Consider the following 131,459-nt stretch of genomic DNA (forward strand, 5'->3'; position numbering starts at 1 on the left):
AAAGTGATATGTTGAGAATTATCCTTGATTACATTCAAACAATTCAATACGTGGAATTTTGTGTCAACATAAAATATGCACGAATGTCTAACCGACTATGTTCACTAAATAATAATACGTCGTGAATGAGGTTGTTAAAATACAGTAAGTAATATAGTTGCCATACACACTTAATGTCACTGTTTAAGTCGCACGACTATTGATGACATTATATTAACAAGAAAACGCTTTTAATTCACATGCATTTCATAATTAAAAGTTTTTTTTTAAGTTTCTGTTGATAAAATATATGTCATATTAAGCCTGCTCGTTTCAAAACCTTGTAAAGCGTGTTTACCAAAGAACACAAATGTTAAGTTTGTACACAGTTATCCGATACAACAATGCTTTTCAACCAAACATATCAATATATAATCATTTAAATCAGTAAAATAATTACTAATGGCTAACTCAGCTAATTAATAAATACTATCACATATATCATCAAAGAAATGTGTTCCTATTACAGTTCCAAGACTAGGCGTATTCGCCGTTTCGTTCAGTAATAAAAGGCTGGTGAACCCCGTAATTTAAATCGCGTTCGACTGTCAGATATTTTGCCAAGCATACGTACATTTATTTGTGATGTGAAACCTCGGAATTTGTGTTCGCAAAACTCATAATTTGAAAGTCAACGGTAACAAATATAAATATACAATGTATGCATGATAATTATTTGGTAACAAATTATATTTATAATGTAAGGCTCCTGAAGCTAAATGGCATTTTGGGAAGCAATGTATTTCACGAATACATCACAAAATGATAATTAACATGAATATACATCTGTATGATTGCACATTGAGTGTATATAAGGTAACCGCTTTGACTGTAGCTACGCCGGCCGCGTTATATAAATGTTCGCACGTTTTTATGCAGTTGTCAATTACTCTGCGAAGTTTATTGCTCTCAAATTCATATTATAAGTCTTCTAATTGAAACGTGATATAGCTACATTTGCATTTTTGATTCCCAACAGTTGATATGCTTATTAACTAAATTGCAATATTCGATTGCAATTGCTTTGATATAATTAAAAAAAACTAGTGTGTGCATAACTTGTGTATTTAAGAAGAACGTCATCTTTATTGATACTGTCTTAGAAATTGTGATTCCGTTTACAGAAAGCGAAGAATTCAGTAATGTTTGCAATATTAACAGTTATTCGCAACTATTGCTCAAAAAATGAAGTCATCAGCAATATAAAGTGCCTTCTACACGTATTAATTCTAAAACAGTTGACACGCACAGCAAGTCGTTCCAAAACCTGATCTCCCGAAATATCGTCATCTTTTTCGCAACGTTTAAATTAAACATAATGTTTTCTTATTCATGTTTAAATAAAGTAAACAGCCTCGCTTAAACGAGACAGACTATATCAAGACATGTGTCAGGTTTGAGCCAGTGTTTTCTATCCGTAACATAATCCAAAGTCAATAGTTTTCTTTTAAGTATGCATGGCGTAATGATTCATGCCCACGCGATCAAACTTTCATATTAATCCTTCATGTTTCAAAACCTTGTCGGCAGTGTGTTCTTAAGAACAAAACTGTTATGTTTGTACAGAGTGGTCGGATAAATAAGAAAAATTAATTCTCCAGATTAAATTTTTAACAAAACGGGATATGATAAAACTACGCAAAATGGGATCATGAAAATCGGTCAAATAATAACGAATCGCTTGTTCAGCTAATCAAGACATTATAACAAATTTATCAGCAAATAAAAAATTTCGTCTTCTATAACTGCTCAAGGACTTGGCATACCGCCGTTTTGTGGAGTTTTTGTATGTTGAAATATAAGCAACTATTCGCTTTAATTTTTTCGGCATTCGAATATTTCAATTTTGTCCCAAACATACGGTTATTTATTTGTAGAATATGATTTTAAACCACTGGACTAGTGCGCTTGATATAACTCGGAATCAGAAAGAAAACAGTGAGATTACAGCAATATTGTCGGAAATTGTGGGTATATAGGGTAGCAGCTAATGTATCTCTTTATACAGACATAAGGAACTACCAAACAGAGGCCGAGTGAAAAATAAGGGCATGTCGGTTGACGTTTTAAGATGCATCTCAATACATCTTCTGCACACAAAACTCTCTTTGCCCCCACTGAATAAGAGCATAATATATTAAGATTCAAAATGTTTTCAAAATATCGATTTTGATTAGTCCGCATTGGCGGAAGGAGTTAGAACAGTAAAGCATTAGGTCGCTCGAACGCATACCAATTACTTGGCAACATTCAATGATGCATTAGTTCACAGTCATATATGTTGAAAACTTTAATCTGCAAAAGACAATTATTTTGTATTACGTATTGAATACAGTCGTTTTAAGAATTAACAGGTAATAGCGTCCGCGTATGTTAAATGTGTAGTTAATAATGTATTTAGTATTGTTTTCGCTGTATTAAATACTTGTGTTTTTTTTTTATATTTTTCCCCCACAAAACCTGGCAATGTTGGCAACTGTCTTGTGAGTCTTGTGATGCGAAGCTCTGAATTTAAAAATTTAAATTAAAAAAATATGTTTTTTAGACTAAAATAAAAGTATATAAGCTGTGAAATCAATCATGCTACTAGTAAGGTTTATTACGCGAGTCTGATTGTCAAATAAATTTATCTCTGGAGACTTCTGACAGAGGTATTGTGTAATTCCACTTTAACACTAATGACAGGGGAAATGTTTTATTTAACCTTAAGACCGTAAACCCAGTCATTAAACAGAGTATGCCGTTATATAACTTTGAAAACCTGCCGAATCCTTGTATCTGACAGAAGATTTGCAAGGCGGTTGAAATCTGCGACATAAACGTCTGCAATAGTAGGAAAAAAACATCAGCGAGATTTAGCAGAAAATAATGAAGAATCAGAATTCGCTCAGCTGCTTAAACAAAATATTCATGAACATGGATGCAATATATCAACAATATTTTTCATAATGAAATCCCATGTTTATTTAATTTCAAATGACAGCCAATTTGCAAAAAGGTTTTTTAATATGATAATCGACGGATAAAAATATTTTGTCGACTCAAGGCACTATTGACATAAGTTAGTTGTTCTTTCCTCTTGTTAATGATTAATAAATTTCATTCTTAACATGATAAAAGGTTATTACACTCCAATACATATTGAAAACTATTGAAAAGTATGTTTATAAATTAATTGCGACAGTCAATGTAACACGCAAAGTTTGTTCTTCAAAATTGATTGATACCTCGATGTAAGCCGTATATTGATTTCAAATTCGTTTAACCTATGCAAATGTATGCTATGAGTTCATAACAAACTTAATGAGACTGTAAATTGTTCACTTTTTTTTATATTTCAACATGAAATCATTGAATTATTGCAATTCTTATTTTACGACTTAATTAACTGGTACGCAACATTACGTTTTTAGCAAAAAAATAATTGTAATATATAGACGCCCGAAAGGTCCCCAAGAGCCACCCCAGACGATCTTAAAAAAATCGTCGAATATGCCCCTGAACCCCATAGCCCATCTACGTACTAATACTCAGGCTTAGCAAAGCGCCTGGACTCTCAGGGAATCATACATTTCGTGGAATTTAAGATAATGCGAATATTTTCCCTCCAGAAAATAAACTAGTATTGCACCAATAATATAAATAATATGTCAGGACACACAAATAGTGCTTAACAAGTATCGGAAACATGTTCTGACATAGGTACACGCTGCTAGGCGAACGTGTTTGAGCAATGTGCTTTACATTTTAACAATTGATATTTAGGTGGCAGTGAGCGTTATTCGTGTACTAGTAAATACAGTATTCTTTGAAATGATCATAAATTGAATTTTTATATGTATATAAATTGGATTTTTGCTAAGAAGAGACCTTATTTTTAAAAGAAAAATGTCATACAATCGGAAAGTGTCGTCCCTGGTTAGCCTGTGCGGACTGCACAGGCTAATCTGGGACGACACTTTCCGCACATGCATTAAGCCCAGTTTTTTCAGAACAAGAATCATGTATATAAAAGTGTTTCATACACTAGCACGATTTAATATTTAATCTCTGTTTAACTAAATAATAATTAATCGTGATGGGGTTAAATCCCATACGTACTTTGGTGTCAGTGGAGATTCAGAACAAAGCAGATTTCATTGTGTCTAAAGCGCAATTTTAACCACCACCCCACCCTTCTTCCTGCGTCGTTATGATTTTCAATGTATTTTTTACTGTGATTTTATTGTGTTGTCATTTCACTGTATAATGATTACTTGCATGCATAATATACATGCCTAGATGATATATGTCGAACTTTGTTGAGTCCAACTTAATGGACTTTGTTGTTCGTCCAACTTTATGGGACAATTTTGCCCATTTTTGATGGTTTATTTGCATTATTGCTTTTTTATTTAGCAATAAATAAATGCCGGTGTGCGCTTCTGCGGCAGCCCTTTTCAATCCACTTATTTGTTGTATGGTTTCTATGTCCCACAAATGAACAAGGAAATTCGGAGAGTGAAAAAATAAAATAGTCGGTCCTGTTTGTATCTGATGTCATGTTATCAGTGATCTACTGTTATCAATTTCATCTGCACAGACAGTAATAAAACAAGCAGATAATCTGTCTGCAATTATCATTGTAACATAATATACAACATACTGCACCAGCAGGAAAGTATTGCTAACTAGATTTGAAATAAAATGTAAAATAAATATATTTTGACATGGTATTTGTTCTTTATGACATAAATTCACCTCGCTCTTGGAGAGTTTAGAACAATATAATTTCGTCATATTTATATGAAATTACGGCTTATTGTTAAGACAACTATATACATATATATCAAATGACAGAAATGAGATAATTTTCACTTTTAAGTAAATGGCGATAACAACGAGATCAATTTAGCATAAATACCAAATTGTGTGAAGAGTCAGAATCGGGTTTCAACGAAATGTCCCTGTCCGGATATAATAGCAAAAGAAAATAATAAATAAATATTATAGACAAATCTGGATTTAATGACGCGGCATTTGAGTAAGAATCATTCATTTCAAATTAACATTATTTGTTTTGACTACGTTGTTGAAGTGTTAAATTTGAACAGTTAGTTTGGACTTGCAATCGAACATCGATCAATTTCTGGTAATAATTGTATCTGTTCATTATGTGTTATTTATAATTGTCTGATTAAATCATAATTCAATACTTTAAACAATCTAGATACGCCGCCATGTGTGTGTACTAAAAAAACCTTCGATACATATGTCGAACTTTACAATGAAAACAGCTGATATCGATTCTTTTTTAATGAAATCAAGCAAGTGGTGCTTTCATACGTAACCTTCGGTCTGAACAAAAATGTCGACTCGATCGCGAAGTGCGAAAATTCAGCATAGTTATTGGCTGCATACTCGATAAATACGATGGTTTTAATTGAATAATTGCATGGATATGCATTAAAACATTATAATCTCACATAAAATTGGTAAAGTTAATGTTTTTAAAACCGCTGCCGGTGATCTTTAAGTGTTGCAGAATCCGGGGAGTTTATTTATTTAACAGTAATTAACACTGCTTGATTAAAATTTAGCTGTAAAAACATATTTATCAATTTAAAACATAAAGAATTTCTGACCGAACAGTGTGGATCCAGATAAACCTCTCTATCCGTAAAATATGTTGACAAGAAATATTGTCCACCTATGGCACCACGAAACTTTGCGTGACTTTATAGCGGACAGGATAACTCCGAACCAGACTGCACGAATGCGCAGTGTAGACTTGAGCTACTTGGGTCGCTTAAAAGTCTTGTTCTCTAGTGTGTCGTCCTATTACATGTTTATTATTCATGCTTTCACAATCCACTTTCACAAACAAATAGGCCATATAATAAAACCGTTGGTTGTCTTCCTTTTAAAAGAACACCTGCATTGTATGTGGTCGCCAAAGAAAGACCCTTGCGCCTTTCGCATATGTTATAAATATGTTATTATTGTTTGCTGTATTTGTGAGTTATTTGATGCTCTAGACAACTTTCCCTTCTTTAATACATTTACACGTGTATAAGCAAGAATAAACAATCCGGACAAACTCTTTTAAAACTTTCACCGAGTTCAGATGTTTGTAAAATCATACAAGTGTCATTTCGGTTCCATGACACATCATGGTTATTTTTCGCAAGAATGTTTTCCTAAAATCGCAATAACTGTATCGTTGGATCGAGAATGATAATGAATTGAATGCAAAGTAATAGTTTGCAAAATTCCAGTCATTACATCCAAACAATACAATACGTGAAGCTAAGTATCATCACGAAATATGCATGACGTTTACGAGACTAATTCATTCATATAATAAAAACAATGATATGCGTGTAGTTGTTAGAATACATCACAAAAAGGCCAAGCTTGCACAAAATAATGGGTTTCGCGCTGAAATTATATTGAGTTTGCTTCTTGGTGGCTTGAAGTGAAAACATAATGTTGGATGAAATATATTGTGATTTATATCGATAAGTATAATAAAATTCATCGAATGTCTTTTACGTTTTCTAAAAGTTTATATCTTTGAGTTAAGTTCTTTGCAGACGTTGAAAAATGGCATAGCGATGTCGGAAAAACTGTGGACTAAATATTGTTTTTGTCTTTAATTGAACGAATGTTGTTGAATGAAATGTTCAATAATGTCAGAGATTAGTTACCGAATTTGTATGTTTTTGTTTAAATACAACTACAGAAGTACACGTTGGGCAAACTAAGAAGTGACAACAATTCATGTGTATTGCCTTCAAATAAAAACAGATTATTTGATAACTAGAACTGGCAATGCTACATGTATGCGTGAAATTCACCGCACATACACAGTTCAGTTTTATGTCTGGTTTTCAAACATTGCAAGCTACCCATACAGTTTAATCATGATTCCTAATATAATATTCTAGATATGCTCTTGACACAATATCAGCATGATCATTTACAAATATAATGTTGTGTATGTTTGGAGGTAGAGATAGGTAGACCTGACGTAATGGAACTAATGCAAAAAACAACACGTGATATCAGAATTCGTTAAGCTGTTTTAACTAAATATTCCGTAACATGTAATGTAAATGTACTTTTTTCAAGAGGAAAACCCAACGTTATGTCATCTCAAACAACGTCTAAATTGCAAAAAGTTGTTTCCATAAGAATATCAAAGGATAAAACAATTTTGATGAATGATGGCAAAGTGTTATTTCTATCTTAACATGAATGGTGTTATTTCTGTCTGAACATTAATGAATAGCATAAAAACATGGGATATTATCGGAAAACATGTTTACTTATTCATTCCCTCGGTTCATTTAATATGTAACAATTGTTCTACAAAAATACTTTATTTTTCACCTTGTCGTTAGCCGTACATCACTTTCAAACGTGTTGAGTGCATAAAGAACTTGATTAGGCTGTAAACTGACCTCAATTGTCTTTTATGTGTAAATAAGTAATAATTGGATAATTACTATTATTGTTTACGAGTGAATTATTTGGTATATAACCCTTTTTAAAAGACATAAACTACTAGTAATATATCAATGCTGAAAGGTTCCCAGAAGCAACCGTAGATAGTCTATAAACAAAAATCTAGTATAGCACGCCAACGGACCCCCAACCCCATCCCCTTCCTGTAATCCATATGCGTACACATCCTATTAGGCCAAGCCAAGTGCCAGGAATATAAGAGAATGATACATTTCGTGGAAAATCAGAGAATACAGCCTATTTTCCCAACAGAAAATAAACCTTTATCGCACCAATATTATGAATTACACGTAAGGGCAAAACAAATAGTGTTTAAGAATTATCGGAAAATATGTTCATACATACATTGAAACGGTGCACGCTGCCAGAGGAACATGTTTTGCGCAATGTGCTTTACTTAAATAACTGTTTATATGTTAAACGACAATTAGCGTTACTGTTGTACTATTCTTGTAATTTGAACAACTATTGATATAAAAACATTCTTAAAATCTATATTTAATACACGATCTTTATGCAAAAAACATTTAGGAATCTTAAATGAATAGTATATTGAAAAGCTTTATAATCTAAAATGATTAAATTATTGATCTTTGTTAACTGAATAATGTAAATTGGTAAGGTGTTTATTTCCAAACATAATTTAGTTTCTTAAGATGAAATTCAGGGAGTTTATTTGTTTACTTAGCTGTTAAAATCTTTCTGTGTTTGATTTTGACTGTTAAAAGTATATAGCAATTAAGAGAAAGAATTTAATATTCGACAAGAAAACCTCATATCAAAATAGCGCTTTTAAACAACTAACAGATCGACCTAATCCAGACGAGATTACAAATAAACTTTCGAAATTTAGCAACGTCCGGCAAAACGTTAACACGTTCATTTGTTGTGTTTTTTAAAACGTCAAATCTTAAGTTGAGGATATTTTCAGAGAGCTTAAAAAAATATCCCATCTTACCTAATGTAAAAAGTACCAATGTACCTTAGGCATAAAATAACAATTGAAAATATTTTGCATATAGCAATATGTGTCTTACATTTAATTCTGTAATGTTAGCGGTGAATTCAAGTGTTATATTTGTAGTTTAAAGAATGAAGATGATGTATGTTATGAAAAAACAAATATTAGATTTTATAACTTTGGTGTTTTGATCGTATATTTCCGGAACATATGCCGTTGACAAAAATATTTACCAAAGTTAAATTTAAAATTAATAGATTTCGATTGCTTTTCAAAGCAAAATAGTGTAACGTTATTCGTAACGGCGACACAATGGGTGTAACTCACAATAAAGTCTTGTATAACGTTGTTTCAAAAATATTTCTGTCTATATGGTATTGTAATAGTAAAAATACGATTTTATTGAATTGTATACCAATGTTCAATGTACACAAATGCAAAGCATATCATTTTATAAATTCGGCGGAAAATCAAAATTTCTCATAAAAGCTATATTTCAAGTCTAGTCGTATCTGTCTACTACAAAATTCGACTCTCTTTTTATACTAAATGGTTATCATTGGATCGGGCCTCCATGACAAACATGTTACTCATAGAGATGACATACAATGTCGTAACATTTTGTATTGAAATGGGTCGACTTTAGTTTGGTTTTTTACTTTATTTGATTTCCTTTATTGTACCTACATGTAGTTCTCTGATCGCTGTTGTGTATTATCTTCGAGTTTCCGACAATGGGGTTTTAATTTCATTATGCAAAACTTTCTTACATCTGAGGTCTGTTATTCAACAATATTTTAGCTTTGAACAATTGTGGTAGATCGGCCCATTTTAATCAATGTCTTACGTTACAATAGTTTCCTTTAGATAGTCATTATACGACAACATATATTGGATCATATATTTGCTGTTATAATATATTATTAATTGTTTAATTATATAGACTTAAATTTTTATATAAAAAAAATTGGCATACGGACTTATCCGACAAGTGTAGCTTCATATATACCTCTGCATCCGAATAATCTGATGAAGAGACGTTATGTCCGACTAAGACACTACGAAACAATAGCATGAAAAAAAGCATGGTAACTCCTGACAAGACTGTTTGGTCCGACGCTACGGCGACCGCATATGTTCGCACTTCATATAGGCTTTTATAGGTCTTTTTTATTCGTGTGTTCTTTGAGATTGTCTAAATGTGTATAAACAAAAATGATAGAATCTATCGCTATTAAATATGATGTTTTATTTTACTAAAAAACTTTAATAGTGCTTGCATAAAAAGTGAATATTGAGTGCTCTTGTCACATAACATGAGATTCTATTTTCATAAACGGAAATAAATCACGTTAGCAAAATTTAATAGCTTGAAAACATATTGACAAAGTCATTGCTAACTCCAGCAACTAAAGCACACAAAATGTAGTCACCATAAATATGCAGTGCCTTCAATAAATTATAAAATCAGTTCAAACGCACATCCATTTGTTCGGAAGGAAACCTGACTTCCCCGTTATATCGACATTTTTAGGGAGGATTGTTCTTGTTCACATTAAGTAAACAGCCTCTCCTCTACTTAATTAACGAGAAAATAATGCACAGTCATTTGTCAGGGGTGGACCAGTATTTGCTATCTGTAAAATTATACAAAAGCAACGTTAATTGAAGGCGAATTGCTTAAGGCGGGTATATACGATTTTATCAAATATTTATGAATTTATATAAAATGTGTAAAAAACGTATTATTAATATATTTCAATATAAATTAAAATAAAAGTTAAGAAGAACATGTGTCAAAAAATGCGAAACAAGCCAGATATTTAATTCTGAAATTGAAAACGGCTGTACAGCCGAATTCGCCAGAATGTATATCATACATGTACGATGTTAATTTGAACTTAGTTTAACGGTTTATTTGAATTCCTGCAACGATATCTATTCATACGACACACGAACACTAACTCCAATCCTAATACAAAGACGAATGCTTCGGTTATTGTAGGAAAATATGTACGTCACAATCGGCTCGGGCCGCTAATTTGTCTTTGCTGCATTTTATGAAATTCGGCTTAAATGTATAATTTTTCTTGCCTTTTTTGTGTAATTGTAACATATTCTATCAATATATTACAATTAAACACATATAAATAATCGTATATACCCGCTTTAAGCACCAAGAAAGACAGTGTTTCAACAGTACTAAAACAGTGCCTGTTTCGCTGTTACATGATGTTGCTCATGTCTAGATCATTTCTAATAATGACAAAAGGCACGTCATGGTGAATTAATACATAATGTTTTCGCCAACCTTTTTACTACGTTTGGTTAACAGTTTACAGAATGATTTGCAAGCTTAAAAAATTTCTTAAGCGTTACATTATCTTTATTATAGTCCATTGAGGCACTGCCTTTGGTACCTTTAACATAGAACAATTTTAAACTTGTTTGATTCTTCCGTTGCGACATAATTCCATGTACCGTGCCGGGACTTGAGTGTGATATTACTGTATCTAATATACTTCTTAACTGTAGATGCATTAGTATTACGCTGAACTTTAAATTTAAACGCGACAACTTTTGTCCTATCGCTTTTTATTGCTGTTTTGTGATGTTGGATTTAGTATCCGATACAACGAATAACATTTCTTGATGTTCATACTTATGTGCCGTGATATCGTGTATGTATGCATTTCATCATTTAACTAGTGTTTGTTATTTGTGCTGATGAAACGATTTTGATATTTGAATCCTTCAAGGTTCAAGTCCTTGTCCGTGTGTTCCAAAGAACAAAAATGTTGACATTGTAGACTGTGAAACGATATAACAGGTCATGTCAATTAACATACCCAAAAAGGCCATGAACAATTACGCAAAACACGACCATTTGAATCACTCGAAAAATAACGAAAAGCTTTTTTAGATAATCAAAGCCTACTTGAACACAATGCGGGGAATCACGTGGTCAGAATTGAGAAAACATGGCCGCCGATGCCTCGATAAGATGGAAAATTTTAGTGTATAAACAGGTACATCTTTCTTGAAATAGATCACAAAAGAAACATGTCCTTGTTCTATGACGATTCAGAGAAGAGGCTAAATCACTCATGCGTTGATCCGTTGAAAGTAACAATATCAGCCGGCTATACATCAATTCAAGATGCTGAGCAGTTTTGAATGGTTGCAGGAGGGAGCGGGAAAGAGAATTGTACCGCACGTTTTCGCTCTAGTTCATACCAATAATCAATAGTTTAAGGCAACTGTGTGCAACGTGGAAACCTTTCATGATAGATCGATTTTCGATGGTAAATGTTAAACCTTTAATCGGCGCAAGATTAATATCGCGTATTTATTGCTAATAACAACCGTTTAATGAATTAACAGCTTGTGACTACCTGTTATGTAAAATGAGAAATTAATAATGTGTTTACTGTTGTTTTGTTTTTTCTTGTTTGAAATACAGGTGCTGGTATTATCTTATACAAAATCTGGCAATGTTGGTAAGTGTGCGGCCGTGTGATGCGAAACTTTTCGTTGCAAAAAACGAAGAATTTGTATGTCTGACTATAATATGGGTGAAAACACTAAGCATACTAGAAAGATGTATTGTGCGAGGATGATTGTCAAAACAATGCTTATCTACAGTGAGACTTATAAAAGAGATACGTATGTTATTCTATCGTAACACTAATGACAAGAAAAATGTGTTACTAGACCTTAACTTCATTATCTTATTCATTTCACAGCGTATATCATGAATGTTCGTGAGAAAACATGCCATTGTGTCATTGTGTCTGACAGCTGCTTTGCCAGATATTAGGAATATGCGGCAGCAGGTCGAAAACAGTAGACAATACGTCCGGGATTATGCAAACAATAATGAAGAATCAAAATTTGCTAAACTGTTTTAATTAAATATTCATTAACATACATTTAATATGTTTATATTTACTCATAAGGAAAACCCATGGTCATTTATTGTAATATCAAACGAAGTTCAAACTTAAAAAGTTATTATCAAAAGGTAGCCAACGTATATAAACTGTTTCGTTGACTGAAGTCAAATTACTGTTTCCCTCTTAACAATAGCTTTGTTATTTCACACTAAATACTAATGGAACATATATTGGATTGTTAACACACATAACATGTATGAACACTCAAATACATTTTGACAACTATTGAAAAACATGTTAATTCATTCATTACAATGGTCCATGTAAAACGTTACGTTTGTTTTTTTTTCAAAGTAAACCTATACCTCGATGTTATCAGTTCTTAGATTGTAAACGCGTTATATTCTGTACAAATACATCGGTTTGTTAATTTGGGGCATTTAGTTGATCACTTGATTTTTGTCAACAGTTTATTCCAGCATTCGGGTCCTAAACGTTTGTCAAAAAGCCTATATTCTCACGGGTTTAATTAAGACAGTGCCTGTTTGTGTTTAAGTTTGATTTTTACCGCTTTCAACAATAGTCCCGTCATGTAACGGCGGTAAGTGCAAAGAGCACGTACATGTGCGTATGCCTGTAACTGTACTTTGCCTTACTTAGGTAGAAGAGTTTCCTTAGGAAGGACTTGACGACTATTTTAGGCATGTTAATGTTTGTTAACTACGTCTAAATGTTGGCATATCCTTCCCCGAAGATCTTTTATTTGCAAATCTATGCAATGATCATCTACATTCTGCGACAGGCTCTTATCGTGTTAGAACAAATTGATGTCTATGAGCTCATAAAACGACAATAGGGAAGTAGCTTGAATCCGCAAACAAAATATTCGTTTATAAATCAGAGACATATGTGACTTATAAATCAATTAATTATAGTGAAAGATGTGTTTTGAAGTATTCAGTATAGTTCTCCAAATATATCATTTTTACCACTTTTAATATGTTCCCATGCCTTTTGCTATGTATTAAAGAAACAGTATAGGTATTGATACAGTTTACGAATCGTAGAGTTTTATCTGACTGTACGAATATGACTTGAATTGTAAATGTGTACATTTACTAGTAAAACGTTTGTATAACACCTCAACCACGTGTCATCAAAAAGACATCCAAATTAGCAATATTGGTACTTTTATATACTATATAAACTGAAGTTTGACGTCAGGTAAAACAAATTATAACAAAAAAGAGTAAATTTTCGGACATTTGCATTTGTATCAGAATTCATCATAAATGCGTCAAACCTGCATGCAAATACTTCAATTCAACGGCCCTTATCAGAATACCTCAATCAATAGTGCATGCATATACATCATTCATACATGTGTTTTACTAGCGGATAATGGTTATAAAAGCTGGCAGTCGAAAACAAGAATTCAGTGAACCGTCTCAATTGTTTAATTTGGGCAAATATGCATGTGTAGTTGATATTGGTTATGATTTTACCCGATAGCTTTAAGTAGTGTCTCAGTTGAAATGACCTTCGTAAGGGAACAAATACGTTCTGATCAAATTGATTCAGAGTTTTTGTTATGTATCAAATCGAGAAAACCTATATTCTGTCATTAAGGGCCAATGGTGATATATTCAATGTTTTTAAATACAGTGTTTTGTTGAGTGAATCCTGTTTAGTAAAAAAAAAAGAAATAAAGGTATTTACGATAATATGAAATATGAAAAATATGCTCCAGCTAGTTGATTCGCACTACGTAAAACTTCTCATAAAATATTCGTTTCAAATGGATATTAAATGTTGTTAAAATCTCACTTTGATTTTTGTCTTAAATGATAGCCTCAAAATGTTAATAATCCAGATGATCAATACGCTTTCTTCGTAGAATAGTAAATATTGGATGTGTTACAAGTGTATCTTTTTTTTTATCGGAACGCCGTTGAAAATATCTCCAAGCACCGCCTACGGAAGAGTGTGTCCATTTTCAGATAGAGTAGCGGATTGATAATGCTGTGAATGAAATAGGCCCTGTAGAAAACTGAAAACGCGAAGAACTGAGTCTGGGATAGGCGCGTCTGGTCTACCCAAGAGAGCGCCAAATAGAACATGTACGTTACGATGTAGATCACCGTCACTACGAACAGGAGCTTCACGTTACTGGGAATGTTCTGATGATGAGGCTGGTGGCGGTGGATGTTGGCGGCAGGGACAAAGGCCCGATGGTAAGGCTGTTGTGCGTGGCTGTGGCGGTTGTGGTTCAGCGCGGTTAAATCCACGTCATGCGCAGCTCGGATCCGCATAGCTTTCCACACTTCTAGTCCGATACGCGCGTAGAGGACTATCATGACCGCGGATATTGTAACTTGCACAATGCCCAGCGATATTCGATAAACGTATCTCGAGATTCCATACTCGAAGTGGGGCTCAATTTCACACAAATTGACGGCAATCGTTTGTCCGTCACTAAGTCTCAATACGTCCGGCGTTATTCCACAGAGAATGGAGGACGGAAGTGACGTCAGGACGGCTAACGCCAGCATGATGAGACACAGACGCCAAGCAAGACCGTGTGAAATGCTCCGTACCTTACAGAACACCACTGGGCGACACGTGAGCATACACCGGTCTATTGCGACCAGAAAGAGACAGTAGGAAGCAGCGGCCGCTGCAAACACGTTAAAGAAGCATTTTATCTTGCACCAAATGCTCTCAGTAAAGTTGAAGTACTGTCGGTGTTTGAGCATTTCCGCCGGAATTAAAGTCATACACGTGACGAGGTCTATCAAGGCGAGATACACCACATAGTATCTGAATTTCTTATCCTTGAATTGTTTCCCGCATCCGTACACTACGAACACCAACACGTTCCCCACGATTCCTACAATCCCGAATAATCCTAGCACTATCGTTAATGGCAGTAATGTCGACGCATACTGCGCATTCAATAGGTCTAGCCTGTCGGAATTATTAGCAGACGACAATATTCTTTTGTTGGCACCACTCTCATTATACTCCATTTCTATCCTGTGGAATTGAGTGATTATTGAGTAAGTTATTATTATTTTCTTTGCTATACCAGCCAACGTCGACTTTATCTGACTCGCTTGAAGAAAAATCACAGCCTTTTATGCAGGATGCAATTTTGATTGATGTTGTACTATGAATAAATAATTTTATCTTCAATCATTCGTAAAATCTCTTTTGAATTTACCTATCAAGTTATGATTCGTCGCACACTGACATTTTATATAATATAAATGTTCCTTGTTATTATTTTGCTTCACAAAGTCAGATGCAAAAAAAGGTTTTCTATTACAACGACGAGTCACCACTCCGACGTTTGCTTTTTCATTTTCATTTCCTAGCAATATTTATGTAAGTACTGGCACCATTTTCATCTGAAAAAGCAGAAACATCATTCTTATTAAAATAACAAACGCAGAATTTTAATTTATAAGAATAGTATGACTTCATTAAAACAGCTATTGGATAAATACATAAGCATTTCTACAACAAGACACAGAGAAACACAACCTGGTAGGCAGAAAATAAACATGTAAGTACGGATACATACACTTGTAAAAATGAACCGATAATGGCAGACATACAGGGGAAAAGAATACCTAAAACACATACTGCAGAACATTTATAAATATTAATGTAATAAATGAATCAACTTTCTCGTTTTCATTATATTTATGAGTCAACAATGACTTACCGTTACAAATTGATCGTGTCCTTTATTCCTATCAGAGAAAGTAACAATCCTGTATAAAGCACCGAGCGCTATTTAAATCAATTTTGTACAGTGACATTCCGTGCATTGAGTGTGTCAATGTTAACCGCTAACGCATAATGCGCAATGCCGACAGATGAACAAACGACGAAGGTTTTATCCGCTCTGTCTAATGCTATATACACGTGCACTGGGGTAACAACAGTCTCCGATACGGAACGTTGCAGCGTATATTGTTCTGCCCAGAAATACTCCAGGCGGTTATTTTTCTACGAGAGATGTCCTCATTTACAACAGTTGCTTACGGTTATGTTTTGTTCATAATCCAAGCTTCCACACGGTGTATAGCTTTTTTCGCTGTTCGTTAACCTTGCAGATGCTAAATGATCTTTTTAGGCGTAACGGTCTAACCCAGGTTTTCACCTTAATTTACCAATATCAACATCCAATAAAACGTTGTAGAAATGTCCCGCAAATAAGCCTGTATAAGTAACTGGAATGTGTGCATGTGTAATTCGGCGTAGATTTCTTACCCAGCTTTTAATCTTAATTAACCTTAACAAAAAAGCAATAAATTGTATAGAATTTTCCGTCGTGAAAGCACACATGAATACATCAAATTTACGAATTTGTTAAAAATACCTTTACTAAGCAAAATTAAAACTTTCCGTCTTGTCTTCAAAAAGTGTAAAATCATAATTTGAAAATATGTTGATTAACTTTATTGTGCAGTATAATATAAAAACAATACGTCATTGGGAATTCCAGACGCCCCATGTGCGGGGCGGCCGCACAATAAAACAAAACACGTTAGAACCACAGGTGGTTAGCGTATGGCTACGATATTAAATAGTAAAAACATCATTTTGAATGAAAAATATTTGAATTATAACGAAAAATCAACTCTGACCACGTGTATACAAAGAGAATACTAGGTAAGCGTTGAATACAAAGAAGTTTATGTTGTGAGGCTTAGAACGCCGGGAGCGCGAGCCTTGGGTCTTAATAGTGCTTAAAATAAAACGAATGTAACCATGCGTAGTGATATAAAATGTTTTTGTTCTGGTACGCAAAATAGTCTTAAAATGTTCACACAAAAACTGTTAAACGAGAAAAAACATCACCAAATGCCTCGATTCAATTTTACGCAGCATGCAAATTATAACACATTACGACCGCGAAAGGAAGATTTTATTTATTTTGTTTTCGAAAGAAAATGATCAAAATCGAATATGGCGGCGATTGCTCCTGACAAAATGATGTCGATGTCAACATAAATGTACATGTAGATTTACACACAGAGTCGTTCTTAACATAAATTATCATAAAAAATATACTCGCCTAATGTGTTCATGGACGCTGCAGACTTTGATTGCGTCTAGATCTAGCCTTTACATCCTGTAGTTTGTGGCCCAAACACAAAATAATCCGTAATATTTCTACTAAGCTTTGATAGTCTTGTTGCAAACGGGTAATTCTTACTAATTAGACATTCTTTGATAAAATAACAAAGACAAAATTTATTCATCAAAGAAAATACCCTTACGTTTACTTACATCCATAAGCAAAACAATTCGAATAGACTACTGTACCAAAATACACATCCATCAGTATGCTTAACACACTTTTACATCCATTGATCCAAATAGGCACGCTGACAATCAATAACACGAATAAGCTGATCTACAAGCAGATCTTAATCCTTCGTCTCACCGGTTCCATTCGAGGTAAGTAGTCCATAGAATATGCACTTTTTCATAATAACATCCACGATACATTAACACGAAACAAGTGCGCGTCTTCAATGTTTTATTTCCAGTCATCGCATACTACTTGTATTACTAGTTTCGTGTACACCAAAAGATGACATCACAAAAATGACGCAATAAGTATGTCATTTTATGACGCCATCAATCAGCTGATTCATTACACAGATGGCGAAAAATTATGTCCTTAGACTAGATCTAAAGGTTGAAGGTCTTATAATTTTGAAGCTAAGTTTTCTCGACTCTAGATATTGTAGTCCGTGCACGCGACAGGTATATTCAACAAGGTGGGAGACAGGCTAGTTTACTCCATAAGGTGTTATACCGTCAATGTCGGTATAAAAATGGGATAATTGTATGCTGTTTTCATATTTATTCCAGATCGGTTTATTACGTTACATGTTTCTTGTCGAATCGCTGAACCAATTATTATTTAATGTATAGAGTGATAAATAGTGTGACACAACCTTTTAATTTCCAAGTTTGTTTTCATTAAAACTTTTCTTATTGGGCGATTACTGTATCGAAGAAGAGTTTCATATGAGAATTTTACCTATCTTAGTATTCATTCAAATGTGTGTTGATGTAGTTCGGCTAAGAATTGATCAGAAAAATGTCCGCGACATTAGTCATAACTCTTTTACATTATTGACGATCGTTTACAACAAAACAAAAACCAATTAACATTAACGCCGATTCTTCATCGTATACGAGTCTACGTAAAATTGTTAACTAGGATGTCTTTTTTGATGACAGGTGGCTTGGTTGTAAAACAAACTGTCTTCTAGTATATGTACACGTTAATGCATTTTAAGTCGTTTTTTGTACAGTCAGATAACACATACGATTTGTTTATTTACACAACACCCATGATATATGTGTGAACCATTCTTGTTTAAACGTATAATAAATGTGGTAAAAGTAATATTATTGAATATTTCTACTGAATACTTCAAGACACATATTTCGCCAATAATAATTTCTGAAACAGTAACTTTGATCTCTGATTAATCAACGAAACTTATGTCTGCTGATCCCAGCCATTTCACAACATCTCTTTTGATAGCTGATCGATAACGATACATTATAACACGAAATGTACATGTCGAAACCTGTAAAAGATCATCATTATTTTGATTTGTATCCTTCGGTGAATAAAATGTCAATTGTAGGACGCACTTGTAAAACATTTAACATATCTGACAATATTTGTTAAATCCTTTCTACGACAATTCTAATGCTACTTCTGACTCAAGTAGTGCAGTTGTCAGTTATAGACATATGTATATGTATGTAAACTAAAAACTAGTAACCAAGCTGTTCCCGAAAAAGTATGAGTTCGTAAACTCATGATGTAAATTACTTTTCAAGACGGCGAATAATCTAACTTAAAGAACAAACAATCACAGTCTGAAAATATCGGGGATATTGACTCTTTGATAAACCTGTAGGATCCGTGTGCTCGAATTTAGTCATTACGTAAATGAAAAGATAATGTAAATGCCACAATTGCACACACCGATGCAATTGCACGGATCGAAAAACGTCTGAAATTGATGTATTTTTATCTTTGCCACGTTTTTCAAAAGTTGTCAAAATGTATTTGAGTGTTATTATATTTGATTCGTGTTAAGAATGAAATATATTTATAATTAATTTTGGAGTAAAACGTAGAATCATTCATGTAAAGAATAAATAATAATTTACCGTCAGTCGACGAAAAAGTTATAATTTGTTAATTAACTTATGCAAATAATATTTGCCAATTTTGATGTCGTTTGAGAGTTCATAACAATTGGGTTTGTAATGAAAAAGGGATATTTGCATATTATATACATCCTAATGAATATTTTGTTTAAAAAGCTATGCGAATTGTGATCCTTCATTATTTTTTGCATGTACTCTCTGACGTATTGTCTATTATTGTCCACGTTTGTGTTGCAGATTCAACACAAATTACAAATAAGCTGTCAGACAATCATTTGGCAGGTTTCAACATGAAAAAGCATGATTTATTCTGTTCAATGACGGATAATACTCCCTTTAGCTTTAATGACACAGTATCACTGTCAGAAGTCTCCTAGATTTATTTGACAATCATTGGCGCGCAATAACCCGTATTAGTATGTTGATAAATTTCACAGATAATATACCCTTATTATATTCCATCATTCATCTCTTCCTTTTTGCAATTAAGAGTCTTGTATCACAATGGTGAGAAGCATTTTATCTGTACATTAACTAACATTTTCGGGTTTAATGGGAAATATGATCGAACATAATTAACACCTGATATACCCATTTTAAGTACGTTTTAGCCATAACCTTGAAATTCGTAAAACGGTTGTATTAAGAAATTAATACAAGATAATAGTAGTGTTACAGTTAAAGTTTTAACATTTATAGATATATCATTTAATGTTACCAAGGGTTACGACGGTTCCTCTGACGATTTACGATTGGTATGATCTAGAGCGAAATGGTGCTTTCAAGTTATTTTTCCCATCCCACTGCTGCCAGTCAGGGATTGCTCAACATCGATATTGTGAAATAATTGGAAATTTTAATCTGGTTTGCAACTATTCAAGTGGGAATAGTGATTAGTGTGGGCGAAATACATAAATTAGAGACCTCTTACAATGTCAACAGACAATCTTTTATTTTCACCAAGCCCCTTTTTGTTAGCATCTGTGTAAAGTGATGTGGTAGCTAGCTGCTTATCTATGTATACACACAGTCATATTGATACAAGTACATTCACGTTAATTATCATTATGTAATGTAGCCATTTGTTTGTCGTAGGCCTAACGTCATAAATTGTACCAAACGATTGTAATATTTACACAAGTGCTGTTTTCCCGTCTTATGTTTTTGGAGACGGGGAAACAGAACTTGTGGTTTTCGCTCCGAAGAAAACAAAGTCGGGAAAAAATAACTCGTGAAAACAGACTTATTTTGTGTTTCCCCGAGTTAATTTTTTTGGAGACTGGAAAACAGAACTTGTGTTTTCTCGACTTTTTAAGCGGTGCCACCTTTTGTACTGTACATCTGTCAGTGCACTCATTGACAATAAACATGCATCGTGCTAACCGTCCACTGTACAAGTCCGAGTTATATTTCTAGTGCTTTTAAATCACATAATGCAAACAAATATAATTATACTTAGACATCTTTCTAGTTCTACAACGCTATTTAAAATTATTGCGTATAGTTGGCTGATATTATAACGCACAACGGTTTAATGCAACTTCTTGAAGAATTAAAGAAAAATATTTTTTTGTTTAATATATTCGTTAGTATGCCTTGATTAGCTTAACTAGTCATTCGCAACTTGTTGACTTATTATTCAAATAATCTTATTTTGCGTAGCTTGTATAAATTGTGTTGAAATGATCATCCGTGACATGAATTGTATTGATCTTATCACGATGTAAAAACTTAAAAAAAGTTGTTTGCAACACAAGCTCGATTAGGAAATGAACCATGAGGCATTCGGTGATTCACGTTGAAGTTTGTTATTAGCAAATAAACACTTGTTGAACATTAAATGCATGAACATTAATGACGCTCTCCTCGCAAAACTAATGCCATCAATTGACTTTGGTAAAAATACTCTCGATGTGTGCGCTGTTTGATACGATTTTAATCAAAAATTAATTCAGTATACGCACGATACGATAAACGAATTGGGGAAAAGCGTCATGTGAAAATTCACCATGACTGTGATGATTCTTTCCTCATTATTTGCTCTAATAAAAGATGAGAACAACATAGAGTAATAGTTAAACAAGAGTTGTTTAAGTTCGTTTGATACTTCCCCGAATTGGTGTAGGAAATTATGCATTACGCCCTACCTAATAAACGGTTGGTCTGTGTTACGGATAAAAAATACTTTTCCAACTCGGACAAACGGCTTCGCATTGTCTGACTCGTTAAGGACAGACTTTATGTAAATATGAATTATTTTCATAAAAAGTTGACGATATCATGGGAAATTAAAGTTCGGAACGACAGTATGTGCGTTTAATGCTGCTTTTAAAATAAAAATAAGGCCATATATAAATATATTAATACTTCATTTCGTGCGCTATATTTGCTGTTGGTCAGCAGTTAGCTTTTTAGTAAGTTAGTTAATACTGCGAACATTATTAAATACTAAGGATTCTGAAAATGGAATCTCATTTTTTACGACATAATTAATCAATATTACGTTCTTGATAAATTAACAATTGTATGCACGCACTACTGTAACAGCTGTTTTTTAGTAAAACAACGCTTCATATTGATTTACGGTAGAATAAATTGTTCTTGTTTTTAAGCATGAAATTGCCATAAAGAAAAAGCGAATCCAAAACCACCTATGAGAAGCTACCGAAGCTATCTTTATCACTTATAAATTGAAACAAAACTATAGATATAATGTGAATTTGAGTATCACATCCTTTGCAGAGTAAGTTACAACTGCAAATGAGCCGGCTTATAGGGACCTTTTCACAGATTTTGGCATGTATTGAAGTGTGTCATTAAATGTTTTATATTGATAAATGTTAACAAAAGATCTAAAAATCTAAAATAAAAAAACTGAAACAAAAAATAAAAAAGGAAAAAAGTAACCCTCAACTGGGCTCAAATCACTGCCCTCTGGAGTAAAAATCTATCGCTTTAGACCACTCGGCTATCCGTGCTCATAGAATATGTGGTGTATTTTATACTTTATATAAGCAATCCTCGTAGTATCACAAAATATAACGAAAACAACAGAACTTTCCAAATTATTCAATCGTTTTGCGTTGCAACACTTTATAATTTTCATGTTTTTAAGTCGTCAAAAATGTTTATACTGGATATTTTAGAGCATGGTAGATGTTCAGTATTAGTGACTGTATTACTGTTTCCTCACAAATATCATAACTACAACGAAAATTTTCGAATTTGAAACAAATTTGTTTAAATTGTGTTATTTTACCTAAACGTCCCTTTAATCGAACATGTGTAAATGGGGCCGGATTAGCTCAAAACTGTATTACGCATTCACGCAGTCTAGTCATGAGTTACTATGTCTGCTATAACGTCACGCAAGGTGATTTGTTTTCATTGTTAAATGTGTACTGATGTTATAATTATAATTCATGTTTTACGAGTAAATAGCCTGGGACGTAACCCTTTTAAACGCTTTTTAGCAAAACAACAAATAATATATTGATGCCAAAAGATTATTAGAAGCCATCACATACGATCTCTTAACACACAAATACCAGGGATACTATGCGCCGATATCTCAGGGAATGATTCATTTCGTGACAAATATGACTATACTAAATATTTTCTAGACAGGATATATACTGTTATCTACCGAAACGTATATGGTTCACCCCAATAATGTTGTCATGCCGGAATAATTTATATCGACTTACTGTGAAATAACATTGTATGTCGACATAGTTTTGTAGCTTTTCCCACCTTAATTTTACTCGTCATAACGACATTGAAGTTGAAGTCTCAACGTAAATGTGTCCGGCTTTTCCCGAAATATATTTGGTCGACATGATCTAAGTCGACAAATCTACATAATTTTTGGCGTCGTGCTCTTGTGAAAATGACTTGCCATCATAGTTTTAGTCGACACGATGAGGTTTTTTACGCCATGACACCTTTATCATATCATGTCGTCATAGAATTTTGACACCATCACATTGTTGCAACATTGGTTCATGACTTCCGTGCGTCGAACATAATTTAAGTTTCTGGTATATTCTTTCGAAACACGCAAGACCTCAGGCAGTCCATTTTTACAGCAGGAATGCTTGGTATAAACGTAAAAATGACATACAATGTTATCAAACAATAAATAATAATGTGTTCGTTGGGTTTCATGAGCATTGAGAGAGCTTAAATCTCGATTGATTCATTTATATATTTCTCTTTAACTAATACATGCAAAACGTGTGTTTAACGACTCAAAACTTTTTTATATTGCAGAGTTGTGTCTTAGTGGTACTAATATATGTTGACTCATGGTTAGCTGTACTTTCAAATCAAGAAAGGGATGTTTGGATTTCGCGTTATCACAAACAGGGCCATACGCGTCTGGGTATATGTGGATTTTTGCTTTTCCTACACAACACTGCTCTCAGTTTGAGTCAACTGAAACGGATACTGCGAAGGTTAGGGCTCAAAAAACGCAACGCGTCGTCTCCTCTTCCAGACGTTATACGAGCGATTCGCTCAGTATATAAAAGAGGGATGGCTGAATGTGGTTATAAAACAATATGGAAACTTGTCAACAAAATCACAAATGTCAAAGTTACCCAAGAAACAACAAGGTGTTATTGAAGGTAATTGATCCTGAGGGTGTTGCTCTCAGGTCTGCACATCGCCTGCGACGCATAGTCTATACCACTAGAGGCCCTAATTTTACTATACACATTGATGGGTATGTTACGCTCAAGACTTTTGGAATTGTTATACACGGGGCGGTTGATGGATTTTCCAGATGCATATTATGGCTGGAGGCATGTTATTCGAATAATGACCATCGAATTATGGTGGGCTTCTTTGTTAACTTTGTGAAACAGATTTGTCGCGTTCCACGTCTGGTTCGTGACGATGCAGGGACAGAAAACGTTTATGTACGGGCTATCCAGATAGCGTTTAGGTTTAATGACAGAGATAACATGTCTGGAATAAACAGTTACATGACTGGGAGATCCACTGGTAATAAAAGAATTGAACGTTTTTGGGTAAATTTTAGAGTCAGTTTTACTGTGTTTTGGAGGAACTATTTTAAGGATATGGTAGACAGCGGCTTGCTTCGGATTGATGATCTTGTGCATTTAGAATGCTTGAGATTCTGTTTCATACCATTAATACAACATGATCTGAACTATTTTACCCATCTTTGGAATTCTCATCGGATTCGGCAGCAATGACACATGGAAGCACCAAATGGGATACCGCCTGTAATGTACTACCAGCCTGAGGCGTATGGAACCTGAGATTTGTTATTTCGGCTTTCTTGCGAATTGAAAGTTTCGTTTCGAATTTTATTTACAATGTGTCGATGATCAACAAAAAATTGATATTCTTGTTATTGGAATTGATCATGAAGAAGTTAAACGTTGTTTTTTCTTTGCTAAAATAAATTCACTCATATTGTTGTACACATTTAAAGACATTACAAACTTGTCAAAAATAGATTACTTTAATCATGTTCTTCATTTCATTGTTAGATTGCAAAAGAATAAATGAAACGTCACTTATTGTTTGAAAACATGGCGGTCATTTATTTATGAAATCCTCGTAAATTGTGGAATGTTCCTTTCAAAATATGGTTCTTTCAAAAGATTTATTAACATTTCATTTCAAACGTCAATATTTTAAACGAAATAACTGTTGTAAATCTTATATTTAATATTTACACGGGCACAAATATATGATATGTTTATTTTGTATTTTCTTACTTGATATTCTGTTCCTGAAACTCTATTGTACATGTATATAGTACATGTTTGAAATAAATGTTCATTCTGCAATTCGATCTTATTTTTTTTGAATGGTAAAATGATTCGTTTTTTAAGAAATGGAAAATTATTAAAATGTGACACAAAATTGGGCTTTGTTGATCAATTTCAGGGCTAGTTAATGTGATCGGTCTTTCTTCGACGTCCGTCAAAATTTTCACTAAAGCGAAATCACCTACTCAGTTTTGTCAATGGCTTCAACCCTGCAAAGTAGGGGGCATTGTGTTCGTGAAACACAATGCCCCCTACTTTTCCGGGTTGAAGCCATATATTTTACCATTGACCTTGAAGGATGACCTTGACATTTCACCATTCAAAATATGCACCTCCATGAGATACGCATGCATGCGAACTATCGAGTTGCTACCTTTAATATTGCAAAATTCGACCCTTGACCTTGAAGGATGACCTTGACCTTTCACCATTCAAAATGTGCAGCTCCATGAGATACACATGAATGCCAAATATCTTCAATGTTGCAAAAGTTATGGGCAATGTTAAAGTTTTCGGACGGACGGACGGACGAACGGACGGACGGACTGACGGACGAACAGACAGACTGATTGACGAACAGACAGACTGACAGTTCAAAAACTATATGCCATCCTTCAGGGGCATAAAAAGTAAAGTTTTTGGACGGACTGACATACGACATATATTTAACATTTGATCTTGAAGGATGATCTTGACCTTCACCTTTCACTACTCAAAATGTGCAGCTTTATGAGATACACATGCATGCAAAATATCAAGTTGCTATATTCAATATTGAAATAGTTATGGCCAATGTTAAAGTTTTCGGACGGACGGACAGACGCCATATATTTGACATTTTACCTTGAAGGATGACATTGAACTTCACCTTTTGCCACTCAAAATGGTAAGCTCCTTGAGATACACATGCATGCCAAATATCATGTTGTTATCTTGAATATTGAAAACGTTATGGCGAATGTTACAGTTTTCGGACGAACGGACAGACGCCAAATAGTTGACATTTGACCTTGAAGGATGACATTGACCGTCACTTTTCACCACTAAAAATGTGCAGCTCCATGAGATGCACGTGTATGACACATATCAAGTTGCTATGTTCAATATTGAAAAAGTTATTGCCATTAAAGTTTTCGGACGGACGGACGGACACACAGACTGACTGACGGACAGTTCAACTGCTATATGCGACCCTACCGGGGGCATACAAATTTGAATATTTGTTTACGAGCCGGTATAGTTTTATATGAGTTGTGATACACGTACCCTTTGACTAGATCAGTCTATGGTCTGACCCTATATATATATATATATATATATATATATATATATATATATATATATATATATATATATATATATATATATATATATATATATATATATATATATATATATATATATATATATATATATATATATATATATATATATATATATACTCAACCGGATTATTAATATGTTGTTGAAAGCGAATTATGCATTTGATCGCCATTTATACGTGCAGTCATCATTGTAAAACGACAAAAATGCACGGCGAATATAAAAAGTAACGCTTGACTTTAATGGCATTTTATTTTTCTTGGAGTTGATTACATAAAAATAATTGCCCTATGTTTCACTAGTGTACATACTTCTGATTGACTATTCGGGATTTTCGAAACTACATAAGTTGTCTCCCATTCGGGTAGGTATCACGAGAATCCCGGGTAAAAAGCGGTACTCGTGATACCTACCCGAATGGGAGACAACTTATGTAGTTTCGAAAAGGCGCACGAGGAAATCGAACATCGAGCACAGGACTACTTGGATTAATTATGCCACGTGCGACATGTACACAGTCGAAAAGAAGGCGCTTACTAAATTCATGCGGGAATAAATCCAAAATTATATTGTCTCTTTGCCAAACCATTGAAAACAAATGCACATTCAGACTGATAATTGTAATTTCATGAATAAGGATTGAAACGCTCGTTTCTTCGCGACATCGATGTAAGTAGGTTAGTTTTGGTATTTAATTCGGCTAAATGCAAATTAGTTCCTCACAAAAAAATCACATGTTCAACTAGAGACAACTAAACATCTTACATTTAAAAGACCGGAAAGCGCGTTCAAGATAACACTTTAATAGCTGCAGTGATGTATCAAGCAGATACTATAATGGTGAGCATAAAAATACGATTCAATGTCAGATTTAACAAAAGTTGAGCTTCAAATCTTTGCATAGAAGCTGATTATTTAAATAATTAATCTCTAATTCTAAACATCAAATTTAAAAAGTTGATTTATAAAACAACATAACAGTTTATGAGTTTCAGTCTGTTCTTCAGTATTTATTCAGAAAAAGTAGGACAAATGACCTGAAGTTAAGGACATGTCCTCAAACAACAAAAAAAGTAACACAAACAACAGGGCTAAGAGGCCCTGGATCGCTCACCTAAGGGAATGATATGAAAATAAAGACGAGTTTAACTCGTGTGCAAATAATTTAGAACATTTATATGACAAAGGCTGACTTCAAGTCAAGGTTAAAGGTTCTATAAAGGTGAAGATACGTAATTATTAACACATTTTTAAATATTTTTTTCATATTTTATTTATAAAGGTTATCAAAAAAACAATAAATATATATGCTATTGGACATAATAATAAACAAATGAGCAATACAACTTGTTTTGAGCTCAAAATAAAGTGTCCTCCAAGTCAGTTGTGTTTACAAACAATCAGTTTATTTACATTGCTGTTTACTCGAGAAAGAGAAAGTGAAAGTGACTCAGGTCACCAACAATATAACGATGACTTTTAACGTTTTCCGGTATCACTCACAAAGTAGGTCTTTTCTAAATGGTTAAAACGTTTGTAGTGATCTAATAAGTTACTTTCTGCTGGTAAAAAGTTGTTAAAATAGAATTAACATTGAATTTTCTTTCGGCTATTTTTTAGCATATGTCAACGCTCTGAGGCTACACATCACGTTAGTTGCAAAAATGTAAACATTTCTTCCAATTATGAAACGGGTTTCACAACTCTTGACAACGTTGTACCTAAGCTGTGATATTAGCAGTTTTTATGCAAGAGTAACTGAAATCCGGTAAATATTAGACCAGTTGATATGCATAATAATTGGATTTGTGCCTTTTTAGGGCCTTTAAGGTCTTCCAAAGTATTTAATATAAGCATATATAGAAAATTACCCGAACCCCTGGTAGACATGGCCCGACCCCCTGGTAGACATGGCCCGACCCCCTGGTAGACATGGCCCGACCCCCTGGTAGACATGGTTTCCCGACCCCCTGATAGACATGGTTTCCCGACCCCCCTGGTAGACATGGTTTCCCGACCCCCGGTAGACATGGTTACCCGACCCCCTGGTAGACATGGTAACCCGACCCCCTGGTAGACATGTTTTAATACCAATTGACCAGAACCATTTTACAACGCAAAAGTGTCAAGGAAACAAAGGTTTTGACCAAAGTTCATGAAGATTTGGCTAAAATTGAAACTTCTAGAGTTTTCACATGTCTGCATTATAAACAAAAAGAGAAATTGCCCCATCCCCTGGCGGCCAATTCCCCCCCCCCCATCAGTACCAATTTCGAACTTGTTTGAAAATCAATAATAACAATTTTCTGACTAAGTTTCATAATGATTGGCAAAAAAGTGACTTTAAGGGTGTTCACAAGCTTCTTTTACTACATAAAATATATGGAAAATGACCCCATGGTGGCCATGTTTTTTGACAGACCAGAACCAGTTTCAAACAAACTATACATATAGAGAAAACTGCCCCTGTCCCTGAAAGCCATATTTCCCCACCGATCTTGACAATTTCCGTACTCGTCCATGATTTTTAAAAAACCATCACAAGGTCTTTAATCGTTGACCAAGTGACCTTGTTTTCGACCCCACATGACCAGTTTAGAACTCAGTTGAGGTATAATTTGGACCAATTTCCTGACAAAGATTCATGAAGATCGGACAAGAAATGCGGTCTCTAGTGTTCACAAGGCAAAGGTTCACAACGGACACAGGTCGATCGAATATCACCATGAGTACTAAAGAGCGTATGTGAGCTTAACACTGGGCAGCCAATTTGTTGACATAGGCAATGAAAGGACCAATATGTATGTATGTATGTATGTATGTATGTATGTATGTATGTATGTATGTATGTATGTATGTATGTATGTATGTATGTATGTATGTATGTATGTATGTATGTATGTATGTATGTATGTATGTATGTATGTATGTATGTATGTATGTATGTATGTATGTATGCATGCATGTATGTATGTATGTATGTATGTATGTGTGAATGTATGTATGTATGTTTGTATGTATGTATGTATGTATGTATGTATGTATGTATGTATGTATGTATGTATGTATGTATGTATGTATGTATGTATGTATGTATGTATGTATGTATGTATGTATGTATGTATGTATGTATGTATGTACGTACGTACGTACGTACGTACGTACGTACGTACGTACGTATGTATGTATGTATGTATGTATGTATGTATGTTTGTATGTATGTATGTATGCATGTAAGGATGGATGGATGGATGCATGCATGGATGGATGGATGGATTGATGGATGTATGGATGGATGAATGGATGGATGGATGGATGGATGGATGGATGGATGGATGGATGGATGGATGGATGGATGGATGGATGGATGGATGGATGGATGGATGGATGGATGGATGGATGGATGGATGGATGGATGGATGGATGGATGGATGGATGGATGGATGGATGGATGGATGGATGGATGGATGGATGGATGGATGGATGGATGGATGGATGGATGGATGGATGGATGGATGGATGGATGGATGGATGGATGGATGGATGGATGGATGGATGGATGGATGGATGTACATATGTTACCATATGCGCATCTTGGCACTTTTATATTTTTTAATATAAATTCAATTAGTGGCTGCTGAGTGCAGAAACCTAAAGGTTATACCTTATAGTGCCTATGGCATCTTAGGGCAATAACTCATCGAATCAGAATGATTAACATTGACATGAATAACATTGTTTTGTAGTTTTATTCAAATGTTTTCAGAATTATAGAAATGGTTAAAGCTAAAAAAAAAAACATTTGAACGTCAATCATTTGGAGAAAAATATATCATAAACATACAAATATTATTGTCAATAACACATCGAATCAGAATGATAACATTGACATGAATAACAGTGTTTTGTACTTTCCTTCCAATGGTTTGAGAATTATAGAAATGGTTCAAGTTGAATAAAGAAGAGCTGTCTCCATAGGATGACATATGCCCCCGAAAAATGCTTTGACAGAAGTTATAAGATTTTTCGAGACCTAAACGCTGATCTTGAACCTTAACGCGGACCCTTAGTTCAAGGTCAAGGTCAAGTCAAAGTGGTCAAATGTGTGTGCGTATGGTAAGGTCTTGTCCATATACACATGCTTACCAAATATGAAGGTTACATCTGATGCGACATAAAAGTTATGAGCATTTTTTGAAACCCTAACGCAGGTTTTGAAACCCAAAAGCGGACCCTAAGTTCAAGGTCAAGGTCAAAGGGGTCAAAATGTGTGTGCGTATGGAATGGCCTTGTACATATACACATGCATACCAAATATGAAGGTTACATCTGAAAGTACTAAAGTACGCTCAATAGAACATTTGCGTTAAAAACTGAACTTAAAATGAGCAAAAAAAACGTATATGGTACACCCCAATAATGTGGTCATGTCGGAATAATTTATATCGACTTACTGTGAAATAACATGGTATGTCGACATAGTTTTGTAGCTTTTCCCACCTTAATTCTACTAGTCATAACGACATTAAGTTGAAGTCTCAACGTAAATGTTTCCGGCTTTTCCCGAAAATATATTTGGTCGACATGATCTAAGTCGACAAATCTACATAATTGTTGGCGTCATGCTCTGGTGAAAATGACTTGCCATCATAGTATTAGTCAACACGATGAGTTATTTTTAAGCCATGAAACCTTTTTCATATCATGTCGTCGTAGAATTTTGACATCATCCCATTATTGCAACATTAATTCATGACTTCCGGCGTCGAACAGATTTTTAGTTTCTGGTATATTCTTTCGAAACACGCAAGACCTCAGACAGTCCATTTTTACAGCAGGAATGCTTGGTATAAAGGTAAAAATAACATACAATGTTTGCAAACAATAAATATTAATGTGTTCGTTGGGTTTTATGAGCATTTAGAGAGCTTAAATCTCTATTGATTCATTTAGATATTTCTCTTCAACTAATACATGCAAAACGTGTGTTTAACGACTCACAACTTTTTTATATCGTAGATTTGTGTCTCAGTGGCACTGATATATGTTGACTCATCGTTAGCTGTACTTTCAAATCAAGAAAGGGATGTTTGGCTTTCGCGTTATCACTTACAGGTCTATACGCGTCTGGATATATGTGGATTCTTGCTTTTCCTACACAACACTGCTCTCAGTTTGAGTCAACTGAAACGGATACTGCGTAGGTAAAGGGCTCAAAAGACGCAACGCGTCGTCTCCTCTTCCAGACGTTATACGAGCGATTCGCTCAGTATATAAAAGAGGGATGGCTGTATGTGGTTATAAAACTATATGGAAACTGGTCAACACAACCACAAATGTCAAAGTAACCCAAGAAACAACAAGGTGTGTATTGAAGGTAATTGATCCTGAGGGTGTTGCTCTCAGGTCTGCACATCACCTGCGACACAGAGTCTATACCAATAAAGGTCCTAATTTTACAATACACATTGATGTGTATGATAAGCTAAAGCCTTTTGGAATTGCTATACACGTTGCGGTGGATGGATTTTCCAGATGCATATTATGGCTGGAGGCATGTTATTCGAATAATGACCCTCGAATTATCGCGGGCTTCTTTGTTAACTTTGTGAAACGGATTGGTCGCCTTCCACGTCTGGTTCGTGGCGATGCAGGGACAGAAAACGTTTGGGTACGGGCTATGCAGATAGCGTTTAGGTTTAATGACAGAGATAACATGTCTGGAAAGAACAATTACATGACTGGGAGATCCAACGGCAATCAAAGAATTGAAAGTTTTTGAGTAAATTTAAGAGTAAGTTTTACTGTGTTTTGGAGGAACTATTTTAAGGATATGGTAGACAGCGGCTTGCTTCGGATTGATGATCCTGTGCATTTAGAATGCTTGGGATTCTGTTTCATACCATTAATACAACGCGATCTGAACCATTTCGCCCATCTATGGAATTCCCATCGGATTCGGCAGCAAAGACATGTGGAAGCACAAAATGGGATACCGATAGTAATGTACTACCAGCCTGAGGCGTATGGAACCCGAGATTTTTCATTTCGGCTTCCTTGCGAATTGGAAACCCTTGATCGTATTCAAGAGAGATACTTTGTAAAGAAACCGCAGTTTGGATGTAAAGATGACTTCATTCCCGTCCTAGAACATGTGTGTGAAATGCAGCGGGAGCAACTGCCAATTCCTGAATCGATTGAAAGTGCAACTTCTTTGTTCTTGGCCTTGACTGAAATATTGGATGGTTACAAATTACATATGCAAAAATAAATGCTAAAAAAAATGGTTATATTTTTCAAATTTAATCATTAAGTTCGTTTAGTTCAAGTAAGTTTCGTTTCCAGTTTTATTTACAATGTGTCGATAAGAAACACAAAATTGATATTATTGGAATTGATCATGAAGTAGTTAAACGTTGTTGTTTTTTCTTTGCTAAAATTAATTCACTCATATTGTTGTACACATTTACAGACATTGCAAACTTGGCAAAACAGATTAATCATGTTCCTCATTTCATTGTTAGATTGCAAAAGAATGAATGAAACGTCACTAATTGTTTGAAAACATGGCGGTCATTTAGTTATGAAATCCTCGTAAAGAGTGGAATGTTCCTTTCAAAATATGGTTCTTTCAAAATATTTATTAATATTTCATTTCAAACTTCAATATATGAAACGAAACGACTGTTGTAAATCTTATATTTTATATTAACACGGGCGCAAATAAATGATATGTTTATTCTGTATTTTCTTACTTGATTTGCTGTTCCTGAAACTGTAGTGTATATAGTACATGTTTGAAATAAATGTTCATACTCTAATACGATCTTTATTTTGTTGAATGGGCAAATAACTCGTTTTTGAGGAAATGGAAAATTATTCAAATGTGACACAAAATTGGGTCTCTGGGAGAGAGAGAGAGAAGAGAGAGAGAGAGAGAGAGAGAGAGAGAGAGAGAGAGAGAGAGAGAGAGAGTGAAGAGAGAGAGATAGAGAGAGATAGTAGCGAGAGAGAGATACAGATGAGAGAAGATAGAGAGAGAGATAGCGAGAAACAAATATAAGAGAGAAAGCTCTATAGCGTAGAGATAGAGATAGAGATAGAGAGAGATATAGAGTAGATAGATCTCAATAGATAGAGAGATATATCGATAGATAGATATCGGGAGATAATCTCGTAGATATACTAGAGCTATATCGCGCTCGATATATAAGATCTAGACAGATCTGACAGAGAGAGACAGAGAGAGACAGATTATAATAAATTATTAGATTATATATATAATATGTATGTATTAATATATACAATTGTCTGCATTCATTATTTCGGTTCCTTATCTTAAAGTCTTAAAAAAGCATTTCCGGGGTTGATGTATATATTTACAACATCCGTGGAAGCTTAATTGTAATCTTCATTACTTGTGTTTGCTTATCTTTAACATCATAAACCCACGTTAAAGGCATATCATGACTGTCGTAGGTGTGTATCTATTTAGTTATTTTTTCATCAAACATTTATTTTTTTCTACTATTTTAGAATCGGATCTACCTAATAAACATACGCGAAATATCAAAGGGTAGTGTAAACATATTACAGCGGGTATTTGTGATATGTTGTTAAATAGAGACAAGCTATAATATGCCATTAGTGTATTTAAATGACCATTTACGAATTTGGATCAAACCGATGCGATGGTATTTCTTGTTAAGCTACTTTTGTATATCCCTAGTGGGTTATTATTCAGTTGACCGATTTTGAAACGCAGTAGCATCTTTATCCGAAATGAACCAGATGCAATAAGTGTATTTAAATGACCATTTACGTGACCATTAAGATCAACCAATGCGATGGTATTTCTTGATAAGCTGCTTTTGTGGGTGACCGATGGCCGATTTTGTATCGCAGTAGCATCTTTTACCGAAATGAACCAGATTTCCGATTGAACCTGAACAATTAATGTAAGATTGAGATAGCAATTGTATTCATGGTCGTACAAAATCAAAGTAATCTTTAATGATAGAACGTGATTTATGATAAAGGAAACACCATCCAGTTCAACCGTGGCGAGTAAATTTGACATTGGCTTAGGGGAAAATGTTTTGTAAAATAAGAAACTGTTAATATACTTAGCCGGTAATTAGTTTAATCTTTGTAGGTCATTTGAAACTGTCTTTCATGAATCTTATAAATATTCCATGTCGTAAACAAAATAGCTTACTGAAAGAAAAGAGCCCTTAACTAAGCATATGGTCGAGTAAACCACGTGTACCGTATTTTAAAAAAGGTTTTCACAAACCCCAAGCATCCTATTCGAATATGCAATTGACGTGAGAGAATCGCAAGTTATATATTATCTATATGACTATAGGAAGCACACCGTTTCAGTCTTAAAAATGTTTAAATTCTTGTCATTCAAAAAAGTTATGTTCAATAATAAACAAGAAACATGTTCTGAAAAATAAAGTTGTTACTAGATTAACCAGAAGTGATACATAACAAAAATCAGGCGCGAATAAAAGATTATTGGATACGCGTAAATTATCCACCTTTGCAAACCGATAACAACCCCTTCAAACTGGTCACTATATAATATAGTAACCTGTTATTGTCAGGGATACAAATTTAAACACGGCCGAGATACTGTGAAAGTCTGTGGCAAAAAGGTCTTTACTTTCGTGCAGTTCTAAGCAGGTTCGGGTTCGCTCTCTGCCCGACATTATAAAATATGTCATCATTTATCAGGCAATCTCTTAGACGGCCAATTTTAAATTTAATCTTACCTTAACCCATTTATGCCTAGCGTCTAGAAAAAAGGCCTTTGCAAACAGCGTAGACCAAGATGAGACGTCGCATGACTCGGCGTCTCATCAGGGTCTGCGCTGTTTGCTAAAAAGGAATTTCTGTAAGAAATATTCTAAATATAGAAATAAATATACCAGCCATCCCTAATTTTGGGAATAAATCGATCCAATTTAGTAGGATGGGAGAGTCCACTAGGCATAAATGGGTTAATCTGATACAATTAGGATAGCCACTGAAAAAAGTATGTGCACACATTACAGGTGAACATGTTGGACCAGGACACGTGTCAGTTGTGTAAATGTTATCCTAAATAGGAATGAAATACTGTTGAAAACGGTAAAAAATCTTACAAATGAAAAACAAAAACAATCAAAAGAACAAATGCCTTTGTTTATTGCAGACTTCTGCAGAATAGTATTATCGCATGTTTAACGATTAAAACACTCAACGAAAAAGAGCAATGTACGTGAAACAGAAATATGTAATTATTAGAAACACACTTTAAATTAACTTTACAAATCAATAAAACCGCAGAGTTTATATTAACGCTTAAGAACCTGGCTCTTTTAGGGGATTGTACAAATTCTCATCTTAATATAAGCCTTGTTCTGGAAACTGGGCTTAATGCATTTGCGTAAAGTTTCATCACAGATAAGCCTGTGCAGTCCGCACAGGCTAATCAGTGACAACACTTTCCGCCTAAACTTGATTTTCGGTAAGGGGGGACTTTATTGAAACTAAAAATACCATAAAAGCAGAAAGTGTCGTCGCACATGCATTTTGCCAAATTTTCTCAAAACAAGGCTCAAATATTCTTACTTTAGAAGCTGACTCTCGTCGTGGAAATCTGCCATAGCTCATCTAAGTTTATACACATTCTGTAACTCTTGTGACTGTCCTTAGTAAGGGAATGATACATTGGAACTGATCTTAGTGTCTTCATGCTTGTAACATACTTGGTATTTATAAATTAATAACCGTAGAAATATTTTAATAAACCTTTTATCACAACAACCATAACTTCATAAATAGGATTCTGGAATTGTGGAGATTATTTATAGATGTTTAATTATAAAGAATATAATGTAATACATGTTTAATTATAGAGAAAATAATGGTTTAAATAACATTATAGAATCTTAATTTAAATATTTACCAAATGATAAGAGAAAGTAATTAAGTTTACATTAAAACGAGCCACGGTTATCACGGTGCAAATTAAAACGTGATTGCCTATACGTATATACTTTAAGATATCAAACAAGATTAGTTATGAAACACAGTCCGAATATACTTATCTTGAAAAGCCATCAAAAATATTCGTTGACATGTTCATATAAGATAATTTCTGTCAAACACCTGCCGACCGCTTCATTAAATCGGAACATAATGCAAATTAAAACGTGACTGCCTATAGGTATATACTTTAAGATATCAAACAAGATTAGTAATGAAACACAGTCCGAATATACTTATCTTGAAAAGCCATCAAAAATATTCGTTGACATGTTCATATAAGATAATTTCTGTAAAGCACCTGCCGACCGCTCATTAAATCGGAACATAAGAGAGTCGGTCAACCGACATATTTATAATGGTAAATCAAAAATGTATACAGCCTGTTTGGTCAGTTTGATCTTTCATGGTTCTAAAATGACAATTAAGTAGAGCAGTCATGTTTTCTTGTCGTGGCGGCCATATTGTTCGCCGTGCTGTAAAATTGAATTACAAGTACATTAGCCAGCGTTGTTTTAGACAATATTCAACAGAAATAGATGACGATGAAAAGAGAAATGAACTTTGTTTGTTACTGTATGTTTTCCACGAACAATGTGTAATTTCGTTACATGCTTAAGAACCTGGTCATTAAATGCGCCGCTTCTCAGCAAAGATTCTTCACTCGAATCATACCATAGATCTCCTACTGCTTGCTTTTAATGCTCGGCATTTAATAATGTTATAACTACTTCTGATTTCAGTACAATTTAAATAACTTGATTTTGACTGTTATCGCTTCTACTTTGTGTACTTGATTTTCTTATGCATAATATATTGCAATTATTACTGCTGCTAATACTACTACACACATTATGCATGATTTTTATTGAACAAGGGACCAAACACAAACCATATTTTGATTGAGATAATTTTTGTCTGTAATAAGACTTGTATTTGTTTATCGTACATGCTTTTTTTTAAAGTCTAAGACGACAGAGGCATGGATGTATTTACAATGAGAATTAATACCTTGTTATTGACATCAATCTTTGTGCTCATAAAAAACAGATACACGCTGGATATCACCCTGTTAAACGATAAGGCAAGAGAGATAACTGCGTACTTACATTATATAATATTTTTGAATTACGTCCCTTGATTTGAATTTCTGCTTCTTATTACAATACTAATTATATGACCCTATATAATAAGGTTATTTGAATACAATATTTCGTAGAAGTATTTTTCTTTAAAATAAGAAGGTACGTTTTTAAAGGTCCTTGAAAATGTTGGGCTACCAAAATATTTATCTGGAAGTTTAGCGGGTAAAATGCAAATTTGATAATTTTTTGTACACTGAACCACTGCATGTATATATATACTCAACCGGATTATTAATGTGTTATTGAAAGCGAATTATGCATTTAATCGCCAATTATACGTGCAGTCATCATTGTAAAACGACAAAAATGAACGGCGAATATAAAAGTAACGCTTGACTTTAAAGCGGGTATATACGATTACTTATATGTGTTTAATTGTAATATATTGATATAATATGTTACAATTACACAAAATAGGCAAGAAAAATTATACATTAAAGCCGAATTTCATAAAATGCAGCACAGACAAATTAGCGGCCCGAGCCGATTGTGACGTTCATATTTTCCTACAATAACCGAAGCATTCGTCTTTGTATTAGGATTGGAGTTAGTGTTCGTGTGTCGTATGAATAGATACCGTTGCAGGAATTCAAATAAACCGTTAAAATAAATTTAGATTCACATCGTACATGTATTATATACATGCTGGCGAATTTGGCTGTACAGCCGTTTTCAATTTCAGAATTAAATATCTGGCTTATTTCGCATTTTTCGACACATGTTCTTCTTAACTTTTATTTTAATTTATATTGAAATATATATATAATACGTTTTTTACACATTTTATATAAATTTATAAATATTTGACATAACCGTATATACCCGCTTTAATGGCATTTTTTTTCTTGCAGTTGATTACATAATTACAATTGCCCTATGTTTCACTAGTGTACATTATTTTGATTGGCTATAGTATATCATTTGACTGGGCTTTAATATTCAATGAAGCGAGCTGCCTCTACGAAGCGCACGAGGAAATCAAGCGTGGGACTACTTGGATTAATTATGCCATGTGCGACATGTACACAGTCGAAACTGCGTATTGGAAAAGGAGGCGCTTACTAAATTTATGCACGAATAAATCCCAAATTATATTGTCTTTTAGCCAAACCATTGAAAACATATGCACATGCAGACTGATATTGTTATTACATGTATAAGAATTGAAACGCTCTTTTTTTCGCTTCATCGATGTAAGTAGGTTAGTTTTGGTATTTAATTCGGCTTTATGCAAATTAGTTCCTCACCAAAAAACATATACATTTTCAACTGGAGACAACTAAACATCTTACATTTAAAAGACCGAAAAGCGCGTTCAAGATAACACTTAAATAGCTGCAGTGAAGTATCAATCAGATACTATAATGGTGAGCATTACAATCCGATTCAATAAAAAAACTTTATTCAGATTTAACACAAGTTGAGCTTCAAATCTTCGCATAGAAGCTGATAATTTAAATAATAAATCTATAATTCTAAATATCAAATTTAAAAAGATGATTTATAAAACAACATAACAGCTAATGAGTTTCAAACTGTTCTTCAGTATTTATTCAGAAAAAGAAAGACAAATGAAAACAAAGTTAAGGACATATCACTTTCTGAAATGGTCAGAAGTGGGTGGGATAATGTTATTGCTTATATTAACATTCTATTATGAAGTTTGGAACAATTAGCACAATTAAAATAACATATACTTCCGTGATACATGAACCAGTTCTAATGAAATCTTTCAAAAAGAGTCAATAATAAAACGTTTTCACCTTATAAACCACTTTCTTCTTGGGCTTTGGAAATCCTTTTTTTTTCTTGTTGTGTTCATTAATCCGTAGACACAAGCTGGAACCTACACTACTGTAGTAGATAATGTTAGAGAAAGCATACTTTTGTGCACGAAACAAATGTAAACAACTAGAGTAAAAAAAATAGTACACTTTAAAAAGTATGGTGGGCCAGAAATGATCATTTTAAAAACATCATATGAAAGATACATGCATATTGAAAACATGTTAATTAAATCCCTTTAATTTTATAGCGTTTGTTAGTACTATAAAGATAATGATATATCAATGTGTTTGTTAAAGTGATATTTTACGCTGTTTCCAAAAGTTTCAATCAAATTTATATTTGTCATCCTGGTCAACCATACTTTTTCCAACTATTTTAAGACTCAATTTGTTTACATTTTTCTTACAAAAAAAATACATTTTTTCAGTGTTTCTAGTGTGTTATATTTAATAATACTCTAACATTATCTTCTACAGTAGTGTAGGTTCCAGCCGATCTCAATGGATTTATGAACAAAAAAAAGAAAATTAGGACTTACAACGCCCAAGAAGGAAGTGGTTTATAAGGTGAAAACATGTGCTTTTTTACTCTTTTTGAAAGATTTCATTACAACTGGTTCATGTATCATTCAAGTATATGTTATTTTAGGTCTGCATATTGTTCCAAATTTAATATAGAATGCTAATATGAGAAATTATTATTTGACATTGCTTCAACCACTTCTGACCATTTCAGAAAGTGATATCTCCTTAAACAAAAAAACAAGTAACACAAACAAGAGGGCAAAGAGGCCCTAGGTCGCTCACCTGAGAGAATGATATGAAAAGAAAGACGAGTTAAACTCGTGTGCAAATAATTCAGAACATTTATATGACAAATGCTGACTTCAATAAGTGAAGGGTTGTGCCTTTTCTCAATTATTTTTATAACTTATTTGATGGGTTTGCAGACAATAAAATGCAGTTATTACAAAATCCTTTGATGCATAGTAAATGAATGACCTAATAATGAATCAAATTTGTGACCTTTGACCTCAGTGTGTCACCTTGACCTTTGACCCTAGGATTATGGGTGTTGAATGTGAACACCCCCAGATGATTGAGATTAACTATGGCAAGTTTCATGCCTCTGATTCATGTGTTAATGGAGATAAAGCTCTAAGCTTATATTAAAAAGCATTTTCAAGATATAAAGGGCCATATCTCCATTATTATCAGATGGTGTACAATGCCGTTTGGCGTGCATCATCCTCTTATCCATACATATATTCATACCACGTTTCAATAAAATCCGCCACAGCACTTCAAAGGTATGGCTCCGGACACAAAAGTGCCGGAAAGACGGACGGATGGACAACGCCAAAACAATATCCCTCCGCCTATGGCGGGGGATAACAAAATCAAGATTAACAACAGACCTATCATGTTTTAACTTTAAAAATTGTCCCTCAATTTGGTTTATCTGAAAGAACTGAACAAAAGTGTCACTATCTATGTAAAAGCCATACAGCACTAGTGTATGGATGAATCGTACTGAAAGTACTTTAGTACGCTAAATAGAAAATTTGCGATTAAAACTAAACTAAAATTGAGCAAAAATAAACATAACAATATAGCACAATAAAAACTGAACTAAAAATGTTATTTCACAGTAAGCTGATATAAACTAATCCGGCACGACCATATACGCTTCCATAATTTTTAAACAATGACCTTTGTCCACATAAATTATATCGACTTCTTCAGTTATATCGCCATGTCAACATTATGTTACTTGCAAGTCATCAAGATATATGCCGTCATACAGTAAACAACACAGAAATAGATAAATTTACAATACGGCTAAAGGTTAAAATATCGGCAGAGATTTAGGCTCTTATGTCAACATGCGAGTTGTTTAAGTCTTGACAACTTATCTTATGTCGAAAAATCATTATAATTTTAGGCGTCATGCTCTTTTGAAAATGACTTGCCATTGTAGTTATGGTCGACACGATGGGTTATTTTTGGCGACATGACACCTTTTTCATATCATGCCGTCATAGAATGTTGACATCATCACAGTATCAGGGTGTACCATATACGTTTCCATATGTGTGTGACCTTCTTTTTATTTTAAAAGCAGTTCAAACGCAAATCATGTCGTTCCGAAACCTAATTTCCCATAATATCGTTATCGTTTTGAGACAATTAATCATGTTTACATACAGTTAACAGTATGAACTTAACGAGACAGATAATGCGAAGTCATTTGTCATGGTTGGAAAAGTATTTGTTCTCCGTAACTCAAACCAACTCAACGTTTATTATGTAGGGCGTAATGCTGAATTACCTACGCCAAAAAAAGTCCGTTGATGAAATTATTTCTGCCAGATGATCGCCATTAATATCCATGCATTTAATTCTTCAACGAGTGTTTGTTCGCTTACGTTGATAAAACACTTTCACGTGAATGCCTCATGATTCAATTCCTAGTCAACAGTGTGTTCCACACCACAATCAATGTTTAGTTGAAACAACGTGATCAGATAATCACAATTCATGTTACTGATGAACATTTTAAAAAATACATCACAGGCTACGCGAAATAAGATATTTAATTAAGTCAACAAGTTGCGATTGACTAGATTAGCTACTTAACAAACACTAACGAATATAATCTGCGAGAAAAAGTTCTTAAGCTATTTAATGAGTTGCGTTGAGCCGTTGTGCGTTACAATATCAGCCAGCGATACACCATAGTTTAAATAGCGTTGTAAAATTAGACATGTATAATTCAATTTCTTTGTATTATGTGATTTAAACCAATAAACTTGTTCGCGAAATTTATTTCGAAATTGCACAGTGGACGGTGAGCACGATGCATGTTTCTTGTCACTGAATGCACTGTCAGGTTATAAAAACAATAACCATACTAATAATAATTATAACTATTAATTTATACTTTCACTCTTGACAATAACTACGTTATTTCACACTCAACATTAATGGATAATAAATTGGATTGTTAACACACAAAACATGTTTTAACACTCAAATACATTTTGACAACTATTGAAAAACGTGTTTATTCATTCCTTGCAATAGTCCATGTAAAACGTAACGATTATTTTCAAAGTTAAGCTATACCTCGTTATCAGTACTTAGATTGTAAACGCGTTATAATATGTACAAATGCATCGGTTTGTTAATTTGTGGCATTTAGTTGATCACTTGATTTTTGTCAACATTTAATTCCAGCATTCGGGTCCTAAACGTTTATCAAAGAGTCTATATCCCCACGGACTTAATTAAGACAGTGCTTGTTCGTGTTTATGTTTGTTTTTTACCGTTTTCAACAATATTTCAGTCATGTAACGGCGGTTTATGTAAAGAGCACGTACATGTGCTTATGCCTGTAACGGTACTTTGCCTTACTTAGGTAGGAGGAGAGTTCCCTTAGGAAGGACTTGACGACGATTTTCAGACATGTTAATGTTTCTTTACTACGTCTAACTGTTGACATTTCCTTCCCTGAAGGTATTTTATTTACAAATCTATGGCATGATCATCTACATTCTGTGACCGGCTCTTATCGTGTTAGAACAAATTGATGTATATGAGCTTTTAAAACGACTATAGGGAATTAGCTCTAACCGGAAGCAAACTATTCGTTTATAAATCAGAGACAGATGCGACTGATAAATCAATCAATTATGATGAAAGATGTGTTGAAGTATTCAGTATTATTATCCAAAATATATCATTTTACCACTTTTAATATACACCCATGCCTTTTACTATGTGTTCAGAACACAGACAGTATAGGTTTTGATAAATTATACGAATCATGGTTATTGCATAAAAAGATAGCCTCAATATATTAAGAATCAAGATGATCAATACGCTTTCTTCGTATAGTAAATATTCGATGTGTTACAAGTGTCTCATTTTTTTATTCGGAAAGCCTTTGAAAATATCTCCAAGCACCGCCTACGGAATAAACATGGTTAATCTATTACCAGGGACCAGTAGTATTAAACAAAAAGGCCATATTTATATTGCGATCCAAGAACCAAAGAGGAATACACATGGTTTGTATACAACCAGAACAAGTAGTATTAGCAAGTATATCTGTGTGCTCTTCAGCAACAAATATTATCGTGTACATGGAAACGCCGTTGAAAAAATCTTCTTGCACCGCCGGCGGAAGAGTGTGTCCATTTTCAGATAGAGTAGCGGATTGATAATGCTGTGAATAAAATAAGCCCTGTAGAAAACTGAGAACGCGAAGAACTGAGCCTGGGATAGGCGCGTCTGGTCCACCCAAGAGAGCGCCAAATAGAACATGTACGTTACGATGTAGATCACCGTCACTACGAACAGGAGCTTCACGTTACTAGGAATGTTCTGATGAGGAGGCTGGTGGTGGTGGATGTCGGCGGCTGGGACAACGGCCCTATGGTAAGGCTGTTGTGCGTGGTTGTGGTGGTGGTGGTTCAGCGCGGTCAAATCCACGTCATGCGCAGCTCGGATCCGCACAGCTTTCCACACTTCTAAGCCGATACGCGCGTAGAGGACGATCATGACCGCGGATATTGTAACTTGCACAATGCCCAGTGATATTCGATAAACGTATCTCGATATTCCATATTCGCAATACGGCTCAATCTCACATAGATTGACGAAAATCGTTTGGTCGTCGCTAAGCCTCAATACATCCGACGTTATTCCGCAGAGAATTGAGGACGGAAGTGACGTCAGGACGGCTAGCACCAGCATACTGAGACATAGACGCCAGGCAAGACCATGTGAAATGCTCCGTACCTTGCAGAACACCACTGGGCGACACGTGAGCATGTACCGGTCTATTGCGACCAGAACGAGGCAGTAGGATGAAGCAGCAGCTGCAAACACGTTAAAGAAGCATTTTATCTTGCACCAAACGCTCCCAGTAAAGTTGAAGTACTGTTGGTGTTTAAGCATTTCCGCCGGAATTAAGGTCATACACGTGACGAGGTCGATCAAGGCGAGAGACAGCACATAGTATCTGAATTTCTTATCCTTGAATTGTTTCCCGCATCCGTACACTACGAACACCAACACGTTCCCCACGATTCCTACAATCCCGAATAATCCTAGCACTATCGTTAACGGCAGTAATGTCGCATACCGTGCATTCAATAGGTCTAGCCTGTCGGAATTATTAGAAGACGAGAATATGCTTTCATTGGCACGACTCTCATTATGAGTCATTTTTATCCTGCGGAATTGACTGATAAGTGATGATTTTTTTCTTTGCTTTACCAGCAAATGTGGACCTTATCTGACTCGCTTGAAAAAAAATCACGGTCTTTTATGCAGGATCCAATTAATTTTGATCGATGCTGCACTTTGAATAAATAATTGTATTACTCAATCTTTCGTACAATCTCTTTTGAATTTACCCATCAAGTTAGGATTCGTCGCACACTGACATTTTATATAATTGAAATTGTTTGTTTCCATGTTATTATTTTACTTCACAAAGCGAGATGCAAGAAAGTTTTTCTATTACAACGACGGGTCACCACCCCGACGTTTGCTTTTTCTTTTTCATTTCGTACCAATATTTATGTAAGTACTGACGCTATTTTCATCTGAAAAAGCAGAAACATCATTTTCATTAAAATGACAAATGAAGAATTTAAATCTATAAGAATGGTATGACATCATTAAAATAACTATTGGATAAATACATAAGCATGTTTATTAAGACTCAGAGAAACACAGCCTGATAGACAGAAAAAACATGTAAGTACGGACATATACAATTGTATAAATGAACAGATCGCCCCCTTGGTGCAAAAAGGTACTATGTGACATAAAAATAAGAAGGCACATGGTACCTGTTTGCACCACGGAGGCGAGATATTGGCAGACATATAGGGAAAAAATAATACATTAACACACATACTGCAGAACATTTGTAAGTATTACTGTTATAAATTAATCAACTTTTTCGTTTTCATGAAATTGATGATTATACATTGACTTACCGTGACAAAGTGATCGTGTCCTTTATTCCTATCGCAGAGAAAGCGACAATCCTGTATTAAGCACCGAGCGCTATTTAAATCAATTTTGCACAGTGACATTCTGTGCATTGAGTGTTTCAATGTAAACCACGATCTCATAATGCACAATGCCGATAGATGAACATACGACGATGGTGCTATCCGCTCTGTCTAATGCTATATAAACGTGCACTGGGGTAACAACAGTCTCCGATACGGAACATTGCAGCGTATATTGTTCTGCCAAGAAATACTCGAGGCGGTTATTTTTCTACAAGAGATTTCCTCATTTACAACAAATGCTTACAGTTATGTTTTGTTCATAATCCAAGCTTCCATCGGTGTATAGCTTTGTTCGCTGTTGAAACCGTTTGCTGGAATTTAGTCATTACCTAAATCAAAAGATCAAGTAAATGCCACAATTGCACACACCGATGCAATTGCACGGATCGAAACGCGTTTGAAATGGGTGTATACCGGTATTTACCGTTGCCACATTTTTCTCAAGTTGTCAAAATGTATTTGAGTGTTATTTCATTTGAATCGTGTTAAGAATGAAATATATTTATAATTAATTTTAAGAGTAAAATAGAATCATTCATGTAAAGAATAAAAAACAATGTACCGTCAGTCGACGAAAAAGTTATAATTTGATTAATTATCTTATGCAAATAATATTGACAAATGTTGATGTCGTTTAAGAGTACATAACAAGTATGTTTGCTAATGAAAAAGGGATATATGCATATTGCATACATGCTAATGAACATTTTTTTTAAAGCTACGCGAATTCTGATCCTTCATTATTTTTTGCATATAATCTCTAACGTATTGTCTACTTTTGTCCACGTTTTGTCGCAGATTCAACACAAATTGCACATCAGCTGTCATACACAATGATTTGGCAGGTTTTAACATGTAAAAGCATGATATATTTTGTTCAATGACGGACTATACTTTCTTAAGCTTGGATGGCACAGTACCTCTGTTAGAAGTCTCCTAAATTTATTTGACAATCATTGGTGCGCAATAACCCGTACTCGTATGTTGATAAATTTCACAGATAGTATACCAACATGCAACTCTTCTTGCAATTTAGAGTTTCGTATCACATGTGTTCGAAACATTTTTTTCTGTATATAAACCAACATTATCGGGTTTTGTGGGAAATATGATCGAACATAATAAACACCCGTATCAACCCATTTTACGTACGTTTTAGCCATTACCTTTAAATTCGTAAAACGGTTGTATTCAGAAATTAATACAAGACAATAGTATTGTTCCGATTAAAGTTTAAATATTCATAGATATATCATGTAATGTTACCAAGTGTTACCACGGTTCTTCAAACAATGTACGATTGGTATGATCTACAGCAAAATGGTGCTTTCAAGTTATTTTTCCCATCCCACTGCTGCCAGTCAGGGATTGCTCAACATCGATATTGTGAAATAATTGGACATTTTAATCTGGTTTGCAACTATTCAAGTGGGAATAGTGATTTGTGTTGGCGAAATACATAAATAATAGACCTCTTACAATGTCAACAGACAATCTTTTATTTTCACCAAGCCCCTTTTTGTTAGCATCTGTGTAAAGTGATGTGGTGATATAGCTTATCTATATATACACACAGTCATATTGATGTACATTCACGTTAATTATCATTGTGTAATGTAGCCATTTGTTTGTCGTAGGCCTAACGTCATACATCGTACTAAACGAGTATAATATTTACATTTGTACTGTAAATCTGTCAGTGCACTCATTGAAAATTAACATGTATAGTGCTAACCGTCCACTGTGCAAGTCCGAGTTATATTTCGCTAACAAGTCCAGTGGTTTTAAATCACATAATGCAAAGAAATTTAATTATGCTAATTAAATATACTTAGACACCTTTCTAATTCTACAACGCTATTTAAAATTATGGCGTATAGCTGGCTGATATTGTAACGCACAACGGTTCAATGCAACTTCCTGAAGAGTTAAAGAAAAATATTGTTTGTTAAATATATTCGTTAGAATGTCTTGATTTTACCCCCGTCACACCGGACTGGCGTCCTTACTGCGTCCTTACGGCGACCCAGGTCGCAGTGAGGACGCCATAGACACCGGAGGGACGCAGTAAGGACGCAATAGATCGCAGTGAGGACGCCGAAAATTGCTCAGGACGCGAGCCCACGGCGACCACTTTGAACATGTTCGAAGTAGTCGCCGACGTCCGGCGTTCTACGGCGTTCTGTTAAGGACGTCGTAGGGACGCCGTAGAAACGCAGTTGTCGTAGTAGGGACGTGGAAGGGTCGCTGTAAGGTCGCCATGGACTTCGTGTGGTCGCCGCTAAAACCCACAAAAAATGATCATTGACTGCAAGGCGACCGTATGACGACCTTATTGCGAAACGAGTACGTCCTTTGTACGTCTATTGCGTCCCCAGAGAGACTATGGTCGCAATAAGAACGCAGTAGGAACGCCAAGGACGCCACTCACACACCGTATGGTCGGCTTTGGTCGCCGTAAGGACGCAGTACGAACGCGGTAAAGTCGCCGTGAGGACGCGCAGAACGCCATAAACCAGGACGCTGGTGTGACAGGAAGGCGAAAAACAGCATTTTTACCGAAAAAGGCATTGACGTCCTTACAACGACAATCAGAAATTTCCAGAAACACAGTCTTAGGTCGCCGTAAGGACGCAAGTCAGGTGTGACTGGGCTATTAGCTAAACTAGTCATTCGCAACTTGTTGACTTATTCAAATAATCTTATGTTGTATAGCTTGTATAAATTTTGTTCAAATGTTCATCCGTGACATGAATTGTATTGATCTAATCACGGTGTAAAAACAAAAACAAAATGTTGTTTGCAACACAAGTTTGACTAGGAAATGAACCATGAGGCATTCAGTGATTCACGTTAAAGTGTGTTATCAGCAAATAAACACTCGTTGAATCATTAAATGCAAGAACATTAATGACGCTCTCCTCGAAATACTAATGCCTTCAATTGACTATTTTGCACTGTTTTTGTGAACACACTCCCCGCTTGGTACAGGGATTGACATTTTGTACTTTTATTTTCCGCCGTTCTCGGGGGGAATCTGTGTCCCAGCCTTGACAATTTAATTTCAAACCACACGAACCGCTTTCAAAATGTCAACCGCTTTGAAAATGTCACAAAACTACACCACATCACATATAGTTGAAGTAGACTTTAGCTGTGTATTCATAGATTCAAATTTTGAATATCATACAGACACGTGGTCGCTCTATCTTAAATCTAAAAATCCAAATTGTAATTATATTTTCCCGAAATAATCATTACTAAATGTTTATATAATACATATGAATACGAAAAAAAAATTGTACATTAACATTGAAATGCACTTTTAAAATAGAGCTTCAGACAAATTGTTGAAGACCAAACGCGTGGTCGGCATATCTTGAATCCCAAAACTCAAAATATCTAAGATGTTTACTTATTTTTATAAACTAAAATATACATGCGACAAAACAATTATAGCGTTGCTCATTTGAAAAGAGCTAAATATAAATTTCACAACCACGTGGAAAAATTTAAAAAATCATAAATCAGTGACTTACTCGGATGATCGACCAGCAAGAGAAAGACCGATCTAGGTAAAACATGCGCTTTAAAATAGTGGACGAGTCCAAGTGATGCAATATACTGGGTTATACCATAGTATTGCATTAACAATTGGGTTTGTGAGTTTCTACGTGGAAAATAGCCTTTGCGTTGAATAAGACAGTTAATTCTTTAGCGAATAATCATTATATATGTTTGCTGTTGTCATACGATTTCAATGAAAATTAATTTAGTATACGCATACCACAATAAACAAATTGAGGAAAAGCGTCATGTTAAAATTCACCATGACTGATATCGAGGTGTTTCTATCTTCATTATTGGCTCTGATCAAAGATGTGAACAACATAGAGTAACAGTTAAACAAGCATTGTTGCATTGTTTTCCAACCCTGACAAACGGCTTCGCATTGTCTGTCTCGTTAAGGACAGACTTTATGTAAACATGAATTATTTTTATAAAAAGTCGACAGTATGTGCGTTTAATGCTGCTTTTAAAATAAAAATAAGGCCATATATAAATATATTAATACTTCATTTCGTGCGCTATATTTGCTGTTGGTCAGCAGTTAGCTTTTTAGATAGTTAGTTAGTTAATACTGCGAACATTATTAAATACTAAGGGTTCTGAAAATTGAATCACATTTTTTACGACATAATCATTCAATATTATGTTCTTGATAAATTCACAATTGTATACACACACTACAGCTGTTTTTTACTACAACAACGCATCATATTGATTTGCGATAGAATAAATCGTTTTCGTTTATAAACATGAAAACTGCCATAAAGAAAAAGCGAATCCAAAACCACCTATGAGAAGCTACTGAAGTTATCTATATCACTTATAAATTGAAACAAAACTATCGATATAATGTGAATTTGAGTATCACACCCTTTGCAGAGTAAGTTACAACTGCAAATGAGCCGGCTTAAAGGGGCCTTTTCACAGATTAAAAATCTAAAGTAAAAAAAACAGAAAAAAAAAGGAAAAAAGTAACCCTCAACTGGGCTCAAACCACTGCCCTCAGGAGTAAAAATCTATCGCTTTAGACCACTCGGCCATCCGTGCTCATAGAATATGTGGTGTATTTTATACTTGATATAAGCAATCCTCGTAGGATCACAAAATATAACGAAAACAACAAAACTTTCCAAACTATTCAATCGTTTTGCGTTGCAACACTCAATAATTTTCATGTTTTTAAGTCGTCAAAAATGCATATACTGGATATTTTAAGAGCATGGTAGATGTTCCGTATTACTGTTTACTCACAAAAATCATAACTACAACGAATTTGAAACAAATTTGTTTAAATTGTGTTATTTTACCTAAACGTCCTTTTAATCGAACATGTGTAAAATGGGGCCGGATTAGCTCAAAACTGTATTACGCATTCACGCAGTCTAGTCAGGAGTTACTCTGTCTGCTATAACGTCACGCAAGGTGATTTGTTTTCATTGTTAAATGTGTACTGATGTTATAATTATAATTCATGTTTTACGAGTAAATAGCCTGGGACATCATGCTTTTAAATGCTTTTTAGCATAACAACAATTAATATATTGATGCCAAAAGATTATTATAAGCCATCACATACGATCTCTTAACACACAAATATCAGGGAAACTATGCGCCGATATCTCAGGGAATGATTCATCTCGTGACAAATATCACTATACTAAATATTTTCTAGACAGGATATATACTGTTATCACACCACTAAACTTAGTTAGATTTTATGACAATATGTCGTGGAAAATAAGATTTCATGTTCATAAACCAACGTATTTAATAATGTTCGCAATATTAATAAGCTTGACAACATAATTGAAAACTAACTGCTGACCAACAGTCATTATATAGCAACATGTGTGTGTGTGACCTTTTTATTTTAAGAGCATTTCAAACGCAAATCATGTCGTTCCGAAACCTAATTTCCCATAATATCGTCATCGTTTTGAGATAATAAGTCATGTTTACATAAAGTTAACAGTCTGTTCTTAACGAGACAGATAATGCAAAGTCATTTGTCATGTTTGGAAAAGTATTTGTTCTCCGTAACTAAAACTAACTCAACGTTTATTATGTAGGGCGTAATGCTGAATTACCTACGTCAAAATGGGCGAGTATCAAACGAGCTTAAAAAACAGTGCTTGTTTAGCTGTTACTCTATATTATTTATATCTCCGATCAAAGCCAATACTGAAAAAAGAAACACCACAGTCATTGTGAATGTTAACATAAAGCTGTTTCCAATATGTTTATTGTTTTGTGTGTAGTCTGGTTTAATTTTGATTTAAATCGTACGACATCAGCGTAGATATCTAGAGTATTTTCAATAAGGTCCGTTGATGACATTATTTCTGCGAGATGATCGCCATTAATATACATGCATTTAATTCTTCAACGAGTGTTTGTTCGCTTACGTTGATAAAACACTTTCACGTGAATGCCTCATGATTCAATTCCTAGTCAACAGTGTGTTCCAAAACACAATCAATGTTTAGTTTAAATAACGTGATCAGATAATCACAATTCATGTTACGGATGAACATTTTAAAAACATACATCACAGGCTACGCGAAATAAGATATTTAATTAAGTCAACAAGTTGCGAGTGACTAGATTAGCTACTTTTGACACACTAACGAATATATTCTGCGAAAAAAAGTTCTTAAACTACTTAATGAGTTGCGTTGAGCCGTTGTGCGTTACAATATCAGCCAGCGATACACCATAATTTAAATAGCGTTGTAAAATTAGACATGTATAATTCAATTTCTTTGCATTATGTGATTTAAACCAATAAACTTAATAAATTTATTTCGGCTTTGCACAGTGGACGATGAGCACGATGCATGTTTCTTGTCACTGAATGCACTGACAGGTTATAAAAACAATAATCGTACTAATAATAATTATAATTATTAATTTATACTTTTAAATCAAATTGTAACTAACGATTTGCCTTTTTTTCATTTTCATAGTTAGGGCACAGGAGTTACTAGTATATCACTGATCAGCAAACACTTCATCAAGCAAATTGTCAATTTCAATACTATCATCATTTTCATCCTCATCCTGATTGGTTTTATCCTTTTGCAACTTTGTACAGAGTGTGTCCACAAGCTCACTGGGAAAAAATGTCACTATCAGTCCACACATATTTGATTCCGTTTTCACCAAGTTTCCAGCCACAATTTTGAACATCAGGCATGCAGGGATATCTTTCGTGGGCATATAACCAAATATATGTTTGGTAATTAGCAAGTCTGGTGTGCATGTTAAGTGTTGCTTTAAGTTGAGGTTGCAAACTTAAGTCAATAGTGTCGCATGAGTTTAGAGTATTACCTTGGATCTCACTCCTTTTACAGAATGTTTCAGACCGGAGCTTATTTTCTTCTGAGTAATTTTGCTTTCCATACATATAACATACATAATACTTTATTTCTACTAACAAGTCATCACTACACTCCTGTCTTTCACCAAACTTGGCAAAGGTACGCATTAAGTCTGTATTTTTCTCGAGAAGCTTTACTGGACCTACTTTCCCCCTTCTCACAAATGCGCTCACAGTATCACAACCAGTAAAGCTGTGAATTGCGTGTAACACTGAATAAAAAACATTTCCCTTTGCTTTTACAATCTTTTCTATGTCGATCAGTCTTCATTTGTTTCCATTTCCTATGTAAAAAAAAGGATTGAACACCCAATATGTCTCCAATACCAAATAAAAAGCACTAATACATCTGTATCGGGTCATCTCACAATTATGGTTTTGGTGTCAGGTTTAAATTCTTTTATGTGCATGGAGTGCAAAATAATTATTGTATCTGCTTCTTCTTGAGACGAAAACAGAGATTCGTCTGGAAGTACCTCAGTTATCAGTCCGTCATATCTTGTAAGCAAACAGTATCGTTCACCAAGAACATAATACTGTTGGCGATCCTAAAGTAGTTCTGCATATGTGTCAGTGCTCCATTGTTCCAATAGTAATTTTAGAAGCTGTGTTTTGTTAAAATCGTGTAAAATAAAACTTTTCCACTCACTGGGCGTTTTGTTTTTTGCCCCTGACAATTTAAATGATGGTGATAATTCGACTGCAGTTTCATGATAGGTAACTGTGACAAAATCACGACCACACTTTGGAAGGTGACCAAAAACCATCTTGGCTACTTCTTCAAAGGTATCAGACACTGACACCAGGCTGTGTAGTACTGCGTTGACATCAATGATACCAGGAACAGCATTATTTGGTGTCGGTTCAATTATTTGTCTCCATACAATGTAAAAGCTTTGCTTTATCCATTTTCACTGGCATTCCATCAGCTGTTTCCAAAGACAAAGTTTCTGGATATAGTGGATAAGAAAGTGTCCGTTCAAGATCAATTTCATTCTGAATTGTAAGAAGGATCAATTGTGCCAATATGTTGCGTTCAGCTTTAACTTTTGCCAGTTTGTTACTCGAACTTCTAATTGACTTATTCACTTCGGATGTAGCAAATGTCTTAAGTTTGTTTTGCTTGACAGGATAATGTAACAAAACATTCTTTTCAATGAGACAACCAGTGATAAAGGCTTCCATAGCACCACAACCAATTTCTACTGCCTTAAGAATTTTGGCAGCTGCTTTAGGTTTAGCAGGAACGCCAGATGATAAACAATACAACTTATCCATTCCATCCTCAACATCAAATGGATTTGGAAAATGTTTTGACAGCTTATCTTTGAGTCTAAAGGTTTTATATTTTTCATTGTATCAAGAAGGGTTTTGTTTGAGAATGAAGCTAAAGTATATTTCCTTTATCATTGTGAGCCGTTCCACATGATGTCCTAGTACAATATGCTCTTCAGCATAATTACATATGTACTTGAAAGCTTCAGTGTGCACTGATTGGTTAATGCTTGTTTCTGAGCCTTCATGACTTGCATGGCGAGTTTAAGATCTCGTTTACGTTCTTCTGCAAGCATTATGGTATATTGCTTCACGGGATTTAACGGTTTGATCCTGACCTTTACAAAGCATCCGTTTATCAAACTTTTGAATCGCTGATATCTTAACTGATTCTTCAGCACATTTTTTAACACATTTAGTTTAATTTTGCCCTTAAATTTGATAACATTTATGTCACAAAAATGCAACCATTTATGTACAGGACTGTCATCATCATCATCAGGTAATGATTGCAACCGCTTTGGAACATGATTTGGATTGTTGAACAACTGGTAACTGTACCTATGTATTCCATGTTTTTCAAAATCCAAGTGTGCGGGCAGATTACTCGTAAAGTGTTCTGGTCTATCTTTTGAGGAGTTGTATGTCGACTTTGTTTTTATTCTACATCTTTTAGTTTTTGTAAACTAAAATCTGTTATTAAATGCACCTCTTCCTTTACTGTACTATCAAAATGAACAATACATAGTTCCCCCTTATGTATCTTTTGGCTAGATTTCAAGTTCTATGATAGTTATTGGTTAATAGACTTTTCTATAATTAGTTTCTGAAAAGAGACAATTTAGAGAATTTATGCCACTTTACAGGCACTAGTACTATTTGAATACTATTAAACTTCATTTTTAAAAGGCACAATATACCTAGAAACCTACATTGATTTCATTAAGTCCAAACTAAAAAAAAAATATTATCAGAAGGTAGACAAGGTATAAAAACTGTTTCGTTGACTGAAGGCAGATAACTGGTGTTTCACTCTTTACAATAACTATGTTATTTCACACTCAACATAAATGGATAATATATTGGATTGTTAACACACATAACATGTTTTAACACTCAAATACATTTTGACAACTATTGAAAAACGTGTTTATTCATTCCATGCAATAGTCCATGTAAAACGTAACGTTTAATTTCAAAGTAAACCTATACCTCGTTATCAGTACTTAGATTGTAAACGCGTTATAATATGTACAAATGCATCGGTTTGTTAATTTGTGGCATTTAGTTGATCACTTGATTTTTGTCAACATTTAATTCCAGCATTCGGGTCCTAAACGTTTATCAAAGAGTCTATATCCCCACGGATTTAATTAAGACAGTGCTTGTTCGTGTTTATGTTTGATTTTTACCGTTTTGAACAATATTTCAGTCATGTAACGGCGGTTAATATAAAGAGCACGTACATGTGCTTATGTCTGTAATTGTACTTTGCCTTACTTAGGTAGGAGGAAAGTTGCCTTAGGAAGGACTTGACGACGATTTTCAGACATGTTAATATTTCTTAACTACGTCTAACTGTTGACATTTCCTTCCCTGAAGGTATTTTATTTACAAATCTATGACATGATCATCTTTATTCTGTGACGGGCTCTTATCGTGATAGCACAAATTGATGTCTATGAGCTCTTAAAACGACTATTCGTTTATAAATCAGACACAGATGCGACTGATAAATCATTTAATTATGATGAAAGATGTGTTGAAGTATTCAGTATTATTATCCAAAATATATCATTTTACCACTTTTAATATACACCCATGCCTTTTACTATGTGTTCAGAACACAAACAGTATAGGTTTTGATAAATTATACGAATCATAGTTATTGCATAAAACGATAGCCTCAATATATTAAGAATTAAGATGACCAATACGCTTTCTTCGTATAATAGTTAATATTCGATGTGTTACAAGTGTCTCATTTTTTTATTCGGAAAGCCTTTGAAAATATCTCCAAGCACCGCCTACGGAATAAACATGGTTAATCTATTACCAGGGACCAGTAGTATTAAACAAAAAGGCCATATTTATATTGCGATCCAAGAACCAAAGAGGAATACACATGGTTTGTATACGACCAGAACAAGTAGTATTAAACAAGTATATCTGTGTGCTCTTCAGCAACAAATATAATCGTGTACATGGAAACGCCGTTGACAAAATCTTCTTGCACCGCCGGCGGAAGAGTGTGTCCATTTTCAGATAGAGTAGCGGATTGATAATGCTGTGGATGAAATAAGCCCTGTAGAAAACTGAGAACGCGAAGAAATGAGTCTGGGATAGGCGCGTCTGGTAACCCAAGAGAGCGCCAAATAGAACATGTACGTTACGATGTAGATCACCGTCAATACGAACAGGAGCTTCACGTTACTAGGAATGTTCTGATGAGGAGGCTGGTGGTGGTGGATGTCGGCGGCTGGGACATAGTCCCGATGGTAAGGCTGTTGTGTGTGGTTGTGGTGGTGGTGGTTCAGCGCGGTTAAATCCACGTCATGCGCAGCTCGGATCCGCACAGCTTTCCACACTTCTTAGCCGATACGCGCGTAGAGGACGATCATGACCGCGGATATTGTAACCTGCACAATGCCCAGCGATATGCGATTAACGTATCTCGAGATTTCATATTCGAAATACGGCTCAATCTCACACAGATTGACGAAAATCGTTTGGTCGTCGCTTAGCCTCAATACATCCAACGTTATTCCGCAGAGAATGGAGGACGGAAGTGACGTCAAAACGGCTAGCCCCAGCATGCTAAGATATAGACGCCAGGCAAGACCGTGTGAAATGCTCCGTACCTTACAGAACACCACTGGGCGACACGTGAGCATGTACCGGCAACCAGAACGAGACAGTAGGACGCAGCAAACACGTTAAAGAAGCATTTTATCTTTTATGATGAGACACAGACGCCAAGCAAGACCGTGTGAAATGCTCCGTACCTTACAGAACACCACTGGGCGACACGTGAGCATACACCGGTCTATTGCGACCAGAACGAGACAGTAGGAAGCAGCGGCCGCTGCAAACACGTTAAAGAAGCATTTTATCTTGCACCAAATGCTCTCAGTAAAGTTGAAGCACTGTTGGTGTTTGAGACTTTCCGCCGGAATTAAGGTCATACACGTGACGAGGTCGATCATGGCGAGAGACAGCACATAGTATCTAAATTTCTTATCCTTGAATTGTTTCCCGCATCCGTACACTACGAACACCAACACGTTCCCCACGATTCCTACAATCCCGAATAATCCTAGCACTATCGTTAACGGCAGTAATGTCGCATACTGTGCATTCAATAGGCCTAGCCTGTCGGAATTATTAGAAGACGACAATATGCTTTCGTTTGCACGACTCTCATTATGAGTCATTTTTATCCCTCGGAATTGACTGATAAGTGCTGATTTTTTTCTTTGCTATACCAGCAAATGTGGACCTTATCTGACTCGCTTGAAACAATCACGGCCTTTTATGCAGGATCCAATTTTGATCGATGTTGTACTATGAATAAATAATCGTATTAATCAATCATTCCTACAATCCCTTTTGAATTTACTCATCAAGTTATGATTCGTCGCACACTGACATTTTATATAATTGAAATTTTATGTTTCCTTGTTATTATTTTACTTCACAAAGTGAGATGCAAGAAAGTTTTTCAATTACAACGACGATTCACCACTCCGACGTTTGCTTTTTCTTTTTCATTTCGTACCAATATTTATTCAAGTACTGACGCCATTTTCATCTGAAAAAGCAGTATCATCATTTTCATTAAAATTATAATGAAGAATTTAAATTTATAAGAATGGCATGACATCATTAAAATAACTATTGGATAAATACATAAGCATGTGTATTAAGACACAGAGAAACACAGCCTGATAGACAGAAAAAAAACATGTAAGTACGGACACATACAATTGTATAAATGAACAGATATTGGCAGACATACAGTGAAAAAATAATGCATAAAACACATACTGCAGAACATTTGTAAATATTAATGTAATAAGTTAATCAACTTTCTCGTTTTCATGCAATTGATGATTATACAATGACTTACCGTGACAAATTGATCGTGTCCGTTTATTTCTATCGTAGAGAAAGTGGCAATCCTGTATAAAGCACCGAACGCTTAGTCAATTTTGTACAGTGACATTCTGTGCATTGAGGGTTTCAATGTAATCCACGAACGCATAATGCGCAATTCCGACCGATTAACATACGACGATGGTGTTATCCGCTCTGCCTAATGCTATATAAACGTGCACTGGGGTAACAACAGTATCCGATACGGATCATTGCAGCGTATATTGTTCTGCCAAGAAATACTCCAGGCGGTTATTTTTCTACAAGAGATTTCCTCATTTACAACAGTTGCTTACAGTTCGCTGTTGGATCCGTTTGCTGAAAGATAAAGTGAATGCCTCAATTGCTCACACCGATGCAATTGCACGGATAGAAACACGCTTGAAATTGATGTACACCGGTATTTACCGTTGCCACGTTTTTCAAAAGATGTCAAAATGTATTTGAGTGTTATTACATTTGAATCGTGTTTATGATAAAATATATTTCTAATTAATTTAAGATTAAAATAGAATTATTCATGTAAAGAATAAAAAAAAAACAATTAACCGTCAGTCGACTAAAAAGTTATAATTTATTAATTATCTTATGCAAATAATATTGACAAACTTTGATGTCGTTTGAGAGTACATAACACGTATGTTTGCTAATAGAAAAGGGATATATGCTTATTACATACATGCTTCTGATCCTTCATTTTTTTGCATATACTCTCTGACGTAGTGTCTACTATTGTCCACGTTTTGTCGCAGATTCAACACAAGTTGCAAATCAGCTGTCAGACACAATGACTTGGCATGTTTTAACATGTAAAAGCATGATATATTCTGTTCAATTACTGAGTATTCTCTCTTAAGCTTGAATGGCGCAGTATCTCTGTCAGAAGTCTCCTAAATTTATTTGACAATCAATTGCGCGCCATAGCCCGAATTAGTTAGTTGATAAATTTCAAAGATATTATACCTTTATTATATTAAAACATGCAACTCTTCTTGCAATTTAGAGTTTCGTATCACATGTGCACGAAACTTTTTTTCTGTACATTAACCAACATTATCGGGTTTTGTGGGAAATAGGATCAAACATAATCAATACATGTATCTACCAATTTTACGTACGTTTTAGCCATTACCTTTAAATACGTAAAAAGGTTGTTGTAACGTAACAGCATATAATGTTAAATAAAATATGAAGGAATATATAAAGAAAACATTTGAATGTTATAAACAATTAGGATTCCCGTTGCAGTACTTTGTTTGTCTGGTGATAATAAGGTATTGGCGAAGTTCAATGGATGGAATAATTTAATAAGATTAGAATTCCCGTGTCAATACTTTTGACAGTTTGTCAACTGGAATACCTTGTTAAATACACGTCGCTGAGTAGCAGATTTCTACATCTAGAGTATCTTATCTTTGACCTTTCAAATTGTTGATTTAGCCTACTTTAAAAATGAATGTAAAGTATGTCAGGTTTCTACTTGCGAGAGATTTTAATTAAAGAATAATAATTTTCATATCCTGTAATCATGGCCAATATATCACAAAGATTTGTTATTGAATTTCCAAACTTCATTTATATTAATATTGTTTCTAACATTCAAATGCTTTCTTTATAGAACCATTAATATTGTATTTAACATTATATGCTGTTACGTTACATTGTATTAAGAAATTACTGCAAGATTATAGTTATTTTCCGATTTAAGTTTTAATATTCATAGATACATGTATATCATGGAATTTAACCACGGTTCCTCAAACAATGTACGATGGGTATGATCTAGAGCGAAATGGTGCTTTAAAGTTGTTTTAGAGCGCGTGCACTGGGGTAACAACAGTCTCCGATACGGAACGTTGCAGCGTATATTGTTCTAGAGCGAAATGGTGCTTTTAAGTTTTTTTTCCCATCCCACTGCTGCCAGTCAGGGATTGCTTAACATCGATATTGTGAAATAATTAGACATTTTAATCTGGTGTGCACCTATACAAGTGGGAATAGTGAGTTGTGTGGGCGAAATACATAAATAAGAGGCATCTAACAATGTCAACAGACATGCCCTTATTTTCGCCCGACCCTTCTTGTTAGCATCTGTGTAAAGTGATGCGCTAGCTAGCTGCTTCTCTATATATACACACACTCATATTGATGTCCATTCACGTTAATTATCATTGTGTAATGTAGCAATTTGTTTGTCGTATGCCTAACGTCATAAATTGTACCAGAGGGTCAGATATATACGCTGCCTCATCATAAAATTAACGCCCTTTCTGTGTTAAAAACAAGAGCTAAAATCGTTAATTTATTAAGCTCCATTAATAATTAGCTTTGTTGATATGTTCCGTGAACAAAATATTTCAACATATTCCATAAAAAATATAACAATCTTGGCAAGGGAAATTTAATGGCCGGTATCTAAACAAGATCATAATCGCCACAACCGTAGCATCAGTTCGGTGCGTTCGGACCGCGCGCTTCTTTCTTCCGCCTTCATTCTTTACTTACTTTCATTTTAAAACCATTTTCTTTCTATCGTATACAGAATTCTATTTTCCTAAGCAAGATGTAATTTTTAAAACTGAACTCCAAATATAAACCCTATAAATCGGTATAAAGTACGAACATGTCATTCGTAAATCTAGATTTTAAAACTAAAAAACGGTATATTTGCAAAAGTTAAAGTTTTAACTCACCGGGCTGCTCAAATCATAAGAAAAACTTAATATATATTTATATATCTGAAAACTACGTAACGTAAGCTTTCTAATGATATATAATTTGTCATCATCGACCGAGAATTGAAAGGTAAATTTATATTTAAAAAACGTGAGTGGGTACATCAAAATGTATAACCTCTGCGATTCGATGTACGCTAATTATAAGAGATCGATGGTTACGACATGGTTTAACGCGCGGTTGTTAAACATAAAATGTTTATTTCTTGTGTTTAACTTGCTATAAATCCATTAATAACAACGGGAATATACTAAAAGTTATATCTTTTTGAAAGAGGAATTAATAAGCGACAATATAACGTATAAACCAATAAAATCGAATGATTAGTTATTGCATGAGATTGAATTTACTACAGTAAGAGTCAAATACTCGATTCATCTCCTATCAATATACGCTCCGTGAATGCATGGACATTAGTGACGCTCTTCTCTCAATGCTAATTCCATCAATTGACTTTGTTAATTTTGTACTGTTTTTGTGAACACACTTCCCGCTTGGCATAGGTATTGACATTTTGTACTTTTATTTCCCGTCGTTCTCGGGGGGAATATGTGCTTTATTACGAATCTTCACAGCCTTGACATTTTAATGCCAAACCAACCGCTTTCAAAATGTCACAAAACTACACCACGTCACGAATAGTTCAAGTAGACTTTAGCTGTTTATTAATAGATTCAAATTTCAATAATCATACAGACACGTGGTCGATCTATCTTAAATCTAAAATTCCAAATTATAAGTATATTTCCCCGAAATTATATTTACTTAATGTTTATATAATAAATATCAATACGAAAAATATTTAAAAAATCGACATTGAAATGTACTTTAAAAAAAGAGCTTCAGACAAATTGTTGAAGACCAAACGCGTGGTCGGCATATCTTGAATCTAAAACTCAAAATATCTGATATGTATGCTTATTTGTATATACTTAAATGTCCATGCGACAAAATAATTATAGAGGTGCTCATTTGAAAAAATCTGAATACAAATTTCACAACCATGTGGACAAATTTAATAAATCATAAATCAGTGTCTTACTCGGATGATCGACCAGCACGAGTAAGACCGATCTAGGTTAAACATGCGCTTTAAAATAGTGGACGAATCCAAGTGATGCAATAGACTGGGTTATACCACAGCATTGCATTAACAAGCGGGTTTGAGAATTTCGACGTGGAAAATAGCCTTTGCGTTCAATGAGACAGTTTATTCTTTAGCGAATAAACATTATATATGTACGCTGTTGCCCTACGATTTCAATCAAAATTAGTTCAGTATAAGCACAACAAAATAAACAAATTGGGGAAAAGCGTCATGTTAAAATTCACATGGACTGTGATGTTTCTTTCTTCATTATTGGCTCTGATCAAAGATGTTAACAACATTGAGTAACAGTTAAACAAGTATTGTTTAAGCTCGTTTGATACTCGCCCGAATTGTTGTAGGAAATTATGCATTACGCCCTATATAATAAACGGTTGGTCTGTGTTACGGAGAAAAAATAATTGTCCAACCCTGACAAACGACTTCGCATTGTTTGTCTCGTTAAGGACAGACTTTATCAAAACATGAATTACTTTCATAAAACCTGGCAGCCGAATACAAGAAGTCAGTGAACCGTCATAATTGTTTTATTTGGGTAAAAAGGCATTATTGCATGTTTATAAACTAACAGGATTTATTATATCGTTAATAAATAGTATGCTAAATGTTTAAAAAAAAGCCTACCTAGTGTGAGCATCAAGTTGTGCATTTATCAAGAACGCCGTCTTGATCGATATTGTCGCAGAAAATGAGATTCCATTTTCAGGAACTGAAAAATGCAATCATGTTCGCAATATTATATAGATTGACAACATAATTTACATACATATTGCTGTACACCGGCAATTATAGCGCAATAAATAAAGTCATCATCAAGATATAGTACCTTCTATAAATTATAAAATCAAATAAAACGCACATAATGTCGTTTCAAAACCTGATTCCCCGTATTATCTATATCTTTTGTTGAGAATAATTTATGTTCACATTTAGTAAACCCTTTACATAAAATACAGACCTTGTCAATTCATTTTTTAGAGTGTTACTAGTATTTGATATCCATCACATAAAACAAACTAAATGCGTGTTATGCAGGGCGTATTGTTTACGCTCTGACGCCGAGACGAGCAGGGTTTTATCAATGACTAATTACTGCTTGTTTCGCGCTTAACTGGACGTTGTCCGTGCCTCTGATAGTAGCATTGATGTGTTGAAGGACTTATTAGTTCCACGCGGCCACCTTTGTCATGTCGCTTTTATTTTGTTGTCGTGTTCTCTGGAGCATGTACCTAAATAATTTTGATTCATTCATGCTTCCACAGTTCTATAACAAAAAAACATCAGCTAAAAAAACATGGGTTGTCTTCTTTTTAACAGAACACCTGAATTTAACTTGTTCGCCATCATAATACAATTATGTGCATGTAGTTGATAATATACTGTAATGAATAAAGTAAACACATGAAATATCATTGTAAAAGCAGTTTGCCAACAGCGCATATAAAATGTGTCTGGAGTATTTTCAACGACCATTGATTGCATTATTAATACTTGGGGAACGTAATTAATGTACATGCATATAGTGATTAAAAGTGTGTTTGATCGTTTATGTTTGTGAACCCATTTTCTTATTAATCATTCATGGTTCAAACCCTTGTCAGCAGTTTGTTCTAGTCAGACAAATCAATTTATTCGGAGAATGCAATTTTAAATCAAACAGGATATGATAAAAATAAGCAAAACAGCATATTGAGACCCAATCACATACTAACGAATGACTTGTTCAGCTAATGATGCTAATGAGCAACAAAGAAAATTTTTCTTGCTCTATAGATGTTCAGAGACAAGACCTATCCACTGTTCCGTTGAGTTTTGTGCTCTTCAACATCATCCTTCTATACGCAATATTTTTATTTGCTTTGTAATATCAGAAAGTGTTCCAAGCATACGTGTAATTATTCGTATGATGGGATTTAAAACCACAGAACTTGTTCGTATAAAATCACTGGGTATTGCAACGTTAACGTTCATATGAGAAGTATCTTGTATACATTATACTTTTTTGGCAACATAATTACAATTTGAGACATATGGCTAACTACAGATAAATGGCATTCTGGACAACAATTTATGTGACCAATTTCATTAGAAAATGATAATTAACATCAAGATGGTTTAACATCGAATATGTATATAGGGTAGCAGCTGATGTATAGAGTATATATGTACATAGACATAAAGGGTGCTAACAAAAAGGATAACTCCAGTCCGGTGAGTGTAGTGTTTGCTGCATGCGCTTCAAATTATTAGTTTAAAACATCGATGTTGATTTCTAGCTTGAGCGAGAGGGACGGAGCGTACCATACAGCAACCTTTTACTCTAGACCATACAACGCATTAACAGTTTAAGGCACCGCCTTAAAAACTGGTCACCTTTCATGATGTTACGTAATCACATATTGTTCGTAGAGAACGAACAGTAACAAACAAAGTTCATTTCTCTTTTAATCTTGATTTTTATTTATGTTGGATATTTTCTAACACAACGCTTGCTAATGTTCGTTAAATACAATTTTACAGCGCGGAGGCCAAGATGGCCGCCACGACAAGAAAACGAAATTGCTCTTTTCGATTGTCATACTAAGACTATCTTTTTAGAAAAAATTGAAAAACAAAATTGACCAAACGGGCTGTATACATTTTCTGATTGGCCATTATAAATATGTCAGTGTGCCGACTCTCTTATGTTCCGATTCAATGAAGCGGTCGGCAGGTGCTAGACAGAAATTATTTGACCATGTCAACGAATATTTTTTATGGCTGTTCAAGATAAGTATATTCGGACTGTGTTTCATAACTAATCTTGTTTGACATCTTTAGGTATATACCTATAGGCAGTCACGTTTTGATTTGCATCGTGATAACCGTGGTACATTTTAATGTAAACTTAATTACGTGCTCTTATGATTTAGTAAATATTTAAATATTCTATAATTTTATTTAAACCATTATTTTCTCTATATTTAAACATCTATTAATGCTATTCTTTATAATTAAACATCTATAAATAATCTCCACAATTCAGAAATCCTATCTATGAAATTATGGTTGTTGTGCTAAAATATTTATTAGTAATTTTCTACAATTATTAACTTATAAATACCAACTACGTTACACCGATATATCGTTTTTTCAATTATAAATGCTACGACTTTAATCGGCACCAGACTGTTGTACTACCTAATAAATACAAACCTGTTAAAAATAGTCAGTTGATCGCTTTCGTGTACGTATCTTCGGAACTTTATTATTTATCTTGTGTTTTTGTATATGCACAAGTGATGATTATTGGGCGTTGCACTGAATAGTGGTTGTATGTATGTATGGTATCTTCTTTCTTGACCTGTTTTCGCAGTGGTTATTATTCGAAACGTCTCTTCATTGTATTTGTCCTATAATTATGAATGATTGATGTGATATTTATGCCGTTGTGTTTTCTTTCTTAATGATTTCTTTTGTAGAACCAAAACTTTCTTAAACCGTTGCTCCCGAAAAGTAAACACAAAATTCGATTAATTAAATAGACGTTGACGTAACTGCGTACCGGTAATCACTTAACTACGGAATCCGGATAGTGCCACCTATAGTCACGCCCTTCTTTCATCAAGGGCGACGCACGACACACGAAGCGGTACACGATATTTTGCGCGACACACGATATTTTGCGCGATACTGGAAGCGACGCGATGAGAATGTACCACGAAATATCGCCCTTGTGTAGGTAGCCCAAAAGGCGATATATCGTGGTAAATATCGCGTGTCGCTTCGTGTGTCGCGCAAAATATCATGTGTCGCTTCGTGTATCGCGCAAATTATCGTGTGTCGCTTTGAGTATCGCGCAAAATATCATGTCTCGCGTTCAAAGAGTGACACACGAAACACGAAGCGACATACGATATTTTGCGCGACACACGAAGCAATACACGATATTTCATTATTCAAATATCGCCCATATTATCTGAATCTCGTGTATCGCGGTCTAATTTCAGACCGCGACATACGACACATACAGCGATACTCGATATTTTGCGCGATACACAAAGCGACATGCGATATTTGTACGGTTCAAATATCGAAGTAATAATATCGCCTGTCGACTGTCGCGTTTTCAAAAAATCAGGGGAGACAAAAAGTGATACTTTTACATTTTTACCATTTATTTATAATAAGTTACGGAATTCGGATAGTGCCATCTATAATCTCGACCTTCTCTCATCAAGGGTGACACACGAAGCGATACACGACACTTTGCACGACACACGAAGCGACACACGATATTGTGCGCAATACACGAAGCGACGCGCGAGACTGTACCACGAAATATCGCCCTTGTGTACGTAGCCCAAAAGTCGATATATCGTGGTAAACATCGCATGTCGATTCGTGGATCGCGCAAAATATCGTGTGTCGCTTCGTGTATCGCGCAAAATAATGTTTGTCGCTTTGAGTATCGCGCAAAATGTCGTGTCTCGCATTCAAAGGGCGAAACACGAAACACAAGAAACGTACAGAAAATATATTAAACAATGGCTGTTTGTAAAACATGCATGTCCCCCATATGGGCTGTCAGTTGTAGTGGCAACCATTGCGTGAATACGTTTTTTGTCACTGTGACCATGACTTTTGACCTAGTGACCTGAAAATCGATAGGGGTCATCTGCCAGTCATGATCAATGTACCAATGAAGTTTCATGATCCTAGGCGTAAGCATTCTTGAGTTATCATCCGGAAACCATTTCACGATTTCGAGTCACTGTGACCTTGACCTTTGACCTAGTGACCTGAAAGTCAATAGGGATCATCTGCAAGTCATGATAAATGTCCCTATCAAGTTTCATGATCCTAGGCGTAAGCATTCTTGAGTTATCATCTGGAAACCATTTGACTGTTTCGAGTCATTGTGACCTTGTCCTTTGACCTAGTGACCTGAAAATCAAAAGTGGCCATCTGCCAGTCATGATCAATGTACCTATGAAGCTTCGTGATCCTAGGCGTAAGCATTCGAGAGTAATCATCCGGAAACCATTTACTGTTTCGAGTCACTGTTACATTGACCTTTGACCTAGTGACCTGAAAATCAATAGGGGTCATCTGCAATTCATGATCAATGTACCTATGCAGTTTCATGATCCTAGGCGTAAGTTTTGTTGAGTTATCATCCGGAAATCATTTTACTATTTCGAGTCACTGTGACCTTGACTTTTTACCTAGTGACCTGAAAATCAAAAGAGGTCATCTGCCAGTCATGATCAATGTACCTATGAAGTTTCATGAACCTAGGCGTAAGCATTCTTGAGTTATCATCCGGAAACCGTTTTACTGTTTTGAGTCACTGTTACATTGACCTTTGACCTATATGCCTGAAAATCAATAGGATTCACCTGCCATTCATGTTCAATGTACCTATAAAGTTTCATCATCCTAGGCCTAGGCGTTCTTAAGTTATCATCCGGAAACCATCTGGTGGACGGACCGACCGACAGACCGACGGACCGACATGTGCAAAACAATATACACCCTCTTTTTCGAAGGGGGGGGGTGCATAACAACCCGATAGTACATGTATATATAATTATTACCAAACCAGTTTTAGCGCACCGAAAAACAAAAAACAGGTTGGCCTAAAGACAATTTGGGACAGCGCTAGCCCTGGTAGAAAGACCCCACGACACCAGTACATAATATAATCTGCAAAGGTGGTCCTTTGGAAGCAAAAATTGCATCTTAGAACGAGTCACTGTGACCTTGACCTTTGACCTAGTGACCTCAAAATCAATAGGGGTCATCTGCCAGTCACGATCAATGTACCTATGAAGTTTCATGATCCTTGGCGCAAGCGTTCTTGAGTTATCATCCGGAAACCATCTGGTGGACGGACGGACCGACCTACCGACGGACCGACATGTGCAAAACAATATACCCCCTTTGATGATAATGAATATCACAAAATGAAAATGAAAGTAGAACTGTCAAAAATGACAACCTGTCAACGTGTTGTTTTTGCTGGAACGAGAGGGACATGTCAAAGTGTTGTTTTTGCTGGAACGAAAGGGCGATTACACTCTGGCAATGTTTTCACTTTTTACCATAGGCTTTGTCAAAGACCTTTATAGTATAAGCGGCTTTGTTATTTTTAATTGCGTTCATGTAACTGCATGATTGTTTATATGATTACAATACACAAAGCACAAATAATGATATAAATATACTGATTGAGATTATATTAATCTGATAACTATAGCCGGGTCAATTAAGGACTTAAAATACATTTTTTTTTGTCCTGAATTCATCAAGACTTGAGATATTTATGCACATATCTGTGTTGTGCAGGCTTTTTTCTATGACTGTGAAAATATAATTCCATGTGAAAAGAATGTCAATTTTTTCTGAAGTATTTGATTCAACCATTGCATTAAATGAATTATTCTGCATATAATTTGCCATTTTGATAGGTGTTTGTTAGGTGATAAAAAGGAGATGACCAGGGATCCTGAGAAAAGGGATATACATTTGAGATCTGGTCAGTGCTCCATATGAAAGTGGTAAAATGATATACATTTTATATTTGGCCAGTGCTCAAGAGAAAATGGGTATATATTTCAGAAAATTTTACCATTTAAAAATGTTTAAATACCTCTTGACTAAGGCTCTTAATTCATCTAGCATGAACATTTGTACTACAATGTATATCTTTTTAATACTTATAACATTAAATGTACAAATAATATCTAGCAATGTGTACGTATACTACTTAAATATAGTTGACTGTATTGAATGTAGGAACTAGCTAAAAGATCCATTAGAAAAAGACCAGGGGGTGAAATATGTATTGCCTGAAGCTCTGACCCTGGGGCTATGTTTATATATCAAACAACTTGATTAAAGAAGTAAAACAATACATTGATACAACAGATGGAAAATCATCCCCTCTTAACAACATGATACATAATTATGTATAATATTTTTGTATCTAGATCTGTACACAACAGGACCTTTCGGTATGCGCGCTGCGGGAGAGAGATGGGAGTGACTTAAATTTTGGATTTAATTTAATTCACTGAAGTTACATTATGATCTCATTTGATATAGATGTACATGATTTTATTATATACCTGTTAAATGCATTTAACAAAATACCGGTTGTATCAATCGTTGAAATAAAAAATCCCGTATTACGCTACTCGATGTGTCCAATTCCGTATTACCATACTAGCCGGACTACTTCGACCCATTTAATGACGTCACATTCCGCGCACCGAAAATATAAAATTCAGGAGGTCGAACATTGAGACAATAGACTCATTGACCCAGATGGTGAATATGTCCTCAGCATCCAATGAAGCAGTGAGGTATCCGGCATGGAACTGGCGGGATTGGAAAGGGTTTTTGTCCCGACTGTTTTGTCCTGTACCAGCGATAAGGTATTTACTAACGTAGGCCTATGATAATTGGTTGAAAATGTTCACACCACTGAGTAGAATTGTTAAATTGTTTTTTCTGTATAACGGTTTTATACTGATGTTTAACGAAAAGTGTAAAATTCCTAAAGTGCAATACAAAGCGAAAGAAAAACAAAACTCGGACATAACCATGCACATTGTCTTCAATTATAGTTACCAATGCAAATGAATATTATTCGCAAATGCATCATAATTTTGTGTCATATCCAAACGTATTAAAATGATTGCCAAAATAGTATTTATTTTTATTTTCAGACAATATCAGTACTTCCGCATGACGACGGAAGAGCCAGGTGTGGTCACAATGCGCACGAGAGTCGGATGTCCAGAGGTCAAGGTTACAGTGACTATGGATGGCGTCCATATTCCATACCAACAACCGCAGATTGTAGAGGCCAAAGGACTCAGCCGAAACAGACAGGAGTACTTGTACAAAGTTGTCAGGCCATATCTCAGCGATGCTAACAAGGATGCTACTTGCCCATGCCCAGAAACATCACTATAGTTATGTCGTCGCATCTATCGCATCTACGGCGAAATATTACACACATTATAATGTCAATATTTACAGGCGAATGACAAATAACTTGAAACTTATTCTTCAGTACTTTTTGAATATCCTTCAATGTCTGTTTGAATACATTGGTTTATTTATAACACATTTAAATAACACTTTTTCATATCAAATGAAATATTTGTATTCACTTCTGCTCGTTTCTATAGAATTCATGGCAAACGAAGAACTATGCATACAATATAAGCTGTACGATAAATAAATTGTGAACATGCTAAGAATAATTATAAAAATTATTAAAGATTACTCGACTCTTTAGAAACAGCACTTTTGGGAAATAAAAATCTAACATTTCAACACAATGAAATTATTTTATTATTTTTATTATTGGATATTGTTGGTTTATGTATTAATGGTGTAATTGATAATGTTTGTTTTGATGCGTGCATTCCTATGAAAAACTAAATGATATGTTGTGAAAATATGTGAGATTAGTTTAGAAAAAAATGATTTAAACTGTATGGTTTGCTGGTCGATGTAGATATAAGTGGACTTTGTTGCTAAGCAACGTATGTTAGTTTACAGTTTAATGTTAATCACAACTATTTTTAGAACAAATAGATACCTGATAATATATTTTTAACAAAATAAATGTGTTCTTAAATGTTATATCATGTCTTGTTTATAAGTGTGGATTTTGATGTAACATACATCTGAATGCGGTTTACTTGAAAACGTTGTTAACGTTGTTAACGTCAAAACACCTCTGCAGTGCTGTTACTAAAATAAAAATTTCTCTGTACGTAATGGGGCTATATCTATAAATTTGGTATCATAATAACAAGCACAGAACAGTCTTTATCAATCCATAGAAAACAAAAAATGTCAAATTTTGTCACGAATACAGGTTTTGCCGCGACACGGCCCAAATATTTTATATTGCGAAATATATTACGTAGTACATCGTGTGACGTCATTTTTGTGACGAAACACAATAGTTTTATCTAAACTCTCTGAAATTTAAGGACCTGTCGGACGTGGCATTTTTTAACAAAAAACTTTTTGTTAAAAATATCGAACGAATTCAAAACGTATTTTCGAGTGTGTGTTTATTACGCTTAAATGTTTATTTGGATAGGAATACAATAAAATAGTGTGGTTTAAACTAAGTTTCGATAAAGACATGGAAGATTAGAAGTGGAAGTGCATATCGTTTCATAGTTTTTGTTATGAAAATCGGATTAAAGTTGTCAACTTAATTGTTATAAACATTGGATTAACGATGGCATTAAGGTAAGCGTGTCGGAAATCTGTGTTTTCCAGGTTCGAATATTTGCACGTTAATTTACATAAACTGTATTCATACGCGTCTTAAAAAATATGGCGTACCGTTTTAGTCATTGTTTGTCAGTTTTGTTAAAGTAAACAATACAATTGTTAACTGTTTTCGTTAGTTAATGTATATAATAAAAGGAATATTACGCTAGTCAATTGTTCCAAGAGTTTGTATTACTCTCGTGGCTTGTGCTATTTCGCATCACACTCGAGGCTCCGCCTCTCGTGTGACACGTCATCACACAAGCCACTTGAGTGATACAAACTCTTGGATCAATTGACTAGCGTAATATTCCGGATATATCAAGCAACATATATTAATTAATTATCAGTATAAATTACTGTTTTGATTTCAGTATCATTTAATTTATTTCAGTCAAGTTTATCATTCATATTATACATTAATTTTGTAAATATTATCAATATAAGTATACTAGATGCAAACATAGTTGAAAAAATACAGTTTGAATTACTGTTTTATATAACTGACCAGTCGTCAAATACGAGATCGCTCCGCCAACTAAGTTGTGTTTTCATAAAACGCTTTATCCATTACTCCGACAGTCTTTGTTTGTCGGACCATGTGGCCGCAATAAACAAAAATCTGATTGATTATTTCGTGAGTTTGATTGACAGCTTGCGACTGGTCAATTGTAATGTAACTACACATCATAGCAGTCGATCAAATATTGCAACCAAGCCATATGGTATGCCGACGCACCAGCAACAAAGTCAAATGCCTTCTGCATTTTACTATTTATAACATCTACATTAGTTAAAGATACATGTTTACATGTGTATGTGTTTGAAAAAAATTATTATCTTTAATGACATCATCTGACCATGCATGTCATAGATTTCAAAATCAAGGCCCTGGTCTGAAATATTGGTAACATTTAAGTGAAACTGTTGCCAGGCTCCTGAAATTAGTTTTTATTGAACTATGTAATCTAAATCATGAACTGATTTTTCTTGTTTTAAAACAGTCATAGATCAGTTGTGGCTTGTTGGTAATGACCCATTGTTTGCTTACTTGTCACACCCTTAAAACTTTCCACACTTCTATAATAGCAAATCTGGATTTAGGTGATCTTCAATAGTACATTTACACTTTAGCTCTGTCACAAGAGTGCTGGTAAAGTCAAGTCATATATTTAAATCTAGGCCATATCAACTCAAAGTGTCAAAGACAAATGAAAGATGCGTTCATTAATTATTGTCCCATTGTTTACTACTGCTGTGAGTTTTATAAACTATAACTCATGATGACCATCGATCATGTGAGAGAACATTCCCATTATCTTAGTATATCAGTTTTAGAAGCCTTTCAGATAACAAAGTGTGCTAGTTTTCAATGTCGCTTCTGGGGATCAAACCCGCAGTGCAACCTCCTGCAATCAAAGTCTACACTCTAACACAAGGCTTTTAGGAAGATTCTGAAAAAAAATTATCCCTCGAGAGCAACCAAACCAAACTTAAGTCATATATTGCCGACTCGGTTTTATTGAGTCGGTTCATGAGAGATAATGGAAGGTGCAAAATCTCTTATGCCCCCTAGCAGCGCCTTAAGCGGTATTAAATTCTAAACACGAAAGCGCTCGAGTCATTGATCCAGAGGGACCAGAAAAAAGCACTTGATTAATTTTCGAAATAAAATCATTTGAATAATGACAATTCTATTATTTGAGCCAGGTCACAAAAAACGCAGTCTAATCGGTATCCAAATAAACTATTTGTGATTGTCAGAAAACCGCAGGCTGATCTGGATCCAAACTGGCCACAATCGCCTTTATGTGTCTTTTACTGTGACATACGTGTAGTTCATTTAACTTTGAAAATAGAAAGAAGAAAGAATACAAACCAGTAAAGGGATTGTAATGATGTTGAATTTCAGGACAGCTTGGTGATATGCAAATCCCATATGATATGTTGATATCGGGTATCATAGTCATTCAATAAGTCAAAAAATGCTCGAATAAAATTTATAAAGCAAAATATAATTTAAATTGATAACTAAAAATATCAGTATCCCAGTTTTGCCGTGTCAAGCTGTCAAGATCCAGAAAGTCCTTCATTCACATCGAACATATCCTTCAAATTCCATCCATTGTCGTCATTAGCGATATTCAGTGAATACATAACTCATATATCTAAAATAACAGTTTCTCAATAGCCAAACAAGCCGATTTATCATGGGCGCGGCCATTGTTGGTATCACGTGGGCGGGTTACTTCCAGCCTGTAGTTCTAAAATTGTTATACGAACGAAATTTGTTTCAGTTTCTAATAACGTTTTTTTCACGTAAAACGGTCTTAGAAAAATTCACTAAATATGATGTATGCAATATTTTGAAGGAAAATGTAAGAAAAACGTTTTAAAGTGAAAAATTGTAAGAATTACAAAATGCTATGTTAAATGTCTATTCCGTCTGCCCTAAATCTGGTAAGGCATCAAAAAGGCCAACCGATTTGCGCAGTGTTTTTGAAATACGGTATTACTAAAGTATATTTGCGTAAACGCAAATATACTAAAAACTACTGCATTTGGGGAAATTTAAGATTTCAGCCTTATCTCAATGCTGTAAATATTTAAAAATTTAGATTCGAGTTTACGCGATTAAGAGTATCTGCTCATAGACTTGAGTCTAAGCAGGGCTATGGCTCAAAGAAGAAAAGACACCGTATGATACCAGAAAATGTAAACACTGTAACGTTCTCGAAGATGAGTTCCATTTCTTACTAGAATGTTTAGTTTTGAAAACAATACATACATAGATATTATTGGAATCACACAAATATGTTAAATTTATTGAAATCTTGCAATCTGACAACGCAAAAACAGTTAAAAAGCTTGCAACTATTATTGTTAAAGCAGCTAATTTGAGAACTGCACTGTTTAATCAATAGTGTTTCTTTTTATATTACTGTCGATTTGTAGTCATAGCAATGCATCGATATGTATACACATTCTTAGAAAATTGCATTCTATTTCAATAAGATACGACTCTAAAATATGCATTAAATATACTTACCGGGTATCTTAAATTAGTACGTAACGGTAAACAGTGTTATGAATATATATACATGTTTAAAATAACATTTTAAATAAAAATAGCTGTTTATTTTAAATATGCATGTCTTTAGAGTTGCAAATTCTTGTTATTGTATATTCTAAATTTATATTGCTAAACATTATATATGTATATGCATGTATGTCATTGACCAATGTTGACTACAGTGTGTGTTATATGTATATGTACTCATGGGCTTCAAGCCAAATGTATTCTGAAATAAATCCTATATAAGTATTTCTTCCGCGCAATTAAGTACACTAAACTTAATGCTTGTACTTCTTCACAAATCTATATTTGTATATTGTGGTTTTTTAATTGCTTTAATGAGTTGCATTTAATTAGCATGTGTTATGTTTTATATTCTTTCAAGTCGATATTGCTGGCAAAGATCTGGTAAAATCACTAAGCATTCATGTCGTAATGGTGATGTTCAAGTTTTGTTTCAAACGGTGCGGCCCATACGCACTGGATTTACAGATTGTTAACCACTGTGCAACAATCACAGAATGGCTCCAGGAATCTCTGCTCAAATACATCAATGGTGATTATATCTACAGTTAATGGAAAAATTGTTTCCAGTTCAAATAGGATGGTGAATATAACTCTATGTAAAAACAACCTTCTATATTGAATAATAGACAAAAGTGCGTAGATTAGATGCTATGTTCGAACAATTATGTTTGTAAAATGATAACAATTGTTCTTATAGATAAAAACGTTTATATAGACAAACACATGTTTTGCACGTGTTGAAACAAAATCGCCGCTTTTTTATTATTTTATTTTTCACAAACTGAAAAATAAGAAGACAAGGGGAAACATTTTGAAAGTTTGAAAAAAAAAACGACATTGTCATGATATAGATAGTATCAAAATTCATTCGTCTATCGAGACGGATCTCTATGCGTAACAACAAACTTCGGTCAGATGGATTCATTAATTATACACCCAACATGTAACGTCATTACTGATCACACAAAAAGGATTGTTTGTGGAAAATGTAAATTTTTGTCTTAATGAGGTCAAAAGTCCAACCTAATGAGGTTGATTTTAAGTCTTATTTACTCATGTGATCAAAATAATTCAGAGAGTACTTTTATTTCTTAAATGTTTAAAATAAGGACATAAGATCAAACACTATTAAGACGTCCAGAAAGCTGAAAAAAGTGTCAGACACTTGATCCGACAATCTGCCATAACAAAAATTAACATTACAATACCAATCAAATGAAGCATATTTTCGCAATCTTTCAACGTTATTTGCTTTGTTGTTAACTGTCATCGACATTAAGTAAGACATAATTTAACATTATATTTTTTAGAAACAAATATTTGCATAGCTGATTTGGAGTTATACCAAGCTACGACTGTTTGTAAACACATACATCCGATTTGTTTAAATGTGCATGTTAGGCGCATATGCAGTATCTATAACGTTATTGTCGTACGCAAGATCCGATGGCTTGTTTTTCAAAGGCATGTATAACACCAACTATTTGACCTGCAGCATGTTTTTAATGACCCATAGCTTATTAAAATTGAACGTATAAAAAGCTTTTTCACTGAAAGGACACTGCATGAGAACGTGACATCAAACTATTACGATTTGTAGAAGTTGTTTAAGTTCATGAAGGTAGAGAATTTATCTTTTCATGTAAAACATATAAAGCATATCTGTATTTACTTGATTTAATATTTATTTATTTTATTCAGTAGTGTATAACATTCAGACTTAAAAAATACGTGATAAATATCTGACAAACTCAAAATGTGTCCGTCTTGTCCATTGGACCGACTTTTTTGCGAAGTTTGTAAAATACGACTACCTTCGTGTTTAATGAAGGAAAACACTCACAGAAATGTATTATATGTGACAAGGATAGACGACTGAGAATGGCAATGACAATCTGTGGCTGTTTTTTTTTTCATTTTACATGTAATGTTATATAAGGTTACAAGCACAGGAAATGACGCTATTTCACTCAGTCTGTTGCATTGTTCATATTACTCAAGAGATACTTCATGGTGATTGACTGAAATGTTGCTGGATTGAAATGCGCTCTTTATGATATTATTGACATCATGGCTTAAGTAGCTGTACATTAACATTTGATAAGAATCTATTTAATGTAAATACTGATTAATAAATTTATTTTACATTGAACAAAGCAAATAGTCTTGAGTATAAAATACTACAAAAATATCAATTTATAACAGGTAACTTGCATGTATTGATAACTAACCATTAAGTAACACAAACTTATATGAAAATACAATATTTGGGACAACAGTATGTATATTCAAAATTCTTAATTGATTTTTCCAACACAAATGGCTTCATCGATATTTATCCCACTTTTACAGCGAAATCGGTTGATTAAAGCCCCGTTGATTAAATTTCATCTATCATCAACGGCAAGGCTATAATCAATGGCACGAAATGACGTCATCAACTGCCGAACCGGGACTACTTTTTCCCACGCACCTCGTCACCTGTATTTGCCAAGTGCATCAATAATAAAAACAATCTCAAATGTTTGTCAATCTTAATGACCTTAAAACAAAGGAAAGTAGCAAAAACGAGTTTTTTGTCATTTATTGTCATTAAAACCTAGTATTAGGTAAATTTAACACTATGCAAATAGGTTCTGTTGTTGTTGCTCCCCTTTGAAGAAGTCAGTTCGAGTTGCTCCCCTTTGACCGTAGAAAACAATCGTCTGGACCAAGAAATCCTGTGTTCATTTACAAGCTGTACTCGGATATGCGTCCATCTGATTTTTCTTCAAAGCATCTTTTCTACCTGGCAATACGCACAAATGACACTGCATCCCGGTGATTCTTGCGTCAACAATTGGGTGTCAACAAGTTAGGTCAGATGCTGAAGGCCATGGCAAAAGACGCCGGCTTTCTCAAGCACAAGAGAATAACGAACCACTCAGTTCGCAAATTACTGGTCCAAAAACTTCAAAATGCAAACATTCCACCCACTGAAACCATGGCCATAACAGGGCACAAAAATGTCCAGTCCATAACCAATTATTCCAACATATCTGTTGAACAGCAGCAAAAGTGATTATTCTTGCTCAGTCCAGTAAATGTTACAATCCAACAGATTCCTCTTGTTCACCTTCATGCACCGAAACTATGGCCGAAATGCAGCCTAGACAACCACTGTCTACCGTCGAACAAGTTGATCTTGATGTTCGCCCCACCCAGTCACTTCACCAGCAAATGTCTTTCTCTAGTTCGAACAACTTTGCCTCACAATTCTTTGGTGCCACTTTCAACATTCAAAAAGTTAATGTATATAATTAGCTTAAATCCAAGTAATCTTTGTTATTTCGTCACGAAATAACCACATATCAGGCCTCGACACTAACGGTGGTCCGGGGACCCGAGGCCCCCAGATTTTGGCGTGGACCACTAGTTCTTTCAAGCTGGGTGGTCCTCCGGGAACCCTAAATTTATAGAACCACTTTGTCTTGATTGACCATTTGAATTTTTAAAAGTGCCTCCAATTTTTAAAGAGCGGCGTATAAAAAAAATCGGTAAAATCTTATCCGAAAATGTACTGCGAATCGAAAGCACGCGACTGAGCATTAGCGGCCAGCGTCTGTCAGTTGTAAATATTGATTTTCTACGATGTAAGCGACCTACAGTGTTGAGAGTATATTGAAATCACTGAAGCGTGTAAGTGTTACAAACGGTGTTTTTACTGCTATTGTCAAGTTTTATGGGGGTAATTATCGGATTATTAATGGCTCCTTTATGATATTGAGCCCCCCAAAAAGTAACATTGGGACAAACTGTCACGACGATCAGTAATTATAATAATTATTAGGGCCGCTATTTCTTTAATCAAAACCATAGGCGATCGGGCTGGCAAAAGAATTTAATTTCTCCACAAAAACACATGCCGGTATACACTTTTTTCTACAGGTATTTGTGAGCATTTCTGTTTAATAGTTCCATTATTATTATGACCTTGGAAGGATATAACTTGATTAAGATACCAACAATTTCCAGCAAAAGACGCCGGCTTTCTCAAGCACAAGAGAATAACGAACCACTCAGTTCGCAAATTACTGGTCCAAAAACTTCAAAATGCAAACATTCCACCCACTGAAACCATGGCCATAACAGGGCACAAAAATGTCCAGTCCATAACCAATTATTCCAACATATCTGTTGAACAGCAGCAAAAGTGATTATTCTTGCTCAGTCCAGTAAATGTTACAATCCAACAGATTCCTCTTGTTCACCTTCATGCACCGAAACTATGGCCGAAATGCAGCCTAGACAACCACTGTCTACCGTCGAACAAGTTGATCTTGATGTTCGCCCCACCCAGTCACTTCACCAGCAAATGTCTTTCTCTAGTTCGAACAACTTTGCCTCACAATTCTTTGGTGCCACTTTCAACATTCAAAATGTTAATGTATATAATTAGCTTAAATCCAAGTAATCTTTGTTATTTCGTCACGAAATAACCACATATCAGGCCTCGACACTAACGGTGGTCCGGGGACCCGAGGCCCCCAGATTTTGGCGTGGACCACTAGTTCTTTCAAGCTGGGTGGTCCTCCGGGAACCCTAAATTTATAGAACCACTTTGTCTTGATTGACCATTTGAATTTTTAAAAGTGCCTCCAATTTTTAAAGAGCGGCGTATAAAAAAAATCGGTAAAATCTTATCCGAAAATGTACTGCGAATCGAAAGCACGCGACTGAGCATTAGCGGCCAGCGTCTGTCAGTTGTAAATATTGATTTTCTACGATGTAAGCGACCTACAGTGTTGAGAGTATATTGAAATCACTGAAGCGTGTAAGTGTTACAAACGGTGTTTTTACTGCTATTGTCAAGTTTTATGGGGGTAATTATCGGATTATTAATGGCTCCTTTATGATATTGAGCCCCCCAAAAAGTAACATTGGGACAAACTGTCACGACGATCAGTAATTATAATAATTATTAGGGCCGCTATTTCTTTAATCAAAACCATAGGCGATCGGGCTGGCAAAAGAATTTAATTTCTCCACAAAAACACATGCCGGTATACACTTTTTTCTACAGGTATTTGTGAGCATTTCTGTTTAATAGTTCCATTATTATTATGACCTTGGAAGGATATAACTTGATTAAGATACCAACAATTTCTGAAATAAAAAGTATATCGTTCACTTGGTGTACTTTATTTCGGATATGTTAAAATTCGGACATTTAAAGATAGTGACATGTATGTGTTTGTTTGTTGTTGATAGTTTGTAAAAAAAATATGCTTTATGTTATTTCAGGCAACAAGAATAGATGGTGGTAATTATCTGGGCCTTTCTGTCAGGAAATAGGCGTGATCAACTATAAATTAATTGATCCTGGAAATCATCCACCACTAACAGAAAACGTTTTAACAACAGAAGCTGATGTATGACATGTCCAAATGACCATATATAACTGTTTAACAAATTAAGTGAGATGATTTATTTTCTGATGTTTTATATTTCTTTTTCCCTTTCAAATGATGTAAATTGGTGTGATTTTATGTTTAAATAATTAATTTTGAAACATTTAGGCAGCATACTGTTTAATACATTTAAGTTAACATTGTTATATTAGTTTGGTCATCTGTGTTGTTTATCAAGTTGAAAAAAATGGTATTTATATACAAATAAAGCTTATTAAGACTTATGAAGGTACTTATTGTTTTTTATGTAATAATACTTTTTAAAGTGATAATATAGGCAATGACAATAATGTAGTAAGGTTTCTTTATATGATTGTTCTTATTAATAAGGTTGGAATAATCGACAGTTTTCACGGCGCGAAAAAGTTGCAACAAGTTTTGTTGAGCCAGTGAAACCCCTGAATGCGCGTAATTACCATTTATTTCTTAAAAGTTTATAATAAGAACTTCCGAAACGCTAAGTTCTGGCGGTGAAGGGCAATGCTGAAGATGATAATGCTGAAGATGATTATGACAAGGATGGCGATGCTGATGATATTGTTGAAAAACATGATATCAAAAGTTTACAAGACAAGGTTATGAGCTTTTAATGGGTCTGCTTTAAATGGCAACAGAATTGAATATAGGAAATTAAAATGTGTACTAGTATGCTTCTTGTACTTATTTGCCCTTACGCCGAGAGTAGTTGTGTGTTGAAACAAGAGGACTCCCTAGTTTGGGTGAGGGCCACCAAAAGTTGAAAGTAGGGTTCCCTCCGGGTACCCTGTCAAAAAAGTTAGTGTCAAGGCCTGCATATTATAACAAAGAAGCAAATATTGTGCACCTCGTGAACGACTCGATAGTTTGATATCGAAAGTGAATTGTGTGTGGTGTTAGGCTACGTTGTAAACAAATATAGTTCCTTGTATATAACAACTTAATGTCATATTGATATCATAAAACTTAAAGATTTGCAATTCAATATGATTAAAATTGTAATTAATAACGCTCGACACTTTGTTACAGAACGATATTCTGATTTAAAAAAATGATTATTTGATCAGCGGTTATTTTTGGAACGCGGAGTAATACACTGACCTTGGTTACACTACAGTCATTATCAAAGTACGACAAACACTCATGAAAACTTATTTTGTTTAAATAAAAAAAGTTTACTGAATAAAAAGTGGGATAAATAGAATAATAGGTTAGTGTTGATTATAGATCAGGTTTATCATGCTCGGCACGAAAACGAACAAGCACTCGCCAAGGCTCGTGCTTTTTGTTTTCTAAGCCTCGCATGATAAACCTGATCTATAATCAACACTAACCTATTATTCTCTATATAATGACATCTGTATAAGCTCCACATTATATATAATGCTGGTTATTGCAACTGAAATGTCGGTCAACCTTTATAATAACAATATGTACTGATGTCGTAGAAAATGGACACAGAGTTTTTTTACATCTCGAGGTTTAAAATCTTGATAATTCTTAAAGAGTTTAAATATTGCTCTTGAAATAAGTAATGCGGATATTTTAAAACAAACATCCGGGATAGCACGCCAACGGACTCCCCCTTCCTGTAATCCATATGTGTACACATAATATAAGGCCAAAACAGGTGCCAGGAATCTAAGAGAATGGTACATTTCGCGGAAGATCCGAGAATACAGCCTATTTTTCCCAATAGAAGATAAACTTTTATCGCACCAATATTATAAATAACACGTAAGGGCACACAAATAGTGTTTAAGAATTAACGGGAAATATGTTCAGACATACCTTGAAACGGTACACGCGGCTGTGTTGCGTAATGCGCTTTATTTTAATAACTGTTTATATGTTTAGTGACAATCAGCGTAATTGTTGTACTATTCTTGCAATTTGAACAAAAATTGATATAAAAATATTCTTAAAATCGATACTTAATGCATGATTTGTATGCAAAAAAAAACATTTATTCAAAAGCTATATGAACTAAAATGATTGAACAATTGATCTTTGTTAACTGAATAATGTAAATTGGTAAGGTGTTTATTTCCAAACATAATTTAGTTTTTTAGATGATATTTGGGGAGTTTATTTGTTTACTAAGCTGTAAAAATATTGCTGTGTTTGATTTTGACTGTTAAATTATATAGCAATTAAAAAACAGAATTTAAGATTTAGATTTAACAAGAAAACCTAATATCAACATTTCACTAAAGAACAACTAACAGATCGACCTTATCCAGACGAGATTACAAATAAACTTTCGAAATTTAGTTACGTCCGGCAGATCGTTAACAAGTTCATTTGTTGTTGTTGTATTTAAAAGCAAAATCTTATGCTGAAAGCATTTTCAAAGAGCTTATTGAAACTGTCGCCAGAAAAATATCCCATCTTACCTGATGTAAGAAGAACAAATGGCATACAATAACTATGGAAAATAGTTTGCAAATAGTCATATGTGTCTTACGTTCAATTCTGTAATGTAAGCGGTAAATTCAATTGTGATTGTTGTATTTTCAACGATGAATATGATGTATCTCATGGAAAAACAAATATTTTATTTAAATTATTTTGGGGCAACATATTTTTTTAATGATTTGGTGTTTTGATCGTTTTTCCGAAACATATGCCGTTGCAAAAATATTTACCTGACTAAAATTTGAAAATTGAAAGATATCGATTGTTTTTCAAAGCAAACATTGTTTCGTTTCGATAGTCACACAACGACAGCAGATAAAGGATACTATAGTTGCGGTTATAGTATACTATTTATTGTCTAATTATGTGGACTTGGATAAAATCCAAAAAAATATATATGAGCCGCGCCGTGCGAAAATTGGCATACGGACTTATCCGAACAGTGTAGCTCCATACAACCTCTGCATCCGAATAGTCTGATGAAGAGACATAATGTCCGACTAAGACACTACGAAACAATAGCATGAAATAAAAGCATGGTAACTCCTGACAAGACTGTTTGGGCTACGGCGGCCGCATATGAAAAAATATCCATGTTCGCACTTCTGATAGGCTTCTTATAAGTCTTTTTTTATTCGTTTGTTCTTTACGATTGTCTTAATGTTTACAAACTTAAATGATTTGAGCTGTCGTTATTAAATATGATGTTTTATTTTACTTAAAAACCTTACTAATATTTGCATAAAAAAAGTGAATCTTGAGTGCTTATGTCACAGAAAATGAGATTCCATTTTCAAAAACGGAAAAAAATAAATAATTGACAAGTTATGGCTTACTCCAGCAACTAAAGCGCACAAAATGTAGTCACTATTAATATGCAGTCCCTTCAATAAATTATTAAATAAGTTCAAACGCACATCCATTCGTTCTGAAACCAGACTTCCCCGTTATATCGAAATTTTTAGGGAGGATTGTTCTTGTTCACATTAAGTTAACAGCCTCTCCTCAACTTCATTAACGAGAAAAATAATGCCGAGTCATTTGTCAGGGGTGGACCAGTATTTGCTATCCGTAACATTATACACAAGCAACGTTAATTGAAGGCGAATTGCTTAAGCACCAAGACTGATAGTGTTTTAACAGGACTAAAACAGTGCCTGTTTCGCTGCAACATGATGTTGTTCATGTCTCCGATCATTTCCAATAATGACAAAAGGCACATCATGGTGAATTGAAACATAATGTTTTCTCCAACATGTTTACCATTGATGCACTGACGTTGGTGTCTGTAACATGGAACAAGTTTAAACTTATTTGATTCTTCCGTTCCGACATAATTCCAAGTACCGTTTCGGGACTCGAGTGTGATAATACTGTATATAAAATAGTACTTAATTATAGATACATTAGTATTACGCTGAACTTTAAAATTCAACACGACAACTTTTGTCCTTTCGTTTTTCATTGTCGTTTTGTGATGTTTAATTTAGTATCCGATACATTAAACAACATATCTTGATGTTCATATTAATGTGCCGTGATATCGTGTGTGTATACGGAATTAATTTTGATATCAATCTCATGACAGCAGGGTATATAGAAAGAGTATTTTCAAGATAGACCATAGTTGGCATCAGTATTACGAGGATTATTATTGTGCATGCATTTCATCATTAAACTAGTGTTTGTTCTTTGTGTTGATGAAACAACTTTGATATTTTAATCCTTCAAGGTTCAAGTCCTAGTAAACTGTTTTCCGAAGAACAACAAATGTTGATTTGTATACTGTGAAACGATAAAATAATTCATGCCAATAAACATAGCCAAAAAGGACACGAACAATAACGCAAAACATGACCATTTGAATCACTCAAAAAATAACAAGTAGCTTGTTTAGATAATCAAAGCCTACCTGAAATAGATCACCAAAGAAACGTGTCCTTGATCTATGACTGTTCAGAGAAGAGGCTTAATCACCCATGCGTTGAGCCGTTGTAAGTTACAACATCAGCCGGCTATACATCAATTCAAGATGCTGAGCAGTTTTGAATGGTTGCAGGAGGGAGCGGAAAAGAGAATTGTACCGCACGTTTTCGCTCTAGTTCATACCAATCATCAATAGTTTACAGCAACTGTGTTCAACGTGGTAACCTTACATGATAGATCGATTTTCAATGGTTAATGTTAAACCTTTAATCGGCGCAAGATTAATATCGCGTATTTATTTCTAATATCAACCGTTTTATGTATTAACAGCTTTTGACTACCTGTTACGTTAAATGAGAAATTAATAATGTGTTTACTGTTGTTTTCTTGTTTGAGTTACACTTGGCATTATCTTATACAAAACCTGGCAATGTTGGTAAGTGTGCGGCCGTGTGATGCGAAACATTTCGTTGCAAAAAACGAATAATTGCTTGTCTGACTATAATAATGGTGTAAACACTAGGCATACTAGCAAGATGTATTGTGCGATGATGATTGTCAAATAAATGCTAATGTACAGAGATACTTATGCAAGAGATACTTATGTGATTCTACTGTAACACTGATGTCAAGAACAATTTGTTACTAGGCCGTAACTTCATTAACTTATTCATTTCACAGCGTTTATCATGAATTTTCGTCCGAAAACAAACCATTGCGTTATTGTGCCTGACAGCTGCTTTGACAGATATTGGGAATTTGCGACAAAAGGTTGAAAACAGTAGACAATACGTACGGGATTATGCAAACAATAATGAAGGATCAAACTGTGCTAAGCTTTTTTAATTAAATATTCATTAACATACATTTAATATGTATATTTTGTTCATAATGAAAATCCATGGTAATGTAAATATGAAACGAAGTCCAAACTTAAAAAAAATTATCAGAAGGAAGCCAACGTATAAAAACTGTTTCGTTGACTTAAAGCAAATTACTGTTTCACTCTTGACAATAACTATGTTATTTCTCACTAAACATAAATGGATAATATATTGGATTATTAACGCACATAACATGTATTAACACTCAGATACATTTTGACAACTATTGAAAACATGTTAATTCATTTATTGCAATGATCCATGTAAATCGTAACTTTTCTTTTTTTTCAAACTTAACCTTAACGTTATCCGTACTTATATTGTAAACGCGTAATAATCCGTACAAATACATCGGTTTGTTAATTTTTGGCATTTAATTGATCACTTGATTTTTGTTTACATTTAATTCCAACATTCGGGTCCTAAACGTTTATCAAAGAGTCTATATCCCCACGGATTGAATTAAGACAGTGCTAGTTTGTGTCTATGTTTGATTTTTACCGCTTTCAACAATATTTCTGTCATGTCACTGCGGTAAGTACAAATAGCACGTACAAGTGCTTATGCCTGTAACTGTACTTCGCCTAACTTAGGTAGGAGGAGAGTTGCCTTAGGAAGGACTTCACGACTATTTTCAGACATGGTAATGTTTCTTAACTACGTGTAACTGTTGGCATGTCCTTTCCTGAAGGTCTTTTATTTAAAAATCTATGAAATGATCATCTACATTCTGCGACAGGCTCTTATCGTGTTAGAACAAATCGATGTATATGAGCTCTTAAACGACTATAGGGAATTAGTTCTAATCCGCAAGTAAAATATTCGTTTATAATCAGAGACAGATGCGACTGATAAATCAATTAATTATAATGAAAGATGTGTTTTGAAGTATGAAGTATTATTATTTAAAATATATCATTTTTAATATAAGCCCATGCCTTTTGCTATGTGTTCAAACAAAACTGGTGAACACAAACAGTAAAGTTTTTGATAAATTATACGAATCATAGTTATTGTCTAAAATGATAGCCCAAAATATAAAGCATCCAGATGAGCAATACGCTTTCTTTGTATAATAGTAAATATTCGATGCGTTACACGTGTCTCATTGTTTAAATCGGAACGCCTTTGAAAATATCCCCAAGCACCGCCTACGGAATAAACATGGTAAATATATTACCAGGGACCAGTAGTAAACCACAAGGCCATATTTATATTGCGATCCAAGAACCAAAGAGGAATAAACATGGTATTTAAACGACCAGAACAAGTAGTATTAAACAAGTATATCCGTGTGCTCTTCATCAACAAAAATATCATCGTGTACATGGGAACGCCGTTGAAAAAATCTTCTTGAACCGCCGGCGGAAGAGTGTGTCCATTTTCAGATAGAGTAGCGGATTGATAATGCTGTGAATGAAGTAAGCCCTGAAGAAAACTGAGAACGCGAAGAACTGAGTCTGGGATAGGCGCGTCTGGTCCACCCAAGAGAGCGCCAAATAGAACATGTACGTTACGATGTAGATCACCGTCACTATGAACAGGAGCTTCAAGTTACTGGGTATGTTCTGATGAGGAGGCTGGTGGCGCTGGATGTCGGCGGCTGGGACAAAGGCCCGTTGGTAAGGCTGTTGTGCGTGGTTGTGGTGGTGGTGGCTCAGCGCGGTTAAATCCACGCCATGCGCACCTCGGATCCGCATAGCTTTCCACACTTCTAGTCCGATACGCGCGTAGAGAACGATCATGATCACGGATATTGTAACTTGCAGAATAAACAGTGTTATTCGATAAACGTATCTCGAGATTCCGTATTCGAAGTACGGCTCAATCTCACACACATTGATGAAAATCGTTTGGTCGTCGCTTAGCCTCAATACGTCCGACGTTATTCCGCAAAGAATGCAGGACGGAAGTGAGGTCAGGACGGCTAGAAACAGCATGATGAGACACATACGCCATGCAAGACCGTGTGAAATGCTCCGTACCTTACAGAACACCACTGGGCGACACGTGAGCATGTACCGGTCTATTGCGACCAGAACGAGACAGTAGGACGCAGCGGCCGCTGCAAACACGTTAAAGAAGCATTTTATCTTGCACCAAACGCTCCCAGTAAAGTTGAAGTACTGTTGGTGTTTGAGCATTTCCGCTGGAATTAAGGTCATACACGTTACGAGGTCTATCAAGGCGAGAAACGACACATAGTATCTAAATTTCTGATCCTTGAATTGTTTCCCGCATCCGTACACTATGAACACCAACACGTTCCCCACGATTCCTACAATCCCGAATAATCCTAGCACTATCGTTAACGGCAGTAATGTCGACGCATACCGCGCATTCAATAGGTCTAGCCTGTCGGAATTATTAAATGACGACAACATGCTGTCATTGGCACGACTCTCATTATGAGTCATTTTTATCCTGCGGAATTGGCTGATAAGTGATGATGTTTTTTTGTAAAACCAGCAAATGTGGACCTTATCTCACTCGCTTGAAAAAAAAATCACGGCCTTTTATGCAGGATCCTATTTTGATCGATGTTGTACTATGCATAATTGTATTACTCAATCATTCGTACATTCTCTTTTGAATTTACCCATCAAGTTATTATTCGTCGCACACTGACATTTTATATAATTTAAATTCTATGTTTCCTTGTTATTATTTAACTTCAAAAAGTGAGATGCAAGACAGTTTTTCTATTACATCGACGAGTCACCACTCCGACGTTTGCTTTTTCTTTTTCATTTCCTACCAATATTTATGTAAGTACTGGCAATATTTTCATCTGAAAAAGCAGACACACCATTTTCATTAAAATGCAATTAAAAATTTAAATTTATAAAAATGGTATGACATCATTTAAATAACTATTGGATAAATTCATAAGCATATTTTACAATAAGACACAGAGAAACACAGCCTGATAGACAGAAAAAAATGTAAGTACGGACACATACAAATGTATAAATGAACAGATATTGGCAGACATACAGGGAAAAAAGAATACATAAAACACATACTGCAGAACATTTATAAATATTAATGTAGTAAATGAATCAACTTTCTCGTTTTCATGAAATCGATGATAATTCAATGACTTACCGTGACAAATTGATCTTTATTCCTATCGCAGAGAAAGTGACAATCCTGTATTAAGCACCGAACGCTTATTCAATTGTGTACAGGGAAATTCCGTGCCTTGAGAGTGTCAATGTTTTTCAGGAAGTCATAATGCGCAATGCCGACCGATGAACAAACGACGATGGTGTTATCCGCTCTGTATAATGCTATATAAACGTGCACTTGGGTAACAACAGTCTCCGATACGGAGGATTGCAGCGTATATTGTTCTGCCAAGACATACTCCAGCAGAAATACTCCAGACGGTTATTTTTCTACAAGAGATTTTCTCATTTATAACAGTTGCGTACAGTTATGCTTTGTTCAAATTCCAAGCTTCCAAACGGTGTATAGCTTTTTTCGCTGTTGGATCCGTTTTCTGGAATTTAGTCATTACGTAAATCAAAAGATCAAGTAAATGCCGCAATTGCACACACCGATGCAATTGCACGGATCGAAGCGCGTTTGAAATTAATGTATATCGGTATTTACTGTTGCCACGTTTTTCTTAAGTTGTCAAATGTATTTGAGTGTTATTTCATTTGAATCGTGTTAATAATGAAATATATTTATAATTAATTTTAAGAGTAAAATATAATCATTCATGTAAACAATAAAAACAAACAATTTACCGTCAGTCGGCGAAACAGTTATAATTTGATTAATTATCCTATGCAAATAATATTAACAAATTTCGATGTCGTTTGAGAGTACATATAAAGTATGTTTGCTAATGAAAAGGGGATATGTGCATATTACATACATGCTTATGAACATTTGGTTTAAAAAGCTACGCGAATTCTGATCCTTCATTATTTTTGCATATACTCTCAAACGTGTTGTCTACTATACGGCCGTGGTCCTTTTGGCACTGTTTTAGTGAACACACTTCCTGCTTGGTACAGGGATTGTCATTTTAAACTTTATTTCAGAAAGCAGCTCAGGACATCATTCGTTAACCAAGATTTGATTCATTCAAAGGGTTCGAGTTATTCGGATTACAAAGTGAAACCGTCCTTTGTCTTTTTTCTATGGCATGCACGTTCGGTTACCGTAGCCTACTTATCAAATTGATCCCCGATCTTTTTGCGACATCCACTTTTCAACGCGAATTTATTAACAAGAGCAAGGGCTGATAAATAATTACAAGAAACGCCAGCTTTATTAGTTACATATTTATTATAATGTTTTAATGTGATACCTTACGTAAACACATTTTATATTCTATATTTGAACAATAGAAAAACATATGAGAAGAACAATACAAAAATATAAATGGAATATAATGGCCAAATGGCGGAATATAATTAAAACCAGATTAGCACAAGAGTAAATAAACCTCAGCTATAGACTATCACTATAACTGAGCCATGTCGAGGAGGCGACCGGAAGTACTGCCCTAAAGATAGCCCCAACCCAAGTTGCACTATTGATTTAGCTTCTCGTGTATGCAATAATCGCCAACAGACAATCCACACCATTCTATGCTGTTTCGCAAATGTATGCAATTCCTATTTCAAAGAACACGTTGCTGGTTCGGAAATAGATATTATACAAGCGCAAACGCTAAGGCCACCGCAACCGGCAAAATAAATTATCGGTACGCCGTACCGTGCAACATTTTAAACACCCGCAATGGCTAAGGCCACCGCAACCGGCCTTGTGCAACATAACATACATGCGCAATCGCTAAGGCCACCGCAACCGGCCAAATAAATCCTCGATACGCCGTACCGTAGGTTTTCAAGCCAAAAAGAGCTATTCAAGGTACGCCTAAGCACGCCGTGCAATGGAGCGAGTACTAAAACACTCATACTTTCCCAAAAATAATTTTGAAAGCTTTACTTCCATCCTCAAACATACGAGCACTACGTGATAGGTGACAACAAAATGCTATGTTTACCTCCCGCGGACGTATGTACATCATTATTTAGTTACCTATTTATACTTTTAATGATTCCGATCACCTTCAAGACATAGAATTTCCGCCTAAATGACATATTTGAATGAAGTATGAAACAAATAAAATGAGTTAATAATGACATATAAGTTGTTGTGTCAGATAGTCATAGATCTTCACAATTAACTGTCGTGATAAAAACAATATCTCACTCAATTTTTGCAGCAACAAAATTACCTAATAATACGCTTTCATTAAATTTCAAAAAGACACATGTCACAGGACTTTTACACGGCGCGTTTTGTAGCCGAAACACTCCAACATACTGGGTGACACTGTGTTTCCCACACAACTAAGCCCAAACCATAACTCGTTTTGCATTGGGCAAGACTTGCGATCAGTTAAGTGGCATCATACATCTACGAATATTACATTTTCGTAACATATCACAAGCAAGTATAATCGTATAATAACATGACAATAAAACTTTAATCTATAAATTTAAAACACAATACAACTATGATTTGTATACATCAATTCTATTTTTTTTCCTTAAATGTTGTTTTCACGGCCAGATTAAAAACCAGAGATAAAACTTTATCAGAAATCATCAGTGCTCAATGTAAAATAACTCTGGAAAACTGTACCCGAAAACAACCAATATTAATATGTTACTGTGGACATTGTGTAACTCATACATAACGGGTCATTTTAACCAACTTATTAATTCGGTTCGAGTGTTCAAAAGTAAAAGGTTTTTTATCGAAGTATAGCGTAAAGCTGACCAAACAGTGAAAACCCCGTGCACATTTCCGCCTATGTCCGCCTGAGTGACCATTACTCACGTGACAACCATACGCATGAACGAACCGCACATATACCTGTTTTGTGCAGTGTGTTAATTTTAGACCTGCGTTCTGTGCAATACTCCGTAACGCACAGAACTAAAAATTCCATTCACTGATGTTGCGTCTCAGCGACAACCTGGATATTCACCTAGTTCTGGACGATAGCGATGTATCCATCCAATGGCCGCTATCTACTGTTTGAGGCCCGACGATTAAACCGACGTCTTACCGACGAGTCGTGTACAATTGTTGAATGTAACCTGAACATTTTCCGTGGTCGCCCGCAACAGATTAACAGCCCTTCTAAAAATACACATTCATTTCGTTGCAAGAAGGCACACGTCACAGCACTTTTACACGGTACGTAAGAAGCAGAACCACTCAAACAGTTTAGTTGACACTTTGTTTCCGGTAATCTCCATTCACTGATGTTGCGTCTCAGCAATATACTGGATATGGACCTAGTTCTTGACGATTGCGATGTATCCAGGTCAAGGCGCCGCCGCTATCCACGGTTTGAGGCCCGACGATTTAACCAACGAGTCGTATACAGTTGGTGAATGTAATTTAGAGTTTTGTATCACATATGTACAAAACATTGTTATCTTTACATTAACCAACATTATCGGGTTATGTGGGAAATAGGATCGAACATAATCAATACCGGTATCTACCCATTTTACGTACGTTTTAGCCATTACCTTTTACTTCGTAAAACGGTTGTATTAAAAAATTAATACAAAACAATAGTTGTGTTCCGATTAAAGTTTTATTATTCATAGATATATCATGGAATTTTACCAAGTGTAACCACGGTTCCTCAAACAATGTACGATTGGTATGACCTAGAGCGAAATGGTGCTTTAAAGTTATTTTCCGTGCATTGAGTGTGTCAATATTAACTAGAACGCATAATGCGCAATGCCGACAGACGAACATACGACGAAGGTTTTATACGCTCTGTCTTATGCTATATGCACGTGCACTGGGGTAACAACAGTCTCCGATACGGAACGTTGCAGCGTATATTGATCTAGAGCGAAATGGTGCTTTAAAGTTATTTTTCCCATCCCACTGCTCAGGGATTGCTAAACATAGATATTGTGAAATTATTGAAAATTTTAATCTGGTGTGCACCTATTCAAGTAGGAATAGTGAGTTGCGTGGGCGAAGTACATAAATAAGAGGCATCTGACAATGTCAACAGACATTCCCTTATTTTTACCCGGCTTCTTTTTGTTAGCATCTGTGTAGAGTGGAGTGATGTGCTAATTAGCTGCTTCTCTATATAATTTATACTAGGGATGGCAACGGTTAATCGGTTAACCGGTTATCCGTTTCTTAAGGAGGTTAACCGATTACAAAATTAATATTCGGTTACTCTTGCAGAAAACGCATTTTTTTGTTGAACGAAATTAATGCTCAAATCGTAAGTTTTGTTTTTACTTCATTTCACTGTATTGGCTAATCCGCTAATCTGATAGCAAATTATCGGCAATTACCACTCCGTGATGCCCCCCTGTTGATCGAAAGCGATTAGAGTTGTAAACCATCGGGGTGCAGCGGTATCATGAGCAGGCACACGAGCACCTACCCTGCAGTGTGTTTGTTTAGCACTTTACAGTCTATTGTGTTTCAATTATTCAAATATTGATAAATTTAAATTATAAACCGACCGATTACGCTTGTCAATTAGCAGATTTGACTGCGATATGTCCTATTTTTTTTATAAATAGAACATCAACGTGAATATCCAGAATAAAGTCGGTAAAGCTTGATCAGATAGCACGTATTTAAAAAGTAAAGCGACAATCTATAATCATGCCTCTATCATCGGATGCCTGGAAATTTTTCAAACGGGCTGCTGACAAGAAATCAGCTACATGCATACTATGCTCAACGACACTGTCGTTGCAGGGGGGTACATCCAAGCTCAGTAATCACATGAGATTAAAACACCGCTAAGTTTTGATGTGAGCCATCTCCAGTAAAGCTGACATCACTGGACTGCTATGTAAATACTCCGAAAAAGATGACTGGCTCAGAAAGAGAGTCAATTACAATATTTTTTGCATGACTAACTAAAGCTTGAAGCCTATGGTGTCACAGGAAGTGCCCTTGAACTTATTGACAGCTATCTTTCAAACAGAAAACAATGTGTAAAGTTAAATGATATTAAAAGCTCATTTCAAAACGTTTATAAGGGCGTTCCACAGGGATCTATTCTGGGGCCCGTCCTTTTTAATATCTTTATTAATGACATTTTTCACTTTGTTCAAAATAGCAATCTCTACAATTACGCAGATGACAATACCCTCTCTTTCTCTGACAAAAATTTGGATACAGTAAAACAAACATTAGAAAATGATAGCATGACATTAATTCAATGGTTCTCGGATAACAAAATGGAAGCAAATCCTGATAAATTTCAAGCAATATCACTTGGTAAGAAAACACACGATTCTAATATTTCTTTTACTTCGGATGGCTCTGAAATTAAATGTGACGACGAAGTCAAACTTTTGGGTGTCACCATAGACTTCCGGCTTAACTTTGATACTCATATTTCCAATATTTGTAGAAAAGCATCAAGACAATTAAATGTGTTAAAAAGACTAGGGAACAAACTATGTAAATTAGGGAAGATAAACATATATTACTCATTTATTATGTCAAATTTTAATTATTGTCCGTTAACATGGCATTTCTGTGGCAAAGTCAACACTAAAAAAATTGAAAAAATACAAGAGCGTGCACTTCGTTTCATCTACTCGGATTATACTTCTACCTATTGTGAACTATTATCCAAATCTAAATTACCATCGTTGAATGTACGTCGCTTAAGATCTATAGCTTTAGAATCTTTCAAAATAATACATAGAGACACACCTTCATACTTACAGACCTGTTAACTGTTGAACAGACTTCATATTCTTTCAGGTACTCCAATACTGCTGTTATACCTAAGGTAAGGACCACAAGATACGGCATCAGCTCTTTCCGCTTCAGCGCGGCCAGGCTTTGGAATTCTCTACCGCAAAACTTCAGAGACCAATCGAACTACAAATGCTTCCGAAGTCTGGTCAGCGCATGGAGTGGAGAGAGTTGCGCTTGTTCTTGCTGTTCCGCAGCTTCATAGCCTTATTTATTTACTAAATTTAGTTGTAGTTTTGTTTGCATTTAGTTTTATTTGTACTGCTTTTATTTATTTTTGCTTGCATTTCCCTTGTTTTCTTCTGTTTGCTTTGTTTGTATGTGTAGTTATCATCCCTTTCCAGTCTCTATAACCCTAAGAGCGTGAGTACTTTTGTTTTTGCCTAATTTGTGTGCATGTATTTGCTGCTTTTTATGTCTAAACTATGAAATATATTCTAATTTGTGTTATGCACTTGTGAGGAAGTTGCTGATCAGTTCTTTCCAAATCTGATTTGGGGGATATATGTTTTTTAGAATTGTCTTATTTGTCGCACTTTTGTGCTTATTTTCCTATTCAGTTTCTTATTTATTTTGTTTTATTGCAGTTTTTAGACCTAGGTCAAGATCAGCAACTTCAACACAAATTTTAATTTAATGTATTATTTCTGCCAATTGTATTTGTGATGTTTGTAGTCTGCCAGTTATTTAAATTTTGCCTCTGCATGAATATATTTGTTTTAAATACCTCATGTCTTAAAAGTCTATAGGATTGATTATGTATCATTTAATGCTGATGTTTGTTTTAAATATGCATGTTATTTATTGCTATTATTGTAAATGTCGGTTAATAGCTATTCATAGCTAATGTTTCTTTGTTACACATGTACCGACTTAAAATAAAATATGATTTGATTTGATGATATGATATGTTACAATTTACACGTGCCGTGAAATATGCCATTGTTTTGACTACCATTTCCTGATAAAAATCAATAAAGCGGCACACTGATTACACCCGATCACTTTTGTTTTAACAACTATTGCAAACTTTAATGATTTGACTGTGCAAAATATATTTACGCTAATTGACAATTGTTATTAATCAGCAAACTGATAATGCATGTAATTCTTAAAGGATAATGGGTGTTAATAAAACACAACACAATTCAAATACTGCACTAGCTTTTATTGATCGAGATGTAAAACAATAATTATGTGTAAATGACGTGAAGCTAATATTACAACAAAGAAATATCACAGTTCACCGACAAGCATATGACAAATTGTTTATTAACTCATACGTTTTTCGGATGTTGTTTTTTATTTATGTGGTACAAAGACAGGCGGTTAACCGGTTAATCGCTCGAATATCAAAACAGGTTAACCGGTTACGGATTTGCTTAGGTTTGCCATCCCTAATTTATACACATAGTCATATTGATGTACATTCACATTAATTATTATTATTATTATTATACCGGATTTAAATGGCGCCCTGTTCATGCAAGGGTGCACGCTCAAATGCGCTTAACATAAGAACATTTTACATATCGCAAATACAAATAAATTTTGCAACACTGTTTCAAAAGGAATCGATCATAACTACTCAATTATACTATAAAACTACTCTATTATATCTTTACTATAAGTACTACGTAAACACATGAAAAGTAACCATAGATTAGAAAGATCAACACGACACTATACAACTACCATATGTGTATAGCTATAAGACAATTAATGAAACAATAAAATCTTAAACTTAAATTATAAGTACTACGTAAAACACATGCACAGTAACCATAGATTAGAAAGATCAGCAAGACAAAACAGAGACAAAAAAAGAGACAAGGGTAACGTCCGGATACCATTACCACGAGTCCACAAACCCCCAAAGGAATAATTATGCTTCCTTTAAAAGGGTTACTTTAAGTCCATGCTGATTGCGACAAGGGTAACGTCAGGATGCCATTACCACGAGTCCACAAACCCCAAGGGAATAATTATGCTTCCTTTAAAAGAGTTAATTCAATTTCATGCTGATTGAGACAAGGGTAACGTCTGGATACCATTACCACGAATCCACAAACCTCCAAAGGAGTAATTATGCTTCCTTTAAAAGGGTTATTTCCAGAACATGCTGATTGAGATTTTATATAATGAATAAACCACTACTTATATTGCATAAGATTGGAGGAAGAGGTGAGTTTGCAGTGCTTTTTTAAGGACTTTAGTGTTGAAGAACCTCGAATGTTTGATGGAAGTGAGTTCCAGAGTTTGGGAGCAGCGTACATGAAACTTCGCTCCCCGTATGATACGGATTGAATCTTCGTTGGAATCACTAATGAAGTCGCTTCGTTCTTTGATCTTAAGTTTCGCCTTGGTTCGTAGACACCAAGTAGGTTTTTCAGATATACAGGCGATCGTCCATTTAAGGCTTTGAACGCATTGGTAAGTATTTTGAAGTGGATTCTTTTATCTACTGGGAGCCAGTGTAGTTCTTTTAGAATCAGTGTTAAATGACTATAGCGGGATGTTCTTGTGATAACACGCGCCGCAGTGTTTTGAACATTTTGTAGTTTCTTTTTAGCTGATTTGTGTGTTCCATACAGCAGTGCATTGCAATAGTCAAGCCAAGATGTGACGAGTGAATTGACCAAGGATTTTGTGGAATTTGGTGTAAGATATTGCCTGATGTGACCTTTTTGACGAATTTGACCAAAACATGATCTACTTATAGCATTAATATGCACCGAGATTTCGAACGTATTGCAACTGTAGCCATTTGTTTGTCGTAGGCCTTCCTTCATATACCGTACCAAACGATTGATATATTTACAATTGCACTGTACATCTGTCAGTGCTTTCAGTGAAAAGAAACATGCATCGTGCTAACCGTCCAATGTTAACCGTTCAGTTAATGAAAAAACGTGGCTTAATGTTCCCCAAAATTTGCTCATAATATCATTAGAATTATTGTTTTAACCCTAGTTATATCAATGTATAACATACTATTTCACTTTTACTGTGTTCGAATATTGTAGCCGGCTTAAGTTTCTTACAGCATTTTTATTTATTTCACACAATTTTATATTATTAATACTTTAATTAACGCTTCATAATAGTATCAATCACTCTTATTTTTTATAAATTTGTGTGTTTTGCACAACGCCATTGAATATAATTATATAAATAGGCGTTTTCATCAAATTAGCAAGTTTCAAGTTTATTTCGCTAACAAGTTCAGTGGTTTTAAATCACGTAATAAAAAGAAATTAAAGTATACTTAGACAGCTTTCTAATTCTACGACGCTATTTAAAATTATGGCGTATAGCTGGCTGATATTTTAACGCACATCTGCTTAATGCAACTTCTTGAAGAGTTAAATAAAAAATATATTTTGTTAAATTTATTCGTTAGTATATCTTGATTAGCTAAACTAGTCATTCGCAACTTTTTGACTTATTCAAATAATCTTATTTTTCGAAGCTTGTATAAATGTTGTTCAAATGTTCATCCGTGATATAAATTGTATTCATCTTGTCACGGTGTGAAATCTATAAAAAAAATGTTGATTGGAACACAAGGATTTGAACCATGAGGCATTCAGTGATTCACGTGAAAGTTTTTTATCAACAAATAAACACTCGTTGTATCATTGAATGCACGAACATTAATGACGCTCTCCTCGCAATACTAATGCCATCAATTGTTTTTGTTGAAAATACTTTAGATATGTATGTTGTTGTCATACGATTTCAATCAAAATTAATTCAGTATACGCACAACACAATAAACAAATTGGGGAAAAGCGTCACGTTAAAATTCACCATATCCGTGATGATTCTTTCTTCATTATTGGCTCTGATCAAAGATGAGAACAACATATAGTAATAGTTAAACAAGTATTTTTTAAGCTCGTTTGATACTCGCCCGAATTGATGTAGGAGATTATACATTACGCCCTACATTATAAACGGTTGGTCTGTGTTACGGAGAAAAACTACTTTTCGAAACCTGACAAACGACTTCGCATTGTCTGTCTCGTTAAGGACAGACGTTATGTAAACATGAATTATTTTCATAAAAAGTTGACGATATCATGGAAAATGAGGTTTCGGAACGACAGTATGTGCGTTTATTGCTGCTGTTAAAATAAAAAGAAGGCCATATATATACATGTTAACACTTCATTTCATGCGCTATATTTGCTGTTGGTCAGCAGTAAGTTGTTTAATTAATGATGTCAAGCTATTTAATACTGCGAACATTATTATCAGAAGGTAGCCAACGTATATAAACTGTTTTGTTGACTGAAGTCAAATTACTGTTTCAATCTTGACAATAACTATGTTATTTCTAACTAAATATTAATGGATAATATATTGGATTGTTAACACACATAACATGTATTAACACTCAAATATATTTTGACAACTATTCAAAAACATGTTAATTCATTCATTGCAATGGTCCATGTAAAACGTAACGTTTGTTTTTCAAAGTAAACCTATTCCTCGATGCTATCTGTACTTAGATTGTAAACGCGTTATAATCCGTACAAATACATCGGTTTGTTAATTTTTGGCATTTAATTGATCACTTGATTTTTGTTAACATTTAATTCCAGCATTCGGGTCCTAAACGTTGATCAAAGAGTCTATATCCCCACGGATTTAATTAAGACAGTGCTTGTTTGTGTCAATGTTTGATTTTTACCGCTTTCAACAATATTTCTGTCATGTCACTGCGGTAAGTACAAATAGCACGCACAAGTGCTTATGCCTGTAACTGTACTTCGCCTAACTTAGGTAGGAGGAGAGTTGCCTTAGGAAGGACTTCACGACTATTTTCAGACATGTTAATGTTTCTTAACTTCGTGTAACTGTTGACATGTCCTTTCCTGAAGGTCTTTGATTTAAAAAACTATGAAATGATCATCTACATTCTGCGACAGGCTCTTATCGTGTTAGAACAAATTGATGTATATGAGCTCTTAAACGACTATAGGGAATTAGTTCTAATCCGCAAGTAAAATATTCGTTTATAATCAGAGACAGATGCGACTGATAAATCAATTAATTATAATGAAAGATGTGTTTTGAAGTATGTAGTAATATTATTTAAAATATATCATTTTTAATATAAGCCCATGCCTTTTGCTATGTGTTCAAACAAAACTGGTGAACACAAACAGTAAAGGTTTTGATAAATTATACGAATCATAGTTATTGTCTAAAATGATAGCCCAAAAGATTAAGCATCCAGATGAGCAATACGCTTTCTTTGTATAATAGTAAATATTCGATGCGTTACACGTGTCTTATTGTTTAAATCGGAACGCCATTGAAAATATCCCCAAGCACCGCCTACGGAATAAACATGGTAAATATATTACCAGGGACCAGTAGTAAACCACAAGGCCATATTTATATTGCGATCCAAGAACCAAAGAGGAATAAACATGGTATTTAAACGACCAGAACAAGTAGTATTAAACAAGTATATCCGTGTGCTCTTCATCAACAAAAATATCATCGTGTACATGGGAACGCCGTTGAAAAAATCTTCTTGCACCGCCGGCGGAAGAGTGTGTCCATTTTCAGATAGAGTAGCGGATTGATAATGCTGTGAATGAAGTAAGCCCTGTAGAAAACTGAGAACGCGAAGAACTGAGTCTGGGATAGGCGCGTCTGGTCCACCCAAGAGAGCGCCAAATAGAACATGTACGTTACGATGTAGATCACCGTCACTATGAACAGGAGCTTCACGTTACTGGGTATGTTCTGATGAGGAGGCTGGTGGCGCTGGATGTCGGCGGCTGGGACAAAGGCCCGATGGTAAGGCTGTTGTGCGTGGTTGTGGTGGTAATGGCTCAGCGCGGTTAAATCCACGCCATGCGCACCTCGGATCCGCATAGCTTTCCACACTTCTAGTCCGATACGCGCGTAGAGAACGATCATGATCACGGATATTGTAATTTGCAGAATAAACAGTGTTATTCGATAAACGTATCTCGAGATTCCGTATTCGAAGTACGGCTCAATCTCACACACATTGATGAAAATCGTTTTTCGTCGCTTAGCCTCAATACGTCCGACGTTATTCCGCAAAGAATGCAGGACGGAAGTGAGGTCAGGACGGCTAGAAACAGCATGATGAGACACATACGCTATGCAAGGCCGTGTGAAATGCTCCGTACCTTACAGAACACCACTGGGCGACACGTGAGCATGTACCGGTCTATTGCGACTAGAACGAGACAGTAGGACGCAGCGGCCGCTGCAAACACGTTAAAGAAGCATTTTGCCTTGCACCAAACGCTCCCAGTAAAGTTGAAGTACTCTTGGTGTTTGAGCATTTCCGCTGGAATTAAGGTCATACACGTGACGAGGTCTATCAAGGCGAGAAACGACACATAGTATCTAAATTTCTGATCCTTGAATTGTTTCTCGCATCCGTACACTACAAACACCAACACGTTCCCCGCGATTCCTACAATCCCGAATAATCCTAGCACTAACGTTAACGGCAGTAATGTCGACGCATACCGCGCATTCAATAGGTCTAGCCTGTCGGAATTATTAAAAGACGACAACATGCTGTCATTGGCACGACTCTCATTATGAGTCATTTTTATTCTGCGGAATTGACTGATAAGTGATGATGTTTTTTGCTATACCAGCAAATGTGGACCTTATCTCACTCGCTTGAAAAAAAAAATCACGGCCTTTTATGTAGGATCCAATTTTGATCGATGTTGTACTATGCATAATTGTATTACTCAATCATTCGTACAATCTCTTTTGAATTTACCCATCAAGTTATGATTCGTCGCACACTGACATTTTATATAATTTAAATTCTATGTTTCCTTGTTATTATTTAACTTCAAAAAGTGAGATGCAAGACAGTTTTTCTATTACATCGACGAGTCACCACTCCGACGTTTGCTTTTTCTTTTTCATTTCTTACCAATATTTATGTAAGTACTGGCGATATTTTCATCTGAAAAAGCAGAAACATCATTTTCATTAAAATGCAATTAAAAATTTAAATTTATAAATATGGTATGACATCATTTAAATAACTATTGGATAAATACATAAGCATATTTTACAATAAGACACAGAGAAACACAGCCTGATAGACACAAAAAATGTAAGTACGGACACATACAATTGTATAAATGAACAGATATTGGCAGACATACAGGGAAAAAAGAATACATAAAACACATACTGCAGAACATTATAAATATTAATGTAGTAAATGAATCAACTTTCTCGTTTTCATGAAATCGATGATTATACAATGACTTACCGTGACAAATTGATCTTTATTCCTATCGCAGAGAAAGTGACAATCCTGTATTAAGCACCGAACGCTTATTCAATTGTGTACAGGGAAATTCCGTGCATTGAGTGTGTCAATGTTTTTCAGGAAGTCATAATGCGCAATGCCGACCGATGAACAAACGACGATGGTGTTATCCGCTCTGTCTAATGCTATATAAACGTGCACTGGGGTAACAACAGTCTCCGATACGGAAGATTGCAGCGTATATTGTTCTGCCAAGAAATACTCCAGCAGAAATACTCCAGACGGTTATTTTTCTACAAGAGATTTTCTCATTTATAACAGTTGCGTACAGTTATGCTTTGTTCATATTCCAAGCTTGCAAACGGTGTATAGCTTTTTTCGCTGTTGGATCCGTTTTCTGGAATTTAGTCATTACGTAAATCAAAAGATCAAGTAAATGCCGCAATTGAACACACCGATGCAATTGCACGGATCGAAGCGCGTTTGAAATTAATGTATATCGGTATTTACTGTTGCCACGTTTTTCTAAAGTTGTCAAATGTATTTGAGTGTTATTTCATTTGAATCGTGTTAATAATGAAATATATTTATAATTAATTTTAAGAGTAAAATATAATCATTCATGTAAACAATAAAAACAAACAATTTACCGTCAGTCGGCGAAACAGTTATAATTTGATTAATTATCCTATGCAAATAATATTAACAAATTTCGATGTCGTTTGAGAGTACATATAAAGTATGTTTGCTAATGAATAGGGGATATGTGCATATTACATACATGGTAATGAACATTTTGTTTAAAAAGCTACGCGAATTCTGATCCTTCATTATTTTTGCATATACTTTCAAACGTGTTGTCTACTATACGGCCGTGGTCCTTTTGGCACTGTTTTAGTGAACACACTTCCCGCTTGGTACAGGGATTGTCATTTTGAACTTTATTTCAGAAAGCAGCTCAGTACCCCATTCGTTAACCAAGATTTGATTCATTCATAGGGTTCGAGTTATTCGGATTACAAAGTGAAACCGTCCTTTGTCTTTTTTCTATGTCATGCACGTTCGGTTACCGTAGCCTACTTATCAAATTGATCCCCGATCTTTTTGCGACATCCAATTTTCAATGCGAATTTATTAACAAGAGCAAGGGCTGATAAAAAATTACAAGAAACGCCAGCTTTATTAGTTACATATTTATTATAATGTTTTAATGTGATACCTTACGTAAACACATTTTATATTCTATATTTGAACAATAGAAAAACATATGAGAAGAACAATACAAAAATATAAATGGAATTTAATGGCCAAATGGCGGAATATAATTAAGCACCAGATTAGCACAAGAGTAAATAAACCTCAGCTATAGACTATCACTATAACTGAGCCATGTCGAGGAGGCGACCGGAAGTACTGCCCTAAAGATAGCCCCAACCCCAGTTGCACTATTGATTTAGCTTCTCGTGTATGCAATAATAGCCAACAGACAATCCACACCATTCTATGCTTTTTCGCAAATGTATGCAATTCCTATTTCAAAGAACACGTTGCTGGTTCGGAAATAGATATTATACAAGCGCAAACGCTAAGGCTACCGCAACCGGCAAAATAAATTATCGGTACGCCGTACCGTGCAACATTTTATACATCCGCAATGGCTAAGGCCACCGCAACCGGCCTTGTGCAACATCATTAACATACATGCGCAATCGCTAAGGCCACCGCAACCGGCCAAATAAATCCTCGATAAGCCGTACCGTAGGTTTTCAAGCCGAAAAGAGCTATTCAAGGTACGCCTAAGCACGCCGTTCAATGGAGCGAGTACTAAAACACTCATACTTTCCAAAAAATAATTTTGAAAGCTTTCCTTCCATCCTCACACATACGAGCACTACGTGATAGGTGACAACAAAATGCTATGTTTACCTCCCGCGGACGTATGTACATCATTATTTAGTTACCTATTTATACTTTTAATGATTCCGATCACCTTCAAGACATAGAATTTCCGCCTAAATGACATATTTGAATGAAGTATGAAACAAATAAAATGAGTTAATAATGACATATAAGTTGTTGTGTCAGATAGTCATAGATCTTAACAATTAACTGTCGTGATAAAAACAATATCTCACACAATTTTTGCAGCAACAAAATTACCTAATAATACGCTTTCATTAAATTTCAAGAAGACACATGTCACAGAACTTTTACATGGCGCGTTTTGTAGCCGAAACACTCCAACATACTGGGTGACACTGTGTTTCCCACACAACTAAGCTCAAACCATAACTCGTTTTGCATTGGGCAAGACTTGCGATCAGTTAAGTGGCATCATAAATCTACGAATATTACATTTTCGTAACATATCACAAGCAAGTTTAATCGTATAATAACATGACAATACGACTTTATTCTATAAATTTAAAACATAATATACAACTATGATTTGTATACATCAATTCTATTATTTTTCCTAAAATGTTGTTTTCACGGCCAGATTAAAAACCAGAGATAAAACTTCATCAGAAATCATCAGATGCTCAATGTAAAATAACTCTGGAAAACTGTACCAGAAAACAACCAATATTAACACGTTACTGTGGACATTGTGTAACTCATACATAACGGGTCATTTAAACCAACTTATTAATTTGGTTCGAGTTTTAAAAAGTAAAAGGTTTTTTATCGAAGTATAGCGTAAAGCTGACCAAACAATGAAAACCCCGTGCACATTAACGCCCATGTCTGCCTGAGTGACCATTACTCACGTGACAACCATACGCATGAACGAACCGCACATATACCTGTTTTGTGCAGTGTGTTATTTTTAGACCTGCGTTCTGTGCTATACTCCGTAATGCACAGAACTAAAAAATCCATTCACTGATGTTGCGTCTCAGCGACAACCTGGATATTGACCTAGTTCTGGACGATAGCGATGTATCCATGCAATGGCCGCTATTTACGGTTTGAGGCTCGACGATTAAACCGACGTCTTACCGACGTGTCGTGTACAATTGTTGAATGTAACCTCAACATTTTCTGTGGTCGCCCGCAACAGATTAACAGCCCTTCTAAAAAATACACATTCATTTCGTTGCAAGAAGGCACACATCACAGCACGTTTACACGGTACGTTAAGTAGCAGAACCACTCAAACACATTGGTTGACACTTTGTTTCTGTTTCTCCATTCACTGATGTTGCGTCTCAGCAATATACTGGATATGGACCTAGTTCTTGACGATTGCGATGTATCCAGGTCATGGCGCCGCCGCTATCCACGGTTTGAGGCCCGACGATTTAACCAACGAGTCGTGTACAGTTGGTGAATGTAATTTAGAGTATTGTATCACATATGTACGAAACATTGTTTTCTTAACATTAACCAACATTATCGGGTTTTGTGGGAAATAGGATCGAACATAATCAATACCGGTATCTACCCATTTTACGTACGTTTTAGCCATTACCTTTAACTTCGTAAAACGGTTGTATTAAAAAAATTAATACATAACAATAGTAGTGTTCCGATTAATGTTTTAATATTCATAGATATATCATGGAATGGTACCAAGTGTAACCACGGTTCCTCAAACAATGTACGATTGGTATGATCTAGAGCGAAATGGTGCTTTAAAGTTATTTTCCGTGCATTGAGTGTGTCAATACTAACTAGAACGCATAATGCGCAATGCCGACAGACGAACATACGACGAAGGTTTTATCCGCTCTGTCTAATGCTATATGCGCGTGCACTGGGGTTACAACAGTCTCCGATACGGAACGTTGCAGCGTATATTGATCTAGAGCGAAATGGTGCTTTAAAGTTATTTTTCCCATCCCACTGCTCAGGGATTGCTCAACATGGAAATTGTGAAATAATTGGAAATTTTAATCTGGTGTGCACCTATTCAAGTGGTAATAGTGAGTTGTGTGGGCGAAACACATAAATAAGAGGCATCTGACAATGTCAACAGATATACCCTTATTTTCACCCGGCCCCTTTTTGTTACCATCTGTGTAGAGTGGAGTGATGTGCTAACTAGCTGCTTCTCTATATAATTTATACACATAGTCATATTGATGTACATTCACATTAATTATTATTATTATTATTATACCGGATTTAAATGGCGCCCTTTTCATACAAGGGTGCACGTTCTAAGCGCTTAACATAAGAACATTTTACGTATCGCAAATACGAATAAATTTTGCAACACTGTTTCAAAAGGAATCGATCATAACTACTCAATTATACTATAAAACTATTCTATTATATCTATACTATAAGTACTACGTTAACACATGGAAAGTAACCATAGATTAGAAAGATCAACACGACACTATACAACTACCATATGTGCATAGCTATAAGACAATTGATGAAACAATAAAATCTTAAACTTAAATTATAAGTACTACGTAAAACACATGCACAGTAACCATAGATTAGAAAGATCAGCAAAACAAAACGGAGACAAAAAAGAGACAACGGTAACGTCAGGATACCATTACCACGAGTCCACAAACCCCCAAAGGAATAATTATGCTTCCTTTAAAAGGGTAACTTCAGGTTCATGCTGATTGAGACAAGGGTAACGTCAGGATACCATTACCACGAGTCCACAAACCTCAAAGGAATAATTATGCTTCCTTTAAAAGGGTTAATTCAATTTCATGCTGATTGAGACAAGGGTAACGTCAGGATACCATTACCACGAGTCCACAAACCCCCAAAGGAATAATTATGCTTTCTTTAAAAGGGTTATTTCCAGAACATGCTGATTGAGATTTTATATAATGAATAAACCACTACTTATATTGCATAAGATTGGAGGAAGAGGTGAGTTTTCAGTGCCTTTTTGAATGACTTTAGTGTTGAAAAACCTCGAATGTTTGATGGAATTGAGTTACAGAATTTGGAAGCAGCGTACATGAAACTTCGCTCCCCGTATGATACGGATTGAATCTTCGTTGGAATCACTAATGAAGTCGCGTCGTTCTTTCATCTTAAGTTTCGCCTTGGTTCGTAGACTCCAAGTAGGTTTTTCAGATATACAGGCGATTGTCCATCTAAGGCTTTGAACGCATTGGTAAGTATTTTGAAGTGGATTCTTTTATCTACTGGGAGCCAGTGTAGTTCTTTTAGGATCGGTGTTATATGACTATAGCGGGATGTTCTTGTGATAACACGCGCCGCAGTGTTTTGAACATTTTGTAGTTTCTTTATAGCTGTTGTGTGTGTTCCATACAGCAGTGCATTGCAATAATCTAGCCGAGATGTGACAAGTGAATTGACCAAGGATTGTGTGGAATTTGGTGTAAGATATTGCCTGATGTGACCTTTTTGACTAATCTAACCAAAACATGATCTACCTATAGCATTAATATGGTGGTCCATGTTCATTCTTGAATCAAACCAAGCACCGAGATTTCGAACGTATTGCAACTGTAGCCATTTGTTTGTCGTAGGCCTTCCTTCATATACCGTACCAAACGATTGATATATTTACAACTGCACTGTACATTTGTCAGTGCTTTCAGTGAAAAGAAACATGCATCATGCTAACCGTCCAATGTTTACCGTTCAGTTAATGAAAAACAGTGTCTTAATGTTCCCATAAAATTTGCTCATAATATCATTAGAATTATTGTTTTAACCCTAGTTATATCAATGTATTACATACTATTTCACTTTTACTGTGTTCTAATATTGTAGCCGGCTTAAGTTTCTTACAGCATTTTTATTTCTTTCACACAATTTTATATTATTAATACTTTAATTAATGCTTCATAATAGTATCAATCACTCTTTTTTTTATAAATTTTATGTACATGTACATTTGTTTGCACAGCGCCTTTGAATGCACAATACTGTATGAAAAGGGCGCTATACTTTATAAGTGTGGTATTATTATTATTATTATTATTATTATTATTATTATAATATATATATATATATATGTGTGTGTGTGTGTGTGTGTGTGTGTGTGTGTGTGTGTGTGTGTGTGTGTGTGTGTGTGTGTGTGTGTGTGTGTGTGTGTGTGTGTGTGTGTGTGTGTGTGTGTGTGTGTGTGTGTGTGTGTGTGTGTGTGTGTGTGTGTGTGTGTGTGTGTGTGTGTGTGTGTGTGTGTGTGTGTGTGTGTGTGTGTGTGTGTGTGTGTGTGTGTGTGTGTGTGTGTGTGTGTGTGTGTGTGTGTGTGTGTGTGTGTGTGTGTGTGTGTGTGTGTGTGTGTGTGTGTGTGTGTGTGTGTGTGTGTGTGTGTGTGTGTGTGTGTGTGTGTGTGTGTGTGTGTGTGTGTGTGTGTGTGTGTGTGTGTGTGTGTGTGTGTGTGTGTGTGTGTGTGTGTGTGTGTGTGTGTGTGGTGTGTGGTGTGTGTGTGTGTGTGTGTGTGTGTGTGTGTGTGTGGTGTGTGTGTGTGTGTGTGTGTGTGTGTGTGTGTGGGTGGTGTGTGCGGTGTGTGTGCGGGTGTGTGTGTCGTGCGTGCTTGTGTTTGTGTTTGTGTTTGTGTTTGTGTGTGTGTGTTTGTGTTTGTGTTTTTGTTTGTGTGTGTGTGTGTTTTGTCCCACCGCCCTTGCCTCTACCTTCTCTACCTCCCGTTTTTTCTCCCCTGCCGTTTCAAGTTTCTTTCGCTACACGGCAGTGGGGTTTAATCACATAATAAAGTAGAAAGATACTTAGACAGCTTTCTAATTCTACACGCTATTTAAATTATGGCGTATTGCTGGCTGATATTTTAACGCACTCATGCTTAATGCCAACTTATTCCGATTCCATTCAAATTAATTCAGTATACGCACAACCCAATAAATAAATTGGGTGGAACTGTCATGTGAAAATTCACCATGACTGTGATGATTCTTTCTTCAATATTGGCTCTGATAAAAGATGAGAACAACGTAGAGTAATAGTATTGTTTAAGCTCGTTTGATACTCGCTCGAATTGGTGTAGGAGATTATGCATTACGCCCTACATAATAAACGGTTGGTCTGGAGAAAAAATACTTTTCGAAACCTGACAAACGGCTTCGCATTGTCTGTCTCGTTAAGGACAGACGTTATGTAAACATGAATTATTTTCATAAAAAGTTGACAATATCATGGGAAATTAGGTTTCGGAACGACAGTATGTGCGTTTAATGCTGCTTTTAAAATAAAAAGAAGGCCATTTATATACATGTTAATACTTCATTTCGTGCGCTATATTTGCTTTTGGTCAGCAGTAAGTTTTTTAATTAATGATGTCAAGCTATTTAATACTGCGAACATTATTATCAGAAGGTAGCCAACGTATATAAACTGTTTCGTTGACTGAAGTCAAATTGCTGTTTCAATCTTGACAATAACTATGTTATTTCTAACTAAATATTAATGGATAATATATTGGATTGTTAACACACATAACATGTATTAACACTCAAATATATTTTGACAACTATTCAAAAACATGTAAATTCATTCATTGCAATGGTCCATACGTAAATTGTAACGTTTGTTTTTCAAAGTAAACCTATTCCTCGATGCTATACGTACTTAGATTGTAAACGCGTTATAATCTGTACAAATACATCGGTTTGTTAATTTGTGGCATTAAGTTGATCACTTGATTTTTGTAAACATATAATTCCAGTTTCGGGTCCTAAACGTTTATCAAAGAGTCGATATCCCCACGGGTTTAATTAAGACAGTGCTTGTTTGTGTTTAAGTTTGATTTTTACCGCTTTCAACACTATGTCAGTCATGTCACGGCGGTAAGTACAAAGAGCACGTACATGTGCTTATGCCTGTAACTGTACTTCGCCTAACTTAGGTAGGAGGAGAGTTGCCTTAGGAAGGACTTCACGACTATTTTCAGACATATTAATGTTTCTTAAGTACATCTAGCTGTTGACATTTCCTTCCACGAAGGTCTTTTATTTACAAATCTATGCAATGATCATCTACAGTCTGCGACAGGCTCTTATCGTGTTAGAACAAATTGATGTCTATGAGCTCTTAAAACGACTATAGGGAAGTAGCTATAATCCACAAGCAAAATATTCGTTTATAAATCAGAGACATATGCGACTGATAAATCAATTAATATTAATAACGATGACAGATGTGTTTTGAAGTATTCAGTATAATTATCCAAGATATATCATTTTTACCACTTTTAATATATGTGCTATTGCTATGTTTTCAAACACGACTGGTTAAAACAAACAGTATAGGTTTTGATAAATTATACGAATCATAGATTTTAATCTGACTGTACACATTTGACTTGAATTGTAAATCTGTACATATACTAGTAAAACGTTTGTAAAACACCATAACTACATAAGCAATCTCGGTAATTTACTATATAAACTGGAGATAGACCTCAGCTAAAACTCATTGTAAAAAAACTAATAAATTTTCGAGCATTTGCATTTGTATCAGAATTCATCATATATGCGTCAAACCTGCATGCAAATACTTCAATTTCACAGCCCTTTTCAAAATACCACAACCTCAATCAATAGTGCATGCATATACATAATTCATACATGTGTTTTACTAGCGGATGATGGTTATAAAACCTGGCAGTCAACTACAAGAATTCAGTGAACCGTCACAATTGTTTTATTTGGGCAAATATGCATGTGTACTTGATATAGGTTATGATTTTACCCGATACATTTAAGTAGTTTCTCAGTTGAAATGACCTTCGTAAGGGAACAAATACGTTCTGCTCAAATTAATTCAGAGTATTTGTTTTGTATCAAATCGAGAAAACCAATTTTCTATCATTAAGGGCAATGGGTGATTTATTCAATGTTTTTTACATAAGTGTTTTGTTGATTAAAGCAAGTTTAGTAAAAAAAAGAAATTTAGGTATTAACGAAAAAATGAAATATGAAAAATATGCTCTAGCTGGTTGATTCGCATTACGTAAAACTGCTCATAAAATAATCGTTTCAAATGGCTATTAAATGTTGTCAAAATCTCATTTTGATTATTGTCTTAAATGATAGCCTCAAAATGTTAAAAATCCAGATGATCAATACGCTTTCTTCGCAGAATAGTAAATATTGGATGTGTAACAAGTGTATCATTTTTTTAATCGGAGCGCCTTTGATAATATCTCCAAGCACCGCCTACGGAAGATTGTGTCCATTTTCAGATAGAGGAGCGGGTTGATAATGCTGTGAATGAAGTAGGCCCTGTAGAAAACTGAGAACGCGAAGAACTGAGTCTGGGATGGGCGCATACGTCTGATCCACCCAAGAGAGCGCCAAATAGAACATGTACGTTACAATGTAGATCACCGTCACTACGAAGAGGAGCTTCACGTTATTGGGAATGTTCTGATGAGGAGGCTGGTGGCGGTGGATGTCGGCGACTGAGACGAAGGCGCGATGGTAAGGCTGTTGTGCGTGGCTGTGGTGGTTGTGGTGGTTGTGGCGGTTGTGGTTTAGCGCGGTTAAATCCACGTCATGCGCAGCTCGGATCCGCATAGCTTTCCACACTTCAAGGCCGATACGCGCGTAGAGGACTATCATGACCGCGGATATTGTAACTTGCACAATGCCCAGCGATATTCTATAAAAGTATCTCGAGATTCCATATTCGAAGTTCGGCTCAATTTCACACATATTGACAACACTCGTGTGTCCATCGCTAAGCCTCATGTCCGACGTTATTCCACAGAGAATGTAGGACGGTAGTGACGTCAAGACGGCTAGCGCCAGCATGATGAAACACAGGCGCCAGGCAAGACCGTGTGAAATGTTCCGTACCTTACAGAACACCACTGGGCGACACGTGAGCATGTACCGGTCTATAGCGACCAAAACGAGACAGTAGAAAGCAGCGGCCGCTGCAAACACGTTAAGGAAGCATTTTATCTTGCACCAAACGCTCTCAGTAAAGTACTGTCGGTGTTTGAGCATTTCCGCCGGAATTAAGGTCATACACGTGACGAGGTCGATCAAGGCGAGAGACAACACATAGTATCTAAATTTCTTATCCTTGAATTGTTTCCCGCATCCGTACACTACGAACACCAACACGTTCCCCACGATTCCTACAATCCCGAATAATCCTAGCACTATCGTTAATGGCAATAATGTCGACGCATACCGCGCATTTTATAGGTCTAGCCTGTCGGAATTATTAGAAGACGACAACATGCTTTCATTGGCACCACTCTCATTATATTCCATTTTTATCCTGCGGAATTGAGTGATTTTCAATTTTGATCAATGTTGTACTATGAATAAATAATTGTATTACTCAATCATTCGTACAATCTCTTTTAAATTTACCCATCAAGTTATGATTCGTCGCACAGGGACATTTTATATAATTGAAATTCTATATTTTCTTGTTATTATTTTACTTCACACAGTGAGATACAAGAAAGGTTTTCTATATCAACGACGCGTTATCACTCCGACGTTTGCTTGTTCATTTTCATTATGCGCAATGCCGACAGACGAACATACGACGATAGTGTTATCCGCTCGGTCTAATGTTCTATTCACGTGCACTGGGGTAACAACAGTCTCCGATACGGAACATTGCAGCGCATATTGTTCTGCGAAGAAATACTCCAGGCGGTTATTTTTCTACATGAGATTTCCTCATTTACAACAGTTGCTTACAGTTATGTTTTGTTCATAATCCAAGCTTCCAAACGGTGTATAGCTTTTTTCGCTGTTGGATCCGTTTGCTGGAATTAAGTAATTACGTAAATCAAAAGATCAAGTAAATGCCACAATTGCACGCACCGATGCAATTGCACGGATCGAAACGCGTTTGAAACTGATCTATACCGGTATTTACTGTTGCCACGTTTTTATAAAGTTGTCAAAATGTATTTGAATGTTATTTCAGTTGAATCGAGTTAAGAATGAAATATATTTAGAATTGATTTTAAGAATAAAAAACAATGTACCGTCTGTCAACGAATCAGTTATAATTTGATTAATTATCTTACGCAAAAAATATTGACAAATTTTGAAAGAAAAGAGTACATAACAAGTATGTTTGCTAATGAAAAATGGATATATGCATATGACATACATGCTAATGAACATTTTGTTTAAAAAACTACGCGCATTCTGATCTTTCATTGTTTTTTGCATATACTCTCTGACGTATTGTCTACTATTGTCCACGTTTGTGTCGCAGATTCAAAACAAATTGCAAATCAGCTGTCAGACACGAGGAGCTTGGCAGGTTTTAACATGTAAAAGCATGGTATACTCTGTTCAAAAACGGAGTATACTCTCTTAAGCTTGAATGGCACAGTACCTCTGTCAGAAGTCTCCTAAATTTATTTGACAATCAATTGCGCGCAATAGCCCGTATTAGTTAGTTGATAAATTTCACAAATAATATACCTTTATTATATTCAAACATGCAACTCTTCTTGCAATTTAGAGTTTCGTATCATATGTGTACGAAACATATTTTTCTGTGTATTAACCAACATTATCGGGTTTTGTGGGAAATAGAATCAAATATAATCAACACATGTATCTACCCATTTTACGTACGTTTTAGCCATTACCTTTAAATTCGTAAAACGGTTGTTGTAACGTAACAGCATATTATGTTAAATAAAATATTAAGGGTTCTATAAAGAAAACATTTGAATGTTAGAAACAATAATAACAATAGTTCATTTCTCTTTTCATCGCGATTTATTTCTGTTGAATATTTTCGGAGACTCTATTGGAGCCTTTCTCGTGGCCACGACATAGCTAACTCATGGCCACGAAATAGAAAAAAAGAGGAGAGCAATTTAAAAAAAGAGAAGCACCGCTCTTTTTTTAATTGTACGCCGCTTTTATTTAGTTTTGCACTCCTCTTGTTTCTATCTCGTGGCCACGACATAGCTAACTCGTGGCCACGAGATAGAAAAAAGAGGAGAGCAATTTTAAAAAAGAGAAGTGAATGTCACCTCTATGCCACCGTATAGAGGTGACATTCACTCCTCTTTTTAAATTGCACTCTTCTTTTTTCTATCTCGTGGCCACGAGTTAGTTAAGTCGGGATCTCTAGATGCATAGAGGTAAAATTCACTCCTCTTTTTTAAATTGCACTCGTCTTTTTTCTTTCTCGTGGCCACGAGTTAGCTAAGTCGGAATCTCGAGATAGCTATGTCGTGGCCACGAGATAGAAAAAAAAGGAGTGCTAAACTAATTAAAAGCGGATAGCAATTAAAAAAAGAGCTGTGCAGTAAATAAAGGCAGCGTGCATTAAACAAAAGAGGGGAACATTTTCGCTATCTCGAGATCCCGAGTTAGTCAGCCAATCAAATTTTGCGTAACATGTGCAAATATTCTGTGCGCATATATATAGCTGATCAAAGCAGGCAAGGCTCTGATATAACATAACATACTACTATTAGTACTACTGTTACTACAACTACTACTGCTGCTGTTGTTGTTGTTGCTGCTGTTACTACTACTACTACTACTACTACTACTACTACTACTACTACTACTACTACTACTACTGCTGCTGCTGCTACTCGTGTACTTTAGTGAGTAGACACCCAAACAGCCGGGCATAGAGGACAAACATTTTTAGTCGAGGGGGGCCTTATGCATCACTACATCTTGTGGATTTGAATATGTTGTGGACTTAGGAAAGCGTTTTTGTAAAAGTTTAAAAAAGATTAATATCAACGAAAAGTTTGTCGATGTGTTAGCATCTTTATCCCATCGAAGTATGCTACAATTTCCATATCGGCTAAGTTTACTTCGCTTGTGATATTTGCAGTAAAGCTCAATTTTGCTCACGTTCAATCCTCTAATGTCATTGGTGTGTTCAATTGCGACATATGTTGTTTTTGTGTAAATGTAATATAATTATATTATGGAATGACAAGTGTTAGATTTTAAATATTTTAGGGCAACACTATTCTAGAAGATAAAGTGTCGAGATCTTTATAATTCCCAAACAAATGTCACGACAATATATTTTCTCAAACTTAAATTGGAATAAATACAAAATTTTCTATTGAAAGTAATAATCAATAACTTATTGTCTCATGATATGGACTTAACTTACATTTAGAAATATATATATATCCCCTGTATTGCTGTTAAACTTGAACGTCGATGCAATAAGGTTGGTGAAGTTGATGTTTCATCTGTGTGTGCTCTTCGATTAATAATAGGCTAAGTTTGAGGTGAACATGCATCTTTACGAGTTTTAAATCCATAAATCTTTCAATTTACCGTTGTATATTGATGACCCGTTTGTATGTCGTGTTGAATGCGTGTTTCTATTAATGTATTTTTAATTAACCCTTAAGTAACTCGCTTTAAATGTTATCTTAACGACTTTTCTACAGTATTTCTGGAGTTTCAATATATAAAAACATATTCAGCAATGATGCAAACTTATGAACACCCCGTTGATGACAGGTGTAAGGGCTATTGGCTTTATGTGTATGCAATGTTTTATGCGTGAAAATGTTATTATCAAATAAGAATACATTTAATTCACGTAATTCTTTGAAAAACGGTTAATCGAAGGTCCTCATTATGTTTAAACGGGTTTAAACAACATGGTATTACAAACGACTTGATTTTGTTAGTTTTTACATATAAAAAATAGAAGCTCAACATTGATATAGAAAATGTATGGCTAACGATGATAATAATCTTGTTTTGTTATGCGCAATAACGCATTTTAAATGCAAATACCAAATCCTTTACATAATTTGTTTACTTTACCAATATGTTTGGGGTGTATAAATATATATCATTTGATGGGATTTATTCAAATAGGTTGATACCGAAAAATGTCTGCGCGTAGTAATATCAACGTATACTATTGTTGTATAAAAAAAATACTAAAACCAAACATCAAACTCAAAATCAAATCGATTACATACGTTACGTGGTTAAACATGTATAAAGGTGTATTAATGTGAATTTAGGTCAACTGTTGCGGATATGTTTTTAAAGCTTTTCATATCCCGACTTTTGTTTTGCTCAATCATTATATTTTTATTGTAACTGGCTTAAATATTGAACTATTAAAAAAGGGTAGTTTTATAATTAGCAAAATAAAGACAAAAACAACTAAGCTTTTTAGTTTAGTTTAGTTTTTGCACATATATCACAGCTTCTTCCTAAATTGCAGAACGGTCATCGGATTATTTTACTACATGATGTAATCTATATCTATTGGATATGCATTTTCTAAAAAAAAAACTGCGTGATTCAAAACCTATACTGTTTTATCGTGAATCTCCAACGATAAAATTTACACGCCTGTTGACTGCAATGCATTAAGCGAGCCGATTCTACAGTTACATTGAACGCTAGGAATCGCCTTATCAGACAATTCCAGCGACTGACACATTATTTGACTTTTTTAATATACAGGGCAATTCATTTTGCGACTTCGGACGACGAATTTAAGGACGCACAGAACGTGTTTGTTATATTCTGTTATGGGTATGCCGTGTTTGATCCGATGCATCAATGGCGCCCATGTTTAATTTAATAAAATCATTTCTCCGAGAACAGGGAACATCAAAAGAACAAACAAAAACCAAAACACGTTCGAACTAGTATCTTAAATAATCCTTTAAAATCCATAAATAATCCATTTAACTCAATAATTGACGATTTTGCATATAGGGTCTTTAATAATTATTTTCGCATAGTTAAATAAATACGGAATATTACGATACTGTAGTCAATTGTTCCAAGAGTTTGTATCACTCGAGTGGCTTGTGTGATGACGTATCACACGAGAGGCGGATCCTCGAGTGTGATGCGAAAAAGCACAAGCCACAAGAGTGATACAAACTATTGGAACAATTGACTAGCGTAATATTCCTTTTATTATATACAACAACTAACGAAAACAGTTAACAATTGTATTGTTTACTTCAACAAAACTGACATACAATGACAAAACGGTACGCCATAGTTTTTAAGACGCGTATGAATACAGTTTATGTAAATTAACGTGCAAACATTCGAATCGGGAAAACACAGGTTTCCGACACGCTTACCTTAATGCCATCGTTAATCCAATGTTTATAACAATTAAGTTGACAACTTTAATCCGATGTTTATAACATAAACGTTGAAACGATATGCACTTCCACTTCTATTCTTCCATGTCTATATCGAAACTTAGTTTAAACAACACTATTTTATTTTATTCCTATCTAAATAAACATTTAAGCATAATAAACACACACTCCAAAATACGTTTTGAATTCGTTCGATATTTTTAACAAATAGCTTACTGTTAAAAAACACCACGTCCGACATGTCCTTAAATTCCAGAGAGTTTAGAGAAAACTATTGTGTTTCGTCACAGAAATGACGTCACACGATGTACTACGTAATATAATTCGTAATATATTTTTTTTTATTTTCGGTGCGCGGAATGTGACGTCATTAAATGGGTCGAAGTAGCCCGGCTAGTATGGTAATACGGAATTGGAAACAGCGAGTAGCGTACTACGGGATTTTTTATTTCAACGATTGATACAACCTGTATTTTGTTACATGCATTAAACAGGTATATAATAAAGACCCTTATGCCATCCTATCACTATATTAAAATTAGTTTATGAAGTCGATAAACTTTCTTCTTCGTCACACGCTACGTCATGTACTCTACATTACTGCTGTTCAAATGAACCGGAGCAGTTTATCAATTTATAGCCGTTGGTAAACTCGGTTGCATTTGCAGATTTCTGGCAAACATATGTTTAAACTTACACAATGTTTTATTTGTCTATGGTAAATGCCCTTATTGTACAAGAAAATAATTAAATATATAAATACACAAATAATGGAAAACATTCCATTACAAAACAGATAAATAAGTGGATAATACCCGTGTGCAAAATGGGACATTCCGAATTCCAGTGTGGTGCTATTTTTACCATCTTATACTTTACAGATCTCTATGCCTAACGTGAATTAAATCGGATGCAAATATTGCAGATTATTTATAAATTGTGAGATGTTTGTATGGCTTGTTGTACATTCTAAAATGTCAAAAGTATATGCACGGATTATAAACAATGCACATTGCAAGAAATAAGGAAAAGGTGATAATTTGACAATTCAAATATGTCGATATACAGTACATGTACATGTGAAATAAGTCGCGTTAATAATAAATCGTCAAAAAGACTCGCACTGTTCTCAATTGCGATATGCACGATTGATTAGAGACAGAGTGAGTTTCGGATGTAATATTAAGTTAATGATATACTCAGCGTTGTGCTTTGAATGTGTAAACATCGTTATTTTGCGAAAAATATTATTTTATGACGCAATCATGAAAACGGGCTATAAGCCAAATGAGAATAATAGGCTAGCATGTAACGACGACCATGTATATGTTACATCACTTAAAACAACAAGAAAAGTAGGCGTCTTTGCAATCACTCTCTCGCAGTTGGAAGCAACAGGGATTCCACAAAATGATGCAAATCTCGACATCATCATAAATTTTTCCCTGGCAATATGTTCGTAACACTTTAAATAATTTGATGAACTCATAGTTAAAATGTACACTTTATTTTATTGTGAATTTATTTGAAAATGAATTTGATAATAAAATATATGTCGCTGTTTATTGTGTGTGTTAACGAAATCAAAGCTTGACACTTTGCGCGAAAATTACGTCATTAAAAAATGCATTGTGGGAATGTTTTGGTTAAATTTACCGGTGGTTTAATTCCACTATGCGCGGTTTGGTTACTTTGTGGTATATCGTGTTTATACAATCGAGTTACCTTGAAGGTTACTATACCTGAATTACTGCAAACTTACCAAGGTTTGAAAGTTACCGAGCGCTAACTTTCACCAGCGTTTATACAATTTGGTGCAGGCAGTTTCGTGTCCGGTTACTGTCCCGAACCTCTCGATAGATTTGAAAGAGGACGGGAACCAAGGGAGGACGGGAACCAAGCTGCCTTTACTTTTATCAATGATAATCAGCGAGGTATGCCGATTGAGAAAATTTAGCTAACTCAATCGGACTGGCTCGGTCTTCATGGTATGATAACTTCGCTGAAGCAGCATCGTCAAAAAATGTTATATTGATTACTTAGTAAAATAGTATTGGGCTTTCTGTTTTTCTCCCATTGATCTGATAAGGAATCGAGGTTAATAAAGTTGCTAATTAATAGATGTAGTTGTTCTGCCCGCGTGTATGTGTGTATTTCTGATTTCATTTACAGCATTTTGGCAAATGCATCTATTTTCACTACGCAAAAATGTTATGTAAATGTTTTTTTTATTACGCATGTTCTGTTAACTTTTCCGCGTTTCTCGGCGCGGATACGGATTAGGTGTGATTTGGTGATAAGAAGTACCCTGCACACCCTTTTTCAAAACACCACTATCTACCTTGCTTGTTCTTGCAAACAACTAAAAACCTATAAAACTTATATATGTTTTATACTCTATCAAATTGTTGCAACTCTCGTACAGAACATAATTACATGCAAAATATGCACACTGAATGTCAGTTTTAAAAAGTCAGATTGTTTAAGTGAAATAAAAACATAAGAAAAAAATAAAGATTTGTACGCGATTCCAGTAAATACATATTTAATACAAGAGCACCGCCTTTCGGGTGCAGACCGCTCATCTATTTTCTTTTTAAAGGTGAAGGGACTCTCAATTTCAATCACAAAGGAGGGAGGGGTGGAGTGAAGAGGGGTGTATAGTGTGGGGGTGTGGACATTTATTACATTATCTTCCAAAAATGCGGAAAAAATGCAAAAAATGCTTGGGTGCTATGGTTGGACGGTATTTCAAAAATAAAATAAAAAAAAATAATTTTTGTGTTTTTTAACCGTTTCAAAAAAAATTGGGAGGGGGTGGGATGGGGGGAGTATAGTGTGAGGGTGTGGTGGTCATTTGTGAGATGATCTTAAAAAAACAATTAGGGGGGATTCGGGGGGGGGGAGGGCATGGGGGATGGTTTGAGTGGAGTCTATTGTTGTATGTCAGGTAAGAGTAGTTTGTCAAAGTATCAATCAAATCTAATCATAAATAAAGAAGTTATGGCAATTTTAGCAAAATTTAATAATTTGACCTTGAGAGTCAAGGTCATTCAAAGGTCAAGGTAAAATTCAACTTGCCAGGTACAGTAACCTCATGATAGCATGAAAGTATTTGAAGTTTGATGGCAATAGCCTTAATACTTTAGAAGTAAAGTGGATCGAAACACAAAATTTAACCATATATTTAAAGTTACTAAGTCAAAAAAGGGCCATAATTCCGTAAAAATGACAACCAGAGTTATGTAACTTGTCCTTTTACTGTACCCTTATGATAGTTTGCGAGTGTTCCAAGTATGAAAGCAACATCTATGATACTTTAGGAGAAATGTGGACCAAAACACAAAAATTAACCAAATTTTCAATTTTCTAAGTATAAAGGGCCCATAATTCCGTCCAAATGCCAGTCAGAGTTACATAACTTTGCCTGCACAGTCCCCTTATGATAGTTAACAAGTGTTGCAAGTATGAAAGCAATAGCTTTGATACTGTAGGAATAAAGTGGACCTAAACACAAAACTTTACCAAATTTTCAATTTTCTAAGTATGAAAAGGGCACATAATTCTGTCAAAATGCCAGTCAGAGTAACATAACTTTGCCTGCACAGTCCCCTTATGATAGTTAGTAAGTGTTGCAAGTATGAAAGCAATAGCTTTGATACTTAAGGAATAAAATGGACCTAAACACAAAACTTAACCAAAATTTTCAATTTTCTAAGTATAAAAAGGGCACATAATTCTGTAAAATGCACGCCAGAGTTATCTTACTTTGCCTGCCCAGTCCCCTCATGATAGTAAGTAAGTGTACCAAGTTTGAATGCAATAGCATTGATACTTTCTGAGAAAAATGGACCTAAACGCAAAACTTAACCGGACGCAAACGCCGACGCCGACGCCAAGGTTATGACAATAGCTCATAAATTTTTTTCAAAAAATAGATGAGCTAAAAATGTAAAGAGAAGTATTCGCATTATTCCTTAAGTTAAAATATAATGTTGTTTGAATTATATTCATGTACTTGCATTAACGGCTATACAATATACTTACAATTCTTACCAAATGTAAATAAATAAAGTACAAAACATATTTTGAATTAACATATAAGTGAGCCTATTCCTACGCTGCATGCTGGAGTCTGTAATTTGTACATCAAGACAAACTATTGCAAAAAGGCGTATTCCTGCTTATATTGCGCAAAATTAGTTATGCCTGTGCAATTCTCCATAACGACCACTATTCTTTCCATACGTATACAGTCAATCGAATCACTAGCATTTCTTAATTTTAACATTTAATTGATCCGTTAGATACATTGTATAGGCATGATATATTTTAATGTATTTTGCTTTCTACAGTTTTCAACGACTCAGTACTGCCAGTAAAACCTTCCCAATAAACTCCATGATGACTTGGCACACTTTCATGTTTGTAATAGTATTTTCCATTGATATTCACATTGTGACATCCGTTGAACCACCAACCAGCATGATAGCTACATGCACAACAGCCTCTGTTGCTATCATTATCTGAATCGTATGTAGAAAACATCTGGCCCTGATGATATTTCAAGTGATCAATTACGTCGCCACTGAATCCATCAATATTCAGTCTGTACTTTTGTGCCTCTGAAGTAACACTGAACTCGTTATACATCGCATACTTTCTTGTCTTTTCAAATGTCTCCATGTCTATTCGCAGCTGTCGTGGTTTGTCTTTAGTCAGGTGGTGGATATACTCGTTTCCAAGCCAGAATTCGCCTCTCACATCGCCAAAACCCGCCTTGTATTCATTCCAGGTGCGATCAAAGTCTACCGTTCCATCCTTACGACGCTGAATAATCAGCCATGCCTTCTCTCGATCGACCTCACAATACACTTGCAGACCGGATGGCTTAAAGTCTGGATATATTGTATACACACCACTTTCTTTTACATCCTGACAAGATATACGTTTATTCTTCACTTCATTTCCAGCTTCAAACGTATTGCAAACTCTTTGAAACGCACTATTTTCCGACTGAAGTCTCGAGATATAATCCGTCATATGAGAGGTGAAACTGTCAATCGATCTATTTATATTGTGTATTATAGTATTTATTTGCAAACTTGATTTGTTATACTTTGTTCCTTTGTCAGCCGATTCTGACAATAATTTTTGACTGTAAAAGTCCTCCATTTGTTTGATTTGAGAGAGCAAATTTTGATTTAATTTTTCCGTTTTGTTACGAAACTGCATTATAGCGGAATCGTTAACGCTTGTTATATCGATAGGAATATACCAATGCTTGTCAAGACTTGCAGTATTGAGGAATACAATTGGTTTTTGTCGCATTGATTCTTTTGCGTTATTTTCAATTAATCGAATCAACGCATCCACCAGCGTTGCAATGACGTTTCGCTTGTCAACTACCTCTCCCATGAGGTCGTTCCTTAAGTCATCTATTTTTCTCTCAATATCACTTAATATTGCATTGCTTCGAGGTTCAGGAAAACACAAAATTCCATGGAAGACTATTCCAAAGCAAAAAAGCAAAACGAACCCGGCTAACTTCATGTCGGCGGCCGTCTAACTTAAACAAAATGATACATTCATCGACAAGCTCAGCCCGCTTAAAATAATTGACGGAAAATTCAAACGAATGTATTAATATAAAACAGACTGATTCGTATACTCAAATGAGGGTTGGTACAAAACATGTTGCTTTATTGCAATTATGTTAAATGAAAAATGTTTGCTTTCCCTTTTTTTTGCTGATCAATAAAATTAAATAAACTGTATATCAAACTATAAGATAATCTTAACAGGACTATTTAATTAAGTTATAGTATGGAAATAATGTCCGAAGCTCCTAACAACTTATTGGATATAAAACTCGTTCACGAATGAAAGGAGTTGGCCCATTATGTGCATTACAATATGTTACTGGATAAGACATACATTATTTTGTTGAGTTAACATAAATAGACATAAAAGCAATACTCATCATCATTTGGAAAATAAATATCAATGCAAATATCAATTGTATATTGCAGTGTTATTGTCCACCATTATTGTTTTATTTAGTGGATGTGAATGTTTGTTCACTCTGTGTGTTAAAAATATTATGACTTAAGAATTTATTTACGTGTTTATTAGACAACGCGTGAGTGCACTGCTTGCCAGAAGTAGCATCAACGACACACTTGATTACGAAAAACTTCAAAAAAGAAAACATGCACGGGAAATCCATTTAGCTCAAAATGACACGCACAGGTGTATGTAAGAGAGTTACCGGTACATAACTTTTGGAATGTCTTATCTTACATGCATAAATGCAAATTGAAACGACACATATATATCTTTCTCCGTTTAAGTATGTACATTACAACACTTCAACTAGTACGATTATATAAATCCTGGAGCTTTACATATTATTTACGACATGTGTTGTTAATCTCAGTGCGATAAATTCATCATGTGATATGTTATGACAAACACATCTATGAACGACTAAGAGTCGATCAAGATAACAAAACAAAGAATTTATTTTTTATTTTCTTTAATAAGCTTGTAGTATGCACTTAAGTGTGTTGTGTTCACGGGCAAAAGTGTCTGTAACCTTCGAGCCTTATTAGCATGTATAAGGAAAACCCATTTTTTAGACGACAAAATTCTGTGTTCGATATTTGATGATATTTCATAACAATATTTAAAATTCCGGCATCAAATAAAGACTAATTTATTGCATGTCAAATATAGAAAACAATAAAACTCCTAAGATATTATTGGAAGAAAAATTATGTTTACCCTCCAATATTTCTAACTTCAAGCACATACAAAGCAATCATAGTGTGCGACAATGATACAAGCTGCTAATTGTCTTGAAATGGTCAATGTCAAATAAACCAGACTTTCATCTGGTTGATATCATGCCGGTTCCATGACAATTTGATAAAGTCATCAACTTCATTAAATATCAACTGATATGACCCGAATCAAACGAAATGACTCATTTGAAACGTCTGTCAGTTTAAGGAAAGAGTAGATTTTAAATAGGTGATTAGTTTGTTTACTTAATCTAAATAAACATAAAGTTAGCATTATTTTGTTATATGGAAACATGTTTATTTAAACATTAGGAAAAAAGTTGCGTCTTCCTTGATTTTACTTCATAGAATGATGAAAATGTATAATGAAATAAGTGAACGAAAATATGTTGGGTACATTTAAATATATTAAAAAAGTTACATCACGATATCAAAAGACTAATAGCTCCATATCGCTCCCTACATTTTAGATCAAATTTGGAGTTACACTATTGTGAATTGTTGAATATCCCACGAGTAATGAGGAAATTTCTGGAGAAGATTCAATTCAATATAATTTCGGCACACTGCCAAGTATCTGTAAACTTTTAACATTTGTAGCATGCGGAGTAGATAACTGATATGATAGCTTGCTCTGCCAGAGAAAATTTCGGTTTCATGGTACAAAATATCACCCCTGTTTTTTAAACTTATATACAAACGAAAATTGCTGCTGCGTTTTCAACCGCATTAACTACTACTACTAATACTTCTACTACTACTACAACTACAACAACAACAACAACAACTACTACTACTACTACTACTTCTACTACTACTACTACTTCTACTACAACTACTACGACTACTACTTCTACTACTTCTACTACTACTACTATTACTACTACTACTAGTACTACTACTACTACAACAACTACTACTATTACTTCTACTATTTCTACAACAACAACAACAACAACAACTACTACTACTACTACTACTACTACTACTACTACTACTACTACTACTACTACTACTACTACCACTACTACTACTACCACTACTACTACGACGACGACGACGACGACGACGACAACGACGACGACTATTACGACTATAACTTCTTCTTCTGCTACTACTATAACTACTACTACTTCTACTAATACTGTTGCGTTCCGTGGTACTCAATAATGAATTCATAACGCAATACCGGTACAAAATATATAAATATAAATATATTAAGATAGTTAAAATTAAAAAAAGTAGTTGAATGACTCAATAATTCAAAGAACTTGGTATAAGTTATTATTTGAATCTCAAATTTCAATGGTCCAATACCAATATCGCTATTGTTAATGTTAAATTTACTTTTTAAATAAAAACGTCATAGATGTTACCTCTTAAAAGATTAAAACTAGAATGATTCCTGTGACCAAAATTTGGTCACTTTATATAGCCGCGGCGTTCCACTTGTGACCAGAAATTGGAACGCTCGCACGCTTAACATTTATAAATCGTTAAATAGACTTTAAATGACTAAACAATTTAAACAGACTATATGAACTAAATATTAACCTTACGTCTGCTGAAAATAGTTCAGCTTTTTTACGTAATGCTTAAATATAGAGCAAATAAAGTTTATGTATACACCGCAGTGTGTTGCTATGCAAAAATTACCAACAATTCAACATTCCAAGATGGTGGGCAGTTAGAAACACCAATCTCTTGCACGACGGTTACATTACATTCACTTCTGTGTTGGGCTCAGAACGGACTATTGTTATGAAAGCGTCTCATTCATGTCATGATCATTCCAAGCGTTTATCATTTAGGTTACAGTATACTAAACAATCTCTTGCACGATGGTTACATTGCATTCACTGCATTAAAGAAAACCATTTCATACCATGATATCTTATCTTAGTCTTAATTCCTTATTATAAAATTGATATGTTTTTTTGATGTTAAGAAACCAACATACATACCAAGCAATACCTAACGTCACTCAATAAAAATGTTCAATTGTTTATATATTTTTGAAGTGCGTGGAATGATTCTATCTGCGTAAATGGGCAATAAAATAGTTCCAAAGAGTTGCATAAAAACTCGTAAGTCTTTGCACGATTTATCGTTAATTTAAAATTCCTATTTCATTATTTTACGCATCTGATCCTAAAAAATCTAAATCAAATAATCATTGAATGCGTTTGTTCGGTTTTACGTATTTTATAGGCAAAATGGCATGCTGAGCCTTACGCAGAGTTGTATGTGATAGCAAGGAACGACAACTCTGCGTGGAGATTGGAGAAACACATGCCGATTTCTAGTGAAAAAACACTAATAATAAGTATAATTTCGAAGATCATCGTGAAATACATTCGGATACATAAAATATAAATATTCATTCCTTAAATGCCGTTCTGTTAGGTATGGACAATGAACTTATATTGTAAATAAACGAGGTAAAAATGCGTCTCGGAACAGACAGTCACCATGTCAACTTCAACAAGAAAGAACGATTCACACATTTCTGGCTAAAGTGGCAAGTAACAAACATGAATTTATTTGGGATCTGTGAAAATTCAGATCCATGTGCATATGCTTAATTGTTATGTTTGTTTAAACGCACTGACTATTGGAATGATGATTCAAGCACAAGTATTTACAGAAAAGGTAAAACATTAGATAAAACCCCAGTTCATATCATTACCCCCCACACACAATTTGGCTAAACTCCTGTAGCAAATACACATTTAGTAAAATTTAAAGTTGAACACAAATATTACATATAGTTTTAGAACATAAACACTAGTAAAGTAAACAAATGTCATCGTCAAATTATGTAGTGCGGTTGTAAAACAACAAACAGGCACAGTACGTGTTTTTATTTTAGTTCATTGTTTGTTTTCTGCAGAGCGTCCCGAATCTCCTTAAGCAAATTAACCATGTCCCTGGGATTTGCATTGATGGCACTCAGTATTGAAGAATGTCCCTCCCTTATTGTATTTACCACCTGTATTGTTGATTGTCTTATCGCCTCACTGATCACATCCTGAACTACAGAGGTCGTCACCTGGGGAGCTGCCATCATGGGGGAAAACACCATCACCGGTTCCGCAGATTGTCTCATCGCCTCAATTATTGGATCCTGAACCACAGCGGTCGTCACCTGGGGAGCTGTCATTATAGGGGAAAACACCACCACCTGTTCCGATGTTGCTATCAGGGGCATGGGATTCATCGTCTCCCGCTGTCCTGCAGACGTCAGTGTTGGTACGACCTGCAGATTCGGTCCCTCAGGAGGAGCAGTATCACGATCATCAGGGGCGGCCAAGGATCCCAACCAGTCGTTGAACTCCCCCTCCTCGTAGTGCTCGTCTAACAGAGGCGTTGGGGCATCATATTGACTAATTGGAGGGTCAGTCAAACATCCTGGCTCGAAGGATAGAGCAGAAGATGTTAGAGAGTTGCCCATTGAAACGGACGTATCCAGATTCAACTCATGTTTCATTTGCTCCTGGTCCGGTCGTTCCAATTCTGACGCAGAGCCCTTTTGAATGCTGCTAAGTGGCAACACAGGGTCTTGGGTTTGCACTGTGTCCTCAATGGCTTCTGCATAATTGTCGATGACAATCGGCCGTTCCGCTTGATTTTGGAGCACTGTCGTATTGGTCACACCAAGCTTACTTGCCTCGTCGATATGCCTCCTGTACTTACGTACATGGTCCATTAGTTCATGTTGCTCAAGGCAGCGGAAATTGCATAAACTGCAAGAGAATGGTACTTTGTCCATCGACACATGGTATTTTAACACGTGACCCACTACTCTAGACTTCTGTCAATTTTTCCACAGGCTCGACATCTATACCTCTTATGACGATCGTCTACAGCTTGCCACATATTCTGAAATAAACAACCAGTAGTGACGTAACACTTTGTTATTATAAATAAGCTGAATGAGCTTGAGAAGCGTCATTGTTTTTTTCGCAAGATCCTAAGTCTTTGATTATTAATTAGTTATTGGCTTACATATTAGTTATTCGCTTATGTGTTTCTTAAGTTTCTGTTTCGCAGATGTTAACCATTTAGGAATGTGTTTGCCCCTGTACGGTTTAAGTTTATCGTGGTGCACCATTTTAGTATGGCCCTCTCGGTCAGTTTGTAATAAAAGTTAACTGTTGATTTTTTTCTGTTGAATGAGCATGGGCCCCTCGTATATATTTTCGAGTTTCGGACATAACCCAACGTTACGGCCCTCAATAAGACACCAAACAGGGTCGCCCACATTGTAGTCTATTACTGAAGCTTTTTGGTCATAATGAACTTTACTGCACTTCGCCCTTTGTTTCAGTTGTTCCATCGCTATCTGGTGTACGTGAACCAACCTTTTCGGCATTCGTCCCGCGTATCTGGCCTGTTGCATGGTGGGAACATTTCTCGTCTCGGTGGAACTTCCAGGAGATGGGTCAGCATATATAATGTCTGCTGGGAGTCGCACTTCACGTCCAGTTACCATTATATTAGGGGAGAAACCAGTCGCTTCATGTGGTGTTGCTCGCCAAACTGCCTAGTTGTAGATCCCAGCTTGTTTGTTCACCCGCCAGGAAGGACTATACCATTTTAATAATTGTGCGGTTTAACCGTTCTACCTGCCCATTGCCTTTGGATTCCGTGCACTCGTCCTGGACTTTGTAATTTGTAGGGTACTGCACAGTTCCTTGAAGAGTTTGGACTCAAATGCGGCGCCTTGATCGCTATGTATCATCAGTGGAGCACCACATCGTGCAATTAAGTGCTCTACAACTGCATTTGCACAGGTTTCAGTTGTTTAATCTACCACTGGAATGACATCTACATACTTTGTGAAGTGGTCACTCATGACAAGGTCGAATCTGTTGCCTCTGGGTGTTACGGGTAGAGGACCAATGTAATCTATGCATAGAAGGTCCCACGGAGCTCCTGATTTTAGGTGATTTATTAGAGCGCGAGGTTGTTGTTGCGGTTTCTTGTTTGCTTCGCAAACATCGCACTGCTGGACGTACACCTTCACGTCAGTCTTCAGGTCATACCAATAATGAAACTTTGCGATGTTTGCCTTTGTTCGCTTGACGCCCTGATGTCCACCTACTACGGTGTCGTGCATTTGGCTTATGAGGTTGCTCCTTACTAGAGTGGGCGCCAACAGGCGTTTGTTGGACAACCCGTCGAGTGAAACCTTAAGGTACAGCACATCATCGTCCAGGTGCAGCTGCTCCCACATCATTACATAGTGACGTGATTCAGGACTCCTTTCAGTTGTCAGATCTTTGGATGGTTTTTGGTTCTCTTCGAACAAGGTCTTGACTGGACCGATGCCCGGGTCCGCATTCTGAAGTATTGACATTTCTTGCTATGAGAATGATTCCATCCAAGCCTTTGCTCTTGACACCACTCTTAAGACATTTATCAAGATGTTATCGTTGCCGTCTTGTTCACACTTTTCTGTCCTCTGTTCCAGGAAAAGTGGTATCCAGTCGGCCAACATCATTTCGGCTCTACGCTGACATTTTGAATATGGGCCGCATTGGAGGGGCTCGCTCATGTCTACCTGGTCCCAGGTACAATCTCTAGGAGTGTCACACATTGAAAGCGCGTCAAAATGAGCCTGTTTTTTACCAGGTCGATATTGTATACTAAAATCGAAAGGTGACAAAATTTCGATCCAACGCGCAATCTTACCACTTGGCTCTTTCATGCTAAAAAGCCAGGTGAGAGCCTGATGATCACTTTTGACTACAAAACGACGGCCTAATAAATACTGCCGGAAGTATTGAACAAAATAGACTACTGCTAATAACTCTTGTTCGGTGATGCTTTAGTTTTCCTCAGCACGATTCATCGCTCTGCTTGCATATGAAATGACTTGCTCTCGCCCCTTTTGTTCTTGAGCCAATACGCCACCTATACCAAGGCCGGATGCATCTACGTCAAGTATGAAGAGTCCCCCGTCATTGAGCGGATAACCCATCACTTCTGGGCTCACAAACGCTACCTTAATGGCACTGAAAGCTTTTTCCTGCGCATCACCCCAGTGACAAACTGCGTCCTTACAGGTAAGTTGAATTAGAGGACGAGTCTTGTGAGCAAATCCCTTGATGAACTTCCTATAGTATGACCCAGTGGCTACGAATTGCCTCACTGGTTTTGGAGAACTTGATTTCGGCCAGTCTAGTAGTTTAGCAACGTTAGTAGGATCGGGCTTAATACCTTCTTCTGATACGACATGACCTAAAAACCGTACCTTGGTTTGTCGCGAGTGACACTTGTCCGGTTTCAACTTCAATCCAGCTGACCGCAACCGACTCAGCACCTCATCGACTCTGCTAATATGGCCTTCAAAATCAGCATGGTATATGAAAATATCTTCGATGTAAAACAAGACAAGTCAACCACTGCAGGCTTTGAAGTGCCAACTCCATCGTCCTCTGAAAAGTGCTAGCAGCATTATTTAGCCCAAATGGCATACGGGTCATCTCAAATTGCCCCAACTTGCAAACAAAAGCACTGCTGGATATATGATTCCTTTAGAAGAATCTGAAAATAACCCGACGTAAGGTCAAAACTGCTGAAGTATTTTGAGCCTGCCAATGCGTCCAAACAGTCATGTACTCTTGGCATTGGGAAACCGTCTTGCTTGACTAAAGCAATCACTCCTCTGTAGTCCACACATGGTCGGACGGATCCGTTCTTTTTCTTCAACAAAGCGATTGGACTTGCCCACGGAGATGTGCTCTCTCGTATAACACCTTTCTGCAACAGGTCTTCTATAGCTTGCTTTTCGGCGTCTGCATAAGCTAGCGGGACTCTTCTTGGCCTCTGCCTCACAGGTGCCGCATCACCAGTATTGATACTGTGTTCGGCCAGATGGGTCAGACCTAAGTCCCAGTCGTCTTTTGAAAATGTGGCACCGTACTTGATAAGCAGATTTTCAATTTGTTGGATTTCTTTGTTGATTTCTTCCCAAACAGGCACGCTCAAAGAGGTCGTTCAGGTGTTCCGGTAACACGTTTGGTGATGCCACTGGCATGCATTCGAAAGGCTTTGACTTTACAGAATCTGGGCTTATTTTGACTCGACGCATAGCATCATGGTTTCCTTTGTCTTCAGCGCATGTTTCTGTGATAATTACGCTTACAATACGCTCTATTCTCTCTGCTCTACCGATTTTGTGCCTTGTCGGAGCGTGACTTCTGTAGCAAAAGGATTTAATATCCTTACACTACATGTTGGTTATGTGTTCACATCGACCAACGTTGCTGCCATTCGAAGAGCGTACCTGTCTTGGAATTGTTTGGCGGGTTCAACTAGAAAGTTAGAGTTGATTTCATCGTCATATTTTTTGAAGCGCCCTACAAACCCACTCACAACTGCTTCAGCCGAACCAGGAAGAGTCATGTCCTTTGCTACGGTCACGCGTCTAGCGCTATTGGATTTGCCCACCTGGAACAGAGGTATCTCCAGCCCATCTAGAAGAATCCTGTTGCTGCTCAACAAGATGTCTGCTGGTACTCCATCTCTACCCTTTAGAATGTCGTACCCCAGCAGCGCTCGGTATCGCCCACCTATCTTAGCCACTAAGGGTTTGTAGTTGCCAACCACCGACGCGTGGTTGAATACGAACTCAGCAGCTTGTGCCTCTATGTTCTGCAGCAAATGGTCAAGCCGTCGCTCATCTCCCCACCCCATGCGGTCTGCGATAGTATTGAACCTGGCGATCCAGACTTGCCAGTTTTCATGGCCAGTAAAAGGAGGCACCTTGATCCGCTCATTGACTGACGTACACTAGCCTTGTGATGCTCGTGTAGTGACCTGATTAATCTGATGGGTTGATGGCGCTATATATAGTATAGTTGATTGCCGTCCCCTTTGGCGTGGAAGATAGCAGCGTCAGGTCTAAGGGCGGACATGTTAATATTGTTTATGCTTGGGCCCTTAATGGACGGACCCGACTGTTGCAGCGAGGAACTTTCCCTATTACTACAGCTACTACTCTGTCTATTTGCTGATGCCTCCAAAGGCACCCTTTTTACCACCTTAACCTCAGCGGCAAGGTCTTGGATACAGCTTTGAAGCGTATTCACTGCCTTCCAGAGGTCACGAGATGATCTGCTACGTGGTGGTTGCTTACTTTTACCAACTGGCCCATGTGTATAGTCGGTATTAGAGGCTTCTGATACTGTTTCCATCTCGGTATCTGTGATGCCTGGGCTCGTTCTGTTAACCGGTTCGCCCTCGGCTGAAAGGCGGTTGAACTGTACTTCAGTGCTGTTATTGCTGTTTTCCCCGTTAGCGCGACGCCTCATGAAGTATACTTCGCCATCACTAAACACGTTGTATGGTGAACGCATGGTATCACTTATAATTTATTGTGTCGTTTTTT

At 35.4% G+C, this 131,459-nt stretch overlaps 6 protein-coding genes and 1 long non-coding RNA gene across 8 annotated transcripts; 1 reads left to right on the forward strand and 6 right to left on the reverse strand.

Moving 5' to 3' along the window:
* Nucleotides 1-14,342: 14,342 nt before the first annotated feature.
* On the reverse strand, nucleotides 14,343-15,434 carry LOC127840628 (olfactory receptor 1L3-like). Its single transcript, XM_052369040.1, has one exon. The coding sequence runs from the start codon at nucleotides 15,432-15,434 to the stop codon at nucleotides 14,343-14,345; it is 1,092 nt and encodes a 363-aa protein (XP_052225000.1).
* A 28,034-nt stretch (nucleotides 15,435-43,468) lies between these two features.
* On the reverse strand, nucleotides 43,469-58,201 carry LOC127841343 (olfactory receptor 8B3-like). 2 transcript variants are annotated; one of them, XM_052370101.1, is made up of 2 exons: nucleotides 58,178-58,201; nucleotides 43,469-45,344 (listed from the first exon to the last, which is right to left on the reverse strand). In XM_052370101.1, exon 2 carries the CDS (start codon nucleotides 44,959-44,961, stop codon nucleotides 43,864-43,866), a length of 1,098 nt encoding a protein of 365 aa, XP_052226061.1. In that variant the 5' UTR covers nucleotides 44,962-45,344; nucleotides 58,178-58,201; the 3' UTR covers nucleotides 43,469-43,863. The 2 variants fall into 2 exon arrangements, with proteins under 2 accessions (XP_052226061.1, XP_052226059.1); XM_052370099.1 differs by lacking the exon at nucleotides 58,178-58,201 and adding an exon at nucleotides 45,744-45,936.
* An 11,128-nt stretch (nucleotides 58,202-69,329) lies between these two features.
* Nucleotides 69,330-70,232, forward strand: LOC127841344 (uncharacterized). The gene is made up of 2 exons (XM_052370102.1): nucleotides 69,330-69,468; nucleotides 69,763-70,232. The coding sequence occupies exons 1-2, from the start codon at nucleotides 69,359-69,361 to the stop codon at nucleotides 70,010-70,012; spliced, it is 360 nt and encodes a 119-aa protein (XP_052226062.1). The 5' UTR covers nucleotides 69,330-69,358; the 3' UTR covers nucleotides 70,013-70,232.
* Nucleotides 70,233-77,007: 6,775 nt separating this feature from the next.
* On the reverse strand, nucleotides 77,008-78,919 carry LOC127841351 (uncharacterized). Its single transcript, XR_008030937.1, has 2 exons — nucleotides 78,559-78,919; nucleotides 77,008-77,416 (listed from the first exon to the last, which is right to left on the reverse strand). It is a non-coding gene; the product is annotated as an uncharacterized LOC127841351 (long non-coding RNA).
* Nucleotides 78,920-86,411: 7,492 nt separating this feature from the next.
* LOC127840629 (neuromedin-U receptor 2-like) lies at nucleotides 86,412-87,512 on the reverse strand. Its single transcript, XM_052369041.1, has one exon. The coding sequence runs from the start codon at nucleotides 87,510-87,512 to the stop codon at nucleotides 86,412-86,414; it is 1,101 nt and encodes a 366-aa protein (XP_052225001.1).
* Nucleotides 87,513-99,420: 11,908 nt separating this feature from the next.
* On the reverse strand, nucleotides 99,421-99,849 carry LOC127840630 (uncharacterized). Its single transcript, XM_052369042.1, has one exon. The coding sequence runs from the start codon at nucleotides 99,847-99,849 to the stop codon at nucleotides 99,421-99,423; it is 429 nt and encodes a 142-aa protein (XP_052225002.1).
* A 209-nt stretch (nucleotides 99,850-100,058) lies between these two features.
* Nucleotides 100,059-100,520, reverse strand: LOC127840631 (gastrin/cholecystokinin type B receptor-like). The gene has a single exon (XM_052369043.1). It carries the CDS (start codon nucleotides 100,518-100,520, stop codon nucleotides 100,059-100,061), a length of 462 nt encoding a protein of 153 aa, XP_052225003.1.
* Between the last annotated feature and the right edge of the window lie 30,939 nt (nucleotides 100,521-131,459).

This window comes from Dreissena polymorpha, chromosome 8 (genome assembly GCF_020536995.1).
Source record: "Dreissena polymorpha isolate Duluth1 chromosome 8, UMN_Dpol_1.0, whole genome shotgun sequence".
Classification (NCBI taxonomy): Eukaryota; Metazoa; Mollusca; class Bivalvia; order Myida; family Dreissenidae; genus Dreissena; species Dreissena polymorpha.

Excerpts from the sequence above, each read along its gene's own strand:
- LOC127841343 (XM_052370101.1), bottom strand. The coding sequence starts at position 44,961 with ATGACTCATAATGAGAGTCGTGCCAATGAAAGCATATTCTCGTCTTCT.
- LOC127840630 (XM_052369042.1), bottom strand. The coding sequence starts at position 99,849 with ATGATCGTTCTCTACGCGCGTATCGGACTAGAAGTGTGGAAAGCTATG.
- LOC127841344 (XM_052370102.1), top strand. The coding sequence starts at position 69,359 with ATGGTGAATATGTCCTCAGCATCCAATGAAGCAGTGAGGTATCCGGCA. Across the intron at positions 69,469-69,762 it reads TGTCCTGTACCAGCGATAAG|ACAATATCAGTACTTCCGCA; the intron begins GTATTTACTAAC and ends TTTTATTTTCAG.
- LOC127840629 (XM_052369041.1), bottom strand. The coding sequence starts at position 87,512 with ATGACTCATAATGAGAGTCGTGCCAATGACAGCATGTTGTCGTCATTT.
- LOC127840628 (XM_052369040.1), bottom strand. The coding sequence starts at position 15,434 with ATGGAGTATAATGAGAGTGGTGCCAACAAAAGAATATTGTCGTCTGCT.
- LOC127840631 (XM_052369043.1), bottom strand. The coding sequence starts at position 100,520 with ATGACTCATAATGAGAGTCGTGCCAATGACAGCATGTTGTCGTCTTTT.